General features: G+C 40.8%; 1 protein-coding gene across 1 annotated transcript; it reads right to left on the bottom strand.

Moving 5' to 3' along the window:
• Positions 1-25,460: 25,460 nt before the first annotated feature.
• On the bottom strand, positions 25,461-114,098 carry LOC142656098 (uncharacterized). The gene is made up of 15 exons (XM_075831009.1): positions 113,910-114,098; positions 64,010-64,092; positions 63,213-63,367; positions 62,568-62,735; positions 62,360-62,483; positions 55,675-55,772; positions 55,520-55,574; positions 55,304-55,401; positions 55,027-55,138; positions 46,132-46,286; positions 45,476-45,646; positions 45,277-45,400; positions 40,973-41,070; positions 40,691-40,805; positions 25,461-29,027 (listed from the first exon to the last, which is right to left on the bottom strand). Exons 2-15 carry the CDS (start codon positions 64,056-64,058, stop codon positions 27,628-27,630), a joined length of 2,922 nt encoding a protein of 973 aa, XP_075687124.1. The 5' UTR covers positions 64,059-64,092; positions 113,910-114,098; the 3' UTR covers positions 25,461-27,627.
• Positions 114,099-144,179: the final 30,081 nt, after the last annotated feature.

Below are 144,179 nucleotides of genomic sequence, written 5' to 3' on the forward strand. Positions count from 1 at the left end.
ACTGTAACTACTGAGGGTGCCAAGTGTTGTAGTCTGTTATAGATACCGTCCACAGGGGGAGCATCAAATCTCCTGATGGATTCTAATCATGTAAATGACAGATAACTGAGACAACAATGACAGGTGAAGGAAAGCATGGACAACATGCAGAGATGAAATGTCTTGAACCTTGTGTTTGGTACTAACTGCAGCTATTGAGGAGACCTCCTCCGAGGAGCATACTGTTCTCTTAATATCATTTCAGGTACAGAAATGCACGAAGAAACAATGAATGCCTTGAACGGTAAAAGTGACCTAACATCCGCCCAAACAACCCATTTCTGATAGACTTCAAGATGGAGTGACAACCAGAACTGATGATGCCCAAGAAGATGAACCAACAGATTGACCAGAAATGCAAAATGAATAAACTTATTCTATGTCTTATGTGCTTGCAAGAACATATGGACTGCCTCTAAGATACATGTTCTTGTGGACAATCTTCTTTCTCACATCCAAGGGAGAAGAAGTGATTTTTATTTTTCCACTGTGGACTTCCTAGGTGTTTTTCCTGCTGTGTGCCAATTACACAGATGTTTTTTTTCTACCTCCTCCAAAGTGTTTGACAGAAGCTCTCACCTTTACTTGTTTTTGCAATGAAATGTAAGCACCCCACACACAAACGACCAGACTTCCAACATATTGTGTCGGTATACCGACAACAGGGGGAATGTTACAGGAGCAAATTGTTCCCATCCAGACACTCTGTCTTATGACCACATAAAATATACCTGGTAAATAGATATAGTATATACTGATATTATTCAGTGGTGTTCCCCCTTTGAGGTGGCAGTATGCTCAGAAGCCATTTGGTCATAGATTCTTATCTACTGCCTTATTAGCATTACAATGGAACTTAGTACAGGAAGGAGCCATTGTAAACTGGATGTAGAGACAGCTGAGCATACTGGGAATAGATTTACCTATACTGTACAGATGCACATTGGAAGGTGTATGGGTGGTCATAAGGCGGAGTCAATGGAATGGGTGGGTTCAACCCAGGGATAGGAACATATAGGCCATGGGAAGCTGTTGGTGGGCTCTTTCCTGCCAGCCCTGGACGCTCAGCACTTAACATCAGGAGCAAGCTAAGTTATATTATATGTGTGCTTTCTGTGTATGTATATAAGTATAATTATATTACAGCAGACTTTATATGTGTACATAGAGATATTCTAGGAATCTTATGTGGATTATAGATGAGTAGATATATATATGCTGTTTAAGCATGAGTCTCTATATGTACATGTACTAATGGTCAGGCGCTGTATGTGGCTTTGGTTATAGTTGTAGTACCAGGAGACCGTATAAGGTTGGTACCTGGATTTATATTATATATACATACACATTACTAGTCACATGTGCAAAGTGTCCAGGGACGGTAGGAACAGAGGCAGTTGTGTGTGGTTGTGTTGTCTATGTAATGTATTGTATCTTGATGTAGTGTATATTGGTTTGTCACGTCTATGTTATGAGTAAAGTATTTTTATATATTTAAGTATCTGCGAGGGTTGTATGTTACTCCTGTGGTGTGTGAAGGACTGGAGTGTGTGCACATTGTGAACAATACAAAGTAAGCGGACTATATGAGAAACAAAGGTAACGGACTAGGAACGGAGAAAAGGGAGATAATACAGATAGTCATTAGCCCCCTTTAACAGTATACAAGCCGTGTGTGTGTGTGTGTATAGTTATACATGCCTCGTGTGTGTATATATGCCTCCTGTGTGTTTGTGTATATGTATACATGCCGTGTGTGTGTGTGTGTGTGTGTGTGTGTGTGTTTGTGTATAGGTATAGATGCCTCCTGTGTGTGTATAGGTATAGATGCCTTCTCTGTGTGTGTATAGGTATAGATGCTTCCTGTGTGTGTATAGGTATAGATGCCTCGTGTGTGTGTGTGTGTGTGTGTGTGTGTGTGTGTGGAGGGGGGGTGTGTATAGGTATACATTCCTCTTGTGTGTGTATATATGTATACATGCTCCGTGTGTGTGTGTGTGTGTGTGTGTGTGTGTGTGTGTGTGTATATATGTATACATGTGTGTGTGTGCGTGTGCGTGTGTGCTCTTGGAGCTTCAATGATATGACGGTGACCAGCTGTACTTCTACTAGTTGGCTGTATCTCGGTTCCAGACTGCTCCTTTTGTGTATATTTGTTACCACCCAGTCTCCAGGTTCTAATGAGAAGGTACCTGAAAGATAGTTCGGATCTGGAATAGAAGGATTTACACGCTTCAGCGAGAGCTTTTAGTACCGCCTCCTGAGCTGAGCTGCTAGAGGGTAGGGACTGTTGTATGATGGCCTTACCGTTGTGGACCATTGCATATCCGGTGAGGAAATGTCCTTTGTCTTCGCTCCAATATCGAGATCCATCTCCAAAATACTCAGCATCAGGGTTAAAGGGTTATTCCGAAGTTGAGTCATATTTTTTTTTAAATGTATCCCAAACCTAAATAAAATTCAAAATTTAGTGTTGTGAAATGTTTTCAAAAATTCCTTCCCTAACTACCTTTTTTTCCAACTAGATAACGCATCTAGTGCTAGTTATCTTTTCTAAAAGGGGGCGTGAGCGGCTCGATGTCAATCAAACCGCTCTGCTCTGCTAGTGCGCGCTCCCGACGTTACTAGATTATCTATTTCTAGCAGCATCGGGAGAACAATCGTCTGAAGCATGCATGGTAAGCGTGGTTGAGACGACCCCCCCCCCCCTATTCCTTTTTGTATAGTTTTATAATGCCACTTTGTATTTCACGGCAGCCCTGCCCCTCCTCCCTGCAAACCACCGCCACTCTCCGCTGTAACCCCATTCCCCTCCCCCTTGCGAAAAGCCACTTCTGCCTCTCGGCACCAATGCCAATTCTCACGATAAGCTACACCCCCCTCCTCGGGGCCACTCTTTCCCCCCCTGTGTAAACACCTACCTAGTAGGCAGGACCTGGAGCCGACCGCTGATGCATCCACCTGAGAGGTGGCCAGGCCGGCATCTAATGCGCATGAGAACACTGACATCCTCTCCTAAGGACGGAGAGTATATCATTGCACAAGCACAGCCACCGCTAGAGGAAATACAATAAGAAATAACGAGGGTGTATGGACCCATTGGGCCGCACCGCCATAGCGGGATGGCAGCTGGCCAAACTACAGTGTACCAAGTCAATATATATAGTCCAAGCACAAGGGTACCTGTGATAGTCCAGACAGTAGCAACGGCTAGGTACAGATGGGATCTTGACGGCAGGTGATGCAGACAAGACAGATGACACCAGTCGTGGTGTAACACAGCAGACGTGGCAGAACTCGATTTCAACACTATAGCGGGCACAGGAACAACTACAACACGGAATACAGGATACAGGTAGCAGGGCACGGGAACAGGATAACACTAAGGGACCATTTGCAATACTAACAGAGGAGTACTAGCAACGATCAGGCAAAGCGGCAGGGCCCTTCTTATAGTCCAAGGTGGTCATGGGCTAATTAATGTTTTACATGTGCGCGCACAGGCCCTTTAAGGCCAAGCGTGCGCGCACACCCTACGGGACACAGCAGAGTGGTCCGGAAGTGAGTGCTGCCATCTCCTGGAGAGGAGATGCGGGCCAGCGCTCACCAGATCATGGCTGTGGCCGTCGAGGGGTGAGTAATCCTGACTGTTCGCGGACATGGACATTACAATGAACTTGGTTCTGGTATTGTATATATGTATTGAGCTTTGTTCTTGTGCTGTATATATGTACTGAGCTTTGTTCTAGTGCTGTATATATGTGCTGAGCTTGGTTCTGTCACTGTAGTTATGTATTGAGCATGGTTCTGCTGCTGTATATATGAATTCAGCTTGGTTCTGCTGCTGTATATATGTATTGAGCTTGGTTCTGCTGCTGTATATATGTATTGAGCATGATTCTTAGGCTGTACTTATGTACTGAGCTTGGTTTTGGAGTTATATATATGTACTGAGCTTGGTTCTGGCACTGTATTTATGTACTGAGCTTTGTTCTGGGGCTGTATTAATATACTGAGCTTGGTTCTAGTGCTGTATTTATATACTGAGCTTGGTTCTGGGGCTGTATTTATGTACTGAGCTTGGTTCTGGGGCTGTATTTATATACTGAGCTTTGTTTTGGAGCTGTATATATGTACTGAGTTTGGTTCTGGAGCTGTATATCTTTAGGTAAAAGTAGATGTTAACCCCTTCTCTCTTTGGCCACTTTTGACCTTGCTGACAGCCTCATTTTTCAAATCTGACATGTTTCATTTTATGTGGTAATAACTTCGGAATGCTTTTACCTATCCAAGCGATTCTGAGATTATTTTCTCGTGACACATTGGACTTTATGCTACTGGCAAAATTTGCTCAATACATTCAGTATTTAATTGTGAGAAACGCCAACATTTTGCGAAAAATTTCAAAAATGTGTATTTTTCTAAATTTAAATGTATCTGCTTGTAAGACAGGCTATTTTTTCACGGACCAGTTCAATTGTGAAGTGGCTTTGAGGGTCTTATATATTAGAAATAACCATTAAGTCACCCCATTTTAAAAACTTCACACCTCAAAGTATTCAAGACAGCAATTAGAAAGTTTCTTAACCCTTTAGACGTTTCACAGGAATTAAAGCAAAGTAGAGATGAAATGTCCAAATAAATTTTTTTTTTTTTTGCAGAAATTCATTTTTAATCCATTTTTCTTGTAACATAGAAAGTTTTACCAGATAAATGCAACTCCATATTTATTGCCCAGGTACTGCAGATTTAGGAAATATCCCACATGTGGCCTGAGGCTTTTTTCAGACGAACAGGAAAAACGTCCGTGCAACGCGCGTGATTTGCACGGACCTATATGTGTCTATGGGGCCGTGCTGACATGTCCGTGATTTTTCCTCAGCGTGAGTCCGCTGAAAAAGTCACGACATGTCTGTTCTTTCGGCGTTTTTCACACATCACGCACCCATTGAAGTCAATGGGTGCGTGAAAACCACGCATGGCGCACGGAAGCACCTCCGTGCGAACTGCGTGATTCGCGCAAGAGCTGTCAAAAGGATGAATGTAAACAGAAAAGCACCACGTGCTTTTCTGTTTACAAACATCCAAACGGAGTGTCTTTGAGATGAGCGAACCCGGACAACCGAACCGAACTTCACCGGGTTCAGCCGAACTAGTTTTGGCTGAACCCGGCAAAAAAAAATTCCGGTACGCGACGTCAAGAGATAGTCACTGTCCAGGGTGCTGAAACAGTTTAACTCTTTCAGCACCCTGGACAGTGACTGTTTCAGCACCCTGGACAGTGACTTCCGATCCCAATATACTTGAACGTGTAAAAAAAAAAGAAGTTCTGACTTACCGATAACTCCCGGCTTCTTCCTCCAGTCTGACCTCCCGGGATGACAATTCAGTCCAAGTGACAGCTCCAGCCAATCACAGGCCAAGCACAGGCTGCAGCGGTCACATGGACTGCCGCGTCATACAGGGAGGTGGGGCCGGATATAAAGAGAGGCGCGTCTCCAAGGCAACGGCCGGGAGGGAAGTTCTTGGTAAGTACGAACGTTTTGTTTTTTTAAACAGGTTGCTCGATATTATGATCGGAATTCAATGTCGAGGGTGCTGAAAGAGTTAACTGCCGATCAGTTAACTCTTTCAGCACCCTGGACAGTGACTGACGTCGACTAGCCTCATCTCTATGATGGCGGCTGCGCGAAAATCACGCAGCCGCGCATCATACACGGATGACACATGGAGCTGTCAAGTGGTTTTTGCGCGTGCAAAACGCCGCGTTTTTGCGTCCGCAAAAACGCCACGCTCGTGTGAATCCAGCATTCTTGTGGTAATGTACTGAAGCACAGGCCTCAGAAGCAACAGAGCACCTAGTGGATTTTGGGGCCCTCTTTTATTAGAATATATTTTAGGCACCATGTCAGGTTCGAAGTGCTCTTCCGGTGCCAAAACAGTGGAAATCTCCCAAAAGTGAGCCCATTTGGAAAACTACACACCTCAAGGAAATTATCTAGGGGTATAGTGAGCATTTTGACCCCACAGGTTTATTGCAGAACTTATTGAGAGTAGGCTGTAAAAATTGAAATCTACATTTTTTCAAAGAAAATGTAGGTTTAGCAAATTTTTTTCATTTCCACAAGGACTAAAGGGGAAAAAGCACGCAACATTTGTAAAACAATATTCCACATGTGGTTATAAATGGCTGTTTGAACACACAGCAGGGCTTAGAAGGGAAAGAGCGCTACTTAACTTTTGGTGCTCAAATTTAACAGGAATGGTTTGCGGAGGCCACATCGCATTTGCAAAGCCCCTGAGGGGACAAAACAGTGGAAACCCCCCACAAGTGACCCCATTTTATCTAGGAAATTATCTAGAGGTATAGTGAGCATTTTGACCGCACACAGGTTTTTTGCAGAAATTATTGGAATTAGGCCGTGAAAATTAAAATTACATTTTTTCAAAGAAAATGTAGGTTTAGCTAATTTTTTTTCACTTCCACAAGGACTAAAGGGGAAAAAGCACCACAAAATTTTTAAAGCAATTTCTCCCAAGTAAAACAATACCCCACATGTGGTCATAAACAGCTGTTTGGACACACGGCAGGGCTCAGAATGCAAAGAGTACTTCAAAGCCCCTGAGGGGACAAAACAATGAAAACGCCCAAAAAGTGACTCAGTTTGGGAAACTACACCCCTAGAGGAATTCATCTAGGGTGTAGTGAGCATTTTGACCCCACAGGTGCTTCATAGAATTTATTAGAATTGGACAGTGTAAAATAAAAACAATCCCTTTTCTTCAATAAGACGTAGCTGTTTTTAATTTTTTCAACAAATAAAGGAAAACAAGAAACCCAACATATGTAAAGCAATTTCTCCCGAGTACGGCAATACCCTATATGTTCTCATAAACTGCTGTTTGGGCACACAGTAAGGGTAAGTTCACACGGCCTATTTAACGGCGTTTTAACCCCCGAATTACATCCGAAATTACGGCTTGAAAGCGTTGACAAACATCTGTCTATTGAAAGCAATGGGCTGACGTTTGTCTGTTCACACGAGGCGTGTATTTCCGCGTCGCTGTCAAAAGACGGCGCGTAAATAGACGCCCGCGCCAAAAAAGTGTCATGTCACTTCTTCAGACGTAAATGGAGCTGTTTTCCATGGACTCCATGGAAAACCAGCTCCAGTTACGTCCGTAATGGACGCGGCGTTCAAGCACCTGCATATGCCGTTTCGGCTGAAATGACAGGGCTGTTTTCTCCTGAAAACAGCCCCGTAATTTCAGCCGTTATGGACGCTGCCGTGTGAACATACCCTAAGGCTCAGAAGGGAAGGAGCGGCATTTGGCTTTTGGACTGCAGATTTTGCTGGATAGGTTTCTGGGCGCTATGTCGCATTTGCAAAGCCCCTGTGGGACGAAAACCGTGGAAACTCCCCAGAAGTGACCCCATTTTGGAAACTACACCCCCAAGGTATTCACCTAGGAGTGTAGTGGGCATGTTAACCCCGCAGGTGTTTTGCAGAAATTAGTGTGCACTCGATGTTGCAGAGTGAAAATGGGATTTTTTTTCCATATATATGCCAATACGTGGTGGCCAGCCTGTGCCACCATAAAAAGACAGCTCTCTAATTATTATGCTGTGTTTCCCGGTTTTAGAAACTACCTACATGTGGCCCTAATCTTTTGCCTGGATATTTGACAGGGCTCAGGAGTGAAAGAGTACCGTGCGAAATTGAGGCCTAATTTGGCGATTTACGAAGTATTGGTTCACAATTGCAGAGGCTCTGATGTGAAATAATAAGAAAAATCCCATACAAGTGACCCCATTTTGGAAACTGCACGCCTCAAGGCATTTATTAGAGGGTGTAGTGAGCATTTTCACCCTACAGAACTTTTCCATAAATGGATTGCGCTGCGGATAGTGTAAAGTAAAAATTAACATTTTTCCCTAGATATGCTATTTCAGTGGCAAATATGTCGTACCCAGCTTGTGCCACTGGAGACACACATCCCAAAAATTGTTAAAAGGGTTCTCTCGGGTATGGCGATTCCATATATGTGGAAATAAACAGCTGTTTGGGCACGCTATAGGGTTCAGAGGGGAGTGAGCACCATTTGGCTTTTGGAGTGTGGATTTGCTTGGTAGTAGTTTTGTTTGAGTATTGCTGGTGTTTCCGTTTATAATGTGGGGGTACATGTAACCTGTGCAGAGTACATCAGGGGCATAGTCAGGCGGTATAATAATGGTGTCAGGATTCTGTTGTTGTACTGCAAAATTACCACTAGTGGCCGCTGTTTTACACTTTGAAGAATTGTGCTGCACTTTTACTCCTTACCACTGGAGGCTGCTGTTTTGCCCTTAAACTTGCCCTTAACCAAGATGGCAAATGTTGCATCGTGTGGAACCATCTTGTTTCCTGTTTGGGCCTACTTCAGACCACATGGAATACCAAACAGTGCTTGAGTATTGTGACTTGTTCCAGTCTCCTGCGCCTGAGAACTGTCTTTGCCAGACTGTTCCTACTTCCTTGCTATTTACTACTACTCGTGTTCCACCCTCCAAGCCCTTTTCCTGTGGACGTCTCACCGGGTTGTGCACTGTGCTCCGCTCGCTACTTCTGACCATAGGATTCCAGCAGTGTTCGCCAGTATCGTAACAAATGGGGTAAAATAATCCATAGCTGTGTGTTACACTGTGAAGCAATCCTTTATGCACAGGCCAGTGTCGCACTGATAAATGGTGTCCTTACTTATGCCCCTTTTGGTCCACACTCCGCACCTTTGCATTTTGGAGAATTTTGCTGGGAAATGTTGTCCTGGTATAATATGGACACCCTCGCTTCCAGCAGATATGTTTGGGCCCTCCCCTTCCTGGTTTCTTAATTTTAGGGCCTTGATAATTCGCCTTTTCAAAGAAATGTTCCCCTCGGGCCTGCACAACTGCATATTTTTATTTCCTAACTTATGGAAGCCTTAACTAATTTTATTTTTTCATAGATGTAGTGATATAAGGGCTGTTTTTTCGGGACAAGCTGTCATTTTTATTGGTACCAGTTTGGGGTACATGCGATTTTTTGATCACTTTTTATCCTATTTTTTTGGGAGGCAAGGTGACCAAAAAACTACAATTCTGAGATCGTTTTTTTAATTTTTTTTATACAGCGTTCACCATACGTTATAAACTACATGTAAACTTTATTCTGCGGGTCAGTACGATTCCGGCGATACCTAATTGATAGCACTTTTTCATATTTTACAACTTTTTGCACAATAAAATTACTTTTGTAAAGTCGCTAAGTTTTGAGAACCATAACGTTTGAGCTGTATGAGGGCTTGTTTTTTGCGAGACAATCTATAGTTTATATAGGTACAATTTTTGGATACATGCGACTATTTGATCACTTTTTATTCCAATATTGTAGGGCAAAGTGACCAAAAAACAGAAATTCTGGTATCGTTTTTTACGTCGTTCAGAATAAATAACATAATATTTTTATAGTTCAGCCTGTTACAGACACGGGGATAACAAATATGTATGGTTTATTTGATTTTTTTCAAAAATAAAGGACTTGATAAGGGAACATGGCGATTGTGTTTTATTTGATTAGTTGAAACTTTTATTATATGTTTTAAAACATATTTTGTTTTACACTTTTTCAAGTCCCACTATGGGACTTGAAGGTCCAACTGGCAGATTTTTTTTTTCTAATACACTGCACTACCTAATACATTGCACTACCTATATTTGTAGATTTGTCAGTCATTCACTGACAGCAAGCCGATTAGGCTTCGCCTCCTGGCGGGGCCTATTCGGCTTCCATAATGGCGGAGCAGGAGGCCATTGTTAGGTCTCCTGTTGACATAACAGCAGTCGCCGGCCCTGATTGAATGGCAGGGCTGGCGATCTGCAAGCAACCTCTAAGATGCAGCGATCGCTTCCGATCACTGCATCTAAGGGGTTAATGGCAGGGATCGGAGCTAGCTCCATTACCTGCCAATACAGGTGGATGTCAGCTGTAACATACAGCTGACATCCACTGCTGATGAAGCCGGCTCAGCTCCTGAGGCGGCGCCATCTTGCCGTCGGCTACGGAAGCCTTTCAGGCCCCGCCGTCGGGTGGGTCCTGGTAGGCTTCCGTGCTTGGCAGACCAGTAGGCCAGTATTAGGCCTCCGGTTGCCATTGCAGCCACCAGAACCCCTGCAATTTCATTGCAGGGGTTCCGATGAGCTGCAAACAAGTTAAATGCAGTGATCGCTTTTGACCGCTGCACTTTAGGGGTTAATGGTGGGGATCGGAGCAAACTTCCGTCCTCGCCATTACCCCAGGGTGTCAGCTATAACATGCAGCTGACACCTGGGGATGGTTGCCCCGACTCAGCTTCTGAGCTGGTGTCCACCATTTGTCCTACGGATACGGCAAAATGCGGGAAGCACTAGCTTTCCATGACGTATCCATACGACAAATGTCGGGAAGGAGTTACATCTACTTTTACCTTGAGAAGGTAAATATATACAGTAAAAACTAAACCCAAAAAACCATGGATGAATCTGTTTTTTCCAATTCACACATTATATGGTACTTTAAATGGTGCCAATATAAACTTCAACTCCTCCTGCAAAAAATAATCCTTCACACATAACTCCATTGATGTAAAAATAAATACGTTATGGCTCTAGGAAGGCAGCGAGTGAAAAATTAAAAAAAATAAATGGCTGGGACGTTAAACCCATAATAACGCGGCCTAGTTTGGGCCTTAAAGAGGCTCTGTCACCATTTTATAAGTGCCCTATCTCCTACCTAATCTGAAAGGCGCTGTAATGTAGATAACAGATTTTTTTTTTTTAAAAGGTTTATTTTTGACCAAATTATGATGATTTTTCGTTTTATGCTAATTATTCTAAATGCCCAACTGGGATTTTTTTTAACTTTTGACCAAGTGGGCGTTGTAAAGAGAAGGGTATGATGCTGACCAATCAGCATCATACACTTCTCTTCATTCATGTTCAGCTGTACTCAAAGCACAGCGTGATCTCACGAGATCATGCTGTGCTGTCACTTACTCCCACAGTAACTTTACCGGAGTGTTGGGAGAATGATAAGACATCGCCTCCTGGCTGGACCGATCGACCAGAGGAAGTGTGTTGTTACACGAAACAGGCTGTTGCCCGCTGGATTCATCCTCCCTCACCCCTTGTCTATGGACATTTCATGAGCAGAAATAAATAGAATTTTATACAGGATAGTGAGTTGTCGTTTTTTCAAAACTAATAACTGTTGTTTATGTGATGAGGCGTGTAAAATGATATTGTGAGCCAGTCTAATGTTATCTGTTGGTTGTCATGTTGTTATAAAGCCTGTTTGGTCCGGAGAAAATGATGTTGTCATGTATGGTGCGAGTCTGGTTGCAAGTATTCTTGTAAACAGCTTGTAGTCGACATTAAGTACCGAGATAGGATGAAGATTATTACAATGAGATTCATCTTTGCTTGGCTTTAGATTCAAGGATATATTAGCATTATGGAATTCCGAAGGGGGTATGTCTCCATTCATAAGTGTGTTGAAGTAGGTAGTCAAGTGAGGAGTTAGAATCTGGTATTTTTTTTTTAATAATAAATGGCGGTAAAGCCATCAGGGCCCGGGCTTTTGGAAGAAGAAAGGGACTTGATGCCTTCAAAAAAAATTGCTTGAGAAAGGTCTTGTTGGACTGAAACGTCGCATTTGTGGGTGAAATAAATTCCCAGTTATTTTGGATGTGCTGCTTTGTCTTTCAATTTTTGTGGATTCCATTCATGGGATTTGGATTAGGTTCCTTTAAGGCTTGCACCCATTATATTGCATTTCACTTTGAAACTCTGTTGCTGTGATTACCCTTTTTTTCTGGCTATTTGATGCCTTCAGTCACCTCATCGACTGTGATCTGGGCATTAAGTTTCGTCCGGGCTTCTTCTGTTACAGAAGGAAGTGATTGGGCAATCAACCAATCGGGCAGGTTGGAAGGATTCATTGAGGGGGTCGTGCCATATAGAAAGTTACAGAATTGGCTCATGGTATCCAATATGTGAAGGGGATTTGTGGGTTCACTGAGTGTTATGAAGTTTGTATATCTGTTTACATCTAACGTGGTAGTTCAATTTACATGCAAACATGGATGTAACTTTATTGGAGTAAGCATATAGCTTTGCTTTACCCCACCGGAGTGCTCTTTCGGCCTTATTCTCCTCTAACAGCCTAAGAGAAGAACGGGTCTCTTGAATTTGAGATCATAATAATGTGGTATGATTAATAATATATTTACGTTCAAGTCTGGGAAGGGTTAGTAAAAGTGTATTGAGAAGTTGCAATTCTATTTTTTAAGTTTAGAACCTTGAGACATTAGAATTCCACATATTACAGCTTTATGTGCCGACCATATTTGAGTGGGAGATGAGTCCAGTTGTCTATTCATGGTGAAATAGTCCTGAAGGGAGTTAGTAAGTATAGTGACAACTTCAGGGTGCATTACAAGAGTTTCATTCAAACTCCAGGACGGTATACGTGTGGAGCGGCCGATACATACATGTAAGGTATGAATATTATGATCAGACCAAGCACATTGCATAGAAGCCATACTATAATGTCTCGTCGCTAGATGCGAAGATGTTAAAATGTAGTCTATCCTAGAGTAACTATCGTGAACCGTAGAGTAAAACGAATACTCTGTCGAGGGGATGATCTTGTCTCCATAGATATACCAAAGATAATTTTTTTAACGTACACGTCCGCGGACCGTCGTTCTGACTCACCCCTCAACGGCTGCGGCCATGGACCTGTGAGTGCTGGCCCACATCACTTCCCCCGGAGACGCCAGCACTTCTGCTCCGCTCTGCAGTGTCCCGTAGGGTGCGTGCACACGCTTGTGCCCAGCCTTAAAGGGCCAAAAATATTATTCTAATTAGCCCTAATCACCCTGGACTATAAAAGGGCCCATGTCCCTTCACTCCTTGTCTAAACGTAGTTGTATTCCTCTGTTAGTCTTGCAAATGGTCCCTTAGTCATATCCTGTTCCCCCGTGCCCTGCTACCTGTATTCCGTGCTGTATTTGTTCCTGTGCCATATCTAGTGTTGGAGTCGTGTTGTGCCATTTACTATGCCTGCTGACTTACACCACGTCTGGTGTCCTCTGCCACGTTTTGCATCACCTGCCGCCAAGGTCCCATCTGTGCCTAAGCCGTTGCTACTGTCTGGACTATTAAAGGTGCCCTTGTCCTTTATATTGACTTGGTACTCTGTTGTTTTGGCCAGCTGCTACGGTGGTGCGGCCAAGTGGGTCCACATACGCACAGATCGTGACAATTGTTTCATATTGTAAGGAAAGCATTTCCGGGTTGAAGTTGAAGGGGTGTTAGAATTGCTTCTATCCCATTGTGCATTCATTACTATGTTAAAGTCACCCCCAAGGATTATATAAGAGTCTGAGTATTTTTCTAGTTGGCGATAGAAACTATTAAAGGTAGCTGCAGATGTATTGCTTGCATAGACCAGTGATATGCTGTCCTGCTAACTGGCCCATGAGGATAATGTATCTGACATCTGGGTCTATGATAGAGTCTGTTACCGTATATGGTAAAGTATTTCTGAAAAGAATCGCCACACCTTTTTGTTTTCGTGTCCAAGGTAGATAAACTTTCTGAAACGATTTATCAAAAAATCTGGGATAACTGGAATGGGAAAAAGGTGTTTGCTGCAACATAACAACATCGCCACGAAGCCTCTTGTAGTTAAAGCCACCCGTCTTGTTGCCGGGGCTGTTGAAGCCTTTTACATTATGTGTAATCACAGTATAACTTATAAGAGATTAGCAAAATGAAGCTATAAATAAAATATGAAATTAGTGTGAGAAGCTGCATTTAGTGAACAAAAATTGCATAAGTAAATGTTGCAACAAAGTAACAATTGCGGAGTGTCATCAGCATAACCCCAGAAAGGTTTCTAAATCTCTAACTTTCCCTGCCAAGCGAACCCAGTGCCTGTTAAATAAGGCTTCTAATAATTTTTTTTATTGTCGATTTTTATTTTTTTCTGTAAATAATTATTGGGGCAGACGTCTTGCCTGAGCTTCTGTCAACAGCATTTAAAAATATACTTTACTTTCCTGGTGTCATTAGAACATCCTGGGGCGCAACTACGAGACTGCTCCGTGTTTGAACTCCTATGTACAGGTACAGGCCCGATTCGTCACTCGTTTTCCAGACTCTATACTCTCTTGATCTCACCCTCCAATTTGCCTCTACCCCCTTACCTGCTTAGCTAGGAGAGGGACTTGGGCGAGACATTCACCCCTGAACAAAAGGACCGTCTGTTCACCATGACGCATAAGTCCTCTATGGCCAGTAGATTTCAGGAGGCAGGGTTCAAGATTCTGTCTCGTTGGTATAGGGTGCCTTCCAGATTGCATGCAATGATCCCGGCGGCCTCGCCATTATGCTGCAGATGTGGTGACCATGTGGGTACAATCATGCATATTTTATGGGACTGCCCACTCCTGACTGGGTTCTGGTCTGAGGTGTGGTGCATTTCCTCAAAATTTACGGATTTCCCCCTCCCGCGATCCCCGGGCCTCTTCCTGCTCCATTTGTGTGAGGTCCCCCTGTCTTCGTATAGACGCTCGGTAGTTCGCCACCTGGTGAACGCGGCTAGGGCGTGTGTTCCTGCACTGTGGAGACAGTCCTGTCACCCGACAGTGGGCATGTGGTTTGGCAAGATTTAGGAGATCATGAGAATGGAGGACCTCACGGCATCAATGAAGGGGACTCATGCCTCCTTCCTAAAAACATGGCGTGAATGGATCAGATTTCAAACAACTGTGTAATACAAGACCATCATCAATTCGGTGTCAGGTCAGCCCCCCCCCCCTCCTCCCCGGTTTTCCCCTCCCTCTTACTGTCTCTGCTTTTCTTTCCTCCTCTTACTGTTCTCATGCTTGCTTCTGGAATATCATGCATGGCTGCGGGTTCAGGGTGCATATCGGAGATTCCTTGAATATTTGTATCCAGCGACATGGTACTTTCAGGTGACACCTTACACTTATGTGATGCTGATAGCTGGCCTGTTGAATGTTTTGCACTGCCATTTTCGAACTGTGTTATGTATATTTTGAATGCTTTGTGGTACAAAATAACAAAATGAAAATAAAAGAATTTATAAAAAAAAATAATATATATATACTTTACAGCAGCCACATGGACCGTAGGAAACTGTGAACCGAAGTGGACCCATTGGACACCCTTCTATGGGAGCATTGTCTAGGCATGCTCTGTGACTTGTGCAGAAAAGGATAGGAGGGGAGCTATGCCCATCACCTATTGTCAATGGTGGATCCTGTGTTATCTATATATAGGTGCTACCTTTCACACACTATATGGACAGAAGTATTGGGACACCTACACATTCCATTCTAAATCTATAGGCATTATGGAACTGGTCCCCATTTCATAGCTAAAACAGCTTCCAATCCTCTAGGAAGACTTTCTACAAGATTTTTGGGGTGTCTGTGGGAATTTTCACCCATTCACTTAGAAGAGCATTTGTTAGGTCAGAAACGGATGTTGGAGGAGTGGGCCTGGCTCACAATCTCCGTTCTAATTAATCCCAAAGGTGTTTAATGGGGTTAAGGTCTGGGCTCTGTGTGGGTTAGTCATAAGATAAGATAAGAAGGGGATAGTTCAATAAATTGGTTCCCCCGCTCCAAGCATTAATGTCAGCCAGGACACTCCAAAAATACGTATTCCATATTGTCCCACTTTCCCTGGGCACGTGGTGTCCAAGGAGCCAAGCAGTTTACCCCCATAAGCTCCATCTGCGACGACATATGTGGCAGCATATACTGACAGCTAGTACGGTTGGAGTCTAGTCCTTCTCCTCTATGGTCCACACAGCGACGGTGTCAGGTGATAAACCACCGGTTATTCCAGCCTTGCATCCAAGACCACCGGCTCCAAGAGTTCCTGTGTCTCCTCCTTCTCCTCGACAGCCCTTACCGGTCAATCGACGCAGTCACTCCAGAGTTACACTGCCCGCCTCCATCTGCATCGATTCTCTTCCTTCTGGCCTGCCCACACCTGATCCACATCCACCATGCCAGCCAAGAACGTTCCCACGAACGCCGCCTTCTCTTGGTAGTAGGAACGGGGACACGAGCAGGGGAAGAGTCCCAGACAGCACGCTGGGGCACAGAAAGGAAACCGGGCCGGGACAGTGGTGTATCCTCACCCCAGACATAAAATAAAAAACATGGCCAGTAACAACATAGAAACAAAGAGCTACTTGACAAGCCTTTCACTCTAACGGCGCTCCCAAATACAGGAGTGGAGTCAAATCCTTCCACACCAACAATGCCTTCATGGACCTTGTATCAACAAAGTTAGAAGAATAAAAGTTATCCAAACTGTCTTGGTATGCTGAAGTGTTAATATTTCCCTTCACTGGAACTGAGGGGTTTAGGCCAACCCCTGAAAAACAACCCCATAACATTATCCCTCCTCTACCAAACCTTACAGTTGGCACAATGCATTTAGGTAGGAAATGTTCTCCTGGCATTTGCCAAACCCAGACAGATAGAGAAGTGTGATTCGTCACTACACAAAACACGTTTCCACTACTCCAGAGACAGCGTGCTCACACCAGTCCATCCGATGCTTGGTGATGTAAGGCTTTCATGCAGCTATGGAAACCAATAACATTAAACTCACGGGGCACACTTCTTGTGCGTATGTTAATGCCAGAGCTTTATAACTGCAGTTATTAGGTCAGTAGAGCGTTGGCAAACTTTATGCACGATGCTTCTCAGCACTCGTTGACCCCAGTATGTAACTTTACATTGGTCTGTGGTTCGTAAACGCTTCCACTTTGCAATAACAACACTAACTGGTAATCATGGAATATCTAGGAGAGAAGAAATTTCATGAACTTACTTCTTGCAACAGTTAACATAATATTATAGCACCACGCTGTAATTCAATAAGTTTGTTTTTTTTCCCTTGAAACAACCCATTCTTTCACAAATGCTTGTAAAGGCGACTACATGGCTAGGTGCTTGATTTTATACACCTGTAGCAAAGGGACTGAATACAACACCTGAATTAATTTCTTTAGGCTGGGTTAACACGGTGTGCATTTTTGACGGCACCGTGTGAACCTAGCTTAAGGTGTACCCCAATCATTTTGCCCATATAATGTAGGTGTTACCTGCCATTTTAATTCTGCCTGTGATGATGAGATGACTGCAGAGATGTGATATCTACAGAACAAGAAGGGTCAGTCTATTATAAATAGTGGATCTGGTGTTATCTATATATAGGTCTTACCTGTCAGAGTAATCCTGCCTGTGATGATGAGATGAGTGCAGAAAAGTGATCCCTAAAGAACAGACATTTCAGTCTATTGTGAGGCTTAGGTGCCAGTGGATTTGTCGCAAATTTCACCTACAGTGGGAAAATTTCTGTCCTGTGTGATCCGGTTTAAATGTTTGATGGCTGCCATGTTAAGTATATGTCTCTGACCTAAAGAAGGGGTTCAAAGCACCTGGAAAAGTGTAGTATTGTTAAGACATCCAATAAAGATTTAAAACGTAGAAACATTTCAGTGCTTCTTTATCCAGTTGAGGATTGCGCCAGACAAGTGATGGTTTTTTACATTTGGTATCTTGTCCAGTTGTCTGCTGATTGCCAAAAGTCCCAGCGAGGTGGGTATTGCACACAAGGGGTACCGACAACAGCCTCGTTACATACATGCTCTAATATAGCATTGTGCCTACATTGTTGCACACCTAAGGGTAAGCCCCAACACCCACTGATTTTATTGTGCATGTGTTGAATGTACTCCTCCTATGTAGCGCCGTTCTGCTTATTTTCTAGACCTTATTACTTTTTTTTTTTTTTTTTTCCATGGAACCGGACGAGAAGATTTCAGCCCTTCCTCCAATCCTTTGTGGCTTCAAGATATCTTCACAATTCTCCTTACATTTACAATGGAATTTCTATTCCTTTTTTGTTCATGGCTTTAGACAAAAGAAATGTAACAATCTCTAGCTTCCTGGGCAAATATGAAACAATCTTTGGGTCTTATTTCCCACACTAATTTCTACAGGGAAATTGGCCCCAGGACGTCTGGTTAAGAATTGAGAGCAATCTGGAAAACTCTAAAATTGGCCTTTCTACAATTAAGACATCACCATATCAAGATTTTGTCTGACAATACTATTTATGTAATCTGGACCGAAGAAAATCTGTCCCGCTCATCCATCCATCTAAAAGGATCAGAAAACATGGTTGTGGACTTCCTAAGCCGGAAACATCTAGATCTGCGGTCTTAAACCAAGAGGTTTTTCTTTAGGAACATGGATCATCGGGGGATCCCTATTTCCACATAGGTGCGAGTACCAGAGGCAGGACCTGGATCTACCAGACATTTATGGCATATCCAGTGTTGGTAATAGTCTTTTTTTCTGCTCTATTCTCACATTGCAGCTTCCCGCTTCTCTATAATTACAGGGTGTCCTGACACCATGTCTTGTCTCCAAGGCAGCCAATCTTCACAACGTGATGCGACATCATTGCCTTGTAAACAGAGACAGACAGATAACCCCTTTTAGGTAAATTGAAATAACCAAATTCAATGAGCGCCGAGAATAACAAAAGAAAAGCAAAAAGCGCAGCGCCACATAGTGCAGGTCAATTGGGTTTGGGTGAAATACTGATCGTAGTCTATTATGCTCACCCAGGTAGTGCTTGGATAAGGTGATGAGAAAATCCACAAATGCTGCTGCCGGGATCCAAACCGGTAAACCAAATGGTCACCGCTTGTTAGAATATGCAGAGGTAGTGGGAAAAGGGAGAATCCTGTAAGGTGCTGCTGCGTGGCTGTTAGTAGAATTCAACAGTGGTAGACGTAGTGATATGAAGAAATATATGTTTATTATAAAACGCGTAGCCATTATTGTTTTATAATAAACATATATTTCTTCATATCACTCCGTCTACCACTGCTGAATTCTACTAACAGCCACGCAGCAGTGCCTTACAGGATCCTCGCTTTTCCCACTACCTCTGCATAGAGAATAACAAAAAACATTGTGAGAAACAAGCACTTTATTACACATTCAGCGTAGGATGATGGGTTATCGTTGTTAGTATACAAACAAGAGTTCATGTAAAAACCTGCTCTGTGGATGGTAATACAACTATAAAGTTTTTTCATGTGTAAGGTAAAACACTAATGTCATTTTAGGCTTACTCACAATCATCATCATTATCTTACCCTTCTAAATTACAAGTTTATAGAGCCTGTGGTATCTAATTCTCCGCTGTAATGTTTTTCTTTTACATATGTTGACATATGTATCAATATTTAACCCCTTCCAACCTGCTTGCAGTCTGGGCCCTAATGACCTAGCCATTTTTTACGTTTTTCCATCGTCCCATTCGAAGAGCTATAACTTTTTAATTTTTACGTAGACATGGCTGTATAAGGTCTTGTTTTTTTGCGGGACAAGTTGTACATTTTAATAGCACCATTTTGGGGTACATATAATTTATTCATTAACTTTTATTAACTTTTTTTTTGGGGGGGGGGGGGAATAGAAGAAAACCTGAAATTTAGCCACTTTTTTTTGCGTCCTAAATCTACGCCGTTGACCGTGTCGTATAAATAACACAATAACTTTATTCAACGGGTTGTTACAATTGCAAAGATACCAAATTTGTATGTTTTACTACTTACACAGTAAAAATACTTTTTTTTTCAAAATTATTTTTTTTGTGTCTCCATATTTGAAGAGCCATAACTTTTTTATTGTTCCGCCGATGCAGTTGTATGAGGGCTTTTTTTTGCGGGACGACTTGTAGTTTTTATTGGTACCATTTTAGAGTAGATGCGACTTTTTGATCACTTTTTATCACATTTTGTTTAAGTCAGGATTAGAGATGAGCGAACCGGGACAACCGAACCCGGTTTCGGTCCGAACTTCCGGTAAAGTTCGGTTCGCAGCGAATCCGAACTTCACCGGGTTCGGCCGAACCCGTTTTGACCGAACCCGGTCAAAAACATTATACAAATCGGCAGCCACTTATCTCTATCAATCACTGATAGAGAAAAGAGGCTGCTGATTAAAAATAAAAAGCATTTCATACGTACCCGGTCGTTGTCTTGGTGACGAGTCCCTCTTCTTCCTCCAGTCCGACCTTTTCTGACGCGGCAGCCTGTGATTGGCTGCAGAGGCCGCGGCAGCCTGTGATTGGCTGCAGCGCTCACATGGGCTGCATCGTCATCAAGGAATGTCGTGCCGGATGTCGAGAGGGACGCGTCACCAAGGCAACGGCCAGGAGACCGGACTGGAGGAAGCAGAAAGTTCTCGGTAAGTATGAAAGTCTTTTTTTTTACAGGTGCTGTGATCGGTAGTCACTGTCCAGGGTACTGAAACAGTTACTGCCGATCAGTTAACTCTTTCAACACCCTGGACAGTGACTATTTAGGGTATGTGCACACACACTAATTACGTCCGTAAATGACGGACGTATTTCGGCCGCAAGTACCGGACCGAACACAGTGCAGGGAGCCGGGCTCCTAGCATCATAGTTATGTACGATGCTAGGAGTCCCTGCCTCTCTGCAGGACAACTGTCCCGTACTGTAATCATGTTTTCAGTACGGGACAGTAGTTCCACGGAGAGGCAGGGACTCCTAGCATCGTACATAAATATGATGCTAGGAGCCCGGCTCCCTGCAGGGTGTTCGGTCCGGTACTTGCGGCCGAAATACGTCCGTCAGTTACGGACGTAATTAGTGTGTGTGCACATACCCTTACTGACGTCGCCTAGCAACGCTGCCGTAATGACGGGTGCACACATGTAGCCACCCGTCATTACGGGGCCTCATGCACACGACCATAAAAACACCTGTTATCACGGGTCGTAATTACGACCCGAAATAGCGGGCCCATAGACTTCTGTTAGCCACGGGTACCTTCCCGTTTTCTCACGGGAAGGTGCCCGTGCCGTTAAAAAGATAGAACATGTTCTATTTTTTTATTTTACGGGCCGTGCTCGTAATTACGACTCGTAACTACGAGCACGGCCGGCCGGCCACGGGCAGCCGGCCGCTTTTGCGAACCGTGCTGTCATTATAATTATAGCAGCACGGCCCGTAAAATAGAAAAATAGAACATGTTCTATTTTTTTAACGGCACGGGCACCTTCCCGTGAGAATACGGAAAGGTACCCGTGGGTAACAGAAGTCTATGAGCCCGTTATTGCGGGTCGTAATTACGACCCGCAATAACGGGTGTTTTTACGGTTGTGTGCATAATGGGAGCACGGCTCGGAAAAACGAACGGCTGCCCGTGCTCATCTCCTGAAATAATCTGTGCTGCCTTAAACTCTGTGGACAGGTCAGGATCCTGTTTCTTTTAAATGCTGCTAGGGAACCCGTTCGATCCACTATATAAGGCTACGCTACAGTGCAGCATTTAAAAGAAACAGGATCCTGACCTGTCCACAGAGTTTAAGGCAGCACAGAGTATTTCAGGAGATGAGCGTGCAGATTCAGTGCTGCTGTGAACTCTGCTCTTACCATTACGTAGCTCTCAGTCTGTTACCTCTCCTCCACTCCTGTCCTCAAGAACACCTTCACATGATTGGCAAGTCACCACGTAATGGTAAGAGCAGAGTTCACAGCAGCACAGAGTATTTCAGGAGATGAGCGTGCGGATCTTGTGCGTGGTGGTGACTTGCCAATCATGTGAACGTGTTATAGAGGACAGGAGTGGAGGAGATGTAACAGACTGAGCTACGTAATGGTAAGAACAGAGTTCACAGCAGCACAGAGTATTTCAGGAGAGGAGCGTGCAGATTCAGTGCTGCTGTGAACTCTGCTCTTACCATTACGTAGCTCAGTCTGTTACCTCTCCTCGACTCCTGTCCTCAATAACACCTTCACATGATTGGCAAGTCACCACCACGCACAAGATCCGCACGCTCATCTCCTGAAATACTCTGTGCTGCTGTGAACTCTGCTCTTACCATTACGTGGTGACTTGCCAATCATGTGAAGGTGTTCTTGAGGACAGGAGTGGAGGAGAGGTAACAGACTGAGAGCTACGTAATGGTAAGAGCAGAGTTCGCAGCAGCACTGAATCTGCACGCTCATCTCCTGAAATACTCTGTGCTGCCTTAAACTCTATGGACAGGTCAGGATCCTGTTTCTTTTAAATGCTGCACTGTAGCGCAGCCTTATATAGTGGATCGAGCGGGTTCCCCAGCAGCATTTAAAAGAAACCGTGTTTGTGTATGTGTGTGTTTGTGTATATATGTGTGTTTGGGTATGTGACTTTGTCTGTTTTTGTTTTTATATGTGTGTTTGTGTATATGTGTGTGTGTATATATGGATGTGTTTTGTGTATATGTTTGTGTATATATGGGTGTATTTGTGTATATGTTTGTGTGTAGATGTTTGTGTGTGTTTTTGTATGTGTGTATATGGGTGTGTGTTTGTGTGTATATATGGGTGTGTTTGTGTATATGTGTGTTTGGGTATGTGTGTTTTTGTTTGTATATGTGTTCGTGTATGTGTGTATAACTGTGTTTGGATATGTGTGTTTTTGTTTGTATATGTGTGAGTTCATTAATATGTGTGTGTGTGTTTGTCTGTTTATGTGTGTGTGTGTGTATATCTTGTTGTGTTTGTGTATATATGTGTGTGTCTGTGTATGGTTGTTTGTTTGTGTGTGCGTGTATATATGTGTGTAGGTGAGTAGAAGTATTGGTATTGTTCACATTGATAACTGTTTTTTTATGTTGTTGCAGATTTTGATGTACCGATTGGACTACATCTTCGATTCGTTGGACTACTGCGTAGATCTGCGTTTTTTCAAATTTTAATAAAATGGTTAACGAGGGTTTTGTTGGGGATTTCTTATTTCAATAAAAAAGAATTGTCTTTGTGTTTTTTTTTCAAACTTTATTAGTGCCTAGATAATGGCAGTTGGCTGATTGACAGCGTCCATTATTAAGGCGGTACTTAGTGTTAGCCGGTGCAGAGGCTAGCACTAACCACCCATTATTACCCCGGTACCCACCACCACCAGGGGTGCCGGGAAGAGCTTGGTACGATCCAGTACCCGACCATCTGTTGTGATGGTCGGGTACTGGGGCGGCCGTAGGCTGGTATTATGAGGCTGGGAAGGGCCAAAATCAGTGGACCTTCCCACCCTTGTAATGCTAGGCTGCTGATGCTGTGTTGTATCGGGCTGGTTATAAAAATGGGGGGGACCCCCGTCGTTTTTTTTTTTGAATTTAACAAATTTAGCAATAGACGGGTCCCCCACATTTTTAATAACCAGCCATATACAAGGCCGCAGCAGTCTGGCATTACATGGGTGGGAAGGGCCACTGGTTTTGTCCATTCCCAGGCTAATAACACTGTGTTGTATGTGGCTGGTTATGATAAATTGGGTGGAACCCCATGTCTTTTTAAAAAAAAAAATGTAAATAAATAAATAATTAAAAAAAATGACGTGGGGTCCCCCCCACTTTTATAACCAGCCAGATACAACACAGCAGCAGCAGCAGCCTAGCATTACAAGGGTGGGAAGGTCCACTGTTTTTGGCCCTTCCCAGCCTCATAATACCAGCCTGCGGCCGCCCCAGAGCCCGACCATCACAACAGATGGTCGGGTACTGGATCGTACCTGGCTCTTCCCGGCACCCCTGGTGGTGGTGGGTACCGGGGTAATAATGGTGGTTAGTGTTAGCCTCTGCACCGGCTAACACTAAGCCTCGCATTAGTAATGGATGTTGTCACTCAGACAGCGGCCATTACTAAAGTGGTAGTAATAAAATTTGAAAAGAAAAAGACAAAGATATAGATAAAATATTTTATTGAAATAAAGCACCCCCAATACAACCCTCATTAACCATTTTATTGTAGAAAAAAAAAAACGTCATCTAAGTAGTCCTCGAAACCGACGTAGTCCAAACACCAAACCTGTAAAAAAAAAAATAAATGAAATAAAACATGTCGTAGGCTTAGATTCAGTTTAATGTGTGATACGGACTGTTATACCATGTATAGAAGCCTGCCGCGAAGTTGACTTAGATACAGGGTGCCAGCAGACAGTATCATACATGGCCATACATACATATATACAAATATACATACATACATACAAACATACATACATACATACAAGCATACACATATATACATGCAAATATACATACATGCAAACATACACACATATATACATGCAAACTATCATACATACATGCATACACACACACATGAAAACATACATACATACAAACAAACATGCAAAGATACATACATACATATATACAAGCATGCACAAATATACATGCAAACATAAATACATGCAAACATAATTACATACATGCACATATATATATAAACATACATGCAAACATACATGCAAAAATAAAAACATGCAAACATACATACATGCTCATATATACATACATACATGACAACATACATACAAACATACATACACAAATGCAAACATATATACATGCAAATATACATACAAACATGCACATGTATACATACATGCCAACATACATGCACATATATACATACATACATGACAACATACATACATGCAAATATACATACATACACACATGCACATATATACATACATGCCAACATACATGCACATATATACATACATGACAACATACATACATATATATATATATATACACACACATGCAAATATACATACAAACATGCATACATACATGCAAACATACATTCATGCAAGCACACATACATGCAAACATACATACAAATATACATACACACATGCACATATATACATACATGACAACATACATATATACATACATGACAACATACATGCAAACATACACACATGCAAACATACATACATACATGCAAATATATACATGCAAATATACATACAAACATGCACATATATACATACATGCCAACATACATGCACAGATATACATACATACATACATGACAACATACATACATGCCAACATACATACATACATACATACATACATGCCAAAAAATAATAATAATACGTTGATACTTACTTTCCTCCTGTCCGGCCTCCAGTGATGACGTTTCATCCATGTCGCCGCTGCAGCCTGTGATTGGCTGCAGAGGCGGTCACGTGGGATGAAGCGTCATCCTGACGTGCGTGACCGCCACTACAGCCTGTGATTGGCTGCAGCGGCGAAAGGGATGAAACGTCATCGCTGGAGGCCGGACAGGAGGAAAGTAAGTACGAACGTATAATTTTTATTTTTTTATTACATTTAAAATAGTATTTTCCGCGCGCCGAGCATGTACTGTGAAGGTTGCTGAAAGAGTTAGTGCAGCCCATTAACTCTATCAGCACCCCGGACAGTAGCATGCTCGGCGCACGTATGTGACAGGTTCGGTCAGAACTAGTTCGGTCCGAACCGAACTTTTTTGTGAAATTCGGCGAACTAGCCGAACCGAACTTTTGATAAGTTCGCTCATCTCTAGTCAGGATTAACAGAAAACAGCAATTTTTCCATTGTATTTTATTTTTTACGGCGTTCACCATGCGGGTTAAATAATGTAACAGCTTTATAGTCGGGGTCGTTATGGACGCGGCCATACCAAATATGTGTAACTTTTTTGCTTTATTGGTGTTTTTTTTTAATAGTAAAGCATTCTGTAAAGGTGAAAAAGTGGGTTTCTCATTTTTTTTTACACTTTTTTTATTAACTTTATTCAACTAGGGGACTTTAAAGAGGCTCTGTCACCAGATTATAAAATCCCCATCTCCTATTGAATGTGATCGGCGCTGCAATGTAGATAACAGCAAAGTGTTTTGTTTTTTTTAAAACGATAATTTTTGCCCAAGTTATGAGCAATTTTAGATTTATGCAAATGAGCTTTTCAATGGACAACTGGGCGTGTTTTCTCGTTTTACCAACTGGGCGTGTATTGTGTTTTTACCAACTGGGTGTTGTGAATGGAAGTTTATGACGCTGATTAATCAGCATCATACACTTCTCATCGTTCCCACCCAGCTTCTTTCACTGCAGACACACAGCGTAACGTCACCCACAGGTCCTTCAACCTTGGCGTCGGACAGAGAAGATACGTCGGCTCCAGGCGTCCGAGAGGGTAATATGCTCGTCTCTAGGGAGTTTACTATGCTTACCTGCACACGGTGATGCTGCTGCAGATTCAACCGTACCCTGGAGCCGATGTGTCTTCTCTCGTCCGACGCCAAGGTTGAACGAAATTTCCGCTGCGGAATACAGTGCTGGGAGGGAAAAAAAAATACATCTGTACTTAACCCCCTCCCTCTTTGCGCATAGTCCGTCCTCCTGGGATGACGTTGTAGGCCATGTGACGCTGTAGCGGTCACATGGGATAAAACGTCATCCCAGGAGGCCAGACTGCAGGAAAATGGAGTGAGTTCTGGGTAAGTGTGATGTATTTACTTTTTCCGGAGTTGCGATTTTTGAGGCATTATCGCAATTCCGCTGCAAAAGTTGCAACACATGGCTTTCTGTTGCGTGAATTCAATGGGGAAAACACGCAATAGAAAATCAATGAAAACGCAGCTTGTTGGATTTAAATTCCGCACCGCAGGTCAATGGACTTTTACGCTGTATTTTTTTTCCGCAACGTGGCCATGAGATTTTCTTAATCTCATCCACTTTGCTGCTACTGTAAATGCTGCAGAATTGTCACACAGAATTGTTTTGCGGCAATTCTGCAGCGTTTACGCTATCTGGGAACCCGGCTTAAGGCTGGAATCACACATACAGCTTTTTTAGCCAAGTCCAAGAGAGTATTAAAAAGAAATGGAAAATATAAATGAAAGACATACATCTATTTCTGACTGGATCCATTTCTGGCTTTGAGGTGCAGTTCTTCGTGTTTTTTTTTTTTTTAGTCAAACTCCAGTTCACAAATAGCAGTTTTGTTTCAGAAATATCTGCAGCTGTACCATTTATTTGAATGGGGCTTTCAGAATCCATGTGCGTGCTGCAGAAACAACCCCACACAGATGTATGGAACGGTTTTAAGTTTCAGAAATTTCTGCTGCAAATGTTCCGGAAGCAAATCAACCCTGAGGTTAAGAACACATGGAACAGCAGCCACAACCATACCCACATAGGGGACACACGATTTAGCAGGTAAATCCTGTGGAATTACCAGAAAAATCATGTGGCCATTTGCCACCGCATAGGAGCATAATTTTGGGCGCCACACCTGATTCCAATTCTAGGTCTTTAAGGTAGTGATAAATACATTTATGACATTTACTTTTTTGAAAGGAAAAAAAAAAAAGATCTGTGAATTATTTTATCTAATTGCAATTTTAATTTGTTAAGTGTTTTTTTTAAACAAAATTAACAATCACTCTTATTGGCTGTTAATGTCTATGGATAACCTGATGTGTTTAATTTTTTTTCCGCTCTAATAGCATTTCCGACATCCTAAACGAGAATATAGTTTCTGCTCTGTAAATTCTGAGTTCCAAAATGTGATTTCTTTCTAAAACATCTTCCACGTGTAGAACATCAAAATGGCTTTTCCACTGTGTGACTTCTCTGATGAGCCCTAAGTTTGCCTATACTATTAAAACATGTCCCACATTCTGCACATGAATATGGCATCTCCCCTGTGTGACTTCTCTCATGTTTAACAAGATGTGATTTTTGTGTAAAACATTTTCCACATTCTGAACATGAATATGGCTTCTCTCCTGTGTGAATTCTCTCATGTTTAACAAGATGTGATTTATCTGTAAAACTTTTCTCACATTCTGAACATGAATATGGCTTCTTTCCTGTGTGAATCTTCTCGTGTCTAAAAAGACTTGAATTATCTGTAAAACATTTCCCACATTCTGAACATGAATATGGCTGCTCTCCTGTGTGAATTCTCTTATGTGTAACAAGATGTGATTTATGCGTAAAACATTTTCCACATTCTGAACACGAATATGGCTTCTCTCCTGTGTGAATTCTCTCATGTACAACAAGATGTGATTTATCTGTAAAACATTTCCCACATTCTGAACATGAATATGGCTTCTCTCCTGTGTGAATTCTCATATGTTTTACAAGATGTGATTTATGTGTAAAACATTTCCCACATTCTGAACATGAATATGGCTTCTCTCCTGTGTGATTTCTCTCATGTTTAGCAAGGCTTGATTTTCGTGTAAAACATTTCCCACATTCTGAACATGAATACGGCTTCTCCCCGGTGTGAATTATCTTATGTGTAACAAGATGTGATTTATTTGTAAAACATTTCCCACATTGTGAACATGGATATGGCTTCTCTCCTGTGTGACTTCTCTCATGTGTAAAAAGATTTGATTTATCTATAAAACATTTCCCACACTCCGAACATGAATACGACTTCTCTCCCGTGTGAATTTTCTCATGTACAAGAAGATTTGATTTTTGTGTAAAACATTTCCCACATTCTAAACATGAATATGGCTTCTCTCCCGTGTGAATTTTCTCATGTACAACAAGATTTGATTTTTGTATAAAACATTTTCCACATTCTGAACATGAATATGGCCTCTCTCCTGTGTGAATTCTCTCATGTTTAACAAGATGTGATTTACGTGTAAAACATTTCCCACATTCTGAACAAGAATGTGGCTTCTCTCCTGTGTGTATTCTTTTGTTGGTAAAACGACCTGAGCAATTTGTGAACTGTTTACCACATTGAAACCTTTTAGCCCCTTTTTGACCTGTACTTGTGGTAACTATGTGTGATTGGTCAGGAGAAGATTCCTCATTATTAGTGGAATTATATAACAAATCTGTACTGTGAAGTCCAGGATTTACATGAATGGTAATCAGTTTTTCTCCTGAAGAGTGCTGGATGATATCTTCATCTTCTACTTTATAATTGATCGATAACGTGAAGTTTCCCTCAGGATTCATACTGGGATTTTCTGTTAGGATTAAAAATGTTTTGTATGATTTTGTTACAAAACACAAAAGTTGACAAATTTATAACATTTATATTAGGCTGGAAAAACACAGGCAGTGTTTTGAGCTAAAGCCAGCAGTGGATCAAGCAGGAGGTAGACATTTAAGCAATGCCTTTTAAAGTGTAGCTAAACGTTCGGCAAACTTCTGACACGTCATAGAGACATGTCAGAAGTTTGGATTGGTGGGGGTCCGAGAACTTAGACCCCCACCAATCGCTAGAACGAAGCAGCTGAAGCACTCGTGTGAGCGTTCAGCTGCTTCGTTTCTGTTAGGCTTTTTCCAGAAAGCCAATGTATCGGAGAACGGGCTCATAGACTTTCTATTGAGTCCGTACACGATACATTTATTTCCGGAAAAAGCCGAACAGACACGAAGCAGCTGAGCGCTCACACGAATGCTTCAGCTGTTTCGTTCTAGCGATTGGTGGAGGTCTCAGTGCTCAGACCCCCACCAATCCAAACTTCTGACATGTCACTGTGACACGTCAGAAGTTTGCAGAATGTTTAGCTACACTTTAAATCCACTACTTTCTTTAGCTCAAAAACAGTGTGTGTGATTCCAGCCTTAACATGCTTTGTATAAAAACACTTTAAAATATATTGATGACAAAATCCAGGATTCTGGCCTACACCCAGTCCTCCACTTTTATTACATAAAGCTTGACTTGATAATAAATAGATTTTTTAAAAGCAGAAAGCTTGTCTGTCAATGAAGTCTGCTATCACATTCAGCTCTTTAACCCCTTAGTGACCACCAATACGCCTTTTCATTGCTGTCACTAAGGGGCTTTAGGCTAGGGAGCAGTCTTTTCACATTAGCTTTAGCGTAAAGTAGCGTCGAATGATTTCATTCAAGCTTCGTTCTCTCATCTACCGAAGGTAGTTAAGTGTTTGGAGCAAAGACCAGAGACCACAACGAGTGGTCTCTCGTCAGGGGATCGCCGTGATTCATTAAATCATGGTGGTCACTGCAAGTTGCCGGCTCCTCACCCTTTCTCCTCTCATGGAATATCTTCTGAGAGACGTGAGAAAGGGTAATAAATGTTAAACAAAGGCCCCCCCCCCCCCGACAGTAAATTCCCCCTCCCAATACTGATCTTCCCCGCCACAGTTAAAATAAAATATGTAGCAGCAGCTGGCACAGCAACCATAAAGGACCGTTCTGACTGGTCCTTGATCATGTGATCTCTGTGACAAACGTATCACAGGGACCATAAACCGTTATTTTTTATAACACAGCCATGACATGCGCTGTGTTTCTTCCTCCTCTTGTTGCAGTTGATTTTTGAGAGGAGAGAGAAATCAGTTCTGTGAAAAAAAGTTAAAAACAACAACCCCGGTCACCTAATGTTATGATAGAGGTCTCATGATAGAAAGAGAGAGATCTCATGAGAGAGAGAGATCTCATGAGCGAGAGAGAGAGAGAGAGAGAGAGAGATCTCATGAGCGAGAGAGAGAGAGAGAGAGATCTCATGAGAGAGAGAGAGAGAGAGATCTCATGAGAGAGAGATCTCATGAGAGAGAGATCTCATGAGAGAGAGAGAGAGAGAGATCTCATGAGAGAGAGATCTCATGAGAGAGAGAGAGAGATCTCATGAGAGAGAGAGAGAGATGGAGATCTCATGAGAGAGAGAGATCTCATGAGCGAGAGAGAGAGAGATCTCATGAGAGAGAGAGAGAGAGAGAGAGAGAGATCTCATGAGAGAGAGAGAGATCTCATGAGAGAGAGAGAGAGAGATCTCATGAGAGAGAGAGAGATCTCATGAGAGAGAGAGAGAGAGATCTCATGAGAGAGAGAGAGAGAGAGAGAGAGCGATCTCATGAGAGAGAGCGATCTCATGAGAGAGAGAGATCTCATGCGAGAGAGAGATCTCATGAGAGAGAGAGAGATCTCATGAGAGAGAGAGAGATCTCATGAGAGAGAGAGAGATCTCATGAGAGAGAGAGAGATCTCATGAGAGAGAGAGAGATCTCATGAGAGAGAGAGATCTCATGAGAGAGAGAGATCTCATGAGAGAGAGAGATCTCATGAGAGAGAGAGAGATCATGAGAGAGAGAGAGAGATCATGAGAGAGAGATCATGAGAGAGAGAGAGATCTCATGAGAGAGAGATCTCATGAGAGAGAGCGATCTCATGATAGAGAGCGATCTCATGATAGAGAGCGATCTCATGATAGAGAGCGATCTCATGAGAGAGAGCGATCTCATGAGAGAGAGCGATCTCATGAGAGAGAGCGATCTCATGAGAGAGACTTCATGATAGAAAGAGATCTCATGATATAGAGAGTTCTCATGACAGAGAGGAGATCTCATGATATAGAGAGTTCTCATGACAGAGAGGAGATCTCATGATAGGCTCCTAAGATAAGAATGCAACATTTTTCTAAAACATTTGCCGATTTACAGATATTCATTTCTCCCATTTAATGTGAAAATGTATTACAAATGTGAAGAAAACAATATATACCCTAATAAAAAAGTAAAACACTAAAATAAAAAGGTTTTTTTTCATACAAAAAATATTTTAAAAAATCCAAATACCCCTTTTTTCAATTTGTTTTTCACAATTAGTTTTTTTTCCTTGTAGAAATATAAAACATAAAAAAAATATATATAAATTTAGTATTGCCGTAATCATATTGACCCGCAGAATAAAGATAAAATGTCGTTGTTACCGCACGGTGCAGGCCGTAAAAACAAAACCCACAAAAATGTTTTTTTCCACCATTTCAGGCCACAACGAAATTTATTCCAATTTCCCAGTACATTATTTGGTACAATAAATGGTGCCGTGAAAACTACAACTCGTCCTGCAAAAAACAAGCCCTCATACGGCTAGAACGGCTGAAAAATAAAAAGTTATGGCCGGGTGTGGAAGAAAAAACGAAAATGAAAACGATGTCTCGTTGGGTACGTGGACCAACTGGTCCATACCGCCTTGATGGTATGGCAGCTGGCAAACAGGACACAGGTCAGTCTATAGTTCGTATAGTGTACCTGTGGTAGCTCAGACAGTAGCAAGACAGGCTCGGCTGGGACTAGGCAGCAGGTAGGCTCCAGGCGTAGTGCAGGAAAACAGGCGTGGTATACAGCACATCATGACTTCATCTCAACACGGCACTTGACCAGGATAGTACGGGATACAGGTAGCAGGAACGGGAAACACTGGGAACTGGGAAACACTAGGAAACAATTTTCTTAGACTGACTAGGTATGACAACAACGCTCAGACATTGCAGAGAGGGGCACAGCCCTTCTTAAAGCCCAGGGTGCTCTGGGAGCAATCAGCTCAATCTCCCAAAGTGTGCGCTTTAGCTCCTTAAGTCTGGACTGAGCTCGCGAGCGCACCCTGTTGGTCACTGTGGAAAAGGACGGCCGCATGTGCAGACATCTCTGGAGAGAAGGGCATTGACTGGATTGAAGGAGTTCGTGGTCAGCGACCACGGACGTTACAGACAGGAAGGGGTTAAGACATACCAAAGGTATAACAGGCATTACTACATGGGGCCTTTAACCCCTTAATGACCAGCAAAAGTTTTTTATTTTTGCCTCTGTCTTTCAGCAGCCATAAGTTTAGTTTTTCATTGACGTGGCTGCATGAGGCCTTATTTTATGCGGAAGAATTTTTATAAATTTAATTCTTCAGGAGAGTCCTCTTTGATCATGCTGTGGTCACGAACCGCGGCGATCAAAGGGTTAAACAGCTGGGGTTTGCTTTTTTCCCGATCCCAGCTGTATTTAGGAGGCTGCTCTTAGTTCAGGAGCTGTTAGTTACAGCTCCTGCTTAGAGATGGAGCGCCAGGAACGCTCAACAGCCTCTTCTACATCGACGCCAAAAGACGCCGCTGTAGACTGCATACCTGCACCGCCCACCGTAAAAAGACAGTGGGCAGTCGTTTTGGGGCTAATAGGCCATGAGCTGCCAGTGTACAACCATCGGCCTTACTGCCATTTTTCACGCCCGACATGCACCCGTGCGGGACCCGGTATCACAGATCCTTCATAGACTTGAGTCTACCAGGCCACCTAACAAAGTCCCCCAGACTTGCCATAACTATATTCCTAATAGGCCGTGCCAGAAGTATTATAGTGGGACTAAAAAAAATTAAATATTAAAAATAGTAACAAAGTTTGTAAAAAAAAAAAAAAGCTGTCCACAGTAAAAATAAAAACTAGTGTAAAAAAAGAAATACACATGTATGGTACCAGCGCGATCGTAACGACCTGAACAATAAAGTTTAAATGTTATTTAAACCGCATTGTGAATGCAAGAGCCACAGCAAAATAACTTTTATTTACATATTCCCCCAAAAAGTTAAATAAAAATTAATCCCAGGTACCCCAAAATAGTACCAATGTAAACCACACCTTGTCCCGCAAATCACAAGCCCACATCGATCGAAAACTACAAAAAAGTTATGGATCGTGGAAAGCGGAGATGCAAAGAGAAATAATTTTGTTTAACCCCTTCCCGCATTTTCACGTACATGGACGTCGGGGAATGCAGACTGTTCGCGCATTCCCACGTGCATGTACGTGATGGAGATCGTGCGGGCACTGAAGCAATGTCTGCACGATCGCCGCGGGAGCCTGGCTGTGACTGACAGCTGGGCTCCCGCTGCAACTGCCAAAATTGAAGAAACCTTCAATTTCAGCAGTTTAACCCATTAAATGCTGCAGTCAATAGCGACCGCGGCATTTAAATCTATTGACAGAGGGAGAGAGCTCCCTCTGTCACCCATCGGCAGCCGGCGAATGCGATCTCCGGCCGCTAACGTGTTGCCATGGCAGCCAGGTATCTAACAAAGACCCCCAGGCCTGCCCTGGCTGTATGCTTATTAGGCCGTGCCAGAGGCATGGCCTAATAGATTGCTTGTCAGTTTTACACTGACAGTAATAATGCTTTGGAATACGAAGTATATCAAAGCATTATTGCCTAAGCATACCAAAGCATTATATCTGCGATCTGAAGATCGTATGGTGAAGTCCCCTAGTGGGACTAAAAAATAATTAAAAACAGTCAAATAAAGTTTTTGAAAATATTAAAAAAAAACGTGAACAGTAAAAAGTAAAACAATTTTTTTCCATAAAAAGTGGTTTTATTTAATAAAAGTGTAAAAACAAACATGAGAAGTACACATATATGGTATCGCTGCAATCATAACAACACAAAGAATAAAGTTAACACATTAATTCAACTGTTTAGTGAACTCCGTACAAAAAAACCTGATAAAAACAACGGCAACATTTTTTTCTGCATCCCCACCAAAAAAATAATAAAAGTTGATCAATAAGTCCCATGTACCCCAAAATAGTAACGATGAAAACTACACCTTGTCCCACAAAAAACAAGCCCTCATATGGCGATATCAACGGAAAAATAATACAATTATGGCTCTTGGAATGCGGTTATACAAGAATGTATTATTTTTGTTTAAAAGGTTTCTTATTGTGCAAACGTAGTAAAACATAAAAAACCTAAACATATGTGGTATCGTCGTAATCGTACCAACCCATAGAATAAAGGTAACATGGTATTTATTCAGCATCGTGAACGGCGTAAATTGAAACCGCGAAAATTGAAGCAGGAATAGAGTTTCTTTTCAATTCTCTTCCCCCAAAAAAGTGAATCAATATAATATATGCACCAAAAAATGGTGTCATTGAAAAACACAACTCGTCCTGAAAAAAACAAGCCCTCATACGCCTATGTTGACTGAAAAAGAAAGAGTAATAACTCTTGGAATGTGAAGATGAGAAAAATAAAAAAGAATGCTTGGTCATTTAGGCCAAAATAGGCTTGGTCCTTAAGGGGTTAAAAGGTTTTTTTATTGTATAAACGTAGTAAAACATAAAAACCTATACATATGTGGTATCGCTGAAATCGTACAGACCCACAGAGTAAAAAGTAACATGTTACTCATGTCGCACAGTGAACTGCATAAATTTAAACGCAAAAAAAAGTTTATAAAAGTTGATCAATATATTAATTGTACCAAAAAACAAAACTCGTCGCGCAAAAAATAAGCCCTCATACGGTTATGACAACGCAAATATAAAAGAGTTATGACTCTTGGAATGAGATCATGAGAAAACTAAAAAGAATGCCCAGTCGTTAAGGCCAATATAGGCCTGTTTGTTAAAGGGTTAACCCCTTAACGCTATGTGACGTAATAGTACATCACAGGTGTTGTCCTGTTAACGCAAACTGACGGACTATTACGTCATGGCGTTAACAGGCAGCAGACTATCACTGCTTTATGCTGAGCGACCCATCGCAGTGGTCCCTCAGCGGCGATCATCACGACAGGTCAGTCATTACCGACTGACCATCGCCATGTTGGAGGTTGCGATCGGGCCTCGGGGGAAGTGAAGACAACGGATTGGCTGCTGTCATGGACAGCAGCCAATCACTATACATCACCAAGGGACCAATCAGACTGGTCCCTTGTTGGCGATTGCTATGATTGGTCTGTCACGACAGACAGACCAATCATATTATACTGGTGGCCATTTTCATTATGATCCTGATCTGCACCCTCATTGCAGTTGTTGAGGGAGCAGAGCGGTTGTGTCGTGGAGGTCTGTGTGAATATATACTACTGTGTTAATATTTATACTACATACCACTACCCCCATCCTCCACCCTTTACCCCCTGATCACTCCCCCTAGTGATCACTTTCACTGTGCTGTTTGTTGCTGAAGTTGATCAGTTACTGAATAAGTTGCTGATCACTGTTCAAAACCCTTGCTATAGTTTTTTTTTCCCTCCCACTTTCTATTTAGCCATTTATAATATATAACATAACTTATTTTGAAAACCGCTGGGACGAGTATTGCTGTCCTGTGTTCAGATCAGTGACTTCATCGTCACTGTTCGCCTAATACAAGCCTTGCTCTAGCACTCTTTTTTTTTGTTATAAAAAAAAAAAAAATAAACATTTTTTAAAAATATAAAACTCTAAAAAAACAATATATATATATATATATATATATATATATATATATATATATATATATATATATATAGTTAGGTAGGTTTTTCTAGTGACACATATTCGCTTTCTGCATCCCCTGGCGGATCAGTGACATCTTCATAACTGATTGCCTTCTACAAGCCTTGCTCTAGGTTTCCGAGCACTTGTTTTTTTTCTTTTGTTATAAAGAAAACTCAAAAAAAACTAAAAAAAAATAAAAAATATATAAAAAACTAAAAAAAAAAAATTATATGGGAGTTTAGTTAGGTAGGTTTTGCACAACATACCTATTAGATAAAGATAATGGCCCGTAGACTATTTACAGCTGAGGAGGCATATGCCATTATTGCTTCGGACAGCGAGTCCAGCAGTGACATAGAAACACTTTTCTACCTCTCCTCTTCCTTATCAAGTGAGGATAAGGAACCGCCAAGACGTCGTCTACTACACCAGCCCCCGAGAGTAGTTACCCCAGGTGGACCCCAATCCCCGAGAACTATAAGCCCCAGGACCCTGTGGGCTTATAGGGATTCATTTTGAAACTGCAGGGTTACAGGAAATAGACTTTTTTAAATTTTATTTCACTGATGAATGTATTGACAATGGTGACCCAAACGAACCAATATGCCCAACAGTTTATAAGAATGCCTCATCTTGTTACGCCAAGCCCAACAGATGGACCCCTGCAGACACCATGGAAATTAGGAAGTTCTGGGGTATTGTGCTCAGTATGGGGCTTTTGAAAAAGCCATCCATAAGAACATACATGAGCACAAATATACTCTACCACACCCCATGTACCGCATGGTGATGGCCAGGACTCATTTAGAGATAATTCTCAGATTTTTGCATTACTGCGATAATGCACAGTGCCTACCCCAAGGTGACCCCAGCTTTGACCGCCTATTTAAAATTAGACCCCTATTAGACCATTTCAGTGCCAAATTTGCCCAAGTATACACCCCCGAGAAGTGCATTGCTGTAGACGAGTCCCTAGTTCATTTTAAAGGGAGGCTTCAATTCCATCAGTACCTGCAGAATAAGAGGGCAAGGTATGGCGTGAAGATGTACAAGCTGTGGCGAAAGTACATACATCAGGGTACACCTACAAGTTTAAAATATATGAAGGAAAGGACACGACTATTCATCCCCCAGAATGCCCCCCTTCATGTGAGTTAACGGCAAGATAGTGTGAGATTTGGTGCATCCACTGCTGGACAAGGGCTACCACCTCTACCTGGATAATTACTATACCAGCGTACTACTTTTGAAGAGCCTCACTTCCAGAAGTACAGTGGCATGCGGCACAGTACACAAGAACCAGAGAAGCCTCCCTAGGTCGCTGCTCGAGGCAAAAGCTCATAAGTTGTGAGAGTAGAGCACAATGCAGCGACAACCTATTGTTTGTGAAGTATAAGGACAAGAGGGATATCGTTGTATTGACAACAATACATGGCCATGGCAGCACCCACATCCCTGTACGAGGTAACAGTACAGAGACCCCCAAACTCAATTGCATTCTTGACTACAATAAATACATGGGAGAGGATGATCTCTCGGATCAGGTGCTGAAGGGATGCAATGCCATGCGGAAATCAAGGGTGTGGTACAAGAAGCTGGCCATGCACATCATGCAAATAGCATTGTATAATGCTTACATACTATTCAGATCTTCAAGCTAGCGGGGAACTTTCCTGGAATTTCAACACATTGTGCCAGGGCAACATTTCCCCAGTGAATTTCCCCAAACTGGCAAGAAGGCAAAGAGCCAAAAACGGTGAAAGGTATGCTTTAAAAAAAGCATAAGAAAAGATACAATCTATCAGTGCGACACGTGCCCTGAGAAGCCAGGACTGTGCATCAAAGAGTGTTTTAAAATATACCATACATCGCTAAAATTCTGATCTTGTTGTTGAACTGCCTTTTACATTTATCCTGATGTACTTCGCACAGCTACAGTAATATTTTGGGCCATGCCACTCTTTTCCTTCTTAGCACTGCCGTATGCTCAAGCCGTGCCCGGAGAGACCAGCTGAACACAGCTGCACATATATCAGTCCTGCAACCCTCTGGCTTATCAGTGATGTTGCCATGACTGATTTATAATCCGGGACTTCTCCCCAAAAGTTTATCCAAACTTTCTAATAAAATTTCTTCTTATCCCTGCCGTGTGTTTAGGCCGAACTCGGAAAGAGCAGCGGAACACAGCTGCACATATTTTAGTCCTGTATTCCTGTGGCTGATCAGTGACTTTCATCCAAAATTTATCCAAACTATCCAGATTTCCAACTTTATCCAAAATGTTATGGAAACTTACACATAGATATATAAACTTTTCAGTATAAATTGTATAAAATTTTTTACACTAAAAACCATTCCAGCAAAATCTGAGCTCCAAAAGCTAACTGGTGCTCCTTCCATTCTGAGCCCTGCCATGTGCCCAGGCAGCAGACAATGGGTACGTTTGGGGTATTGCCGTACGCGGGAGAACCTGCGTAACAATTTACGGTGGGATCATCTCCGATAACGCAAGCTGGGCACAAAATATTGGGCACTGAAATGGCATAATTGTGAAAAATGTGTACTTTTTCATTCTTGCATCAAATTCTGGAAAACTCCTGTAGAGTCAAAATGCTCACTACACCCCTAGATAAATTCCTTGAAGGGTGTAGTTTCCAAAATGGGGTCACTTCTTGGGGGTTTCCACTTCACTGGTACCTCAGGGGCTCTGCAAACACAACATGGCGCTTGACAAATAAACCAGCAGAATCTGTGCTCAAAAGCTAAATGGTGCTCCTTCCCTTCTGAGCCCCGTTGTGTGCCCAGGCAGCAGATAATGGCCACATGTGAGGGAATTGCAGTACTCGGGAGAACCTGCGTAACAATTTATGGTGGGAAAATCTCCGATAACACAAGCTGGGCACAACATATTGGGCACTGAAATGGCAAAATTGTGAAAAATATGTAATTTTTTATTCTTTGCAATAAATTCTGCAAAAACTCCTGTGGGGTCAAAATGCTCACTACACCCCTAGATAATTGAGGGGTGTAGTTTCCGAAATGGGGTCACTTTTTGGGGGTTTCCACTGTACTGGTACCTCAGGGGCTCTGGAAACACGACATGGCGCTTGAAAAATATTCCTGCAAAATCTGTGCTCAAAAGCCAAATGGTGCTCCTTCACTTCTGAGCCCTGCCATGTGCCCAAACAGCATTTTAGGAACACATATGGGGTATTTCCGTACTCTGGAGAAGTTGCTTTACAAATGCTGGGGGCTTTTTTTTCTTTATTCCTTGTGGAAATTGCTTTTTTTTAGCTAAAACATCTTTTTTGAAAAAAAATTTAATTTTTTAATTTTCACGTCCAAATTCTAATAAAATCTATGAGACACCTGTGGAGTCAAAATGCTCACTACACCCATAGATGAATTACCCATGGGAAGTAGTTTCCAAAATGGGGTCATTTTTGGGGTCTCTCCTTTGTTTTGGTACCATAATACTGCTTCAAACCGGACATGGTGACTAAAATATAATCTAATAAAAAAAGAGAGTCCCCAAAATCCTCTAGGTGGTCCTTTGCTTAAGAAGGCCTGTGTTTCAGTCCATTAGCACACTAGGGCCACATGTAGGATATTTCTAAAAACTGAAGAATCTGGGCAATAAATATTGAGTTTTGTTTCTCTGGTAAAACCTGTGTAAGGTTATGTTCACACACACACTATTTACGGACGTAATTCGGGCGTTTTTGCCCAGAATTATGTCCGAAATAGCGGCTCAATAGCGTCGGCAAACATCTGCCCATTCATTAGAATGGGTCTTACGATGTTCTGTGCAGACGGTCATTTTTTTTACGCCCCACTGTCAAAAGGCGGGGCGTAAAAAAGACGCCCGCATCAAAGAAGTGCCTGTCACTTCTTCAGACGTAAATGGAGCCGTTTTCCATGGACTCCATGGAAAACCAGCTCCATTTAATGTCCGTAATGAACGCAGCAAAAAGCGCCTCAACATGCCATTACGGCTGAAATTACGGTGCTGTTTTCTCCTGAAAACAGCCTCGTAATTTCAGCCGTTACGGACGCTGCCGTGTAAACATACCCTTACAGAAAAAAAAAAAAAAAGTATTTCTGCAAAAAAAATGACATTTGTAAATTTCACCCCCTGCTTTGCTTTAATTCTTGTGAAATGCCTAAAAGGTTAAGACACTTTCTAAATCCTGTTTTGAATACTTTGAGGGGTAGAGTTTTTAAAATGGGGTGACTTATGGGGATTTGTATTGTATGGGCCTCTCAAAGCCACTTCAGAACTGAACGGGTAAAAATAGCCTTTTGAAATGTTCTTGAAAATATGAGAAATCGCTGCTAAAGTTCTAAGCCTTGTAACGACCTAGAAAAATAAAAAGGATGTTCAAAAAACTATGCCAATCTAAAGTAGATATATGGGAAATGTTAATTAGCAAATATTTTGTGTGGTATAACTATCTGTCTTATTGGGTCAAATTTGGGTGTTTTTCACAATTAAATACTGAATGTATCGACCAAATTTTACCAGTAACATAGAGTGTAAAAGGGGAGGAATGTGGTAAAAAAGAAAACTACATGTCCTCCTTAAGAAACCTCAGAATTCACTTTCTAAATTAATTATTACTTACCTCTGGTAATACCTCCTGGAATTTCCTCCTCCACTTCACCTTTACACGGTTGATTGCCCCTCACCCGCTCTTTTTCTGATTCATCCTCCGCTTTAATATTAGTCAGATCTTCCACCTGATTTCACATATATAACAATTCAGTACAATACAGGAGAGAGTGCAAAGAATCTAACAGATCAACATAAGAAACCACCAAAATCTATGACCACATCTATGACCGCACGACCAAAAAGCTCCACACACCCCCTATATAGATCTGGTATAGGGCACAGATTCATCTACCTGATGATTCTCTGGGACATTGTGATTTTCCTCTGGACAGTCCTGGGAATACAGAGGACTGGTACATCCCTCTGGTGGATTTCTTCTACTGGATCCATCTGTAGGAAACACACAGTGACTAAATACATGACTACGGTATATCTGTCTATATATCAAACACTTCTCTCTACACTTCTATGTTTACTGATCAGAGCCAAACTTCCAATGCTGAGGTCCTCACTGAGCCTTGTAAGCCGCAGGCCTAAAGTAGACTGTGGCCTACTAGAGAAAATGGGGGCGGGGGGGGGGGGGGGCGCCGACTTCTCCCTGCTCCGCCATAGTATTTAACTGTATCTGCATTGTGTGGTTGCGGATACAAATGAAAGTAGCGGGACACAGTGTGCTTCTATTTTAAGAGTTCCCTGCAACCAACTGTCAAGAGTGTCACCTGCTTATTAGCATCTTAAAGGCTGTGTACACCTTTATAGACAATATTTTCCTAAAATTTTTTTTAAATAACCCTTTCCAGCTCAAGGACGTACTATTAGGTCATGTTGAGCGCGTCCTGGTAAAAACAGCCAAAGGCAGGACCCACTAGGCTTGCGGTCAGTAATTGACAGCTCTAATACACTGCACTTCATATGTAGCACAGTGTATAAGAATTACGATCGGGGCTTCATACCTTCAAGTGCCCTAGTGGAAAAAGAAAGGGAAAAAAGTTGTATAAAAATAAACATTTTAAGTAATACAAGTAAAAAAGCCTTTCTCCCTTAACAAGTCCTTTATTATAAAAAAAATATAAAAATATAAACTGCATAATTGATATCACAGCATCTGTAACAGCCTAAATTATATAAGTATTTCGTTATTTATCCCGCGCGGTAAAAAACGATATACATTTGTTGTCGCCATAATTGCATCGACCCGCACAATAAAGTGAATATGTCATTTATAGCGCATGGTGAACACTGTAAAAAATTTTTTTTTTAAAATAAATGCTTAAGAGACAATAGTAGAATTGCTGTTTTTTTAGTCACCCCGCCTCTTAAAAAATATATCAAAACTGATCAAAAATTTGCATGTACGTACCCCAAATTGGTACCAATGAAAACTACAGATTGTCCCGCAAAAAATAATCCCTAACACAGCTCAGTGGAAAGAACATGGCGACACAAAAGGTGCAGAATGTGTTCCAAAAGCGGATAAGATCTGGCACCATTTATCAATGCGACACCGGCCACATATCTGCGGATTATTATTTATTTACCCCATTATTATACCCTCTTATTATGCCCTGATGTACTCCTCACAGATTACATATACCCTGATGTACTCCTCACAGATTACATATACCCTGATGTACTCCGCACAGATTACATATTCCCTTATCTACTCCTCACATTTTACATATATCCTGATGTACTTCTCACAGTTTACATATACCCTGATGTACTCCGCACAGATTACACATGCCCACATTATAATCCGAAATACAGGAAAAAACTCATGCTCCAAAAGACAAGTTGCTCTCCCTCCTTTCTGAGCCCTACAGTGTGCTCAAACACCACTTTACATCCACGTATATGGCATCGCCATACCCGGGAGAACCTGTTTAACCTTTTATAAGGCATTTGTCCTCAGTTGCACAAGCTCGGTATAACATATTGTGCACTAAAATAGCATATCAGTGGAAAATCCATTGTGCATTATTTTCCTGTAAATAACCTTTTGGGTCAAATTACTCACTGCATCCCTTAATAAATGCCTTAAGGGGTTTAGTTTCCAAAATGGGGTCACTTCTTTTGAGTTTCCATTGCTCTGATACTTTTGGGGCTCTGCAAATGCGATATGGCACCCGAAAACCAATCCAGCAAAAACTGGACTCCAAAAAACACATAGCGCTCCTTCCCTTCAGAGCCCTCGCATGGGCCCAAACGCCAGTTCAAACCACAAATGGGGTATTGCCGCACTCAGGAGAAATTGTGCAACAAAATGGGGTATTTTATTCCTTGTGATAAGAAATTGAGCAAAAATGACATATTGGAAAGAATTTCTTTTTTTTTTATTTCACAGACAAATTCAAATACGTTCTATGAAAACCCTGTGGGGGTCAAAATGGTTTCAACACACATAAATGAAGTCCTTGAGGGGTGTAGTTTCCAAAATTGGTTATTTTTTGGGTTGTTTTCTATGTTTTGGTACCACAAGACCTCTTCAAACCTGACATGGCCTAAAATATATTCTAATAATTAAGAGGTCCCAAAATCCACAAGGTGCTCATTTGCTTCCGGGGCCTGTGTTTCAGTCCATTAGCACACTAGGACCACATGTGGGATATTTCCATAAAGTGCAAAATCTGGGCAATAAATATTTAGTTGTGCTTCACTGGTAAAACCTTTTGTGTTGCAGAAAAAAAATGGATTCAAATTGCAAATTTCATTTTTCTTGCAGAAATTCAAATTTTACCTCCACTTTGCTTTAATTGCTGTGAAACGCCTAAAGGGTTAAGAAACTTTTTAAATGCAGTTTTGAATACTTTGAGGGGGTCCAGTATTTAAAATGTGTCTTTTGTGGGGGTTTCTAATATATAGGACCCTCAAAGCCACTTCAGAACTGAACTGGTACTTAAAAAAAAAAAATAGAAAAACTTGAAATTTTCTTGAAAATATGAGAAATTGCTGCTTTGTAACGTCTTTGAAAAATAAAGATTGTTTAAAAAAAACAAACATGCCAACATACAATAGACATATGGGAAATGTTAACTAGTTACTATTTTGTGTGGTATTACTATCTGTCTTACAAGCAGATACATTTAATTTCAGAAATAATTTTTCCAAATTGACTCAAGATTTTGCTTTTTTTTTTTTACAAATAAACACTGAATGGATCGACCAAAATTTACCACTAACATAAGGTACAATAGGTCACGAGAAAACAATCTCAGAATCACTTGGATTAATAAAGGCACTCCAAAGTTATTATTACATAAAATGACGTGTTAGATTTGAAAAATGGGCTCTGACTAAACTATGCTGTGTTCTTAGTGGGGTTAATATATATATTGGGTTTGGTAATTAAAAAAGTTTTTTTCAATTGGCTTTTTATTGAAATAATTTTTTTCTTTAGTTTTTACGAACAGTTGTTATGTCTCCTCTATACACAGAAGCAGGATCATCCGCTATCAGCCACATCCGAAAGTGAACTGAACTGACAACTCGGCTGAGTGCGGGTCCTGTGTATCCATGTTCATCAACTTAGATGTGATCATAATTGTTGTAATCCTGTGTGTTAGAGACACAGGAGTCGTCAGTTCACTTCACTAACGGATTCGGCTGATAGCAAATGAACCAGCTTCTATGTAGAGGAGACATAACAGCTGTATCATAGAAAATAAAAAATTTGAAGCGCTGAGGAGTAAATAGGCAGAAAAGAAGTGCGGGGCAGATTCTCAATCTACAGAATGTCAATTTCTCTTGTGAAAATGCTGCAGAATTCCCAAACAGAAAATCTGGTCAGACGTTCCGCAGTGTTTACGCAGCGTGTGGACGTACCATAAGTGGGAATAAGATTTTAATTAAACCAAATCATTCTGAGATTGTTTTATCTGAACACATTGTACTTTATATTAGTGGTAAATTTTGCTCCATACATTCTGTGTTACATAGTTAATAAGGTTGAAAAAGACACAAGTCCATAAAGTTCAACCTATAAGCCGACCGTGTTGATCCAGAGGAAGACAAAACCCCCCATGAGGTGGATGATAATTGTCTCATTAGGGGAAAAACTTCACCCCGACTCCAAATATGTAAATCACAATAAATCCCTGGATCACCGTCCCATCTCCTGAATCTAGTACCCATGACTTGTAATATTAAAGAGTACCTCCGGTTATACGGACATTATATCGAAAACTATTATAGTGCAGGAGTGTGCCAATTATCGTCTTTCTAAATAACTTGTATTACCATGTTTACTTCTAACTACAGCACGGACTGCCCATAGTCCGTGCTGCCCATAGTCCGTGCTGCCCATAGTCCGTGCTGCCGACTGCTCATTACTCTGCATTAGAAGACAGAGCTGCCTGCTCCTCTCCATGGCTCCTGTATCCAGAAAGGCCGCCAGTGCTGTACAACGTAATGTGACAGCCGGCAGCAGGAAATGTAGGGATCTAATGTGATGTGTAAACAGACGAAATTGTGGAGCTCCTACATTACATGTCATTGTACACACGTGTATGTACTGCACATGACGGTATTGAGACTTCAACACGGCCGCCAGTCCAGCCTGTGCCCACAATAATGCCAAATATATCTGTCTCTTCTAACCTCGTGATGTGCGCGGCCGGTAGTTCTCCATCATGACCTCCTGGTACAGATCCTTGTGTCCTTCTAGATACTTCCACTCCTCCATGGAGAAATAGACAGCAACATCCTGACACCTTATAGGAACCTGACACACACAATGATACAGTCATTACAAAGACACCTCCAGTGTGGTTACTGTAGAATTTCCCAGCAGTGTCACCTCTCCAGTCAGCAGCTCAGTCATCTTGTAGATCAGTTCTAAGATCTTCTCCTGTATCTGGGAGTGAGGGGGAGGCTCTGTGATGGGGCTCGGACTACTACTCCATCCTCCTGACTCATGGATGATGGGAGTCATACAGTCACCTAATGTCTTCTTCACTATTGTGTACTCCTGTGTATGGAGAGAGACACTTAGAGAACTGAACACAGTATTCCCCCCTCAGTAGAAAGAGAGAGATTGTGACCCTGCTGTATAGAGCTCTAGTGATCCCACATCTGTAATACTGGAGACCTCACCTACAAAAAGACATTGAGAAAATACAACAAGGCCAAAACTAAAAAGGAAATAATATTTGGGGGGGGGGGGGGCTAGAGGGACCATGTGCTCTCTTCCTGCCGTCATCTTCTATGTTTCTATATAGAAGTCATCCTGATCCTCCTGGTTCTTTGTCATTCTCATTGCTCTACAACATTACTATTGCTGCATTGGTGACATGACACATAACTGACCATATTGGTGGCTGATCTTCAGCTTCTTGACGTCACTTGGAAGGTCTTGCACGCTGTTATACAGGACACTGGATTCCTCCTATTACTTCCTATTATGTATTGTCCCTTCCCTATGTGTGACTTGTTCTATAACGCAGAAAAGTTTACCTCCCCACTCAACAGGTAGATGATCTCCATGGTGAAGTCTAATATTCTTCTGCTCATCTCATTCCTGTCCTTGTCCACTCTTGGTGGGTCATTCAGAAGAAGGAACGTTGTGGAGGAGAAGATGAGAAAACTGGAGGATCTAGTACTGCAGACGTCTTTATGAAGAAAGGAGAAGTTGGAAATCATACAGGGGACAACATCATGTGTGAAATACAGAACCCCACTTGTTGAGCATTGAGAGAAACATCTTCTCAGAGCAGTCACCACATGGAATAAAGGGGTATTGTCAACACGGACATTTCTCCCCAGGATATGCCAGAAATGTCTGATTGATGCGGCTCCACCTCTGGCTGTGCTCGGCTGTTTCTGGAACTCCAATACCAGTCAATGGAGAGAGTCGTGCACATGTGTGGTCACCTCTCCATTCATTCTCCACCTGGATGCAGTCATCACCTCACCAAGCGGGTCGGGGAACCCCTGTTCTCCATATAGAGGTGGGACCCCCATATATCAAACATTTTTGGAATATCCTGGGAATATAAATGATGAGATATTAGATGTCAGGGATGTGGGAACTTCAGAAACGTGTAACCTTCTTGGTTATTACAGTAGTGGGAACATAAGAAGCCCCTTATTCATGTTGTGTTCCCCTATTCCTCGTAGATTGTGATCAGGACCCTCTCTCCTCATGTAGCTGATAGTAATTGTATGTCCCCCTGTAACTAAGGCTCTGTTCATACCTGCAGGTCATATAAGAAGTGAGTGATAGACCTCAGTGACTTCTCCTGTGGATAGCTGATAAATGTCCTTCCTGGTACAACCCCTGTAATAGGAGGCATGCAGGATAGCGGCCGGGCGTGGGGCGGGGTAACAGTACACCCGGCGTGCATCTCTCCCACATCATACAGAGGATGACTAATAACAGAGAACACCTGACCAGCACCTGCTCTCTACATCTTATGCTGCAATCGCTGAAGGACCTGTGATGATGTTACTACCATGTGATCAGCGCAGGAGGGGCACAGCTCAGCAATATAGAGTTGTAGTGGATGAAGAACCTGTGACGATATCAAGATCATGTGACCGGTGCATGAACGATGAATGAAGGACCTATGACGTGACATGAGGGAGTCAAGAGTATTATTTGACAGATGCAGGAGTGGTCGGAGCCAAGCAGTGCAAAATAAAATAGTTTGTGGCTAAAAGACCTGCGATGATGTCACCACCATGTGACCAAGGTAGGACGGGCGGAGCTTATCATTGGAGAGAAGTGTTGGATAAAGGAACTGTGACGATCACGTGAGGGGCGGGGCTTGGTGAGGGGCAGGGCTCTGTGAAGGAGCTCAGTGAGGGGGTGTGGCTCCTGTGCTGTGTGGAGAAGTGATGGATTCAATGTTTTCTTCTTCTATAAGTTGTCAGCAATTGTGTGAGAGCTGGAGCCAAGGGAATGCTGGGACTTAGTAGTTCTCTCCTCTTAAACTCCTCCCTGTAATGTCTTCTGATATTCCATAATAACAACCTCGGTATGCTGGGAGTTGTAGTTCTCTAATTTTATACCGCCTACCTGTAATGTCCTCTTATAGTCCATAATAAAAGTCTGGACATGCTGGGAGTTATAGTTCTTTCCTCTTAAACTCCTCCCTGTAATGTCCTCTGATATCCCATAATAGCAGCATGGACATGTTGTGAGTTGTAGTTCTCTCTTCCTATCTACTCTTCTATGCAGGCCTTTGTTCATTCTGGTGCTGCAGATTTTCTAGATTCTGATTTGGCCAAGAAATTGTGGATTATCCCTGCACCTCTGGAGAAACCCATTGACATTTGTTCATTGGATGGTACTCGTGTGTCTGGAGGATCGGTAAGATGCCATACTCCTGGTCTGAAGTTTTCAGAAGGAAGTATCCCCTGTGAGACTATTTCTTATCTGTTAGTTCTCTCTCAGTCGTTTCCAATTATTTTGGGGTATTCTTGGTTGTTCCTCCATAATCAAGTGTTTGATTGGACTTCAGGAGAATTTGTGAAGTGGGAAAGTTTTATTCAGGGAGATGTTTTACTTCCCCGATTCTAGTCACAGTCACCAGTCTCCAGGGCCTGCCTGTTGAGTATAGAGAATTTCTGAATGTTTTGTGTGAAAAAATCTGCTGATGTTCTTCCACCTCAGAGAGAGTATGACTGCTCCATTGATCTAGTTCCACGTTCCAAATACCTTAAAGAGGCTCGGTCACCAGATTATAAGCGCCCTATCTCTTACATAATCTGATCGGCGCTGTAATGTAGATAACAGCAGTGGTTTTTATTTTGAAAAACGATTATTTTTGAGCAAGTTATAAGCAATTTTAGATTTTTTTTAAATTAGTTTCTCAATAGACAACTGGGCGTTTTTTACTTTTGACCAAGTGGGCGCTGTGAAGAGAACACGCTGACCAATCAGTGACCAATCAGTGTCACACACTTCTCATTGTTCCAGCCCGTCCTCTTTTACTGCACAATTACACTGGGACGGCGGCTGTGTCAGTGTCCGCGGCTCCCCGGCAACCTGTTCTGACAGCCGAACCGATTGGTTCGGCTGCAGAGAATATGATCACTGTCATTAACCGCTTCCCGACCGGCCACTGTAAATTCACGTCGGCGCTTGCTGGGCTCAGTGCAGCGCCGATGTGAATTCACAGTGGGTGTTAAAAGCGCGATCCGGGTGTCTCAGAGTAGCGGTGACACCCGGATCGCGCTGTTAACCCCTGCCTCTGGTCCCGGAGACATGACCAGGACCTGATTGGTTCAGGTCCCGATCATGTGATCGCAGGGAATGTTTGTTGTAGCAACAAACTGGAAAGTTTGCTGCTACAACAAACTTTCCCGAGGATCGATTGCGGGTGCTGCCGTCAGTTGCATGGCAAAACCATGCGACAGCCTTCGGTCTGCCATTCACGGAAGCCTATGAGGACCAGCTGGTCCTCATAGGCTTCCTGTCAGTGTGATTGTTAGCGTCACACTGACAGTTTATAACACGTTACACTACCTAGGTAGTGTAATGTATTATAGCAGCCATCAGTGCTGCAGGTCTTCAAGTAAAAAAAAAAAAAGTAATAAAAATGTTTTATAAAAGTGTAAAAACAAGTTATAAGTTACAAAAACAAAAAATGCTTTTTTTCCTATAATAAGCCTTTTATTATAGGAAAAAAAATAAAACGTTAAAACCGTACACATATTTGGTATCACCGCGTTAGTAACGCCCCCAACTATAAAACTATAATATTATTTTTCCCGCACAGTGAACACCGCAAAAAATAATTAAAAAATAATACTAACATCACTAATTTTTTTTGGTCATCACCCCTCCCAAAATATAGAATAAAAAGTGATCAAAAATTTGTATGTACCCCAAAATAATACCAATAAAAACTACAAACCGTCCCGCAAAAAACAAGCCCTTACACAGCATTTTTGACTGAAAAATAAAAAAAATTACGGCTCTCAGAATATTGTGACACAAAAAATAAATAATTTTATAGAAAAGTGATTTTATTGCGCAAACGCCACAAAACATAAAATACCAATATACATATGGTATCGCCGTAATCGTACCGACCTGCAGAAGTAAAAAAAAAGGACAAAAACATTGTCAAAATGTATGTTTTATTTGTCACTTTGCTTGCCAAAAAAAAAAAAAACGAATAAAAAGTGATAAAAAAAAAAATCACATGTACCCTAAAATGGTACCAATGAAAACTACAGATTGTAATGTAACAAATAAGCCCTCACACGGCTTAGGTGGAGAAAATTTTTAAAAAAAGTTCTGCCGCTCAGAATATAGTGGCAGAAATTGTGCAGAGTGTCCAAAAGCGGATAAGATTGGACACCATTTATCAGTGCGACACCGGCCACACATCTATGAATAATTTATTTACCCCACTATTATACCCTCTTATGCCCTGATGTACTCTGCCCAGCTTACATATGCCCCCACATTATAAACTGAAATACCAGAAAAACCCCAAACAACTACTAGTAAGCAAAATCTGCGCTCCAAATGGCGCTCCTTCCCTTCTGAGCTCTGCTGTGGGTCCAAACAGCAGTGTATTACCACATATGGGGTATTGCCGTAATCGGGAGAAATAGCTTTACAAGTTTTGGGGTGCTTTTTATTCTTTATTCCTTGTAAAAATTACATATGTTTTCAGAAAAAAAGTAGATTTTCATTTTCACAGACATATTCCAATAAATATAGCAAAAGACCTGACGGGTCAAGATGCTAACTTTACCCCTAGATAAATTCCTTGAGGTGTGTAGTTTCCCAAACCACTTTTGGGGAGATTCCACTGTTTTGGCACCACCTCTTCAAATCTGACATTGTGCCTAAAATATACTAAAAAAAGGAGACCCCAAAATCCTCTAGGTGCTCCTTTGCTTCTGAGACCGGTGCTTCAGTCCATTATCATACTAGAGCCACATATCGGATATTTCTAAAGACTACAGAATCTGGACAATAAATATTGACTTGCATTTCTCGGGTAAAACCTTCTGTGTTACAGAAAAAAATGTATTACACATGAATTTCGCCCAAAAAAAAATTAAATTTGTAAATTTCACCTACTTTGCTTTAATTCCTGTGAAATGCCTAAAGGGTTAATAAACTTTTTGAATGCGGTTTTGAATACTTTGAGGGGTGCAGTTTTTAAAATAGGGTGCTTTATGGGGTCTATCTAGTACATAAGGCCCTCAAAGCCACTTCAGAACTGAACTGGTCCTTGACAAAATAACCTTTTGAAATTTTCTTGAAAATGTGAGAAATTGGTGCTAAAGTTCTAAGCCTTGTAACGTCCTAGAAAAATAAAAGGACGTTCAAAAAACAATGCAAACAAAGTAGACGTATGGGGGATATTAATTAGCAACAATTTTGTGTGGTATTAGTATCTTTTACAAGTAGATTACATTTAAAATGAGAAAAATTATAATTTTTGCAAATTTTCTTTCAATTTTGGCGTTTTTCACAAATAAGCTATGAATTTATTGACCAAATTTTTCCACTAACATTAAAGAGGCTCTGTCACCAGATTATCACATCCCTATCTCTTATTGTATGTGATCGGCACTGCAAGATAACAGTAACGTTTTTTTTTTGGTTTTTCTTTTAAAATGATCATTTTGGCCAAGTTATGAGCAGAATCCTGACACTTCTGAATCTTTTCTGTGAGATTCCAGCAAGCCACGCGTAATCTCGCGAGATTACGAGGTAAACGAGATTTCGTTTCCCTTGCTGGAAATCTCACAGAAAAGATTCAGAAGTGTCAGGATTCTGAATAAACATGACGTCCAGGCTGGAGGTCATGTATATTCATTATCAGGACACTTGATTAACGTTAATGTCTGTGTATGTGGCTGCACATCGTTCCAGCAAGAACGTGATGCTGCTGTGTAAATGAATGGAGAGGAGTGCATGATGCTGACTGGTCAGTGATTCGTCAGCATCATACACTTCTAATCACAACGCCCAGTTAGTAAAACAAGTAAACACGCCCAGTTAGTAAAACAAGTAAACACGCCCAGTTGCTAAAAACACAATACACGCCCAGTTGGAAATAAGAGAAAACACGTCCAGCTGTCCATTAGAAAGGCTCATTTGCATAAATATAAAATTGCTCATAACTTGGCCAAAAATGATCGTTTTTCAAAAAAAACAAAAAAACTTTACTGTTATCTACATTGCAGCGCCGATCACATGCAATAATAGATAGGGATTTGATAATCTGGTGACAGAGCCTCTCTAAGTACAATATGTCACGAGAAAACAAGCTCTGAATCGCTTGGATATGCAAAAGCATTCCAGAGTTATTACCACATAAAATGACACGTCAGATTTTAAAAAATGGGGCTGGTCATTGAGGCATCGAGGGCCCTTGGTCCTGAAAGGGTTAAGAAACGAATTAGCATAAATCTAAAATTGTTTATAACTTGGTAAAAGATGATCGTTTTTCAAAATAAAAACCACTGTTGTTATCTACATTACAGCGCCGATCAGATTATGTAGGAGATAGGGCACTTATAATCTGGTGACAGAGCCTCTTTAAAACCTTTGCCTACTCCCAGGAAACCATGGACACACATCAATGGACTTTATTGTCGAGTTGCCCAGATCCGGGAGGAGGGATACCAATTGGGTTGTTGTAGACAAGTTCAGTAAAATGGCCCATTTCACACCCTTGTCTGGCTGGCTCTCTGCTGATAAACTGGCTACTCACTTTGTTCAACAAGTGGTGAGTCTTCATGGTATTCCTGAAAATATTGTATCTGACAGGGGTTCACAGTTTGTGCACATTTAGTATTGATTTGGGTTTCTCCACCGCCTATTATCCACAGACCAATGGTCAGACAGATAGTGAACCAGACATTAGATTAATATCTCCGGTGTAATGTTTCAGAATTACATGATGATTGGGTCCACTTTTTGCCGTGGGCAGAGTTTGCTTATAAGAATTTGTGTCATGCATCCACTAACGTCTCTGCGTTTTTCTGTAATTATGGTTTTCACCCCAAGGCATCTTAATTTACCGGCAGTGTGGGTTTTGACATTCCATTGCTCAGACTGAAGATTAAGATGTTGAAGTCAGTGCGGGGTAAGGTCCATGGGGCTTTGGGCTGAGCTGCCCTTCGTGCTAAACACAAGTTTGATAGCCACCGCAGGCCACATAAGTTCAAAGTGGAAGATCGAGTGTGGTTGTCCACCAAAAACATCCTGTTAAGACAACCATGTGGCAAGTTGGGTCTAGATTTATTGGTCCTTTTAGGATTTTAAGACAAATTAATCCAGTTTCCTTTATGTTGGATTTACAACAAAGCATGAGAATGCCCAGGACTTTTCACTGTTCTCTTTTTAGGCCTGTGTCTACTTTCAGAAAGGAGATCCGTAGAACTCCTTCTGTTTTGGTCCATTGTCAGCCTGAGTATGTGGTCCAGAGGATCCTTGATTCTGAATAGCGTGGCAGACCACTCCATAACCTTGTTGATTGGCGGGGCTATGGCTCAGAGGAAAAGTCCTGAGAACGGCTAGAAACATCCATGCTGATAGATTGATAAGAGCCTTTCATGCAGCCAATCCAGATAAACCGAGAATTAAGAGATCATCAGCCCTCTTTGAAGGGGGCGGTAATGTTACGATTAGCAGCAGGACTGCTGCTAATCAATGATTTATATTACCTCTATATATGGTGTGTTTGGGCGTCGCTAGGCAATGCACTTGGTTGGTGTCTGGATTTGGTCATCATTTACTTTTGCCTGGTTAATTAGGGGGATGCACTTTTCTTGGGCCTATATATACTTCAGCCCTGGATTACTCAGGTGCTGGTTATACTGTTTCTGCCATGTGCTAAATTCTAGCTAGTGATGTTTTTCTTGTCTATGTGTTTGTTTGTATTGTGAGACATGTTGGTTCTCAGAGATCTAGTTTTTGTATAGTGGCTTTTATGTATATCCTGGGATCAGTAGTTCCCCTGGTTTGTTTGCCTTTCCTGTGCATTTGATCTGTTGCCAAGCTGTTTTTCCCTGCTGTGGGATAGTATTCAGATATGGTCAGTTAGTGCTTTTCCAATGTCTATTCATCTGACAAAGAGGGTCTTTCATTAGTTTAGTAATGCCCTATCTCCTAGCTAATCTAATGCAGATTAGGAAGAAAAAGCTGCTCCTCTGAACGGGCGCTCAGGTGTGGATTGTACTGGTATCTTCACAAAATCGTCAGGGTATATTTTATTATTAAATTGCAGCAATCGAATTTTATATTGTTCTTTTTTAATAATAAAATCGTTGAAAATAAACCCTGACGATTTTGTGAAGATACCAGTACAATCCACACCTGAGCGCCCGTTCAGAGGAGCAGCTTTTTCTTCCTAATCTGCATTACTTCAAAACCGCAAGGAGAGGAGTTCCTGATACGAATTCACCCCATGCGGTTATGGCTCCAGAGGCAAGCACAGTGTGAACAAGCGTGTACAAGCTACAAAGTTAAGTTGTGCTGGCGACATTGCACAACTCACCAAGGTGAGCTCCATTCATTAAGTTACTCATTATCTTACAAATACCAGAACGATATCACCTTAGAGGAGCGCCGTTTTTTTCTTTTTTTTCTCTTTTTTTATCCCCCTTTTTACCTTAAGAATCTAGCTAATCTAATAGGCGCTGTCACACAGATAATGCTAGTCAAAATTGTGTCCCAAAATGTTTATTATTTTAAAAGTTTTGAGCTTTTTTTCTAAATATGTAAATGAGCATTTATTAGATGAGTGGGTGTCAACAGCAGAGATTCTCCTGAGGTGGAGCTACCCCACAGCCTCTGACGCTGTCCTATCAGCATGGAGCTGCTTTACACAGTATGCGAGAGTGAGGCTGGAGGGAAGGGGGATCACTTTAAAAAGCCATAGCTTGGGCTGTGGACCACCTAGAACAGTGGTATATGAAAGATGAGATTCTAATCTTTCATATGACACCAGGATCGAAGTTCTAGCTATGACACAACCGGAGATGTAGCCAGTTGAAAACACAGTCGGGAATGGAAGCTGTATACTATATGATCGCACTGTGTTGCTGGGCAGGGAAGGGGAAGAACTGTAAGATGATTGTACAGAATCATACAGAAAACATTGCACTGCCCAGAGTGAAAAGAAAGAGTCACCTCCTATTTGGCTATTAGTGCCACATTAGCATATTTAGAAAAATGCTCATCAGCAGCAATAGCCTATTAGATTAGTTAGGAGATCAGGAATTAATAAACTAGTGACACAGCCTCTTTAAATGCTTTCATGCTATGCATCTACCATTCACACAATTTATGCGTCTCCATCTTCAACTACCATTAGTGTTCGGTTCCGCTTACCTCTGAAGTCATGTTTTAAATTCATTATTACTTACCTGTGTTAACCCCTCCTGGAATTTCCACCTTCACTTCACGCTTACACGGTTGAGCGCCCCTCACTCGCTCTTCTTCTTCATACTCCACTTTAATATTAGTCAGATCTTCCCCCTGATTTCACATATGTAACAATTTAGTACAATACAGCAGAGAGTGCGAAGAATCTAACAAATCAACATAAGAAACCACCAAAATCTATGACCACATCTATGACCGCAGGACCAAAAAGCTCCACACCCCCTATATAGATCTGGTATAGGTCTCAGCTTCATCTACCTGATGATTCTCTGGGACATTGTGATTTTCCACTGGACAGCCCTGGGAATACAGAAGACTGGGACATCTCTCTGGTAGATTTATCTTACTGGATCCATCTGTAGGAAACACACAGTGATGTAATAGATTGTTTACATGTGATGATGGGAGTAGTATCTAGGTGACCCTCAAAACAGGTTTTTCTTTCCAACTAATAAAAGTCTCCCCCCTCCTTACACTGCTGATCTGCCATTAAATCCATCTCCTCTTTTGCTTCATCTTTAACTTGAACCTTAATATCAATCAGAAAAAAAAAAAAAAAAAAGAAGTAAAATGATCATTGGTTCAATTACTTTATGGTAATATTTTGATGAGACCTTAGCGCCATCTACCTGATGATTCTCTGGGACACTGTGATTTTCCTCTGGACAGTCCTGGGAATACAGAGGACTGGTACATCTCTCTGGTGGATTTCTCCTACTGGATCCATCTGTAGGAAACACAGTGACTAAATACATGACTACTGTATATCTGTCTATATATATCAGACACTTCCCTCAAGACCTGCAATATTTTTAGAGCGTAAATTAACTATAGTATTTGGATCCACAATACTGTTCCCAATAAGGTGCGCGGCCGCGCACCTTCAACGGTCCCCCCCCCGCTCACTAAACTTTAAATCCTGCGCACTATCATGGGCGGCGGGCGGATGCAATGGCGGATCATGCCCGGTGGAGTCGCTAGAACCAGAGGGGGGCCCTGGCCCTAGCGACAGCCACATTTACTTGTATCCGCTTTATCAGGACGCAGATACAAATAAATACTTTGGGGTGCAGCCTATAAGGTGCTGAGGCGACTTTCTGCGGAGGCCAGCGTGATGACGTCAATGAATCACGCTGGTCTGTGCAAGTGTCCCGCCCGCAAGGCCGTGCTGCACTCTGTCCTTCGCGGTAATGTGGCATGGTAAGTACAATATTATTATTTTTTTTGGGGGGGGAGGGGCTATGTGTTAATATACACTGGGGGATTGCTGTGTAGCACTATATACAAGAGGGGGAGCTGTGTGGCACTATATACAAGAGAGGGTGGCTGTGTGGCACTATATACAAGGAGCTTTGTGGTACTATATACAAGGGTGGCTTTATGGCACTATATACAAGGGGCGGCTGTTTGGCAGTATATACAATGGCGGGCTGTGTGGCGCTAGCTATAGGGGTGCTGTGTGTGATGCTATCTACAGGGGGCTGTGTGTGGCGTTACCTACAGAGGGGATGTGTGTGGTGCTATCTATAGGAGGTGTGTGTGGCGCTATCCATAGGGAGTGTGTGTGGCGCTATCCATAGGGAGTGTGTGTGGCGCTATCCATAGGGAGTGTGTGTGGCGCTATCCATAGGGAGTGTGTGTGGCGCTATCCATAGGGAGTGTGTGTGGCGCTATCCATAGGGAGTGTGTGTGGCGCTATCCATAGGGAGTGTGTGTGGCGCTATCCATAGGGAGTGTGTGTGGCGCTATCCATAGGGAGTGTGTGTGGCGCTATCCATAGGGAGTGTGTGTGGCGCTATCCATAGGGAGTGTGTGTGGCGCTATCCATAGGGAGTGTGTGTGGCGCTATCCATAGGGAGTGTGTGTGGGTGGCGCTATCCATAGGGAGTGTGTGTGGCGCTCTCTACAGAGAGTGTGTGTGGCGCCCCCCCCCCCGTATGTTGCCACACAGCGCCCCCCCCCCCGGATGTTGCCACACAGCGCCCCCCCCCCGGATGTTGCCACACAGCGCCCCCCCCCCGTATGTTGCCACACAGCGCCCCCCCGTATGTTGCCACACAGCGCCCCCCCCCGTATGTTGCCACACAGCGCCCCCACCCCGATGTTGCCACACAGCGCCCCCCCCGTATGTTGCCACACAGCGCCCCCCCCGTATGTTGCCACACAGCGCCCCCCCCCCCCCCGTATGTTGCCACACAGCGCTCCCCCTGTATATTGCCACACAGGATCCCCCCCCCCGTATATTGCCACACAGCGCTCCCCCCCTGTATATTGCCACACAGCGCTCCCCCCTTGTATATTGCCACACAGCGCTCCCCCCTTGTATATTGCCACACAGCGCCCCCCCCCCCCCGTATATTGCCACACAGCGCTCCCCCCCCGTATATTGCCACACAGCGCTCCCCCCGTGTGTTGCCACACAGCGCTCCCCCCGTGTGTTGCCACACAGCGCCCCCCCCCCTGTATGTTGCCACACAGCGCTCCCCCCCTGTATGTTGAAAAGAAAAATTTATTGTACTTACCTAGTCCCCTACCCGCGACGCTCCGGTTGGACGCATGCGCATCCTCTGGGCCGGACACATGCGCAGACCGGCGTGATGCAGTATATCATCATGCCGGCCTGCGCAGGGAGTCCTCCTAGCGCCTTATAGGCTGCAGGCTGAGGACTCAGATGCAAGTGAATGTGGCTGTCGCTGGCACCAGGGGCCCCTCCAGTGCTAGCGACGCCACTGGGAATGAAGGGGGCCCGTGTGGTCATGTGCGGTTTGGAAGGTCATGGGCCCGCTGGGATGATGATGATCCACCACTGGTGACAGCACCCAATCTATTCCTGCTTTCTTCCGATCACTCCAGAGGTCTTACATAGTTATTTGAGGCCTTGTTATTTGCGGGACGAGTTTTTTTAGGAATAATTTTCGATAAAATACATCCTGGTGCTTTCTCTTCCCCAGGTAAGCGATGCACACGCACCCAGCCGTCAACGAGGGGTTGGGATGTCAGCCACAACTGCAGTAAGCATGCTCTGGGTGATCTGACACCTTTCTATCATAGCCAGCAGTAACTTTTTAAGCAATTTGTGCTACAGTGGCTCTTTTGTGGAATCGGTCCATATGAACTAGTCTTAGCTCCTCATGCACATCAATGAACCTTGGGTGCCCATGACCCTGTCGCCTGTTGTCCTTCCTTGGACCACTTTCTGTAGGTACTAACCAGTATATACCGGCAGGGGCATAGCTGGGGGGGGCAGGCAGGGCATGTGCCCCGGGCGCAACTAGGTGGTAGGGAAGGAGAGGGCACCACAGAGAAGCTGATCGCTGCTGATAGGCGCCCTGTATGTCGGACACCTGCAGCAGCTTTAGGAAGTCACGAAGCGGCGTTCTGACTGGGGTTTGTGATGGCCGGGAAGTGGACCAGTCCAGTGACATGAGGTCAGATGACTCAGGTCAGGGGACTGGTCCACTCCCGTGCTGCACCCTCCCAGCATGTAGGGGACGCCACTGAGCTCTGCCTCTACTGTGTGCTCTGCTGTTACACACACACACAGAGTAAATAACAGCCGAGAAGCAGAGGAGGAAGCTCCGCCCACATCCCGTCCTGAACTGTTATCCTGTCAGCAAGGAGACATGGTATACAGCGTGTGTCTCTGTGTTTGTATGTGTATATGTTAGAGTGTGTGTGTGTGTGTGTCTCTTACATCTACTACATTATCTATACTCCGAGAGTTATCACTGTGTTATCTGTGATGTTACATAGGACTGCAGGTAACAATACTATCTGTACTCAGAGAGTTATCACTGTGTGTTACCTGTGGTGTTACAAAGGACTGCAGGCAACATCTACCACATTATCTAATCAGAGAGTTATCACTGTGTCCATATATGTGGTTAATTTTTGGTTTATGTAGGGGGCGGCAATAGAGAGGCCCGCACAGGGCGCCATCCAACCCAAGGCCGGCCCTGGCTGTCACCAACCCTAGTCGGAAGGAACTCCGCTGCTGCCTGCGCCGCATTACCTCCTCGGCTTCTCCGGTAAGTCACACCAGGCAGAGCGGAGAGTGGTAGCGGTAGGCTACCGCTCTGATCACAGTGTGGCGCTAAGCACAAGGGGAGGAGTGTGGCGCTATTTAAAAGGGGGGGGGGATGTGGCACTATTTACCAGGGGGGGTGTGGCGCTATTTACAAAGGGGCAGCAGGCTGTGTGTGGCACTATATAAAAGGCGGGCTGTGTGGCGCTTTTTACAAGGGGGGCTGTGTGTGGCGCTATCTACAGGGGGCTGTGTGTGGCCTCTTTAATTTATTTTCTTTTAATTTATTTTTATGTTAATTACATTATATAACTATATCACTTGTAAAATGTAGAAATTCTTTTATGCTCGAGTTACATTAAAAAAATTGTGAAAAAAAATGACACCTCATTGATTGTTAGAAAAAGCAAACATGGCGAGGGGGAAGGAGATGACGAGAAATAAGTTGGGGGGGGGGGCGCCAATCTGAATCTTTGCCTCTGCATACCGGGAACACTCCACAAGATCGGACATTTTGGAGATGCTCTGACCTGGTCGTCTAGACATCACAATTTGTCCCTTGTCACAGTCACTCAGGTCCTTACACCTGAACATTTCTCTGCTTCCAACATCAACAACTGACTGATCACTTGCTGCCTAATATACCCCTCTTGTCAGGCACCTTTGTAACCAAATCATCAATGTTTTCACTTCACCGGTCACTGGTTTTAATGTTAAGACTGAACAGTGCAAGTATGTGTGTATATGTATATATCTCACAGTCGAAGTGGATTGTACAGTGGATGTATATGTATGTACATGTGTATTTGTGGGTATATATATATATATATATATATATATATATATATATATATATATATATACATACACATACACAGTGAAGGATATAAGTATTTGATCCCTTGCTGATTTTGTAAGTTTGCCCACTGTCAAAGACATGAACAGTCTAGAATTTTTAGGCTAGGTTAATTTAACAAGTGAGAGATAGATTATATTTAAAAAAAAAAAATAAATCACATAGTCAAAATTATATATATTTATTTGCATTATGCACAGAGAAATAAGTATTTGATCCCTTTGGCAAACAAGACTTAATACTTGGTGGCAAAACCCTTGTTGGCAAGCACAGCAGTCAGACGTTTTTTGTAGTGGATGATGAGGTTTGCACACGTTAGATGGAATTTTGGCCCACTCCTCTTTGCAAATTATCTGTAAATCATTAAGATTTCGAGGCTGTCACTTGGCAACTCGGATCTTCAGCTCCCTCCATAAGTTTTCGATGGGATTAAGGTCTGGAGACTGGCTAGGCCACTCCATGACCTTAATGTGCTTCTTTTTGAGCCACTCCTTTGTTGCCTTGGCTGTATGTTTTGGGTCATTGTCGTGCTGGAAGACCTAGCCACGAGCCATTTTTAATGTCCTGGTGGAGGGAAGGAAGTTGTCACTCAGGATTTGACAGTACAAGGCTCCATCCATTCTCCCATTGATGCGGTGAAGTAGTCCTGTGCCCTTAGCAGAGAAACAACCCCAAAACATAATGTTTCCACCACCATGCTTGACAGGGGAGACGGTGTTCTTTGGGTCATAGGCAGCATTTCTCTTCCTCCAAACACGGCGAGTTGAGTTAATGCCAAAGAGCTAAATTTTTAGTCTCATCTGACCACAGCACCTTCTCCCAATCACTCTCAGAATCATCCAGATGTTCATTTGCAAACTTCAGACGGGCCTGTACATGTGCCTTCTTGAGCAGGGGGACCTTGCGGGCATTGCAGGATTTTAATCCATTACGGCGTAATGTGTTACCAATGGTTTTCTTGGTGACTGTGGTCCCAGCTGCCTTGAGATCATTAACAAGTTCCCCCCGTGTAGTTTTTGGCTGAGCTCTCACCTTCCTGAGGATCAAGGATACCCCACGAGGTGAGATTTTGCATGGAGCCCCAGATCGATGTCGATTGACAGTCATTTTGTAGGTCTTCCATTTTCTTACTATTGCACCAACCGTTGTCTCCTTCTCACCCAGCGTCTTACTTATGGATTTGTAGCCCATTCCAGCCTTGTGCAGGTCTATGATCAGCAAGGGATCAAATACTTATTTCCTTCACTGTACATATATAAACATACATATAGACACATAGATACATACACACAGATATACACACATACAGTGGATATAAAAAGTCTACACACCCCTGTTATAATGCCAGTTTTTGTTATGGCAGCCTGGAGGCCTTATAAAGGCCCCCAGGACTACCATCTTTGTCAGAAAGACAATATACTGCAATACATTAGTATTGCAGTATATAGTGTAAGCGATCCAACGATCGCTGGTTCAACTCCCCTGAGCGGACTAGTACAAAAAAGTATCATTTAAATAACGTTGTTTTTTTTTTTTTACATCTACAAAAAAAAAAAAGTTCCAAAAAAAAAAAAACAACTTTTCCCCATTAAGGTTTGAGGAAAAAAAAAACTAAAAACAAAATTGGTATCGCCGCGTCAGTAAAAGTCGTAACTATTACAATATATCATTATTTAACCCGCACTGTGTACGCTGTAAAAAAAAAACATTTAAAACTAAAAAGTGATCAAAACCTTTGTGACAGGACCAGGGGAAAGTATTTGAAGAAGTGTACATTTCACCCACATTCCTGTCTTATACGTTCTAAAAAGCAGCCAGGGAGTTTTGTAGCAAGGAAACTGTGTTTCCCTGCTCAAGGACTTTATGTAAAACCCATGAAAAGGGCCTGACTGTTGGAGTAGGGAGAGTTGAGTGGGTCCCCACTCCATTTAGCCACTTCGGGTGTTTCAGATGATTATGGCTAATCACCTGCAAAGACTGAGGTGTGCTTATGAAGGCAGAGAGTTCACACGCTGATATCTCTCTCTGCTCCTGGGACAAAACTGTTGTGAGTAAAGCAACCGGTGTGTTTTGTTAGAGAATCTGAGCACTAGGATCAACTCTCTTGAGTTACCACCTCGTACGTGTAGTTAGTGGCCAGACGGCCTAGAATTTTCTTTTGTATCTGTTTATGTTGTTTCTTTAACTGCCTGAAGAACAAATAAAACTGGTGCCTGTTGTACCTCATTTGTCTGGACTGGACTGTGTTCTTGTTGTGCCTGAAGTGCCCGTCTAACCAAGGAAACGGCGATCCCTTGGTTAATCTCGTTGCACCTTGCATGATTTTCTTGTTCCACACATAAAGTACCCTCCCCACAAATGTGCATAGATGTGTAAAGTAATGGCCCCAACATCACAGATTTACAACAGGTGTTCTCTATCGGTCTCTTCTTACCTTGTGATGTGCGGGGCCGGTAGTTCTCCATCATGACCTCCTCGTACAGATCCTTGCGTCCTTCTAGATACTCCCACTCCTCCATGGAGAGATAGACAGTGACATCCTGACACCTTATAGGAACCTGACACACACAATGATACAGTCATTACCCAGACACCTCCAGTGCTGTTACTGTAGAATTTCCCAGCATTCCCAGCAGTGTCACCTCTCCAGTCAGCAGCTCCGTCATCTTGTAGATCAATTCTAAGATCTTCTTCTCATGTATCCGGAAGTGAGGGGGAGGCTCTGTGATGGGACAACTGCTCCATCCTCCTGACTCATGGATGATGGGAGTCGTACAGTCACCCGATGTCTTCTTCACTATTGTGTACTCCTGTGTATGGAGAGACACTCTTAGAGAACTGAACACAGTATTCCCCCCTTAGTAGAAAGAGGGAGATTGTGACCCCGCTGTATAGAGCTCTAGTGACCCCACATCTGTAATACTGGAGACCTCACCTACAAAAAGACATTGAGAAAATAGAACGAGGCCAAAACTAAAAAGGAAATAATATTGGGGGTGACTAGATGGACCATGTGCTCTCCTCCTGCCGTCATCTCCTATGTTTCTATATAGAGGTCATCCTGATCCTCCTGGTTCCTTGTCATTCTCATTGCTCTACAACATTACTATTGCTGCATTGGTGACATGACACATAACTGACCATATTGGTGGCTGATCTTCAGCTTCTTGACGTCACTTGTAAGGTCTGGACGCTGTTATACAGGACACTAGATTCTTCCTGTTACTTCCTATTATGTATTGTCCCTTCCCTATGTGTGACTGGTTCTATAATGTAGAAAAGTTTACCTCTCCGCTCAGCAGGTAGATGATCTCCAAGGTGAAGTCTAATATTCTTCTGCTCATTTCATTCCTGTCCTTGTCCATCCTTGGTGGGTCATTCAGGAGAAGGAACGTTGTGGAGTAGAAGATGAGGAAACTGGAGGATCTAGTACTGCAGACGTCTTTATGAAGAAAGGAGAAGATGGAGATCACACAGGGGACAACATAATGTGTGACATACAGAACCTCACTTATTGATCATTGAGAGAAACATCTTCTCAGAGCCGTCACCACATGGAATAAAGGGGTATTCCCAACACGGACATTTCTCCCCAGGATATGCCAGAAATGTCTGATAGATGCGGCTCCACCTTTGCCCGTGCGCGGCTGTTTCTGGAACTCCTATACAAGTGAATGGAGAGAGTCGTGCATATGTGTGGTCACCTATCCATTCATTCTCCACCTGGATGCAGTTATCACCTCACCAGGCGGGTCAGGGGGACCCTCATTCTCCACATAGAGGTGAGACCCCCATATATCAGACATTTATGGCATATCCGGGGAATATAAAAGTTACGATTCCCCTTGTCCAAGGGCTGTGTCCCTACATACTGACAGTCTCCAAGCATCGCTGACTGTATCACACTGTGTAGGGACGCATCCTCTTCACAATGGGAACGGTAACACGCATTTGTTTATTAGTCCTGGGTACACAAAGACTTTATGTGGAATACAAGGATTTCCTACAACAGACATGTCAGGAGAGGGGACAGATCCAGCGACTCAAAAGTGACGTCTTCTCTGATGGAAGTCGTTCTCTTTACCTTCTCCATCTGACACAGACCAGTATTGCGACTTCTCCTGATGAGACATCTTTGCTCTTTGCTTCTGCAGCCATTATCAGCCTCTATAAAAACACACAAATTCAGACAACAAGGCCCAGGCCCATACATTAAAGGGGTTTTCCAGGCACGGAACGGTTTTTCTTACGGATGACCTATCGATGTGCCCGGACAACCCCTTTTACTCAGACTAATAAATTCAGACCCTAGACTAGATCCTAGAATACATACAGACCCCAGACATTCTAAAGTATCGCAGTCCCCAGACCAGACCCCCCTAAAAAAATACAGACCCCAGAAGAAGCACCCTAAATAAATACAGACCGTAGGTCAGACCCCCTAAATACAGACCTCGGACCAGACCACTAAATACCTACCCCATACTTGACCCCATAAACTAATACAGACCCAAGACCCCTAAATATAGACCCCAGACCCCTAAAAAGTAATACAGACCCCCTAAATACAGACCCCTAAACTAATACAGACCCCAGACCATGCCCCCCCAAAGAGAGACCCCAGAACAAGCACCCTAAATAATTACAGACCCCAGAACAAGCACACAAATAAAGACCACGGACCAGACGCCAGACCTAACTCCCTACTCTAATAATGACCGCCAGACCTGACTCCCTAAATACAGACCCCTAAATAAAGACCACTAAACCAATATAGACCCCAGGCCAGGCTCCCTAAATAGATACCCATAAACTAATACAGACCCCAGACCAGACCCCTAAATACAGACCCCAGACCAGACCCCCTAAATACAGACCCCAGACCAGACCCCCTAAATACAGACCCCAGACCAGACCCCTAAATATACAAAACGTGTATACAGGTGCAAGAACCCCTTGCGACTGCAAATTTATACAGCACGAAAAATGGCGACAGCACACTGCGAACACTAATGTCACCCAAGCCACTAAATATAAATAAATATGCATTACTGCTAAATCGACATACTTACAATAGTGAGGTTCTTGCGCACATTTTGCTCAAATTGTCTGAGCCCACCTGCCATGACAAGACGACCTCTGAGGTGCAAACCTATGCTGCACATACACCCAGAACTGGGACTAAGCCTACATATATCTGGGGATGGTAGGAACCAGCATTAAAGAAATTAAATTAGATTTAGCAGTAATACATATTTATTCATATTTAGTGGCTTAGGTGGCATTGGTGTTCGCACTGTGCTGTCACCATTTTTTGTGTACCCCCTAAATATACAGACCCCAGACCAAACCCCCTAAATACAGACCCCAGACAAGACCCCAGACCTCCTAAATACAGATCCCAGAACAGACCCCCTAAATACAGACCCCCTAAATACAGACCCCAGACCCCCTAAATACAGACCTCAGAACAGACCCCATAAATACAGACCCCAGACCAAACCCCCTAAATACAGACCCCAGACCAAACCCCCTATATACAGACCCCTTAAACAAATCCATCCCCATATACTTACCTAGCAGCTCACCTCACAGTCTTCTCTGTGGAGTCTTGCTGCTGTACTAGGACCTGTGGTCATGTGGCCAGCAGGTCTCTAAACAATAACAAGAATTGCAGTGATAAGGTCATGTGACCTTATGTCTTAAGGTCTTTTTGCAGGACATACACAATTCAGTTTTGTCACATTTTTTGACGCGATTCGCTGCAAAATCGCGGCAAAAACACGTCTAAACTGCATTGTACTTTGGGCGGCAATGGGCTCCATGGGCCCTGGGTGGCCGCCCAAATCTCCCTAATGATGATCCGCCATTGATGACAGATAACAATCGTGAGCGATAGACCTCAGTGACTTATAATGTAGTCTGTCGCGTACCTCTAAATATCAGGATTTTTGTTTGCTTTTTACTCAAAACACAAAATAGCGGGGAATGCAGAACTATTATATCCCATCAAACACAACCATATCTGTGATGACGGCTCCTAAGGCTCTGTTTACACATGTCTCTGATTTTACATAGATTTTGCCATCTATGTTAGGCCTTATTCACACGAGCGTATTTCACGCCCGTTAAAACAACGGACGTCGCACGGACCTATGCAATTTAACGTGTGTCCGCTGCGTGAACCTCACTGCATGTCCTATACTTGTGTGTTTTTTGCACATCACGCACCCATTGAAGTCAATGGGTGCGTGAAAATCACGGACAGCACACGGACGCACAACCGTGTGCCATGCGTTTTTCACGCAACAGTTGCTAAAGAAATAATGAGGAAAATAAAAAACACCTCCTTACGTTTATTTTGCTGACGTAAAAAACGAGTGACATGCGCGTAAAATACGCATACACGCACTGTACACGGATGTCACACGGAACTGCAACGCAAGAAAAACGCTGCGTTTGTTACGCGCGCAAAACAGACGGAAATTTTCCAGGTGGATTTTTTTGTGCCACCACAGTAAAAAAAATCTGTCATGGAAATAAATAGCATGCTACTTCTTTCTAGTAGAAACACCAAGGATTAGCCCCATTGAATGATAATGGGACGGATTCTCATGCGGCTCTGCTGCACACCCACAACAAGTCAGCCTGGAATTTATGCCCAAAAATACACATCAGATTTTTAATACCGACACGGATGTGAACAGACTTGTCTGCAATTTTTTAGCAGCGACTGCAGCTGCGTTTTTCGCTCACAGCCAGTGTGAGTGCCACGGGCAAAAAAATGAAGTGAAAGGCGCTTTCTCTGCCTCCCATTGATTTCAATGGTAGATCAGAGGTGGAATCGCGGCAAGAAAGAGCATGCCGCTTTTTTTTACCACGAGCGACTAAAAGCCGCCGCATAAATGAAACGCCTCCCAGTGAAATAAATGGGAGGCGGTTTCAGATGTTTTTTGGGGGCGGATTCCAACACGGTTCCTGCGTCAAAATCAACGTCAAGAAACGCCATGTAAACTGGGACTTATAGTCTGAATGCAGGCGGCAGCAGCAGACTCTGAGCTCAGACTGTATGCAAGATCCCGTCAGTGTGTGCGTGTGTAAGGTTCCGGCAGTGCATCGAGTGTGTGTGTGTCTGTCGAAGTTTCCCGCAGTTTAGCGTGTGCGCGATTATGTAAGGTCCCGGCAGTGTAGTGTGTATGTATGTAAGGTCCTAGCACTGCAGCATGTGTATGTATGTAAAGTCCTGGCATTGCAGTGTGTGTATGTATGTAAGGGCCTGGCAGTGCAGAATGTGCATGTATGTAAGATCTCGGCAGTGTAGTGTGTTTGTATGTAAGGTTCTGGCATTGCAGTGTGTCCGTACGTAAGGTGCCGGCAGTGCAGTGGACATGCATGTAAGGTCCCGGCAGCGTAGTGTGTATGCATGTAAAGTCACAGCAGTGCAGTGTGTATGTAAGGTCCCAGCAGTGCAGTGTGTATGCATGTAAGGTCCCAGCGGTGCAGTGTATGTATGCAAGGTCCCGGCAGTGCAATTCAGTGTGCAAGTATGCAAGGTCCCGGCAGTGTAGTGTGTATGTATGTATGTAAGGCCATGGCATTGCAGCGTGTGTATGTATGTAAGGTCCTGGCAGTGCAGAATGTGCATGTATGTAATGTCCCGGCAGTGCAGTGTGTCCGTATGTAAGGTCCCGGCAGTGCAGTGGACATGCATGTAAGGTCCCGGCAGCGTAGTGTGTATGCATGTAAAATCACGGCAGTGCAGTGTGTATGCATGTAAGGTCCCGGCGCTGCAGGGTATAAGCATGCAAGGTCCCAGCAGTGCAATTCAGTGTGTAAGTATGTTAGGTCCCGGCAGTGTAGTATGTATGTATGTATGTATGTATGTAAGGTCCCGGCAGTGCAGTGTGTATGTATGTAAGGTCCCGGCAGTGCAGTGTGTATGTATGTATGTATGTATGTAAGGTCCCAGCAGTGCAGTGTGTATGTATGTATGTCAGGCCCCGGCAGTGCAGTGTGAATGTATGTATGCAAGATCCCGGAAGTGAAGTGTGTATGTATTTAATGTCCAGGCAGTGCAGTGTGTACATAAGGTCCTGGCAGTGCAGTGTGTACATAAGGTCCTGGTAGTGCAGTGTGTATGTATGTAAGATTCTGGCAGTGCAGTGTGTTAGGTCCAGGCAGTGCAGCGAGTGGGTGTGTATGTAAGGTCCCGGCAGTCCAGTGTGCATGTATGTAAGGTCAAGGCAGTCCAGTGCGCATGTATGTAAGGTCAAGGCAGTCCAGTGCGCATGTATGTAAGGTCAAGGTAGTGCAGTGTGTATGTATGTAAGGACTTGGCAATGCTGTGTGTGTGTGTGTGTGTGTGTGTGTGTGTGTGTGTGTGTGTGTGTGTGTGTGTGTGTGTGTGTGTGTATAAACACGTAAGGTCCTGGCAGTGCAGTGCGAATGTATGTAAGGTTCCGGCAGTGCAATGTTAGGTCCCAGCAGTGCAGCGAGTGCATGTATATGTAATGTCCTGGCAATGCAGTGTGTATGTAAGGTCCTGGCAGTGCAGTGTGTGTATGTAAGGTCCTGGCAGTGCAGTGTGTATGTAAGGTTCTAGCAAGGCAGTGTGTGTACATAAGGTCCTGGCACTGCAGTGCAAATGTATATAAGGTTTCGGCAGTGTAGTGTGTTAGGACCCGCCAGTGTGTGTGTGTGTAAGCTCCTGGCAGTGCGTGTATATGTTGTAAAGTTCTGGCAGTACAGTGTGTAAGGTCCCGGCAGTGAGGCGAGTTCAGTGTGTACGTAAGGTCCTGGCAGGGCAGTGCAGAGTGTGTGTGTGTGTGTGTGTGTGTGTGTGTGTGTGTGTGTGTGTGTGTGTGTGTGTATGATATGAAACATGTCATCACACCACCGCCATCACGTGACTACTATGCCTGTTTCAATTATATTCTATACATCATATATTACAGTAACTCCACATGTAACACGTCATCTCACCACCGCCATCATGTGACTACTGCGCCTGTAACTATTATATTATATACATCATATATTACAGTAACTCCACATGTAACACGTCATCTCACCACCGCCATCATGTGACTACTGCGCCTGTAACTATTATATTCTATACATCATATATTACAGTAACTCCACATGTAACACGTCATCTCACCACCGCCATCATGTGACTACTGCGCCTGTAACTATTATATTATATTCTATACATCATATATTACAGTAACTCCACATGTAACACGTCATCTCACCACCACCATCATGTGACTACTGCGCCTGTAACTATTATATTATATTCTATACATCATATATTACAGTAACTCCACATGTAACACGTCATCTCACCACCACCATCATGTGACTACTGCGCCTGTAACTATTATATACATCATATATTACAGTAACTCCACATGTAACACGTCATCTCACCACCACCATCATGTGACTACTGCGCCTGTAACTATTATATTATATTCTATACATCATATATTACAGTAACTCCACATGTAACACGTCATCTCACCACCGCCATCATGTGACTACTGCACCTGTAACTATTATATTATATTCTATACATCATATATTACAGTAACTCCACATGTAACACGTCATCTCACCACCACCATCATGTGACTACTGCGCCTGTAACTATTATATTATATTCTATACATCATATATTACAGTAACTCCACATGTAACACGTCATCTCACCACCGCCATCATGTGACTACTGCACCTGTAACTATTATATTCTATACATCATATATTACAGTAACTCCACATGTAACACGTCATCTCACCACCACCATCATGTGACTACTGCGCCTGTAACTATTATATTATATACATCATATATTACAGTAACTCCACATGTAACAAGTCATCTCACCACCGCCATCATGTGACTACTGCGCCTGTAACTATTATATTATATTCTATACATCATATATTACAGTAACTCCACATGTAACACGTCATCTCACCACCGCCATCATGTGACTACTGCGCCTGTAACTATTATATTATATACATCATATATTACAGTAACTCCACATGTAACACGTCATCTCACCACCGCCATCATGTGACTACTGCGCCTGTAACTATTATATTATATTCTATACATCATATATTACAGTAACTCCACATGTAACACGTCATCTCACCACCGCCATCATGTGACTACTGCGCCTGTAACTATTATATTATATTCTATACATCATATATTACAGTAACTCCACATGTAACACGTCATCTCACCACCGCCATCATGTGACTACTGCGCCTGTAACTATTATATTATATTATACACATCATATATTACAGTAACTCCACATGTAACACGTCATCTCACCACCACCATCATGTGACTACTGCGCCTGTAACTATTATATTCTATACATCATATATTACAGTAACTCCACATGTAACACGTCATCTCACCACCACCATCATGTGACTACTGCACCTGTAACTATTATATTATATTCTATACATCATATATTACAGTAACTCCACATGTAACACGTCATCTCACCACCGCCATCATGTGACTACTGCGCCTGTAACTATTATATTCTATACATCATATATTACAGTAACTCCACATGTAACACGTCATCTCACCACCGCCATCATGTGACTACTGCGCATGTAACTATTATATTCTATACATCATATATTACAGTAACTCCACATGTAACACGTCATCTCACCACCGCCATCATGTGACTACTGCGCCTGTAACTATTATATTATATTCTATACATCATATATTACAGTAACTCCACATGTAACACGTCATCTCACCACCATCATCATGTGACTACTGCACCTGTAACTATTATATTATATTCTATACATCATATATTACAGTAACTCCACATGTAACACGTCATCTCACCACCACCATCATGTGACTACTGCGCCTGTAACTATTATATTATATTCTATACATCATATATTACAGTAACTCCACATGTAACACGTCATCTCACCACCACCACCATGTGACTACTGCACCTGTAACTATTATATTATATACATCATATATTACAGTAACTCCACATGTAACACGTCATCTCACCACCGCCATCATGTGACTACTGCGCCTGTAACTATTATATTATATTCTATACATCATATATTACAGTAACTCCACATGTAACACGTCATCTCACCACCGCCATCATGTGACTACTGCACCTGTAACTATTATATTATATTCTATACATCATATATTACAGTAACTCCACATGTAACATGTCATCTCACCACCGCCATCATGTGACTACCGCGCCTGTAACTATTATATTATATACATCATATATTACAGTAACTCCACATGTAACACGTCATCTCACCACCGCCATCATGTGACTACTGCGCCTGTAACTATTATATTATATTCTATACATCATATATTACAGTAACTCCACATGTAACACGTCATCTCACCACCACCATCATGTGACTACTGCGCCTGTAACTATTATATTATATTCTATACATCATATATTACAGTAACTCCACATGTAACACGTCATCTCACCACCGCCATCATGTGACTACTGCGCCTGTAACTATTATATTATATTCTATACATCATATATTACAGTAACTCCACATGTAACACGTCATCTCACCACCGCCATCATGTGACTACTGCGCCTGTAACTATTATATTATATTCTATACATCATATATTACAGTAACTCCACATGTAACACGTCATCTCACCACCGCCATCATGTGACTACTGCACCTGTAACTATTATATTATATTCTATACATCATATATTACAGTAACTCCACATGTAACACGTCCTCTCACCACCTCCATCATGTGACTACTGCGCCTGTAACTATTATATTATATTCTATACATCATATATTACAGTAACTCCACATGTAACACGTCATCTCACCACCGCCATCATGTGACTACTGCACCTGTAACTATTATATTATATTCTATACATCATATATTACAGTAACTCCACATGTAACACGTCATCTCACCACCACCATCATCATGTGACTACTGCGCCTGTAACTATTATATTATATTCTATACATCATATATTACAGTAACTCCACATGTAACACGTCATCTCACCACCACCATCATGTGACTACTGCACCTGTAACTATTATATTATATTCTATACATCATATATTACAGTAACTCCACATGTAACACGTCATCTCACCACCGCCATCATGTGACTACTGCGCCTGTAACTATTATATTATATACATCATATATTACAGTAACTCCACATGTAACACGTCATCTCACCACCGCCATCATGTGACTACTGCGCCTGTAACTATTATATTATATTCTATACATCATATATTACAGTAACTCCACATGTAACACGTCATCTCACCACCGCCATCATGTGACTACTGCACCTGTAATTATATTATATTCTATACATCGTATATTACAGTAACTCCACATGTAACACGTCATCTCACCACCGCCATCATGTGACTACTGCGCCTGTAACTATTATATTATATTCTATACATCATATATTACAGTAACTCCACATGTAACACGTCATCTCACCACCACCATCATGTGACTACTGCACCTGTAACTATTATATTATATTCTATACATCATATATTACAGTAACTCCACATGTAACACGTCATCTCACCACCGCCATCATGTGACTACTGCACCTGTAACTATTATATTCTATACATCATATATTACAGTAACTCCACATGTAACACGTCATCTCACCACCGCCATCATGTGACTACTGCGCCTGTAACTATTATATTATATTCTATACATCATATATTACAGTAACTCCACATGTAACACATCATCTCACCACCGCCATCATGTGACTACTGCGCCTGTAACTATTATATTCTATACATCATATATTACAGTAACTCCACATGTAACACGTCATCTCACCACCGCCATCATGTGACTACTGCGCCTGTAACTATTATATTATATTCTATACATCATATATTACAGTAACTCCACATGTAACACATCATCTCACCACCGCCATCATGTGACTACTGCGCCTGTAACTATTATATTCTATACATCATATATTACAGTAACTCCACATGTAACACGTCATCTCACCACCGCCATCATGTGACTACTGCGCCTGTAACTATTATATTCTATACATCATATATTACAGTAACTCCACATGTAACACGTCATCTCACCACCGCCATCATGTGACTACTGCGCCTGTAACGATTATATTCTATACATCATATATTACAGTAACTCCACATGTAACATGTCATCTCACCACCGCCATCATGTGACTACTGCGCCTGTAACGATTATATTCTATACATCATATATTACAGTAACTCCACATGTAACACGTCATCTCACCACCGCCATCATGTGACTACTGTGCCTGTAACTATTATATTATATTCTATACATCATATATTACAGTAACTCCACATGTAACACGTCATCTCACCACCACCATCATGTGACTACTGCACCTGTAACTATTATATTCTATACATCATATATTACAGTAACTCCACATGTAACACATCATCTCACCACCTCCATCATGTGACTACTGCGCCTGTAACTATTATATTATATTCTATACATCATATATTACAGTAACTCCACATGTAACACGTCATCTCACCACCGCCATCATGTGACTACTGCGCATGTAACTATTATATTCTATACATCATATATTACAGTAACTCCACATGTAACACGTCATCTCACCACCGCCATCATGTGACTACTGCGCATGTAACTATTATATTCTATACATCATATATTACAGTAACTCCACATGTAACACGTCATCTCACCACCACCATCATGTGACTACTGCACCTGTAACTATTATATTATATACATCATATATTACAGTAACTCCACATGTAACACGTCATCTCACCACCGCCATCATGTGACTACTGAGCCTGTAACTATTATATTCTATACATCATATATTACAGTAACTCCACATGTAACATGTCATCTCACCACCACCATCATGTGACTACTGCGCCTGTAACTATTATATTATATTCTATACATCATATATTACAGTAACTCCACATGTAACACGTCATCTCACCACCACCATGTGACTACTGCACCTGTAACTATTATATTATATTCTATACATCATATATTACAGTAACTCCACATGTAACACATCATCTCACCACCGCCATCATGTGACTACTGCGCCTGTAACTATTATATTATATACATCATATATTACAGTAACTCCACATGTAACACGTCATCTCACCACCGCCATCATGTGACTACTGCGCCTGTAACTATTATATTATATACATCATATATTACAGTAACTCCACATGTAACACGTCATCTCACCACCGCCATCATGTGACTACTGCACCTGTAACTATTATATTCTATTCTATACATCATATATTACAGTAACTCCACATGTAACACGTCATCTCACCACCACCATCATGTGACTACTGCACCTGTAACTATTATATTATATTCTATACATCATATATTACAGTAACTCCACATGTAACACGTCATCTCACCACCACCATCATGTGACTACTGCGCCTGTAACTATATTATATTCTATACATCATATATTACAGTAACTCCACATGTAACACGTCATCTCACCACCGCCATCATGTGACTACTGCACCTGTAACGATTATATTATATTCTATACATCATATATTACAGTAACTCCACATGTAACACGTCATCTCATCACCACCATCATGTGACTACTGCACCTGTAACGATTATATTATATTCTATACATCATATATTACAGTAACTCCACATGTAACATGTCATCTAATCACCGCCATCATGTGACTACTGCACCTGTAACTATTATATTATACTCTATACATCATATATTACAGTAACTCCACATGTAACACGTCATCTCACCACCGCCATCATGTGACTACTGCGCCTGTAACTATTATATTATATTCTATACATCATATATTACAGTAACTCCACATGTAACACGTCATCTCACCACCTCCATCATGTGACTACTGCGCCTGTAACTATTATATTATATTCTATGCATCATATATTACAGTAACTCCACATGTAACACGTCATCTCACCACCGCCATCATGTGACTACTGCGCCTGTAACTATTATATTATATTCTATACATCATATATTACAGTAACTCCACATGTAACACGTCATCTCACCACCGCCATCATGTGACTACTGCACCTGTAACTATTATATTATATTCTATACATCATATATTACAGTAACTCCACATGTAATACGTCATCTCACCACCGCCATCATGTGACTACTGCACCTGTAACTATTATATTATATTCTATACATCATATATTACAGTAACTCCACATGTAACACGTCATCTCACCACCACCATCATGTGACTACTGCGCCTGTAACTATTATATTATATTCTATACATCATATATTACAGTAACTCCACATGTAACACATCATCTCACCACCGCCATCATGTGACTACTGCGCCTGTAACTATTATATTATATACATCATATATTACAGTAACTCCACATGTAACACGTCATCTCACCACCACCATCATGTGACTACTGCACCTGTAACGATTATATTATATTCTATACATCATATATTACAGTAACTCCACATGTAACACGTCATCTCACCACCGCCATCACGTGACTACTGCGCCTGTAACTATTATATTATATTCTATACATCATATATTACAGTAACTCCACATGTAACACGTCATCTCACCACCGCCATCATGTGACTACTGCACCTGTAACTATTATATTATATTCTATACATCATATATTACAGTAACTCCACATGTAACACGTCATCTCACCACCGCCATCATGTGACTACTGCGCCTGTAACTATTATATTATATTCTATACATCATATATTACAGTAACTCCACATGTAACACGTCATCTCACCACCGCCATCATGTGACTACTGCACCTATTATATTCTATACATCATATATTACAGTAACTCCACATGTAACATGTCATCTCACCACCACCATCATCATGTGACTACTGCACCTGTAACTATTATATTATATTCTATACATCATATATTACAGTAACTCCACATGTAACACGTCATCTCACCATCACCGCCATCATGTGACTACTGCGCCTGTAACTATTATATTCTATACATCATATATTACAGTAACTCCACATGTAACACATCATCTCACCACCGCCATCATGTGACTAGTGCGCCTGTAACTATTATATTATATTCTATACATCATATATTACAGTAACTCCACATGTAACGCGTCATCTCACCACCGCCATCATGTGACTACTGCGCCTGTAACTATTATATTATATTCTATACATCATATATTACAGTAACTCCACATGTAACACGTCATCTCACCACCGCCATCATGTGACTACTGCGCCTGTAACTATTATATTATATACATCATATATTACAGTAACTCCACATGTAACACGTCATCTCACCACCACCATCATGTGACTACTGCGCCTGTAACTATTATATTATATTCTATACATCATATATTACAGTAACTCCACATGTAACACGTCATCTCACCACCGCCATCATGTGACTACTGCGCCTGTAACTATTATATTCTATACATCATATATTACAGTAACTCCACATGTAACAGGTCATCTCACCACCGCCATCATGTGACTACTGCACCTGTAACTATTATATTATATTATATACATCATATATTACAGTAACTCCACATGTAACACGTCATCTCACCACCACCATCATGTGACTACTGCGCCTGTAACTATTATATTATATACATCATATATTACAGTAACTCCACATGTAACAGGTCATCTCACCACCACCATCATGTGACTACTGCACCTGTAACTATTATATTATATACATCATATATTACAGTAACTCCACATGTAACATGTGATCTCACCACCGCCATCATGTGACTACTGCACCTGTAACTATTATATTATATTCTATACATCATATATTACAGTAACTCCACATGTAACACGTCATCTCACCACCACCATCATGTGACTACTGCACCTGTAACTATTATATTCTATACATCATATATTACAGTAACTTCACATGTAACACGTCATCTCACCACCGCCATCATGTGACTACTGCGCCTGTAACTATTATATTATATACATCATATATTACAGTAACTCCACATGTAACATGTCATCTCACCACCCCCATCATGTGACTACTGCGCCTGTAACTATTATATTATATACATCATATATTACAGTAACTCCACATGTAACACGTCATCTCACCACCGCCATCATGTGACTACTGCGCCTGTAACTATTATATTATATTATATACATCATATATTACAGTAACTCCACATGTAACACGTCATCTCACCACCGCCATCATGTGACTACTGCTCCTGTAACTATTATATTATATTCTATACATCATATATTACAGTAACACCACATGTAACACGTCATCTCACCACCGCCATCATGTGACTACTGCGCCTGTAACTATTATATTATATACATCATATATTACAGTAACTCCACATGTAACACGTCATCTCACCACAACCATCATGTGACTACTGCACCTGTAACTATTATATTATATTATATACATCATATATTACAGTAACTCCACATGTAACATGTCATCTCACCACCGCCATCATGTGACTACTGCGCCTGTAACTATTATATTATATTCTATACATCATATATTACAGTAACTCCACATGTAACATGTCATCTCACCACCGCCATCATGTGACTACTGCGCCTGTAACTATTATATTATATTCTATACATCATATATTACAGTAACTCCACATGTAACACGTCATCTCACCACCGCCATCATGTGACTACTGCTCCTGTAACTATTATATTATATTCTATACATCATATATTACAGTAACTCCACATGTAACAGGTCATCTCACCACCGCCATCATGTGACTACTGCGCCTGTAACTATTATATTATATTATATACCTCATATATTACAGTAACTCTACATGTAACACGTCATCTCACCACCGCCATCATGTGACTACTGCTCCTGTAACTATTATATTATATTCTATACATCATATATTACAGTAACTCCACATGTAACACGTCATCTCACCACCGCCATCATGTGACTACTGCGCCTGTAACTATTATATTATATACATCATATATTACAGTAACTCCACATGTAACATGTCATCTCACCACCGCCATCATGTGACTACTGCGCCTGTAACTATTATATTATATACATCATATATTACAGTAACTCCACATGTAACATGTCATCTCACCACCGCCATCATGTGACTACTGCGCCTGTAACTATTATATTATATTATATACATCATATATTACAGTAACTCCACATGTAACACGTCATCTCACCACCGCCATCATGTGACTACTGCGCCTGTAACTATTATATTATATTCTATACATCATATATTACAGTAACTCCACATGTAACACGTCATCTCACCACCACCATCATGTGACTACTGCGCCTGTAACTATTATATTATATACATCATATATTACAGTAACTCCACATGTAACACGTCATCTCACCACCACCATCATGTGACTACTGCGCCTGTAACTATTATATTATATTCTATACATCATATATTACAGTAACTCCACATGTAACACGTCATCTCACCACCGCCATCATGTGACTACTGCGCCTGTAACTATTATATTATATACATCATATATTACAGTAACTCCACATGTAACATGTCATCTCACCACCGCCATCATGTGACTACTGCGCCTGTAACTATTATATTATATTAATCATATATTACAGTAACTCCACATGTAACATGTCATCTCACCACCGCCATCATGTGACTACTGCACCTGTAACTATTATATTATATTCTATACATCATATATTACAGTAACTCCACATGTAACACGTCATCTCACCACCACCATCATGTGACTACTGCACCTGTAACTATTATATTATATTATATACATCATATATTACAGTAACTCCACATGTAACACGTCATCTCACCACCACCATCATGTGACTACTACACCTGTAACTATTATATTATATTCTATACATCATATATTACAGTAACTCCACATGTAACACGTCATCTCACCACCGCCATCATGTGACTACTGCGCCTGTAACTATTATATTATATACATCATATATTACAGTAACTCCACATGTAACATGTCATCTCACCACCGCCATCATGTGACTACTGCGCCTGTAACTATTATATTATATTATATACATCATATATTACAGTAACTCCACATGTAACACGTCATCTCACCACCGCCATCATGTGACTACTGCGCCTGTAACTATTATATTATATTCTATACATCATATATTACAGTAACTCCACATGTAACACGTCATCTCACCACCACCATCATGTGACTACTGCGCCTGTAACTATTATATTATATTATATACATCATATATTACAGTAACTCCACATGTAACACGTCATCTCACCACCACCATCATGTGACTACTGCGCCTGTAACTATTATATTATATTCTATACATCATATATTACAGTAACTCCACATGTAACACGTCATCTCACCACCGCCATCATGTGACTACTGCGCCTGTAACTATTATATTATATACATCATATATTACAGTAACTCCACATGTAACATGTCATCTCACCACCGCCATCATGTGACTACTGCGCCTGTAACTATTATATTATATTCTATACATCATATATTACAGTAACTCCACATGTAACACGTCATCTCACCACCACCATCATGTGACTACTGCACCTGTAACTATTATATTATATTCTATACATCATATATTACAGTAACTCCACATGTAACACGTCATCTCACCACCGCCATCATGTGACTACTGCACCTATTATATTCTATACATCATATATTACAGTAACTCCACATGTAACATGTCATCTCACCACCACCATCATGTGACTACTGCACCTGTAACTATTATATTATATTCTATACATCATATATTACAGTAACTCCACATGTAACACGTCATCTCACCATCACCGCCATCATGTGACTACTGCGCCTGTAACTATTATATTCTATACATCATATATTACAGTAACTCCACATGTAACACATCATCTCACCACCGCCATCATGTGACTAGTGCGCCTGTAACTATTATATTATATTCTATACATCATATATTACAGTAACTCCACATGTAACGCGTCATCTCACCACCGCCATCATGTGACTACTGCGCCTGTAACTATTATATTATATTCTATACATCATATATTACAGTAACTCCACATGTAACAGGTCATCTCACCACCGCCATCATGTGACTACTGCACCTGTAACTATTATATTATATTCTATACATCATATATTACAGTAACTCCACATGTAACACGTCATCTCACCACCGCCATCATGTGACTACTGCTCCTGTAACTATTATATTATATTCTATACATCATATATTACAGTAACTCCACATGTAACACGTCATCTCACCACCGCCATCATGTGACTACTGCGCCTGTAACTATTATATTATATACATCATATATTACAGTAACTCCACATGTAACATGTCATCTCACCACCGCCATCATGTGACTACTGCGCCTGTAACTATTATATTATATTATATACATCATATATTACAGTAACTCCACATGTAACACGTCATCTCACCACCGCCATCATGTGACTACTGCGCCTGTAACTATTATATTATATTCTATACATCATATATTACAGTAACTCCACATGTAACACGTCATCTCACCACCACCATCATGTGACTACTGCGCCTGTAACTATTATATTATATACATCATATATTACAGTAACTCCACATGTAACACGTCATCTCACCACCACCATCATGTGACTACTGCGCCTGTAACTATTATATTATATTCTATACATCATATATTACAGTAACTCCACATGTAACACGTCATCTCACCACCGCCATCATGTGACTACTGCGCCTGTAACTATTATATTATATACATCATATATTACAGTAACTCCACATGTAACATGTCATCTCACCACCGCCATCATGTGACTACTGCGCCTGTAACTATTATATTATATTAATCATATATTACAGTAACTCCACATGTAACACGTCATCTCACCACCGCCATCATGTGACTACTGCGCCTGTAACTATTATATTATATACATCATATATTACAGTAACTCCACATGTAACATGTCATCTCACCACCGCCATCATGTGACTACTGCGCCTGTAACTATTATATTATATTATATACATCATATATTACAGTAACTCCACATGTAACACGTCATCTCACCACCGCCATCATGTGACTACTGCGCCTGTAACTATTATATTATATTCTATACATCATATATTACAGTAACTCCACATGTAACACGTCATCTCACCACCACCATCATGTGACTACTGCGCCTGTAACTATTATATTATATTATATACATCATATATTACAGTAACTCCACATGTAACACGTCATCTCACCACCACCATCATGTGACTACTGCACCTGTAACTATTATATTATATTCTATACATCATATATTACAGTAACTCCACATGTAACACGTCATCTCACCACCACCATCATGTGACTACTGCGCCTGTAACTATTATATTATATACATCATATATTACAGTAACTCCACATGTAACACGTCATCTCACCACCGCCATCATGTGACTACTGCGCCTGTAACTATTATATTATATTATATACATCATATATTACAGTAACTCCACATGTAACACGTCATCTCACCACCGCCATCATGTGACTACTGCGCCTGTAACTATTATATTATATTCTATACATCATATATTACAGTAACTCCACATGTAACACGTCATCTCACCACCGCCATCATGTGACTACTGCGCCTGTAACTATTATATTATATACATCATATATTACAGTAACTCCACATGTAACATGTCATCTCACCACCGCCATCATGTGACTACTGCGCCTGTAACTATTATATTATATTATATACATCATATATTACAGTAACTCCACATGTAACATGTCATCTCACCACCGCCATCATGTGACTACTGCACCTGTAACTATTATATTATATTCTATACATCATATATTACAGTAACTCCACATGTAACATGTCATCTCACCACCACCATCATGTGACTACTGCGCCTGTAACTATTATATTATATTCTATACATCATATATTACAGTAACTCCACATGTAACACATCATCTCACCACCACCATCATGTGACTACTGCGCCTGTAACTATTATATTATATTCTATACATCATATATTACAGTAACTCCACATGTAACATGTCATCTCACCACCTCCATCATGTGACTACTGCGCCTGTAACTATTATATTATATTCTATACATCATATATTACAGTAACTCCACATGTAACACGTCATCTCACCACCTCCATCATGTGACTACTGCGCCTGTAACTATTATATTATATTCTATACATCATATATTACAGTAACTCCACATGTAACACGTCATCTCACCATCACCGCCATCATGTGACTACTGCGCCTGTAACTATTATATTCTATACATCATATATTACAGTAACTCCACATGTAACACATCATCTCACCACCGCCATCATGTGACTAGTGCGCCTGTAACTATTATATTATATTCTATACATCATATATTACAGTAACTCCACATGTAACGCGTCATCTCACCACCGCCATCATGTGACTACTGCGCCTGTAACTATTATATTATATTCTATACATCATATATTACAGTAACTCCACATGTAACAGGTCATCTCACCACCGCCATCATGTGACTACTGCACCTGTAACTATTATATTATATTCTATACATCATATATTACAGTAACTCCACATGTAACACGTCATCTCACCACCGCCATCATGTGACTACTGCTCCTGTAACTATTATATTATATTCTATACATCATATATTACAGTAACTCCACATGTAACACGTCATCTCACCACCGCCATCATGTGACTACTGCGCCTGTAACTATTATATTATATACATCATATATTACAGTAACTCCACATGTAACATGTCATCTCACCACCGCCATCATGTGACTACTGCGCCTGTAACTATTATATTATATTATATACATCATATATTACAGTAACTCCACATGTAACACGTCATCTCACCACCGCCATCATGTGACTACTGCGCCTGTAACTATTATATTATATTCTATACATCATATATTACAGTAACTCCACATGTAACACGTCATCTCACCACCACCATCATGTGACTACTGCGCCTGTAACTATTATATTATATACATCATATATTACAGTAACTCCACATGTAACACGTCATCTCACCACCACCATCATGTGACTACTGCGCCTGTAACTATTATATTATATTCTATACATCATATATTACAGTAACTCCACATGTAACACGTCATCTCACCACCGCCATCATGTGACTACTGCGCCTGTAACTATTATATTATATACATCATATATTACAGTAACTCCACATGTAACATGTCATCTCACCACCGCCATCATGTGACTACTGCGCCTGTAACTATTATATTATATTAATCATATATTACAGTAACTCCACATGTAACATGTCATCTCACCACCGCCATCATGTGACTACTGCACCTGTAACTATTATATTATATTCTATACATCATATATTACAGTAACTCCACATGTAACACGTCATCTCACCACCACCATCATGTGACTACTGCACCTGTAACTATTATATTATATTATATACATCATATATTACAGTAACTCCACATGTAACACGTCATCTCACCACCACCATCATGTGACTACTACACCTGTAACTATTATATTATATTCTATACATCATATATTACAGTAACTCCACATGTAACACGTCATCTCACCACCGCCATCATGTGACTACTGCGCCTGTAACTATTATATTATATACATCATATATTACAGTAACTCCACATGTAACATGTCATCTCACCACCGCCATCATGTGACTACTGCGCCTGTAACTATTATATTATATTATATACATCATATATTACAGTAACTCCACATGTAACACGTCATCTCACCACCGCCATCATGTGACTACTGCGCCTGTAACTATTATATTATATTCTATACATCATATATTACAGTAACTCCACATGTAACACGTCATCTCACCACCACCATCATGTGACTACTGCGCCTGTAACTATTATATTATATTATATACATCATATATTACAGTAACTCCACATGTAACACGTCATCTCACCACCACCATCATGTGACTACTGCGCCTGTAACTATTATATTATATACATCATATATTACAGTAACTCCACATGTAACACGTCATCTCACCACCGCCATCATGTGACTACTGCGCCTGTAACTATTATATTATATACATCATATATTACAGTAACTCCACATGTAACATGTCATCTCACCACCGCCATCATGTGACTACTGCGCCTGTAACTATTATATTATATTATATACATCATATATTACAGTAACTCCACATGTAACATGTCATCTCACCACCGCCATCATGTGACTACTGCACCTGTAACTATTATATTATATTCTATACATCATATATTACAGTAACTCCACATGTAACATGTCATCTCACCACCACCATCATGTGACTACTGCGCCTGTAACTATTATATTATATTCTATACATCATATATTACAGTAACTCCACATGTAACATGTCATCTCACCACCTCCATCATGTGACTACTGCGCCTGTAACTATTATATTATATTCTATACATCATATATTACAGTAACTCCACATGTAACACGTCATCTCACCACCGCCATCATGTGACTACTGCACCTGTAACTATTATATTATATACATCATATATTACAGTAACTCCACATGTAACACGTCATCTCACCACCGCCATCATGTGACTACTGCACCTGTAACTATTATATTATATTCTATACATCATATATTACAGTAACTCCACATGTAACACGTCATCTCACCACCACCATCATGTGACTACTGCACCTGTAACTATTATATTATATTCTATACATCATATATTACAGTAACTCCACATGTAACACGTCATCTCACCACCGCCATCATGTGACTACTGCACCTATTATATTCTATACATCATATATTACAGTAACTCCACATGTAACATGTCATCTCACCACCACCATCATGTGACTACTGCACCTGTAACTATTATATTATATTCTATACATCATATATTACAGTAACTCCACATGTAACACGTCATCTCACCATCACCGCCATCATGTGACTACTGCGCCTGTAACTATTATATTCTATACATCATATATTACAGTAACTCCACATGTAACACATCATCTCACCACCGCCATCATGTGACTAGTGCGCCTGTAACTATTATATTATATTCTATACATCATATATTACAGTAACTCCACATGTAACGCGTCATCTCACCACCGCCATCATGTGACTACTGCGCCTGTAACTATTATATTATATTCTATACATCATATATTACAGTAACTCCACATGTAACAGGTCATCTCACCACCGCCATCATGTGACTACTGCACCTGTAACTATTATATTATATTATATACATCATATATTACAGTAACTCCACATGTAACACGTCATCTCACCACCACCATCATGTGACTACTGCGCCTGTAACTATTATATTATATACATCATATATTACAGTAACTCCACATGTAACAGGTCATCTCACCACCACCATCATGTGACTACTGCACCTGTAACTATTATATTATATACATCATATATTACAGTAACTCCACATGTAACATGTGATCTCACCACCGCCATCATGTGACTACTGCACCTGTAACTATTATATTATATTCTATACATCATATATTACAGTAACTCCACATGTAACACGTCATCTCACCACCACCATCATGTGACTACTGCACCTGTAACTATTATATTATATTCTATACATCATATATTACAGTAACTTCACATGTAACACGTCATCTCACCACCGCCATCATGTGACTACTGCGCCTGTAACTATTATATTATATTATATACATCATATATTACAGTAACTCCACATGTAACATGTCATCTCACCACCCCCATCATGTGACTACTGCGCCTGTAACTATTATATTATATACATCATATATTACAGTAACTCCACATGTAACACGTCATCTCACCACCGCCATCATGTGACTACTGCGCCTGTAACTATTATATTATATTATATACATCATATATTACAGTAACTCCACATGTAACACGTCATCTCACCACCGCCATCATGTGACTACTGCTCCTGTAACTATTATATTATATTCTATACATCATATATTACAGTAACACCACATGTAACACGTCATCTCACCACCGCCATCATGTGACTACTGCGCCTGTAACTATTATATTATATTCTATACATCATATATTACAGTAACTCCACATGTAACAAGTCATCTCACCACCACCATCATGTGACTACTGCACCTGTAACTATTATATTATATACATCATATATTACAGTAACTCCACATGTAACATGTCATCTCACCACCGCCATCATGTGACTACTGCGCCTGTAACTATTATATTCTATACATCATATATTACAGTAACTCCACATGTAACACATCATCTCACCACCGCCATCATGTGACTACTGCACCTGTAACTATTATATTATATACATCATATATTACAGTAACTCCACATGTAACACGTCATCTCACCACAACCATCATGTGACTACTGCACCTGTAACTATTATATTATATTCTATACATCATATATTACAGTAACTCCACATGTAACACGTCATCTCACCACAACCATCATGTGACTACTGCACCTGTAACTATTATATTATATTATATACATCATATATTACAGTAACTCCACATGTAACATGTCATCTCACCACCGCCATCATGTGACTACTGCGCCTGTAACTATTATATTATATTCTATACATCATATATTACAGTAACTCCACATGTAACATGTCATCTCACCGCCGCCATCATGTGACTACTGCGCCTGTAACTATTATATTATATTCTATACATCATATATTACAGTAACTCCACATGTAACACATCATCTCACCACCGCCATCATGTGACTACTGCTCCTGTAACTATTATATTATATTCTATACATCATATATTACAGTAACTCCACATGTAACAGGTCATCTCACCACCGCCATCATGTGACTACTGCGCCTGTAACTATTATATTATATTCTATACATCATATATTACAGTAACTCCACATGTAACACGTCATCTCACCACCGCCATCATGTGACTACTGCTCCTGTAACTATTATATTATATTCTATACATCATATATTACAGTAACTCCACATGTAACACGTCATCTCACCACCGCCATCATGTGACTACTGCGCCTGTAACTATTATATTATATACATCATATATTACAGTAACTCCACATGTAACATGTCATCTCACCACCGCCATCATGTGACTACTGCGCCTGTAACTATTATATTATATTATATACATCATATATTACAGTAACTCCACATGTAACACGTCATCTCACCACCGCCATCATGTGACTACTGCGCCTGTAACTATTATATTATATTCTATACATCATATATTACAGTAACTCCACATGTAACACGTCATCTCACCACCACCATCATGTGACTACTGCGCCTGTAACTATTATATTATATACATCATATATTACAGTAACTCCACATGTAACACGTCATCTCACCACCACCATCATGTGACTACTGCGCCTGTAACTATTATATTATATTCTATACATCATATATTACAGTAACTCCACATGTAACACGTCATCTCACCACCGCCATCATGTGACTACTGCACCTGTAACTATTATATTATATTAATCATATTACAGTAACTCCACATGTAACACGTCATCTCACCACCGCCATCATGTGACTACTGCGCCTGTAACTATTATATTATATACATCATATATTACAGTAACTCCACATGTAACATGTCATCTCACCACCGCCATCATGTGACTACTGCGCCTGTAACTATTATATTATATTAATCATATATTACAGTAACTCCACATGTAACATGTCATCTCACCACCGCCATCATGTGACTACTGCACCTGTAACTATTATATTATATTCTATACATCATATATTACAGTAACTCCACATGTAACACGTCATCTCACCACCACCATCATGTGACTACTGCACCTGTAACTATTATATTATATTATATACATCATATATTACAGTAACTCCACATGTAACACGTCATCTCACCACCACCATCATGTGACTACTGCACCTGTAACTATTATATTATATTCTATACATCATATATTACAGTAACTCCACATGTAACACGTCATCTCACCACCGCCATCATGTGACTACTGCGCCTGTAACTATTATATTATATACATCATATATTACAGTAACTCCACATGTAACACGTCATCTCACCACCGCCATCATGTGACTACTGCGCCTGTAACTATTATATTATATTCTATACATCATATATTACAGTAACTCCACATGTAACACGTCATCTCACCACCACCATCATGTGACTACTGCGCCTGTAACTATTATATTATATTCTATACATCATATATTACAGTAACTCCACATGTAACACGTCATCTCACCACCGCCATCATGTGACTACTGCGCCTGTAACTATTATATTATATACATCATATATTACAGTAACTCCACATGTAACATGTCATCTCACCACCGCCATCATGTGACTACTGCGCCTGTAACTATTATATTATATTATATACATCATATATTACAGTAACTCCACATGTAACATGTCATCTCACCACCGCCATCATGTGACTACTGCACCTGTAACTATTATATTATATTCTATACATCATATATTACAGTAACTCCACATGTAACATGTCATCTCACCACCACCATCATGTGACTACTGCGCCTGTAACTATTATATTATATTCTATACATCATATATTACAGTAACTCCACATGTAACATGTCATCTCACCACCTCCATCATGTGACTACTGCGCCTGTAACTATTATATTATATTCTATACATCATATATTACAGTAACTCCACATGTAACACGTCATCTCACCACCGCCATCATGTGACTACTGCACCTGTAACTATTATATTATATACATCATATATTACAGTAACTCCACATGTAACACGTCATCTCACCACCGCCATCATGTGACTACTGCACCTGTAACTATTATATTATATTCTATACATCATATATTACAGTAACTCCACATGTAACACGTCATCTCACCACCACCATCATGTGACTACTGCACCTGTAACTATTATATTATATTCTATACATCATATATTACAGTAACTCCACATGTAACATGTCATCTCACCACCTCCATCATGTGACTACTGCGCCTGTAACTATTATATTATATTCTATACATCATATATTACAGTAACTCCACATGTAACACGTCATCTCACCACCGCCATCATGTGACTACTGCGCCTGTAACTATTATATTATATACATCATATATTACAGTAACTCCACATGTAACACGTCATCTCACCACCACCATCATGTGACTACTGCGCCTGTAACTATTATATTATATACATCATATATTACAGTAACTCCACATGTAACATGTCATCTCACCACCACCATCATGTGACTACTGCGCCTGTAACTATTATATTATATACATCATATATTACAGTAACTCCACATGTAACACGTCATCTCACCACCGCCATCATGTGACTACTGCACCTGTAACTATTATATTATATTCTATACATCATATATTACAGTAACTCCACATGTAACATGTCATCTCACCACCTCCATCATGTGATTACTGCGCCTGTAACTATTATATTATATTCTATACATCATATATTACAGTAACTCCACATGTAACACGTCATCTCACCACCGCCATCATGTGACTACTGCGCCTGTAACTATTATATTATATTCTATACATCATATATTACAGTAACTCCACATGTAACATGTCATCTCACCACCACCATCATGTGACTACTGCGCCTGTAACTATTATATTATATACATCATATATTACAGTAACTCCACATGTAACACGTCATCTCACCACCGCCATCATGTGACTACTGCACCTGTAACTATTATATTATATTCTATACATCATATATTACAGTAACTCCACATGTAACATGTCATCTCACCACCTCCATCATGTGACTACTGCGCCTGTAACTATTATATTATATTCTATACATCATATATTACAGTAACTCCACATGTAACACGTCATCTCACCACCGCCATCATGTGACTACTGCACCTGTAACTATTATATTATATTCTATACATCATATATTACAGTAACTCCACATGTAACATGTCATCTCACCACCGCCATCATGTGACTACTGCACCTGTAACTATTATATTATATTCTATACATCATATATTACAGTAACTCCACATGTAACACGTCACCTCACCACCACCATCATGTGACTACTGCGCCTGTAACTATTATATTATATACATCATATATTACAGTAACTCCACATGTAACACGTCATCTCACCACCGCCATCATGTGACTACTGCACCTGTAACTATTATATTATATTCTACACATCATATATTACAGTAACTCCACATGTAACATGTCATCTCACCACCGCCATCATGTGACTACTGCGCCTGTAACTATTATATTATATTCTATACATCATATATTACAGTAACTCCACATGTAACACGTCATCTCACCACCACCATCATGTGACTACTGCGCCTGTAACTATTATATTATATTCTATACATCATATATTACAGTAACTCCACATGTAACACGTCATCTCACCACCGCCATCATGTGACTACTGCGCCTGTAACTATTATATTATATTCTATACATCATATATTACAGTAACTCCACATGTAACACGTCATCTCACCACCACCATCATGTGACTACTGCACCTGTAACTATTATATTATATACATCATATATTACAGTAACTCCACATGTAACACGTCATCTCACCACCGCCATCATGTGACTACTGCACCTGTAACTATTATATTATATACATCATATATTACAGTAACTCCACATGTAACACGTCATCTCACCACCACCATCATGTGACTACTGCACCTGTAACTATTATATTATATTCTATACATCATATATTACAGTAACTCCACATGTAACACGTCATCTCACCACCGCCATCATGTGACTACTGCGCCTGTAACTATTATATTATATACATCATATATTACAGTAACTCCACATGTAACACGTCATCTCACCACCGCCATCATGTGACTACTGCGCCTGTAACTATTATATTATATTATATACATCATATATTACAGTAACTCCACATGTAACATGTCATCTCACCACCGCCATCATGTGACTACTGCGCCTGTAACTATTATATTATATACATCATATATTACAGTAACTCCACATGTAACACGTCATCTCACCACCTCCATCATGTGACTACTGCGCCTGTTACCATTATATTATATACATCATATATTACAGTAACTCCACATGTAACATGTCATCTCACCACCACCATCACGTGACTACTGCGCCTGTAACTATTATATTCTATACATCATATATTACAGTAACTCCACATGTAACACGTCATCTCACCACCACCATCATGTGACTACTGCGCCTGTAACTATTATATTATATTCTATACATCATATATTACAGTAACTCCACATGTAACATGTCATCTCACCACCGCCATCATGTGACTACTGCACCTGTAACTATTATATTATATTCTATACATCATATATTACAGTAACTCCACATGTAACACGTCACCTCACCACCATCATCATGTGACTACTGCGCCTGTAACTATTATATTATATACATCATATATTACAGTAACTCCACATGTAACACGTCATCTCACCACCACCATCATGTGACTACTGCGCCTGTAACTATTATATTATATACATCATATATTACAGTAACTCCACATGTAACACGTCATCTCACCACAACCATCATGTGACTACTGCTCCTGTAACTATTATATTATATTCTATACATCATATATTACAGTAACTCCACATGTAACACGTCATCTCACCACCACCATCATGTGACTACTGCGCCTGTAACTATTATATTATATACATCATATATTACAGTAACTCCACATGTAACACGTCATCTCACCACCACCATCATGTGACTACTGCACCTGTAACTATTATATTATATTATATACATCATATATTACAGTAACTCCACATGTAACATGTCATCTCACCACCACCATCATGTGACTACTGCTCCTGTAACTATTATATTATATTCTATACATCATATATTACAGTAACTCCACATGTAACACGTCATCTCACCACCACCATCATGTGACTACTGCGCCTGTAACTATTATATTATATACATCATATATTACAGTAACTCCACATGTAACACGTCATCTCACCACCACCATCATGTGACTACTGCACCTGTAACTATTATATTATATTATATACATCATATATTACAGTAACTCCACATGTAACACGTCATCTCACCACCTCCATCATGTGACTACTGCACCTGTAACTATTATATTCTATACATCATATATTACAGTAACTCCACATGTAACATGTCACCTCACCACCGCCATCATGTGACTACTGCACCTGTAACGATTATATTATATTCTATACATCATATATTACAGTAACTCCACATGTAACACGTCATCTCACCACCGCCATCATGTGACTACTGCGCCTGTAACTATTATATTATATTCTATACATCATATATTACAGTAACTCCACATGTAACACGTCATCTCACCACCGCCATCATGTGACTACTGCACCTGTAACTATTATATTATATACATCATATATTACAGTAACTCCACATGTAACACGTCATCTCACCACCGCCATCATGTGACTACTTCACCTGTAACTATTATATTATATTCTATACATCATATATTACAGTAACTCCACATGTAACACGTCATCTCACCACCGCCATCATGTGACTACTGCGCCTGTAACTATTATATTCTATACATCATATATTACAGTAACTCCACATGTAACACGTCATCTCACCACCGCCATCATGTGACTACTGCGCCTGTAACTATTATATTATATTCTATACATCATATATTACAGTAACTCCACATGTAACATGTCATCTAATCACCGCCATCATGTGACTACTGCACCTGTAACTATTATATTATATTCTATACATCATATATTACAGTAACTCCACATGTAACATGTCATCTCACCACCACCATCATGTGACTACTGCGCCTGTAACTATTATATTATATTCTATACATCATATATTACAGTAACTCCACATGTAACACGTCATCTCACCATCGCCATCATGTGACTACTGCACCTGTAACTATTATATTATATTCTATACATCATATATTACAGTAACTCCACATGTAACACGTCATCTCACCACCGCCATCATGTGACTACTGCACCTGTAACTATTATATTATATTCTATACATCATATATTACAGTAACTCCACATGTAACACGTCATCTCACCACCGCCATCATGTGACTACTGCGCCTGTAACTATTATATTATATTCTATACATCATATATTACAGTAACTCCACATGTAACACGTCATCTCACCACCACCATCATGTGACTACTGCACCTGTAACTATTATATTATATACATCATATATTACAGTAACTCCACATGTAACACGTCATCTCACCACCACCATCATGTGACTACTGCGCCTGTAACTATTATATTCTATACATCATATATTACAGTAACTCCACATGTAACACGTCATCTCACCACCGCCATCATGTGACTACTGCGCCTGTAACTATTATATTATATTCTATACATCATATATTACAGTAACTCCACATGTAACACGTCATCTCACCACCTCCATCATGTGACTACTGCGCCTGTAACTATTATATTATATTCTATACATCATATATTACAGTAACTCCACATGTAACACGTCATCTCACCACCACCATCATGTGACTACTGCGCATGTAACTATTATATTCTATACATCATATATTACAGTAACTCCACATGTAACATGTCCTCTCACCACCGCCATCATGTGACTACTGCGCCTGTAACTATTATATTATATTCTATACATCATATATTACAGTAACTCCACATGTAACATGTCATCTCACCACCGCCATCATGTGACTACTGCGCCTGTAACTATTATATTCTATACATCATATATTACAGTAACTCCACATGTAACACGTCATCTCACCACCGCCATCATGTGACTGCTGCACCTGTAACTATTATATTATATTCTATACATCATATATTACAGTAACTCCACATGTAACATGTCATCTCACCACCGCCATCATGTGACTACTGCACCTGTAACTATTATATTATATACATCATATATTACAGTAACTCCACATGTAACATGTCATCTCACCACCGCCATCATGTGACTACTGCACCTGTAACTATTATATTATATTCTATACATCATATATTACAGTAACTCCACATGTAACATGTCATCTCACCACCACCATCATGTGACTACTGCGCCTGTAACTATTCTATACATCATATATTACAGTAACTCCACATGTAACATGTCATCTCACCACCACCATCATGTGACTACTGCGCCTGTAACTATTATATACATCATATATTACAGTAACTCCACATGTAACATGTCATCTCACCACCGCCATCATGTGACTACTGCACCTGTAACTATTATATTATATTCTATACATCATATATTACAGTAACTCCACATGTAACATGTCATCTCACCACCGCCATCATGTGACTACTGCGCCTGTAACTATTATATTATATTATATACATCATATATTACAGTAACTCCACATGTAACACGTCATCTCACCACCATCATCATGTGACTACTGCACCTGTAACTATTATATTATATTCTATACATCATATATTACAGTAACTCCACATGTAACACGTCATCTCACCACCACCATCATGTGACTACTGCGCCTGTAACTATTATATACATCATATATTACAGTAACTCCACATGTAACACGTCATCTCACCACCACCATCATGTGACTACTGCGCCTGTAACTATTATATTATATTCTATACATCATATATTACAGTAACTCCACATGTAACACGTCATCTCACCACCGCCATCATGTGACTACTGCGCCTGTAACTATTATATTATATTCTATACATCATATATTACAGTAACTCCACATGTAACACGTCATCTCACCACCACCATCATGTGACTACTGCGCCTGTAACTATTATATTATATACATCATATATTACAGTAACTCCACATGTAACACGTCATCTCACCACCGCCATCATGTGACTACTGCACCTGTAACTATTATATTATATACATCATATATTACAGTAACTCCACATGTAACATGTCATCTCACCACCGCCATCATGTGACTACTGCGCATGTAACTATTATATTCTATACATCATATATTACAGTAACTCCACATGTAACACGTCATCTCACCACCGTCATCATGTGACTACTGCGCCTGTAACTATTATATTCTATACATCATATATTACAGTAACTCCACATGTAACACGTCATCTCACCACCACCATCATGTGACTACTGCGCCTGTAACTATTATATTCTATACATCATATATTACAGTAACTCCACATGTAACACGTCATCTCACCACCTCCATCATGTGACTACTGCACCTGTAACTATTATATTATATTCTATACATCATATATTACAGTAACTCCACATGTAACACGTCATCTCACCACCACCATCATGTGACTACTGCACCTGTAACTATTATATTATATTCTATACATCATATATTACAGTAACTCCACATGTAACATGTCATCTCACCACCGCCATCATGTGACTACTGCGCCTGTAACTATTATATTCTATACATCATATATTACAGTAACTCCACATGTAACACGTCATCTCACCACCGCCATCATGTGACTACTGCACCTGTAACTATTATATTATATACATCATATATTACAGTAACTCCACATGTAACACGTCATCTCACCACCGCCATCATGTGACTACTGCGCCTGTAACTATTATATTATATTCTATACATCATATATTACAGTAACTCCACATGTAACACGTCATCTCACCACCGCCATCATGTGACTACTGCACCTGTAACTATTATATTATATTATATACATCATATATTACAGTAACTCCACATGTAACACGTCATCTCACCACCGCCATCATGTGACTACTGCACCTGTAACTATTATATTATATTATATACATCATATATTACAGTAACTCCACATGTAACACGTCATCTCACCACCGCCATCATGTGACTACTGCACCTGTAACTATTATATTATATTCTATACATCATATATTACAGTAACTCCACATGTAACACGTCATCTCACCACCTCCATCATGTGACTACTGCGCCTGTAACTATTATATTATATTCTATACATCATATATTACAGTAACTCCACATGTAACACGTCATCTCACCACCGCCATCATGTGACTACTGCGCCTGTAACTATTATATTATATACATCATATATTACAGTAACTCCACATGTAACATGTCATCTCACCACCGCCATCATGTGACTACTGTGCCTGTAACTATTATATTATATACATCATATATTACAGTAACTCCACATGTAACATGTCATCTCACCACCGCCATCATGTGACTACTGCACCTGTAACTATTATATTATATTCTATACATCATATATTACAGTAACTCCACATGTAACACGTCATCTCACCACCTCCATCATGTGACTACTGCGCCTGTAACTATTATATTATATACATCATATATTACAGTAACTCCACATGTAACACGTCATCTCACCACCACCATCATGTGACTACTGCACCTGTAACTATTATATTATATTCTATACATCATATATTACAGTAACTCCACATGTAACACGTCATCTCACCACCACCATCATGTGACTACTGCGCCTGTAACTATTATATTATATTCTATACATCATATATTACAGTAACTCCACATGTAACACATCATCTCACCACCGCCATCATGTGACTACTGCGCCTGTAACTATTATATTCTATACATCATATATTACAGTAACTCCACATGTAACACGTCATCTCACCACCGCCATCATGTGACTACTGCGCCTGTAACTATTATATTATATTCTATACATCATATATTACAGTAACTCCACATGTAACACGTCATCTCACCACCACCATCATGTGACTACTGCACCTGTAACTATTATATTATATTCTATACATCATATATTACAGTAACTCCACATGTAACATGTCATCTCACCACCGCCATCATGTGACTACTGCGTCTGTAACTATTATATTATATTATATTCTATACATCATATATTACAGTAACTCCACATGTAACACGTCATCTCACCACCGCCATCATGTGACTACTGCACCTGTAACTATTATATTATATTCTATACATCATATATTACAGTAACTCCACATGTAACACGTCATCTCACCACCGCCATCATGTGACTACTGCGCCTGTAACTATTATATTATATACATCATATATTACAGTAACTCCACATGTAACACGTCATCTCACCACCGCCATCATGTGACTACTGCGCCTGTAACTATTATATTATATACATCATATATTACAGTAACTCCACATGTAACACGTCATCTCACCACCACCATCATGTGACTACTGCGCCTGTAACTATTATATTCTATACATCATATATTACAGTAACTCCACATGTAACACATCATCTCACCACCACCATCATGTGACTACTGCACCTGTAACTATTATATTATATACATCATATATTACAGTAACTCCACATGTAACACGTCATCTCACCACCGCCATCATGTGACTACTGCACCTGTAACTATTATATTATATTCTATACATCATATATTACAGTAACTCCACATGTAACACGTCATCTCACCACCGCCATCATGTGACTACTGCGCCTGTAACTATTATATTATATTCTATACATCATATATTACAGTAACTCCACATGTAACACATCATCTCACCACCACCATCATGTGACTACTGCACCTGTAACTATTATATTATATACATCATATATTACAGTAACTCCACATGTAACACGTCATCTCACCACCACCATCATGTGACTACTGCGCCTGTAACTATTATATTATATTATATACATCATATATTACAGTAACTCCACATGTAACACGTCATCTCACCACCGCCATCATGTGACTACTGCACCTGTAACTATTATATTATATTCTATACATCATATATTACAGTAACTCCACATGTAACACGTCATCTCACCACCACCATCATGTGACTACTGCGCCTGTAACTATTATATTATATTCTATACATCATATATTACAGTAACTCCACATGTAACACGTCATCTCACCACCGCCATCATGTGACTACTGCACCTGTAACTATTATATTATATACATCATATATTACAGTAACTCCACATGTAACACGTCATCTCACCACCGCCATCATGTGACTACTGCGCCTGTAACTATTATATTATATACATCATATATTACAGTAACTCCACATGTAACACGTCATCTCACCACCGCCATCATGTGACTACTGCACCTGTAACTATTATATTATATACATCATATATTACAGTAACTCCACATGTAACACGTCATCTCACCACCACCATCATGTGACTACTGCACCTGTAACTATTATATTATATTCTATACATCATATATTACAGTAACTCCACATGTAACACGTCATCTCACCACCGCCATCATGTGACTACTGCACCTGTAACTATTATATTATATTCTATACATCATATATTACAGTAACTCCACATGTAACACGTCATCTCACCACCACCATCATGTGACTACTGCACCTGTAACTATTATATTATATTCTATACATCATATATTACAGTAACTACACATGTAACATGTCATCTCACCACCGCCATCATGTGACTACTGCACCTGTAACTATTATATTATATACATCATATATTACAGTAACTCCACGTGTAACACGTCATCTCACCACCGCCATCATGTGACTACTGCGCCTGTAACTATTATATTATATACATCATATATTACAGTAACTCCTCATGTAACACGTCATCTCACCACCGCCATCATGTGACTACTGCGCCTGTAACTATTATATTATATTCTATACATCATATATTACAGTAACTCCACATGTAACACGTCATCTCACCACCACCATCATGTGACTACTGCACCTGTAACTATTATATTATATTATATACATCATATATTACAGTAACTCCACATGTAACACGTCATCTCACCACCGCCATCATGTGACTACTGCACCTGTAACTATTATATTATATTCTATACATCATATATTACAGTAACTCCACATGTAACACGTCATCTCACCACCACCATCATGTGACTACTGCACCTGTAACTATTATATTATATACATCATATATTACAGTAACTCCACATGTAACACGTCATCTCACCACCACCATCATGTGACTACTGCGCCTGTAACTATTATATTATATTCTATACATCATATATTACAGTAACTCCACATGTAACACGTCATCTCACCACCGCCATCATGTGACTACTGCACCTGTAACTATTATATTATATTCTATACATCATATATTACAGTAACTCCACATGTAACACGTCATCTCACCACCACCATCATGTGACTACTGCACCTGTAACTATTATATTATATACATCATATATTACAGTAACTCCACATGTAACACGTCATCTCACCACCGCCATCATGTGACTACTGCACCTGTAACTATAAATTATATTCTATACATCATATATTACAGTAACTCCACATATAACACGTCATCTCACCACCGCCATCATGTGACTACTGCGCCTGTAACTATTATATTATATACATCATATATTACAGTAACTCCACATGTAACACATCATCTCACCACCACCATCATGTGACTACTGCGCCTGTAACTATTATATTATATACATCATATATTACAGTAACTCCACATGTAACACGTCATCTCACCACCGCCATCATGTGACTACTGCGCCTGTAACTATTATATTATATACATCATATATTACAGTAACTCCACATGTAACACGTCATCTCACCACCGCCATCATGTGACTACTGCGCCTGTAACTATTATATTATATACATCATATATTACAGTAACTCCACATGTAACACATCATCTCACCACCGCCATCATGTGACTACTGCGCCTGTAACTATTATATTATATACATCATATATTACAGTAACTCCACATGTAACACGTCATCTCACCACCGCCATCATGTGACTACTGCGCCTGTAACTATTATATTATATACATCATATATTACAGTAACTCCACATGTAACACGTCATCTCACCACCACCATCATGTGACTACTGCACCTGTAACGATTATATTATATTATATACATCATATATTACAGTAACTCCACATGTAACACGTCATCTCACCGCCACCATCATGTGACTACTGCACCTGTAACTATTATATTATATTCTATACATCATATATTACAGTAACTCCACATGTAACACGTCATCTCACCACCACCATCATGTGACTACTGCACCTGTAACTATTATATTATATTCTATACATCATATATTACAGTAACTCCACATGTAACACGTCATCTCACCACCACCATCATGTGACTACTGCACCTGTAACTATTATATTATATACATCATATATTACAGTAACTCCACGTGTAACACGTCATCTCACCACCGCCATCATGTGACTACTGCACCTGTAACTATTATATTATATACATCATATATTACAGTAACTCCACGTGTAACACGTCATCTCACCACCGCCATCATGTGACTACTGCGCCTGTAACTATTATATTATATTCTATACATCATATATTACAGTAACTCCACATGTAACATGTCATCTCACCACCACCATCATGTGACTACTGCGCCTGTAACTATTATATTATATACATCATATATTACAGTAACTCCTCATGTAACACGTCATCTCACCACCACCATCATGTGACTACTGCGCCTGTAACTATTATATTATATTCTATACATCATATATTACAGTAACTCCACATGTAACACGTCATCTCACCACCGCCATCATGTGACTACTGCGCCTGTAACTATTATATTATATTATATACATCATATATTACAGTAACTCCACATGTAACACGTCATCTCACCACCGCCATCATGTGACTACTGCGCCTGTAACTATTATATTATATACATCATATATTACAGTAACTCCACATGTAACATGTCATCTCACCACCACCATCATGTGACTACTGCGCCTGTAACTATTATATTATATACATCATATATTACAGTAACTCCACATGTAACACGTCATCTCACCACCACCATCATGTGACTACTGCGCCTGTAACTATTATATTCTATACATCATATATTACAGTAACTCCACATGTAACACGTCATCTCACCACCGCCATCATGTGACTACTGCACCTGTAACTATTATATTATATTCTATACATCATATATTACAGTAACTCCACATGTAACACGTCATCTCACCACCGCCATCATGTGACTACTGCACCTGTAACTATTATATTATATTCTATACATCATATATTACAGTAACTCCACATGTAACACGTCATCTCACCACCTCCATCATGTGACTACTGCGCCTGTAACTATTATATTATATACATCATATATTACAGTAACTCCACATGTAACACGTCATCTCACCACAACCATCATGTGACTACTGCTCCTGTAACTATTATATTATATTCTATACATCATATATTACAGTAACTCCACATGTAACACGTCATCTCACCACCACCATCATGTGACTACTGCGCCTGTAACTATTATATTATATACATCATATATTACAGTAACTCCACATGTAACACGTCATCTCACCACCACCATCATGTGACTACTGCACCTGTAACTATTATATTATATTATATACATCATATATTACAGTAACTCCACATGTAACATGTCATCTCACCACCACCATCATGTGACTACTGCTCCTGTAACTATTATATTATATTCTATACATCATATATTACAGTAACTCCACATGTAACACGTCATCTCACCACCACCATCATGTGACTACTGCGCCTGTAACTATTATATTATATACATCATATATTACAGTAACTCCACATGTAACACGTCATCTCACCACCACCATCATGTGACTACTGCACCTGTAACTATTATATTATATTATATACATCATATATTACAGTAACTCCACATGTAACACGTCATCTCACCACCTCCATCATGTGACTACTGCACCTGTAACTATTATATTCTATACATCATATATTACAGTAACTCCACATGTAACATGTCACCTCACCACCGCCATCATGTGACTACTGCACCTGTAACGATTATATTATATTCTATACATCATATATTACAGTAACTCCACATGTAACACGTCATCTCACCACCGCCATCATGTGACTACTGCGCCTGTAACTATTATATTATATTCTATACATCATATATTACAGTAACTCCACATGTAACACGTCATCTCACCACCGCCATCATGTGACTACTGCACCTGTAACTATTATATTATATACATCATATATTACAGTAACTCCACATGTAACACGTCATCTCACCACCGCCATCATGTGACTACTTCACCTGTAACTATTATATTATATTCTATACATCATATATTACAGTAACTCCACATGTAACACGTCATCTCACCACCGCCATCATGTGACTACTGCGCCTGTAACTATTATATTCTATACATCATATATTACAGTAACTCCACATGTAACACGTCATCTCACCACCGCCATCATGTGACTACTGCGCCTGTAACTATTATATTATATTCTATACATCATATATTACAGTAACTCCACATGTAACATGTCATCTAATCACCGCCATCATGTGACTACTGCACCTGTAACTATTATATTATATTCTATACATCATATATTACAGTAACTCCACATGTAACATGTCATCTCACCACCACCATCATGTGACTACTGCGCCTGTAACTATTATATTATATTCTATACATCATATATTACAGTAACTCCACATGTAACACGTCATCTCACCATCGCCATCATGTGACTACTGCACCTGTAACTATTATATTATATTCTATACATCATATATTACAGTAACTCCACATGTAACACGTCATCTCACCACCACCATCATGTGACTACTGCACCTGTAACTATTATATTATATTCTATACATCATATATTACAGTAACTCCACATGTAACACGTCATCTCACCACCGCCATCATGTGACTACTGCACCTGTAACTATTATATTATATTCTATACATCATATATTACAGTAACTCCACATGTAACACGTCATCTCACCACCGCCATCATGTGACTACTGCGCCTGTAACTATTATATTATATTCTATACATCATATATTACAGTAACTCCACATGTAACACGTCATCTCACCACCACCATCATGTGACTACTGCACCTGTAACTATTATATTATATACATCATATATTACAGTAACTCCACATGTAACACGTCATCTCACCACCACCATCATGTGACTACTGCGCCTGTAACTATTATATTCTATACATCATATATTACAGTAACTCCACATGTAACACGTCATCTCACCACCGCCATCATGTGACTACTGCGCCTGTAACTATTATATTATATTCTATACATCATATATTACAGTAACTCCACATGTAACACGTCATCTCACCACCTCCATCATGTGACTACTGCGCCTGTAACTATTATATTATATTCTATACATCATATATTACAGTAACTCCACATGTAACACGTCATCTCACCACCACCATCATGTGACTACTGCGCATGTAACTATTATATTCTATACATCATATATTACAGTAACTCCACATGTAACACGTCATCTCACCACCGCCATCATGTGACTGCTGCACCTGTAACTATTATATTATATTCTATACATCATATATTACAGTAACTCCACATGTAACATGTCATCTCACCACCGCCATCATGTGACTACTGCACCTGTAACTATTATATTATATACATCATATATTACAGTAACTCCACATGTAACATGTCATCTCACCACCGCCATCATGTGACTACTGCACCTGTAACTATTATATTATATTCTATACATCATATATTACAGTAACTCCACATGTAACATGTCATCTCACCACCACCATCATGTGACTACTGCGCCTGTAACTATTCTATACATCATATATTACAGTAACTCCACATGTAACATGTCATCTCACCACCACCATCATGTGACTACTGCGCCTGTAACTATTATATACATCATATATTACAGTAACTCCACATGTAACATGTCATCTCACCACCGCCATCATGTGACTACTGCACCTGTAACTATTATATTATATTCTATACATCATATATTACAGTAACTCCACATGTAACATGTCATCTCACCACCGCCATCATGTGACTACTGCGCCTGTAACTATTATATTATATTATATACATCATATATTACAGTAACTCCACATGTAACACGTCATCTCACCACCATCATCATGTGACTACTGCACCTGTAACTATTATATTATATTCTATACATCATATATTACAGTAACTCCACATGTAACACGTCATCTCACCACCACCATCATGTGACTACTGCGCCTGTAACTATTATATACATCATATATTACAGTAACTCCACATGTAACACGTCATCTCACCACCACCATCATGTGACTACTGCGCCTGTAACTATTATATTATATTCTATACATCATATATTACAGTAACTCCACATGTAACACGTCATCTCACCACCGCCATCATGTGACTACTGCGCCTGTAACTATTATATTATATTCTATACATCATATATTACAGTAACTCCACATGTAACACGTCATCTCACCACCACCATCATGTGACTACTGCGCCTGTAACTATTATATTATATACATCATATATTACAGTAACTCCACATGTAACACGTCATCTCACCACCGCCATCATGTGACTACTGCACCTGTAACTATTATATTATATACATCATATATTACAGTAACTCCACATGTAACATGTCATCTCACCACCGCCATCATGTGACTACTGCGCATGTAACTATTATATTCTATACATCATATATTACAGTAACTCCACATGTAACACGTCATCTCACCACCGTCATCATGTGACTACTGCGCCTGTAACTATTATATTCTATACATCATATATTACAGTAACTCCACATGTAACACGTCATCTCACCACCACCATCATGTGACTACTGCGCCTGTAACTATTATATTCTATACATCATATATTACAGTAACTCCACATGTAACACGTCATCTCACCACCTCCATCATGTGACTACTGCACCTGTAACTATTATATTATATTCTATACATCATATATTACAGTAACTCCACATGTAACACGTCATCTCACCACCACCATCATGTGACTACTGCACCTGTAACTATTATATTATATTCTATACATCATATATTACAGTAACTCCACATGTAACATGTCATCTCACCACCGCCATCATGTGACTACTGCGCCTGTAACTATTATATTCTATACATCATATATTACAGTAACTCCACATGTAACACGTCATCTCACCACCGCCATCATGTGACTACTGCACCTGTAACTATTATATTATATACATCATATATTACAGTAACTCCACATGTAACACGTCATCTCACCACCGCCATCATGTGACTACTGCGCCTGTAACTATTATATTATATTCTATACATCATATATTACAGTAACTCCACATGTAACACGTCATCTCACCACCGCCATCATGTGACTACTGCACCTGTAACTATTATATTATATTATATACATCATATATTACAGTAACTCCACATGTAACACGTCATCTCACCACCGCCATCATGTGACTACTGCACCTGTAACTATTATATTATATTATATACATCATATATTACAGTAACTCCACATGTAACACGTCATCTCACCACCGCCATCATGTGACTACTGCACCTGTAACTATTATATTATATTCTATACATCATATATTACAGTAACTCCACATGTAACACGTCATCTCACCACCTCCATCATGTGACTACTGCGCCTGTAACTATTATATTATATTCTATACATCATATATTACAGTAACTCCACATGTAACACGTCATCTCACCACCGCCATCATGTGACTACTGCGCCTGTAACTATTATATTATATACATCATATATTACAGTAACTCCACATGTAACATGTCATCTCACCACCGCCATCATGTGACTACTGTGCCTGTAACTATTATATTATATACATCATATATTACAGTAACTCCACATGTAACATGTCATCTCACCACCGCCATCATGTGACTACTGCACCTGTAACTATTATATTATATTCTATACATCATATATTACAGTAACTCCACATGTAACACGTCATCTCACCACCTCCATCATGTGACTACTGCGCCTGTAACTATTATATTATATACATCATATATTACAGTAACTCCACATGTAACACGTCATCTCACCACCACCATCATGTGACTACTGCACCTGTAACTATTATATTATATTCTATACATCATATATTACAGTAACTCCACATGTAACACGTCATCTCACCACCACCATCATGTGACTACTGCGCCTGTAACTATTATATTATATTCTATACATCATATATTACAGTAACTCCACATGTAACACATCATCTCACCACCGCCATCATGTGACTACTGCGCCTGTAACTATTATATTCTATACATCATATATTACAGTAACTCCACATGTAACACGTCATCTCACCACCGCCATCATGTGACTACTGCGCCTGTAACTATTATATTATATTCTATACATCATATATTACAGTAACTCCACATGTAACACGTCATCTCACCACCACCATCATGTGACTACTGCACCTGTAACTATTATATTATATTCTATACATCATATATTACAGTAACTCCACATGTAACATGTCATCTCACCACCGCCATCATGTGACTACTGCGTCTGTAACTATTATATTATATTATATTCTATACATCATATATTACAGTAACTCCACATGTAACACGTCATCTCACCACCGCCATCATGTGACTACTGCACCTGTAACTATTATATTATATTCTATACATCATATATTACAGTAACTCCACATGTAACACGTCATCTCACCACCGCCATCATGTGACTACTGCGCCTGTAACTATTATATTATATTCTATACATCATATATTCCAGTAACTCCACATGTAACACGTCATCTCACCACCACCATCATGTGACTACTGCGCCTGTAACTATTATATTATATTCTATACATCATATATTACAGTAACTCCACATGTAACATGTCATCTCACCACCACCATCATGTGACTACTGCGCCTGTAACTATTATATTATATACATCATATATTACAGTAACTCCACATGTAACACGTCATCTCACCACCACCATCATGTGACTACTGCGCCTGTAACTATTATATTCTATACATCATATATTACAGTAACTCCACATGTAACACATCATCTCACCACCACCATCATGTGACTACTGCACCTGTAACTATTATATTATATACATCATATATTACAGTAACTCCACATGTAACACGTCATCTCACCACCGCCATCATGTGACTACTGCACCTGTAACTATTATATTATATTCTATACATCATATATTACAGTAACTCCACATGTAACACGTCATCTCACCACCGCCATCATGTGACTACTGCGCCTGTAACTATTATATTATATTCTATACATCATATATTACAGTAACTCCACATGTAACACATCATCTCACCACCACCATCATGTGACTACTGCACCTGTAACTATTATATTATATACATCATATATTACAGTAACTCCACATGTAACACGTCATCTCACCACCACCATCATGTGACTACTGCGCCTGTAACTATTATATTATATTATATACATCATATATTACAGTAACTCCACATGTAACACGTCATCTCACCACCGCCATCATGTGACTACTGCACCTGTAACTATTATATTATATTCTATACATCATATATTACAGTAACTCCACATGTAACACGTCATCTCACCACCACCATCATGTGACTACTGCGCCTGTAACTATTATATTATATTCTATACATCATATATTACAGTAACTCCACATGTAACACGTCATCTCACCACCGCCATCATGTGACTACTGCACCTGTAACTATTATATTATATACATCATATATTACAGTAACTCCACATGTAACACGTCATCTCACCACCGCCATCATGTGACTACTGCGCCTGTAACTATTATATTATATACATCATATATTACAGTAACTCCACATGTAACACGTCATCTCACCACCGCCATCATGTGACTACTGCACCTGTAACTATTATATTATATACATCATATATTACAGTAACTCCACATGTAACACGTCATCTCACCACCACCATCATGTGACTACTGCACCTGTAACTATTATATTATATTCTATACATCATATATTACAGTAACTCCACATGTAACACGTCATCTCACCACCGCCATCATGTGACTACTGCACCTGTAACTATTATATTATATTCTATACATCATATATTACAGTAACTCCACATGTAACACGTCATCTCACCACCACCATCATGTGACTACTGCACCTGTAACTATTATATTATATTCTATACATCATATATTACAGTAACTACACATGTAACATGTCATCTCACCACCGCCATCATGTGACTACTGCACCTGTAACTATTATATTATATACATCATATATTACAGTAACTCCACGTGTAACACGTCATCTCACCACCGCCATCATGTGACTACTGCGCCTGTAACTATTATATTATATACATCATATATTACAGTAACTCCTCATGTAACACGTCATCTCACCACCGCCATCATGTGACTACTGCGCCTGTAACTATTATATTATATTCTATACATCATATATTACAGTAACTCCACATGTAACACGTCATCTCACCACCACCATCATGTGACTACTGCACCTGTAACTATTATATTATATTATATACATCATATATTACAGTAACTCCACATGTAACACGTCATCTCACCACCGCCATCATGTGACTACTGCACCTGTAACTATTATATTATATTCTATACATCATATATTACAGTAACTCCACATGTAACACGTCATCTCACCACCACCATCATGTGACTACTGCACCTGTAACTATTATATTATATACATCATATATTACAGTAACTCCACATGTAACACGTCATCTCACCACCACCATCATGTGACTACTGCGCCTGTAACTATTATATTATATTCTATACATCATATATTACAGTAACTCCACATGTAACACGTCATCTCACCACCGCCATCATGTGACTACTGCACCTGTAACTATTATATTATATTCTATACATCATATATTACAGTAACTCCACATGTAACACGTCATCTCACCACCACCATCATGTGACTACTGCACCTGTAACTATTATATTATATACATCATATATTACAGTAACTCCACATGTAACACGTCATCTCACCACCGCCATCATGTGACTACTGCACCTGTAACTATAAATTATATTCTATACATCATATATTACAGTAACTCCACATATAACACGTCATCTCACCACCGCCATCATGTGACTACTGCGCCTGTAACTATTATATTATATACATCATATATTACAGTAACTCCACATGTAACACATCATCTCACCACCACCATCATGTGACTACTGCGCCTGTAACTATTATATTATATACATCATATATTACAGTAACTCCACATGTAACACGTCATCTCACCACCGCCATCATGTGACTACTGCGCCTGTAACTATTATATTATATACATCATATATTACAGTAACTCCACATGTAACACGTCATCTCACCACCGCCATCATGTGACTACTGCGCCTGTAACTATTATATTATATACATCATATATTACAGTAACTCCACATGTAACACATCATCACCACCGCCATCATGTGACTACTGCGCCTGTAACTATTATATTATATACATCATATATTACAGTAACTCCACATGTAACATGTCATCTCACCACCACCATCATCATGTGACTACTGCACCTGTAACTATTATATTATATACATCATATATTACAGTAACTCCTCATGTAACACGTCATCTCACCACCACCATCATGTGACTACTGCGCCTGTAACTATTATATTATATTCTATACATCATATATTACAGTAACTCCACATGTAACACGTCATCTCACCACCGCCATCATGTGACTACTGTGCCTGTAACTATTATATTATATTATATACATCATATATTACAGTAACTCCACATGTAACACGTCATCTCACCACCGCCATCATGTGACTACTGCGCCTGTAACTATTATATTATATACATCATATATTACAGTAACTCCACATGTAACATGTCATCTCACCACCACCATCATGTGACTACTGCGCCTGTAACTATTATATTATATACATCATATATTACAGTAACTCCACATGTAACACGTCATCTCACCACCACCATCATGTGACTACTGCGCCTGTAACTATTATATTATATTCTATACATCATATATTACAGTAACTCCACATGTAACACGTCATCTCACCACCACCATCATGTGACTACTGCGCCAGTAACTATTATATTATATACATCATATATTACAGTAACTCCACATGTAACACGTCATCTCATCACCACCATCATGTGACTACTGCGCCTGTAACTATTATATTCTATACATCATATATTACAGTAACTCCACATGTAACACGTCATCTCACCACCGCCATCATGTGACTACTGCACCTGTAACTATTATATTATATTCTATACATCATATATTACAGTAACTCCACATGTAACACGTCATCTCACCACCGCCATCATGTGACTACTGCGCCTGTAACTATTATATTATATTCTATACATCATATATTACAGTAACTCCACATGTAACACGTCATCTCACCACCGCCATCATGTGACTACTGCACCTGTAACTATTATATTATATTCTATACATCATATATTACAGTAACTCCACATGTAACACGTCATCTCACCACCACCATCATGTGACTACTGCACCTGTAACTATTATATTATATTCTATACATCATATATTACAGTAACTCCACATGTAACAGGTCATCTCACCACCGCCATCATGTGACTACTGCACCTGTAACTATTATATTATATACATCATATATTACAGTAACTCCACATGTAACACGTCATCTCACCACCACCATCATCATGTGACTACTGCACCTGTAACTATTATATTATATTCTATACATCATATATTACAGTAACTCCACATGTAACACGTCATCTCACCACCACCATCATGTGACTACTGCACCTGTAACTATTATATTATATACATCATATATTACAGTAACTCCACATGTAACACGTCATCACACCACCACCATCATGTGACTACTGCGCCTGTAACTATTATATTCTATACATCATATATTACAGTAACTCCACATGTAACATGTCATCTCACCACCGCTATCATGTGACTACTGCGCATGTAACTATTATATTCTATACATCATATATTACAGTAACTCCACATGTAACAGGTCATCTCACCACCACCATCATGTGACTACTGCGCCTGTAACTATTATATTATATTCTATACATCATATATTACAGTAACTCCACATGTAACATGTCATCTCACCACCACCATCATGTGACTACTGCACCTGTAACTATTATATTATATACATCATATATTACAGTAACTCCACATGTAACACGTCATCTCACCACCACCATCATGTGACTACTGCGCCTGTAACTATTATATTATATACATCATATATTACAGTAACTCCACATTTAACACGTCATCTCACCACCACCATCATGTGACTACTGCACCTGTAACTATTATATTCTATACATCATATATTACAGTAACTCCACATGTAACACGTCATCTCACCACCACCATCATGTGACTACTGCGCCTGTAACTATTATATTATATTCTATACATCATATATTACAGTAACTCCACATGTAACACGTCATCTCACCACCGCCATCATGTGACTACTGCACCTATTATATTCTATACATCATATATTACAGTAACTCCACATGTAACACGTCATCTCACCACCACCATCATGTGACTACTGCGCCTGTAACTATTATATTATATTCTATACATCATATATTACAGTAACTCCACATGTAACATGTAATCTCACCACCGCCATCATGTGACTACTGCACCTGTAACTATTATATTATATACATCATATATTACAGTAACTCCACATGTAACACGTCATCTCACCACCGCCATCATGTGACTACTGCACCTGTAACTATTATATTATATTCTATACATCATATATTACAGTAACTCCACATGTAACACGTCATCTCACCACCGCCATCATGTGACTACTGCGCCTGTAACTATTATATTATATACATCATATATTACAGTAACTCCACATGTAACACGTCATCTCACCACCGCCATCATGTGACTACTGCGCCTGTGAAAGTCAAGTCCCGCAACAAACGCCATTGTTCCCAGAATCCTCTGCGGCTCCACCGCGTGTTCACAGCAACGCTGCAGGTTACACATATATAAAAAAGAAAGCGTCACGTGACCCCTGCAGCCAATCACAGGCCGGAGAGGTCACATGTCATTATAGGGGTCACCTGGACACAGAGCAGCCGGAAGAGCAGGGACGTGTTGCTATGGTAACGCTCGGAGAGGTGAGGATCGGCCATGTTGTATTTCTGTAGTAGATATTTGGGAGGATTATACGTCCACCATTTGGGGTGAATATTCGGGGTGATTTCCTTGCGTGTTGTGGGTCGTATTCGCTACGTGTGAACATTCCCTTAAACCGCACGGTGAGCGACATTAAAGCGGCTCTGTCACCAGATTATAAGTGCTCTATCTCCTACATAATGTGATCGGCGCTGTAATGTAGAGAACAGTGGTTTTTATTTTGGAAAACGATAATTTTCAGCAAGTTATGAACAATTTTAGATTTATGCTAATGAGTTTCTTAATAGACAACTGGGCGGGTTTACCTTTTTACCAAGTGGGCGTTGTACAGAGGCGTGTATGAGGCTGTCCAATCAGTGACCAATCAGCGTCATACACTTCTCTCCATTCATTTTTAGCAGTACTCGTTTTCAGCCAGGATGCGATGTCTATTCATACTCCCGACACTTTGGTAAAGTTTCTGTGAATGACAGCACGGCGTGATCTCGCGAGATCACGCCGTGCTGTGTGAGTAAATCCACAAGAAACTTTACCGCGCTGATCAGATTATGTAGGAGATAGGGCATTTATAATCTGGCGACAGAGCCTCTTTAACAAGAAATGTATAAAAGTCAGTGAATAAGTTGTATGTAGTGAATATAATGTCATTACAAAATACGACTCGTCCCACAAAACACCCGAGCACTACAAAGACCAGAAATAAGAACTTACCCCAAAGAGGCCGGCACTGAAGGGGTTAAATACCTGCTCAGTCTGGGGTTAGGCGTCCAGTGGGCGGGGTCACTCAATGATTGACAGCTCTCTGTATACACACTCATACAGGGGTGACTGATAACAGAGAAAACACCCGATCAGCGCTGCTCTCTGCCTCTTACACGGAAATAGCTAAAGGACCTGTGAAGACGTCATCACCACGTGACCGGGGCAGGAGGAGCGGAGCTTATCAGCATAAAGAAGTGGTGGATGGAGGACCTGTGACGACATTAAGATCAGGTGACTGATGCATCAGGGGGCGGAGCTTAGAAGTGGCAAGTATTAGCGATGGATGAAGGACAAGAGATGATGATCACGTGACATTAGAGGCGGAGCTCTGTCAAGGGACGGGTCTCCTGTGCTGTGCGGAGAAGTGATGATGATCACGTGACATTAGGGGTCATGAGGCTCATATGACCGGGGTAGGAGCGGCGGAGCTTATCAGAGGAGTGGAGAAGATATAGATAAATTACCTGTAACGATGATCACATGACATGAGGGGCGGAGCTCTGAGGGGGCGGGGCTCCTATGCTGTGTGGACGAGTGATTAATTCAGTGTTTTCTTCTATAGGGTGTCAGCAATTGTGTGAGAGCTGGAGCCAGGGGAATGCTGGGAGTTGTAATCCTCTCTTATACCCCTTCCTGTAATGATATCCCATAATAACATCCAGGACATGCTGGGAGTTGTAATCCTCTCTTATACCCCTTCCTGTAATGATATCCCATAACATCCTGGACATGCTGGGAGTTGTAATCCTCTCTTATACCCCTTCCTGTAATGATATCCCATAACATCCAGGACATGCTGGGAGTTGTAGTTCTCTCATATGTCCTCCCTGTAATGTCCTCAGATATCACATATACCTAACCTGGATATGCTGGGAGTTGTAGTTCTCTCCTCTTATACCCCCGTCACAGTAATGTCCTCAGATAACACATATCCCTAACCTGGATATGCTGGGAGTTGTAGTTCTCTCTTATACCTCCTTGTAATGATATCACGTAATAACAGTTTGGACATGATGCAAGTTGTAGTTCTCTCCTCTTATAATCCTCCCTCTAATGATGTCACATCATAACAGTCTGGACATGCTGGGAGTTGTAGTTCTCTCCTCTTACACCTCCTCCCTGTAATGTCTTCTGATATCCCATAATAACAGCCTGGACATGCTGGGAGTTGTAGTTCTCTCCTCTTATACCTCCTCCCTGTAATGATATCACATAATAAGTCTGTACACGCTGGGAGTTGTAGTTCGGCTTTTCTGCACCCATAGATACAGTGTGGCGCCCCCTGGTGTACACAACTTTGTTCTGTGGGGGTCTCTGAGACCATTGTGGGGGAGGATCTTCTACAGTTCTTGGTGAATGACCTTCCCATCTGCTCTACAATTAGACCTTCCACTCATTATTGAAAGGGGCAGAGGATCGGATCTCCGCGGGGGAGGGGAGACAACAAACCTCGTCCAGTTATAGCAAAATACCTCAACTGGATGACGAAAGAACGAATTGTACGGGGGGGGCGTATATATAGGCGACCGATACTCTGCAAGTCACAGGACAGAGGATCCTTATCTTTCAGGACTTCTCCTCGCCGGTCTCATTGTAACGAAGGGCATTGTGATGGTCAATCAAGCAGGATGCCGAATCATGCAGAGATAGTTCATATCCCGCCTGCAAAGACTTTCTCCCCCTGTTTCAGGAGATGTGTGCAAAAGTTTGGGGTCACCCAGACAATTTTGTGTTTTCCATGAAAACTCACACTTATATTTATCAAATGAGTTGCAAAATGACTAGAAAATATAGTCAAGACATTGACAAGGTTAGAAATAATGATTTTTATTTGAAATAATAATTTTCTCCTTCAGACTTTGCTTTGGTCTTGGAATGCTCCATTTGCAGCAATTACAGCATTGCAGACCTTTGGCATTCTGTTAATTTGCTGAGGTAATCGGGAGAAATTTCACCCCATGCTTCCAGAAGCCCCTCCCACAAGTTGGATTGGCTTGATGGGCACTTCTTGCGTACCATACGGTCAAGCTGCTCGAACAACAGCTCTATGGGGTTGAGATCTGGTGACTGCGCTGGCCACTCCATTACAGACAGAATACCAGCTGCCTGCTTCTTCCCTAAATAGTTCTTGCATAATTTGGAGGTGTGCTTTGGGTCATTGTCCTGTTGTAGGATGAAATTGGCTCCAATCAATCGCTGTCCACAGGGTATGGCATGGCGTTGCAAAATGGAGTGATAGCCTTCCTTATTCAAAATCCCTTTTACCTTGTACAAATCTCCCAATTTACCAGCACCAAAGCAACCCCAGACCATCACATTACCTCCACCATGCTTGACAGATGGCGTCAGGCCCTCTTCCAGCATCTTTTCAGTTGTTCTGCGTCTCACAAATGTTCTTCTGTGTGATCCAAACACCTCAAACTTCGATTCGTCTGTCCATAACACTTTTTTCCAATCTTCCTCTGTCCAATGTCTGTGTGCTTTTGCCCATATTAATCTTTTCTTTTTATTAGCCAGTCTCAGATATGGCTTTTTCTTTGCCACTCTGCCCTGAAGGCCAGCATCCCGGAGTCGCCTCTTCACTGTAGACGTTGACACTGGCGTTTTGCGGGTAGTATTTAATGAAGCTGCCAGTTGAGGACCTGTGAGGCGTCTATTTCTCAAACTAGAGACTCTAATGTACTTGTCTTGTTGCTCAGTTGTGCAGCGGGGCCTCCCACTTCTCTTTCTACTCTGGTTAGAGCCTGTTTGTGCTGTCCTCTGAAGGGAGTTATACACATCGTTGTAGGAAATCTTCAGTTTCTTGGCAATTTCTCGCATGGAATAGCCTTCATTTCTAAGATCAAGAATAGACTGTCGAGTTTCACATGAAAGCTCTCTTTTTCTAGCCATTTTGAGAGTTTAATCGAACCCACAAATGTAATGCTCCAGATTCTCAACTAGCTCAAAGGAAGGTCAGTTTTATAGCTCCTCTAAACAGCAAAACTGTTTACAGCGGTGCTAACATAATTGCACAAGGGTTTTCAAGTGTTTTCTAATCATCCATTAGCCTTCTAACAGAGTTAGCAAACACAATGTACCATTAGGACACTGGAGTGATGGTTGCTGGAAATGGGCCTCTATACACCTATGTAGATATTGCATTAAAAACCAGACGTTTGCAGCTAGAATAGTCATTTAGCACATTAACAATGTATAGAGTGTATTTCTGATTAATTTAATGTTATCTTCATTGAAAAAAACTGTGCTTTTCTTTCAAAAATAAGGAAATTTCTAAGTTACCCTAAACTTTTGAACGGTAGTGTATTTCTAAGGCCCCATGCACACGAACGTGTTTTTGCGTCCGCAATTCCCCCGAAAATCCACGGGAGTATTGCGGACCCATTCATTTCTATGGGCCCATACACACTATCCGTGTTTTCACCGGTCCCCGCATGTCCGCAAATCCGTGCCGCACAAACTCAGGACATGTCTTATTACGGCCCGCAAATTCTATGCGGACATGCCCATAGAAGTCAATGGGCCCGTGGAAAATGCGGGTACACCTCCGTGTGTCAACCGCAGTTTGCGGATTTGCGGAAGTGTTGCTAGGCGACGACCGGGAATGAGTTCTGTTGTCATCCTATTTTACCTAGGCTTTTTTTTTTTATCCGCATTTTGCGGATTACATACGGATGAACTGCGGATTACATACGGATGAACTGCGGAGGACATTTCACGGAACACGGTCCTGGAATTTGCGGACCAGAAAAACACTATGGTCGTGTGCATGAGGCCTAACACAGCAGCCGATTTACACAGATATATTTTTCTATCACTTCATTTGAAAATGTATTAAAAATTTGCATAAAACAATATATAGCCATATTTATCTGAGAATTCCCATTAATTCCTCCTTTTTACATTTTAGCGTTGTGTATCTCTACACCCCTAGATAAATACCTTAAGAGGGTCCAGTTTTCTAAATGGGGTAATTTATGGGGGATTTCTATCGTTCTGGCAGCTCAAAGCCTCTCCAAATGTGCAGTGGGGCCTAGAACGTTTTCAAGCAAAATATGTGTCCTGAAAGCCACCGGGTGCTCCCTTCGTTTTGGGCCATGCCGTGTATTCAGGCAGCATATTAGGGCCACAATGGGGGTATTTTTGAACACAGGAGAAACAGGGTGGTAGATTTTGGGGTGTGTTTCTTCATTCTCATGTTCGCTTTACAAAGAAATCGGTCTTTAAAAAATAGTACATTTGTTGAAAAAGTGAATTATTTTTTTTCCCCTGCTTTGCATTAAATTAATCGAAAAACTGTGGGATCAAAATACTCACTACACCCCTAGATAAATACCTTAAAGGGGTCTAGTTTTCTAAATGGGGTCATTTATGGGGGATTTCTATCGTTCTGACAGCTCAAAGTCTATCCAAATGTGCAGTGGGGCCTAGAACATTTTTAAGCAAAATATGTGTCCTGAAAGCCACCGAGTGCTCCCTTCCTTTTGGGCCCTGCCGTGTATTCAGGATGCGCATTAGGGCCACAATGGGGGTATTTTTAAACACAGAAGAAACAGGGTGATAGATTTTGGGGTGTGTTTCTTTATTCTCATGTTCGCTTTACAAAGAAATCGGTCTTTAAAATGATACATTTGTGGAAAAAATTAGAAAATAATATTCTGCACCTGCTTTGCATGAATTCTTACAAAAAAAAACTGTGGGGTCGAAATACTTACAACACCCCTTTAAAAAATACCTTAAGGGGTGTAATTTTAAACATTCTGACACCTATGAGCCACTGAAAACTTGGCTTGGTGCAGGAAAAAAAATGTACTTCAAAATGTATACATTTATTAGAACAGTTATAAGTCTCCTAAATTGCTAAAAAAAAAAAAAAAAGTTTTCAAAACTGCTGCTAAAATACAGTAGAGAGATGTAAATATATATTTAATTTAAAAAAAAGTGTGCAGTATGTATGTATAAAATGTGACATATTGCAGTTCAAAATAGGGAAAAGGTAAATTTATTACAAAATTTCATACATTTTTATTAATTTACGCAAATTGTATCCGTCTACTTTTACCACCTAAATAAAGTACAACATGTGAGGAAAAAACAATGTCAGAATTACTTGGATATACAAAACTATTGCAGAGTTATTATCTGATAAAGTTACACATGCCAGATTTCCAAAATCTCGCTTGGTCATTAAGGCACTTTCAGGCCTGGTCACTAAAGGGTTAAAATCCACTTTTAAAACGGAGAACACTATATGCTAATTACTCATTAGAGGGTCATGGGGCGGTGCCGCTATCCTGAAGAGTCACATAGTCCTGCCTCCAAACTCACCCTTCCATGCCTGATTGACATCCCCCTGGCTGATACAACTTTCTCAGATGCGCCATTGCCTTGTGGCACTATACACAAGGGGAGAGGCTGTGTGGCACTATACACAAGGAGCTGTGTGGCACTATACACATTGGGGAACTGTATGGCACTATCTACAAGGGGGAGGGTTGTGGCATTATCTACAGGGGGCTGAGTGTGGCACTATCTTCTAAGGGGGCTGTGTGTGGCACTATCTACTAAGGGGGGGCTGTGTGGCACTATATACAAGGGAGGGGTCTGTGTGGCACTATATACAGTGGCAGCAGTATAGCGCCATTGTAGAATCCATGGCAATGGGCCGTCGGGTTTACTCACCTCCCGACGCCCGCAGCCATGGATCCGTGAGCGCTGGTCCCCATCTCCTTCCTAGGAGACGCCAGCGATCACTTACGCTCCGGTCTGCTGTGTCCCGTAGGTTGTAAAACAATCATTATCAACCACAAGATTTCCTGGTCTATAAGAAGGCCCCAGCCCTTCTGATCCATGCCTGAGCGTTGCTAGTATTCCCAAGTCTGTCTTGCAAATGGTCGCTTAGTGTTTCCTGTTCCAGTTGTTACCCGTGCCCTGTTACCTGTTCTTGTATCCCGTGCTGTGTTCTTGTTCTTGTTCCTGTGCCTACTGGTTGGAGTCGTGTCTACTACACCTGCTGTTGCCTTGGCACGTTCTGTGTCATCTGCCTTATCCAGAAGGATTCGCCACGTCTGGCGCAACCTGTGGCACCTGCTGTCATCGCCACATGTGGCGTTACCTGCTGCACTCACCTCCATCCGTGCAGAGCTGTGGCCATTGTCTGGACTATCCAGGTACCCTTGTGCGGGACTTTGTAGATCTGGGGTACTTGTTGTTTGGCCAGCTGCCTCCCTGCTACGGCGGTGCGGCCTAGTGGATCCACATACTGTGACAGCTATATACAGTGGGGGCTTTATGGCGATATCTACATGGGGGCTGTATGGCACTATCAACAAGGGGGAGGTGGGGCGCTATCTACAAATGGGGTGTGATACTGTCTATAGGCAGGGCTATATAGCACTGTCTACAGGGGGGCCCCGGTCAAGAGTTTGCTATGGGGCCCAGTCCTTCCTAGTTACAACCCCTGCATACATACATACAGTGAAGGAAATAAGTATTTGATCCCTTGCTGATTTTGTAAGTTTGCCCACTGTCAAAGACATGAACAGTCTAGAATTTTTAGGCTAGGTTAATTTTACCAGTGAGAGATAGATAATATAAAAAGAAAATCACATTGTCAAAATTATATATATTTATTTGCATTGTGCACAGAGAAATAAGTATTTGATCCCTTTGGCAAACAAGACTTAATACTTGGTGGCAAAACCCTTGTTGGCAAGCACAGCAGTCAGACGTTTGTTTGTAGTTGATGATGAGGTTTGCACACATGTTAGATGGAATTTTGGCCCACTCCTCTTTGCAGATCATCTGTAAATCATTAAGATTTCAAGGCTGTCGCTTGGCAACTCGGATCTTCAGCTCCCTCCATAAGTTTTCGATGGGATTAAGGTCTGGAGACTGGCTAGGCCACTCCATGACCTTAATGTGCTTCTTTTCGAGCCACTCCTCTGTTGCCTTGGCTGTATGTTTCGGGTCATTGTCGTGCTGGAAGACCCAGCCACGAGCCATTTTTAATGTCCTGGTGGAGGGAAGGAGGTTGTCACTCAGGATTTGACTGTAGATGGCTCCATCCATTCTCCCATTGATGCGGTGAAGTAGTCCTGTGCCCTTAGCAGAGAAACACCCCCAAAACATAATGTTTCCACCTCCATGCTTGACAGTGGGGACGGTGTTCTTTGGGTCATAGGCAGCATTTCTCTTCTTCCAAACACGGCGAGTTGAGTTAATGCCAAAGAGCTCAATTTTAGTCTCATCTGACCACAGCACCTTCTCCCAATCACTCTCAGAATCATCCAGATGTTCATTTGCAAACTTCAGACGGGCCTGTACATGTGCCTTCTTGAGCAGGGGGACCTTGCGGGCACTGCAGGTTTTTAATCCATTACGGGGCAATGTGTTACCAATGGTTTTCTTGGTGACTGTCCCAGCTGCCTTGAGATCATTAACAATTTCCCCCCGTGTAGTTTTCGGCTGAGCTCACCTTCCTCAGGATCAAGGATACCCCACGACGTGAGATTTTGCATGGAGCCCCAGATCGATGTCGATTGACAGTCATTTTGTATGTCTTCCATTTTCTTACTATTACACCAACAGTTGTCTCCTTCTCACCCAGCGTCTACTTATGGTTTTGTAGCCCATTCCAGTCTTGTGCAGGTCTATGATCTTGTCCCTGACATCCTTAGAAAGCTCTTTGGTCTTGCTCATGTTGTAGAGGTTAGAGTCAGACTGATTGAGTCTGTGGACAGGAGTCTTTTATACAGGTGACCATTTAAGACAGCTGTCTTTAATGCAGGCACCAAGTTGATTTGGAGCGTGTAACTGGTCTGGAGGAGGCTGAACTCTTAATGGTTGGTAGGGGATCAAATACTTATTTCTCTGTGCACAATGCAAATAAAGATATATAATTTTGACTATGTGATTTTCAGGTTTTTTTTAAAATATAATCTATCTCTCACTGGTGAAATTAACCCCTTAGTGACCACTAATACGCCTTTTTACGTCGGTTACTAATGGGCTTTAGGCTAGGCTGACGCCTTTTCACGTCAGCCTAGTCTAAGTCCTGCACGGGTCTCCCGTGCAGGCAGGAGCCGGGGCTCTGCTGTCTGATGACAGCTGAGCTCCTGCTCCAACGCCCGCGATCGAAGTTTACTTCGATCGCGGCCGTTTAACCCGTTATATGCCGCCGTCAATAGCGACCGCGGCATTTAACTTTGCTTACAGAGGGAGTGAGCTCCCTCTGTCACCCATCGGCGGCCCACGAATGCAATCGCGGGTCTCCGATGGGGTGTCATGGCAGCCGGGGGCCTGATTAAAGCCCCCAGGTGTGCCCTGGACATATTCCTGTTAGGACGCGCCGGAGGCACGTCCTAACAGATTGCCTGTCAGATTTACACTGACAGGCAATAATGCTCTGGTATACGAAGTATACCAGAGCATTATAGCAGCGATCGGAATATCGCACAGTAAAGTCCCCTAGTGGGACTAATAAAATAAGTCATCAAAGTGAAATAAAGATTATTAATAAAAAGTACAGTAAAAAAATAAATAAAACCATTTTTTTCCATAAAAAGTGGTTTTATTTAGTAAAAGTGTAAAAAAAAGTACACATATGTGGTATCGCCGCGACCGCAATGACTCCATTAATAAAGTTAATATGTAATTTAAACCGCAAAGTGAACATCGTAAAAAAAAAACGCAAAAAACCATGGCGAAATTGCAATTTTTTTCCATTGCCCCCCAAAAAAGTCATAATAAAAATGAATCAAGTCCCATGCACCCCAAAACAGTACCATTCAAAACTACGTCTTGTCCCGCAGAAAACAAGCCCAAAAAATCACTACATTGATGGAAAAATAAAAAAGTTACGGCTCTTGGAAAGCAATGATGCAAAAACAAATAATTTTAGTTCAAAAGTGTTTTTATTGTGCAAAAGTCGTAAAACAAAAAAACCTCTACATATGTGGTATCGCCGTAATCGTACCGACCCATAGAATAAAGGTCACATGTTATTTACGTCGCATAGTGAACGGCGTCAATTTAAAAACGCATAGAACAATGGCGGAATTTCAGTTTTTTTTTATAATCCCCCCCAAAAAGGTTAATAAAAGTTAATATAACAATTATATGTACCCAAATATGGTGCTATTAAAAAGCACAACTAATCCCGCAAAAAACAAGTCCTCATACAGCTATGTAGACGAAAAAATAAAAACGTTATAGCTCTTTGAATGCGACTATAGAAAAACGAATAAAATAGCTTGGTCATTAGGGCCTAAAATGGGCTGGTCACTAAGGGGTTAACATAGCCTAAAAATTCTAGACTGTTCATGTCTTTGACAGTGGGCAAACTTACAAAATCAGCAAGGGATCAAATACTTATTTCCTTCACTGTACATATATAATCATACATATAGACACATAGATACATACACACATATATACACACATACAGTGGATATAAAAAGTCTACACACCCCTGTTATAATGCCAGTTTTTGTCATGTTACAAAATCAAAACAAATGATGAATCATTTCAGAACTATTTCCACCTTTAATGTGACCCATAATCTGTACAATTCCATTGAAAACAAACTGAAATCATTTAGAGGGGAAAAATAAAAATAACAAAAACTACAATAATGTGGTTGCATAAGTGTGAACATCCTCTTATAATTGGGGATGTGGTTGTGTTCAGAATTAGCCAATCACAAGCGGAAAAAATGGCTCGAGGGAAAAAGAAGCAACATGCCCTATCTTCGGGTGTTTACGTCTCTGACCTCCCATTGACATCAATGGAAGGTACTATAAAAAGACGCCCCCCCCCCAATCTGTCAGAGTTTTCTCATTACTAGCTTTACACAACAAACACGCAGTATATCCTTTTTTTAAAATATGAAAACATTTGTTGTTTATTTGTTAAAGTGCTGTTTGAAGTATAGAAAACATTTCAAGAATTCTTCTTACTGTGTTATTTTATTATCATAGATCAACAGTGCAGCATTAACACTGAAAATGGTTGAACACACCTTCTTGCCGGGTGAAACTTCAAGGTCTTTGGCCAAACTTTTAAATAACTATAGGGTGGGCCATTTATATGGATACACCTAAATAAAATGGGAATGGTTGGTGATATTAACTTCCTGTTTGTGGCACATTAGTATATGGGAGGGGGGAAACTTTTCAAGCTGGGTGTTGACCATGGCGGCCATTTTGAAGTCGGTCATTTTGTATCCAACTTTAGTTTTTTCAATGGGAAGAGGGTCATGTGACACATCAAACTTATCGAGAATTTCACAAGAAAAACAATGGTGTGCTTGGTTTTAACGTTACTTTATTCTTTCATGAGTTATTTATGTCATTATGGTTGTCGGGTCCGAGCATTCCTAGATGAACAGTTTCCTGGAAAGTGGATTGGTCGTCGTGGGCCAGTTGAATGGCCCCTTAGGTCTCCCGATCTGACCCCCTTAGACTTTTATCTTTGGGGTCATCTGAAGGCAATTGTCTATGCTGTGAAGATACGAGATGTGCGGCAACTGAAACTACGGATACTGGAAGCCTGTGCTAGTATTTCTTCTGCGGTGTTGCTATCAGTGTGTGAAGAGTGGGACAAGAGGGTTGCATTGACAATCCAACACAATGGGCAGCACTTTGAACACATTTTATAAGTGGTCAGAAACTTGTAAATAACTCATGAAAGAATAAAGTAACGTTAAAACCAAGAACACCATTGTTTTTCTTGTGAAATTCTCGATAAGTTTGATGTGTCACATGACCCTCTTCCTATTGAAAAAACTAAAGTTGGATACAAAATGGCCGACATCAAAATGGCCGCCATGGTCAACACCCAGCTTGAAAAGTTTCCCCCCTCCCACATACTAATGTGCCACAAACAGGAAGTTAATATCACCAACCATTCCCATTTTATTTAGGTGTATCCATATAAATGGCCCACCCTGTACAATCGGCAAAAAAAAAAATACACAAATAAAAATCATTGCAATGCATATTTCAAATGAATACATCATCCTAATTCCTAAAAGCTTTTAACTTCGACTCTTGAAGGGGTTCTCCGTTTTGGACAACCATGCTTGTTAAAGGGGCAACTAACTATAAGCAGATGACAAAGTGTCCCCCTGTTAAGTACTCCAGTATTTGTTCCTGTGCTCTCTCTAGTGTTGGAGTCGTGTTGTGCCGTGTACGACGCCTTTTGTGTTACACCATGTCTGGTGTCATCTGACAGACCTGGTACCTGCTGCCACGTTTTGCATCACCTGCCGGCAAAGTTCCATCTGTGCCTAAGCCTCTGCGACTGTCTGGACTATTATAGATACCCTTGTGCTTGGACTTTGTATAGACATGGTACACTGTTGTTTGGCCAGCTGCATCTCTTATTAATTTCTTTCAACTGGAAGTCAAACGTTCTTCTGTATAAAACTCATTTGAAAAAAAACCTTGGCACTTTCGAACTCTGGAAACTTAAGTGGAACTTAACCCCTTAAGGACGCAGCCTAGTTTTGCCCTTAAGGCTCAGAGCCCATTTTTCAAATCTGACATATTTCACTTTATGTGGTAATAACGTCGGAATGCTTAAACCTATCCAAGCGATTTTGAGATTGTTTTCTCGTGACACTTTGGGCTTCATGTTCGTGGTAAAATTTGGTCGATATATTCAGTCTTTATTTATGAAAAATTGCAAAATTTAGAGAAAATTTACAAAAAATAGCATTTTTCAGAATTTAAATGCATCTGCTTGAAAAACAGACGGTTATACCACCCAAAATAGTTACTAGTTCACATTTCCCATATGTCTACTTTAGATTGGCATCGTTTTTTGAACATTATTTTATTTTTCTTGGACGTTACAAGGCTTAGAACATAAACAGCAATTTCTCATATTCTTAAGAAAATTTCAAAAGCCTTTTTTTGAAGGTACCAGTTCAGTTCTGAAGTGGATTTGAGGGGCCTATGTATCAGAAACCCCCATAAAACACCCCATTTTAAAAACTAGACCCCTCAAAGTATTCAAAACAGCATATAGAAAGTTTTTAACCCTTCAGGCATTTCACAGGAATTAAAGCAAAATGGAAATGAAATTTGCAAATTTCATTTTTTCTGCTGAATTTCAATTTTATAAAAAAAAATTCTGTAACAGAGAAAGTTTTACCAGAGAAATACTACTAAATATGTATTTTCCAGATTCTGCAGTTTTTAGAAATGTCCCACATGTGGCCCTAGTGCGCTCGTGGACTAAAACACAAGCCCCAGAAGCAAAGAAGCACCTAGTGCATTTTGAGGCCTCTTTTTTTATTAGAATATATTTTAGGCAGCATGCCAGGTTTGAAGAGGTGTTGAGGTATCAAAACAATGGAAACCCACCAGAAGTGACCCCATTTTGGAAATTACACCCCTCAAGGAATTCATTTATGGTTTTTGTTATCATTTTGACCGCACAGTTTTTTCACAGCACCTATTTGAATTGGGCTGTGAAATGAAAAAAATGATATTTTTTCCAATAAGATGTCATTTTTGATCAAAATTTCTTATTTTTACAAGGAACAACATACCCCATTTTGTTGCCCAATTTGTCCTTAGTGCGGCAATACCCCATTTGTGGTGATAAACTGCCCTTTGGGCCCATGGGAGGGCTCAGAAGGAAAGGACCACCATTTGGCCTACTGGAGCTTTTCTGGTGCTAAGTCATGTATGCAGAAGCCCCTGAGGTACCAGTACAGTTGAAACCCCCGAGAAGTGACCCCATTTTAAAAACTACACCCCTTAAGACATTCATCTAGAGGTGTAGTGAGCATTTTGACCCCACAGGTACTGTGTAAAAGATAATGCGCAGCAGATGGTGCAGTGTGAGATTTGCAATTTTATATATATATATGCCATTTCAGTGTCCAATATATTGTGCCCAGCATGCGCCACCGGAGATATACACCCCTTAAATTGTAATGTGGGTTCTCCTGGGTACGGCAATACCCTACATGTGGCTGTTATCAGCTGCCTGGGCATACGGCAGGGCTCAGAAGGGAAAGATGAGGGGGGTAAGCTGTGCGGAGTGCATCAGGGTAAATTAAAAATCAAGGGATGTATGATACATTTTAAAACAATCTTTTATACAGAGCCCTGGTTTTTCGGGACACGTGTCACATTGGTATATTGTGACTTTCCTTATCCCCCTCTTATAGCAGACTCTGCACCTCTTTTGACTCTTTCCCTTTCCACCGGTTTGGGGAACTTCTCCTGGAAAGTGTTGCCCTGGTACGATGCGTGTGGCCTCGCTTCCAGAAGTACTGGGTGCCCCCCCTTCCTGGTCCCTAAAGATTAGATCTTGAAATTCCAGGAAAGTTCCCCTCTGTCCTGCACATCGACGTAGCACGTACGCATTGTACAAAGCCATCTGTATGATGTGCCCGGCCAGCTTCTTATACCACACCGCATGGCGCTGTAGGGCTTCAGGACTTGATTTGACAAGTCCATCCCTCCCATGTACCTATTGTAGTCCAGGATGCAGTCTGGTTTGGGGGTGGCCTTTCCTTCATATATCCTAAATCTGTAGGTATACCCTGATGCACTCTCGCACAGCTTATACATCTTCACGCCATACCTTGCCATCTTACCCGGCAGGTACTGGCGGAATTGAACCCTCCCTTTAAAATGTACCAGGGACTCCTCAATAGAAATACACTTCTCGGGGGTGTATGCTTGGGAAAACCGGGCACTGGAACGGTCTAATAGGGGTCTCCGTTTATACAAACGGTCAAAACTGGGGTCATCTCGGGGTGGGCACGGCTCATTATCAGTATAATGTAAGAAGCGAAGTATTGCCTCATTTATTTATTTTTTTAGGTTCCAGTTCAGTTCTGAAGCTGCTTTGAGGGGCCCATATATTAGAAACCACTATTAAACAACCCATTTTAGAAACTAGACCCCTCAAAGTATTCACAACAGCATTTAGAAAGTTTATGAACCCTTTAGGTGTTTCACAGAAATTTAGAGCAAAGTAGAGGTGAAATTTACTTTTTTTTTTGTCAGAAAATCCTCTTTATACCATTTTTTTATAACACAAAAGGATTTATCAGAGAAACGCAACTTAATACGTATTGCCCAGATTCTGCAGTTTTGACAAATATCCCACATGTGGCCCTAGTGCGGTAATGGACTGAAGCACCGGCCTCCGAAGCAAAGGAGCACCTAGTGGATTTTGAGCCCTCTTTTTTAGTAGGCACCATGTCCGGTTTGAAGAGGTCTTGTGGTGCCAAAACATTGGAAACCCCCCAAAAGTGACAGCATTTTGGAAACTAGACCCCTTAAGGAATCCATTGTAGTTTTCTTGGGGTGCATACAGCTTTTTGATCAGTTTTTATTCTATTTTTAGATGGCGTGGTGACTAATAAACAGCAATTCTACTATTGTTTTTTTATTCTATTTTTTTTACAGCGTTCACCGTGCGCTATAAATGACATATTCACTTTATTCTGTGGGGCGATACGATTACGGCGATATCAGATGTTTATAGTATTTTTATGTCTTATGGCGTTTGCACAATAAAATACCTTTTGTAAACAATCATTCACTTTTTGTGTTACCTTATTCTAAGAGCCATAACGTTTTTATTTTTCAATCAATAAAGCCGTGCGAGGACTTATTTTTTGCGTAACGAACTGTAGTTTCGATCAGTACCATTTTTCGGTACATGCGACTTTTTGATCTCTTTTTATTCCATTTTTTGGGAGGTGAAGTGACCAAACAATTGTGATTGTGGTACGGTTTATTATTATTTTTTTTTACGGCGTTCACCGTGCGGGTTAAATAACAAAATAATTTTGTAGTTCAGGCCGTTACGGACGCGGCGATACCAATTATGTATAGTTTATTTGTTTGTTTATATATTTTTATTAATAATAAATGACTGATAAGGTAAAAAGGGGGATTTTTACTTTTAAAACTTTTATTTTCTTATTTTTACACAACTTTTTTTTTACTTTATTACTTTGTCCCACTAGGGGACTTGAGGGCAGGAGGCCCTGATCGCTATTCTAATACACTGCACTACATGCGTAGTGCAGTGTATTAGAACTGTCAGCTACTCACTGACAGCAAGCATAGTGGGTCCTGACGTTGTCAGGACCCACTAGGCTTCCGTCTATGGCATAGCCGGACGCCATTGTTTGGTGTCCGGTTGCCATAGTCACCATCGCCGGCCGCTATCGTGTAGCAGGCCGGCGATGGCGGATTAACCCCTAAGAAGCCGCGATCGCTATTGAACGCGGCTTCTGAGGGGTTAATCGGCGGGGGAGCTCCGCGATCGGTCCCGGCACATTGAGCAGTGATAGTCTGCTGTCGGAAACAGCAGCTATCACAGCTCATGAACGCGCCCCGCGCGAACGGCGCCATGTTTACTCCATGACATACTATTATGTCATGGAGCGCGAACGATGCACTTACCATGACATAATAGTATGTCCTGGAGCGTTAAGGAACCTAACTTGAGTAACAAAGTCAAGTAATCGGTGCTTTGCGTGCCTTTTGGGATGCAAATGCGTGAATTGCATCATCTAAGTCCAATTTCTAGGCAAGTTCATGTTCGATTGAAATTGTAGCTAATCCAACAAGTCGTTCCTGTGACATGGTTGAGCGCAAGTATGTTTTAACAAGTTTCAACTTTTAGAAACTGCGCTCACCACTAGCAACAGTCACTGGTAGTGAAAGAAGAATTCTTAGAGCGATACAAGTGTTGGGAAACATGGTGCACATCTTGCTTCGTCAGATGTACTCCAGAACACTCTTTGGAGTATGGCAGTTTGCAGGAATGTATCTGGAGAGTGATTTAAGCTCATAACACAGGTCAGCTCCATCAATGTCACGCAGGTGGTCATGTGATAGCTGCTTTTCAAGATTATCACACTGCTCTCGAAGGTTTTCATGGGTCAGATCCTTTATTTGTTGTAAATTATACATTACTCCAAACACGTTGCTGTGTTCTCTCAATTGCAAGAAGCGATCTTCAACAGAATGCATAGCACAATCAAGAATCTGGTTAACCCGTTAGTGACCGGCCCATAGTGTTTTTACGTCGGTCACTAACGGGCCTTATTCCGATGCCATAGACTTTTTACGACGCGGCATCGGAATAAGTAAACAGAGCAGGGAGCTGTCAAATCTCCCTGCTCTCAGCTGCCAGAGGCAGCTGAGGGCTGGGGGCGTCCCTGCTCTGCCGGGTGAGATCGATATTAGTATCGATCTCCCCCGTTTAACCCCTAAGATGCGGTGCTCAATAGCGAGCACCGCATCTGAGTGGTTTTGGAGAGAGGGAGGGATCTCCCTCTCTCTCCCACCGACACCCGGCGATATGATCGCCGAGTGTCTGTGTCTGCGATGGCAGCCGAGGGCCTAATAAAGGCCCCCAGGTCTGCCTGGAGTGAATGCCTGCTAGATCATGCCGCAGGCATGACCTAGCAGATGCCTGTCCGTTTTAAACGGACAGGCATAATACACTGCAATACAAAAGTATTGCAGTGTATTATAATAGCGATCGGACCATCGCATATTAAAGTCCCCTAGTGGAACTAGTAAAAAAGTGAAAAAAAAAGTTTAATAAAGTTAATTAAAAAAAAATGTGAAAAAATAATGAAAAACCCACTTTTTCCCCTTACAAACTGCTTTACTATTAAAAAACCAAAATAAAGTTAAAAAGTTACAATTATTTGGTATCGCCGCATCCGTAACGACCCCGACTATAAATCTATTACATTACTTAACCCGCACGGTGAACACCGTAAAAAAGTTAAATAAAAAACGACTGAAGACTTGCTGTTTTCTGTGAATCCTGACTTTAAAAAAATGTTATAAAAAGTGATCAAAAAGTCGAATCTACTCCAAAATGGTACCAATAAAAACTACAAGTCTTCCCGCAAAAAAAAAGCCCTCATACAACCGCATCGGCAAAAAAATAAAAACGCTACGGCTCTTCAAATATGGAGACACAAAAACAAATAATTTTGAAAAAAAAGCGTTTTTCCTGTGTAAAAGTAGTAAAACATACAAAAACTATACAAATTTGGTATCGTTGCAATCATAATAACCTGCTGAATAAACTTATTGTGTTATTTATACCACACGGTAAACGGTGTAGCTTTAGGACGCAAAAAAGTGTGGCGAAATTTCAGATTTTTTTCTATCTCCCCCCCAAAAAAAGTTAATAAAAGTTAATCAATAAATAATATGTACCTCAAAATGGTGCTATTAAAAAATACAACTTGTCCCGCAAAAAACAAGACCTTATACAGCAATGTCAACGCAAAAATAAAAAGGTTATAGCTCTTGGAATCAGACAATGGAAAAACGTAAAAAATGGCTTGGTCATTAACGTCTAAAATAGGCTGGTCATTAAGGGGTTAAAGAACCCTACTTTGAATAATTGTTTAGGATCTCTTATCTGTTCATCTTGTTATTCATAATCAAAGTGTCTCTTTTTGCGACGCATTCTACCTTCTTCCACAGGTGGAAAGTTTCCTTCAATTTCCAATGCTGCTGCCAGGCTCTGTGCTTCTCTGATAATATTTTCAAATTGTTCATCTGAACGGTAGCTTTGCATGAATAATTTAGATGTCTATAATTGTTTAATTGCACCAGAAATATCCAAGTCAATTTCCTGAAGTTTTTTACTTGTGATGTTAATTTCAAATAAAATATCATACCACATAACAAGTCCACACAAAAATTTGAAGTTACAGAAGTTTTTCTGGATGCCCCTAATCTCCGCAACTGTTTTTGAAAGAGTAGCTCCTTCTAGAGTGCTGTCCTCCATTGTCAGGGATCATTACTATGTATATTGTTTGAAAAATATTATCCTCACACATATGTATATACATTTCAGTTCTTTGTGTAATATACTGACATATATAACAAGTTCTTTGTTCATGTCGGACACACCTATGGAAGACACCGCCCCCTGGAATGCAAGAAGAGTGAGTCTGAGAAACTGGTGGGGGCTTGGGCACTCCCACATCTCTGGGGAGGAGGCATGTGTCTCTTTCTGTGTTTCTTTGTTCTGAATAAAAAGTTTTCAGTCTTCCTCCTGGCTGAGAGAGGGAAGCTGTACCAAACATTACTCTGTGTGGTGTACTTCTCTCCAGGCATGCCTTCAGCTTTCAATTTACAGAGGTGGTTATTCGGTGTGAAATACGGACCTGACACCATAACATCTGTAAGGGCATCATCTATCTTTGAGATTTGGTTGCGGATAGCCCTCACCGCATCTACACGGCTCTCCCATCTGGTGATACTTAAAGATTTCAATGAAAGGGATTGGTGTGAAGCTCCAAGGTTATGTTTAAGAATAGCCCATCGATGAGTGGAAACAGAAAAAAAGACATAAACGCTTTGAATTACGTTGAAAAACTCCACAGCTTCAACACAGGCAGATGCTGCATCACTGACCACAAGGTTTAAAGTGTGAGAGTTGCAAGGAACATAGAAGGCCCGTGGGAATATTTGTCGTACATGAGCTTGTACCCCATTAATTCAACCCTTCATGTTGGAGCCATTGTCGTAACCTTGCCCTCGCATGTCCTTAATATCAATACCATTTTCTTGAAGGCTTTGTAAGAGTACTTTTGTAATACCTGCTCCTGTTGAGTCATCTATTTCGATGAATCCTAAAAAGTGTTCTTTTATTTTCACCTCAGATTGTTCATTTCCGTAGCTTTCCTTGACTGTAACGAAACGTACCATCAAAGTCATTTGCTCCTTATGACTTATATCAGGAGTGCAGTCCAGAATTACAGAATAGTATTTTGCTGCATCTAACTGTACAAGAATTTTCCGCTTGATTTGCATCGCTAATAATTGGATAATCTCATTTTGAGTGCCACTTCCAAGGTAGTGAGTGTGAATGCTATGGTTGGTTATTCGCTTGATGTGTTTTTCAAGAACTGCATCAAACTCTGCTATTGCCTCCACAAATTTCAGGAAGTTGCCATTGTTCGCTTCATAAAGCTTTTGAGATCTCCCACGAAATGCAACGTTTTGAACTGCCATTGTTCTGATCAGAACAATCAACCTTTTTAAGACATTTTTCCAATGCTGAGTTTCAGATGCAATAAGTTCTTTGTTTGTATCCTCAATTGTTAAATTTAGCCTTAGTCTAGTCTCCAAGTCCTTCCACTTGAGGAAAGCTCTCTCATGGTATAACGTCTTTTCAGAACTAGCCAAATTTCGAGAAAGATTTTTCCAATCACTTGTCCCAGTCGTGCAAAGCATAGATACAACAGATCTATGTGGAAACAATTTGCAGCAAAAGCAATATACAGAATTGTTGGTGGTGGAGTACATCAGCCATTGCCTTTCTGACATCTCACGGTTAGGCTATTCTCTGCAATAATGTCTCCGGTCAAATCTTCTATTGTATTTGTCCTTTGGAAATCTAAAGGACATAATTTGCTGCGGACCATTCAAAACAATGAATTCTCTTAACTTCTTGCTTATATTTGGCCACAAACCAGGATCATGAAGAAGTGAATTGCTGAATGCTGCTGAGGCTGCTTCAGACGGTGTTTGCCCCCCCTCTGTTACATCAGTATCGCTTGTATATTCTTCAACTTCCATATCCATTTCTAATGTTGGTGTTGAAACTGTCCTTTCTGTGACTTTCACATCACTTTCTGGTATAGCTGCAGTAACCAGCAATTCGCCACCTGCTGCTGCTGTGATGTGTACTTCAGGTGCACATAAAACCGGTGAAGATGGAGATATAGGTCTAGACAATTCTTCAGTTACTGCCTGACTGCTAGTACTTGTTGCAACATCAGAACCAATGGTTTCACTCTCTTTTTGGCCTTCAGAGAATTCTTGTGTTTCCGAAGTAAAGAACTTCCGAATCGCTCCTTTCTGTTTTGAAAGAGCAGCCTCCCTTGCTTCCCTCTTCTTTTTGTATGCTGCTCCAGAAAGTTGTTTCCGTCCATCAGACATTATTAAATTTTCTGGTATGCACAATTTTCTAGGGAAAGAAACAATCTATATCAAGTCTTTACTATTTTCTTAGAGAGCTGTTTATCCTCACTATGATGTAACACCCCATTACAATATATATATAAAAAAATAAATATATAATTTATTGTACGAGTGAATTGGCAGGGGACTGGGTGTCTGGGTCACAAACGAATGCTTGCCTGCTAAGACTAGAGCCTGGTTGGATCTCTGGCGACAATTACTGGCTGTGACTTGCGGTCTTGGTGGTCTCTCTGGGCTCACACTCAAGACAGGCTAAACTAATCCACAGCGGAGCCTAGGCCCTGCCTGGAGCTCAATGAGGAGTAAAAGAAAACAGTTTCACGGGCGAGAGGGCGAGGAAAAGAAGATTTTACCATACAGACGGTACGCTCCCTTGTGAGCTCAAGTGACCTGGCGAGGACAAAATGGCAGAGCGAGACTGACGCCCCCTTGGTAACTAAGTGTGCTGTGCCAATCAGTGCAAATAGTACAGTCTGCACTGCACTGCCTCATATCTCTCCTCGGCAACCAGTCTCCTCTGCGGCGTCACTCTCTGCAATCACATTCAGGCCAGTCCAGGACGGATCGCACTTAGCGCTGTTTTGAAGCGGCACGTCCTGGGCTGGTTTCTTTTCTCTACCTGCTGTATTGTAGTGGTCTGCCTGTGCTGGCTTGATGCAAGTGGTGGATTAATATGATCTTAGGCCCTGGGCTGTACACAAGTTATGGGCCCACATCCTACACGTAAGTATCATCTACATGTCAAAGTACATCACGTGCCACTCTGCAGACTGTCTCTTAGCCTGATCATCTGCTGCCACACTCACACTTCCCCACAGCCCCCACCACAGTAATTTACATAGATTGTAAGACCAAAATTACAGATAATACCCAATACTGTTACTGAATAATACATTTATACTGTTAGTGAATAATACCTCCATACTGTTACTGAATAATACCCCATACTGTTACTGAATAATACCCCCATACTGTTACTGAATAATACATTTATACTGTTACTGAATAATACCTCCATACTGTTACTGAATAATACCCCATACTGTTACTGAATAATACCCCCATACTGTTACTGAATAATACCCCATACTGTTACTGAATAATACATTTATACAGTTAGTGAATAATACCTCCATACTGTTACTGAATAATACCCTATACTGTTACTGAATAATACCCCATACTGTTACTGAATAATACATTTATACTGTTACTGAATAATACATTTATACTGTTACTGAATAATACCGCCATACTGTTACTGAATAATACCCCCATACTGTTACTGAATAATACCCCATACTGTTACTGAATAATATCCCCATACTGTTACTTAATAATATCCCCATACAGTTACTGAATAATACCCCCATACTGTTACTGAATAATACCCCCATACTGTTACTGAATAATAAATTTATACTGTTACTGAATAATACCTCCATACAGTTACTGAATAATAACCCCATACTGTTACTGAATAATACCCCCATACTGTTACTGAATAATACCTCCACACTGTTACTGAATAATACCTCCATACTGTTACTGAATAATACCCCCATACTGTTACTGAATAATACCTCCATACAGTTACTGAATAATACCCCATACTGTTACTGAATAATACCCCCATACTGTTACTGAATAATACCCCCATACTGTTACTGAATAATACCTCCATACAGTTACTGAATAATACCCCATACTGTTACTGAATAATACCCCCATACTGTTACTGAATAATACCTCCACACTGTTACTGAATAATACCTCCATACTGTTACTGAATATTACCCCCATACTGTTACTGAATAATACCCCCATACTGTTACTGAATAATGCCCGCATACTATTACTAAATAATACCCCCATACTGTTACTGAATAATACCTCCATACTGTTACTGAATAAAACTACCAAACCATGATCACATATTACTACAACATCGTTTCAGAAAAAAAAACCACCATACTGTTAGTGAATAAAACACTATATATAGACCAATATTACCACCATACAGTGACCTTATAGCGGTAGATGCCAGTTATACACAAGATATCTGCAGACCATATAAGTGATTACAGTATAGTTATATCGAGTGACTCACAGGTGACCTCTTCTCAGATTGAAGTCGCTCACTTTCACCTTTTCTTCCTTATCCAGCCAAGACCGCAATGACAACTTCTCCCAGACACGATTTCCTAAGCCCTGCAGAATATGACACAGATATCTTTGACTCCTTGCTTTTCTAGCGCACTCCCTAACTATTCCCTACCTCTACACAAACTCCCTATACATACTATACTAGGTGCCCCACACAGTAATAGTACACACACCCTTTTGTTCCCCCAAAGGCCCCACACAGTAAGTGCTACTTTTGTTCCCCTACACAGTGTTAGTGTCCCCTTTATAACTTACTCAGTGATAGAGCCACTTTTAGGGCCCTCACCCAGTAATAGAATTCCCACTCAGTACTAATACCCCTTTATGTCCCCACAAAAATAATGTCTCCACTCAGTAGTAATGCGGCCTTTTATGCCCCCATTCAGTACGAATGCCACTTTTTCTGCCACTCAAATGCCTGCTTTATGCCCCCACAATAAGGATGCCCCCTTTTGTATGCCACTTTTTTATGCGCCCTTTTTATTACCTAATAGACTTATGAATTTTAACTGAGTTCCGTGGCCCGGCGTGGATGGCATGATGCAGTGATGTCATCGTGCCGGGCAGTTGACGTCATCAGCATGCTCCCGATCTCTTGTAGGCCTCAGGTCTAAACCAGGCTGTGGCCTACAAGAGCACTCGGCGGAGCAGGGAGCCAATGGCCAGGGGTTGGCTGGCAAATTTTAGTCTGCGGGGCAAGCACACAGCACTGGCCCAAGAGTATCGGCCCATTCTGGGGGCACTGGGCAATTGGCGAGTTTGCCCTCCTAACAAGGCTGCGGAAGAACTCTGCTACCTGTCAACGGAAAAATCATCCGCCAGTAGGAAAAATGTTTCTTGATAGCGGAGTACAAGAAAGCCTCACCTGGGAATTAGACTTTTTTGTACTCCGCCATGGGGAAACATTTTTCCCTCTGGCGGATGACTTTTCAGTTGACAGGAAGCAGAGATACATGAAGGGGAATTATTTTCCCTTGACCTCTAGTTTTTATTGTGGCAAATTTAAGTTTTTAAAATTTTTATACTGCTTTTTTTTGGGTAGGTTCAGCTGGAGCGTTTGGACTACGTCGTAGATTCATTGGACTATTTCGATGATCTACTTTTTTTAAAAAAAATAAATGGTGAAAGAGGGTTGCATGGGGGAGTTTAGGTTTCAATAAAAAAGTTTTTCTTATGTCTGTTTTTTTTAATACTTTATTATGGCCTTAGTAATGGCTGCTGTCTGATTGAGAGCGGCTTAGTGTTAGCCAGTAAAAAGGCTATCACTGACCCCTATTATTACCCCAGTTCTCACTGCTGCGAGGGGAGTACGATCCAGTACCCGACCATCTGAAGCGACGGTAAGGCAGCAGGGCGGCCACAGGCTGGTTTTACCAGGCTGGGAAGGGATAAAAACGTGGCCCTTCCCACGCTGGTGATGCTAGGCTGCGGCTGCTTTATTGTATCTGGCTGGTTATGAAAAATAGCGGGAACGTGGGGTCTTTTTAAAAAAAAAAAAATAATAGAAAAAAAAATTACGTGAGATCCCCTCCATTTTTCATAACCAGCCAGATACAATAAAGCAGCAGCAGCCTAGCATTACCAGGGTGGGAAGGGCCATGGTTTTTGGCCATTCCCAGCCTGATATTACCAGCCTGCGGCCACCCCAGTACCCGCCCTTCTCTTCAGACGGTCGGGTGCTGGATCGTACCCAGCTCTTCCCGGTACTCCTGGCGGCGGTGGGTACCGGGGTAATAATAGGGGTTAGTAATAGCCTTATTACTGGCTAACACTAAGCCCCTTCTTAGTAATGGACGCTCTCAATCAGACAGCTGCCATTACTAAGGCGGTAATGAAGTATTTAAAAACAGAGACATAAAGAAATTTATTTTATTGAAATGACAACTCTTCCACACAATCCACTTTAACCATTTTATTAAAAAAAAGAAATAAAGCTTAAATCAGCGAAGTAGTCCAACAAATCTACGACGTAGTCCAAATGGTCCAGCAGAACATGCAAAACAAAAATTAGCAGTATGAAAAATAAAAATAAAGCTGGCTGCCCCCACAGACGTACAAACATATGAATAAATAGCTACCTTCGGAAACATATTAAAATAATTAGAAAAATTAGGCCAATAAAATAAAACATATCAAATAAAAAAAATTATAACACCTTTCTTTTAAAGAGAACCTTTCACCTCCCCATACATGTGCAGCCTAGTGCAGCATGTAATGGGGAGGGCTGCACAAACTCTGGGACACTTTACATTTTTTTCTTAGCCTCCTTCGTTATTTAGATATCGGTGCTGTAATATTTGGCGCCCAATATTTAAATAACCCCCTGAACTGTCAATGGGGAGGTAATTGGCAAGGGGGCGTGTAACATCGCTGTGACACTGTCCAATCAGCTACGGTCAGCGTTACAGCAATAGCTGGAGAGAGAGCGCGTGCGCGCAGCTCCGCCACCACTAAGGAACACAAGAGTAGAAGAAGAGTGTGAATTCTTCTTCTTCTGTTCCATGGCATCGGAGCTGTGCACGCACGCACGCACGCTCTCATTCTTTAGCTCTCGGCAGACAAGGACGACAAGACTGATCTCTCACCTGAGATCACAGTCTTGTACTTGCCTGCCGAGAGCTGAAGAGTGAGAGCGTGTGCACGCGCACATGATCTCCTCTCTCCAGCTCTTGCTGTTGACATTGTCCGTAGCGGATTGGGCAGTGTCACAGTGATGTTACACGTCCCCTTGCCAATTAACGCCCCATTGCCAGTTCATGAGGTTATTTAAATATCGGGCGCCAAATATTACAGCACCGATATCGAAGTAAGGCAAGAGGGTAGGAAAAAAAATGTAAAGTGCCCCAGAGTTTGTGCAGCCCTCCCCATTACATGCTGAACTCAAATGCAAATCTGTGGGCAGGTGAAAGATTCTCTCTAAACTGTAACAACTTTTTTTAAAAATTTGGACATGTCAGAAGTTTTGATCAGTGTGGTCCGAGCACTGAGACCCTCCACTAGTCACTAAAACGAAGCAGCAGAAGTGCTCGGGTGAGTGGTGTGCCGCTTCAATTCTGTTTGGCTTTCCTTGGAGCAGTGGACGGGCTCAATAGAAAGTCTAGGACCATAAATGAAGCGGCACATCGCTCACCCGAGCACTTCTGCTGCTTCGTTTTAGCGATCGGTCCCCCACCGATGAAAACTTCGGACATGTCACTATGATATATAAAGATATCTATTAATGCAATTGGTGCAAGTTTTAATTACTTTTTATTGAAAATGATTTGCACTTTTTGAGATACAGCTGCTTTGTATCCTGTATACAGAGCAGCTGTATATAGCGCTGAGACCTTAATCCATTAGGTCGCCTAATACCGATCACATCTAAGTTATGAACTTAGATGTGATCGGTAACAGCTCGATCCTGCAGGACTCGCTGACACTGAATCAGTCAGTCCCGCTGACCTGACGGATACAGGATACAGCGCTATATACATTATATAATATATTTATCTTAATTAGCGGGGGCAGGTTTATGGGGAAGGATTAGGGCCTGTTCACATCAGCATTGGCTTTCCGTTCCGGGGTTCCATGGGATGTTTCCGTCGGGTGAACCCCCTGCAACGGAAAGTCAAACTGAAACCACAGCTTCCGTTTCAGTCACCATTGAAATCAATGGTGACGGAAACATTACTAATGGTTTCCGTTCGTCACCATTCCGGCAGGTTTCAGTTTTTGTGACGGAATCAATAGCGCAGTCGACTGCGCTAATGGTGACAGAAATGGAAGCTGTGGTTTCAGTTTGACTTTCCGTTGCGGGGTTACCTCCGACGGAACCCCAGAACGGAAAGCCAACGCTGATGTGAACAGGCCCTAAGGATTCTTTCACACTAGCATTAATATACGTTTACCTCTCTTCCGTCAGAGGAAGAGAGGATCAATACGTTAAATGGAAAGCAACAGCTCCATCAGAATTACCATTGCTTTCAATGGTAATTCTTTTGTATCAGTTGCTTTCTGTTTGTCTCCGTTCGCTAAGTTTCTGTTTTTTTTAAAGGAAACAAAAGTGCACTCTGCAGAACTTTTATTTCCGTTCAAAAGAACGGAAACCTAGCGAACGGAGACAAACGCAAAGCAACTGATACAAAAGAATTACCATTGAAAGCAATAGTAATTCTAATGGAGCCGTTGCCTTCCGTTGAACGTATTGATCCTCTCTTCCTCTGACGGAAGAGAGGTAAATGTATATTAATGCTAGTGTGAACAAAGCCCAATACAAGTAAGATATTTAAAAAAAAATAAAAAAAAACCCAGCTGGGCTTTGAACCAGCAACCTCCATATGTAAGGCAGACAAGCTAACGACTACACTATAGAAAGCTTCATAGTCAATGCCTGTGAAACTGTAGTAGTTGAGGGTTTATTCAATGACAGGCACTATTAGTCTCTCCCGTCTGTCTGCTGCGTGTGGGTGGTGACTGGTCAGAGACTCACAGTCAGACTGGCTGCCGCAGCTGCCGCTTGCAGTGCGCACTGGGAGTGACTGTGAGGGTATGTTCACACGGCGGGGGTCCGTAACGGCTGAAATTACGGGGATGTTTCAGCCTGAAAACATCCCCGTAATTTCAGCCGTACCGGCATGTGCAGGCGCTTGAACGCCGCGTCAATTACGGCCGTAATTAGCGCTGCAATTCATTGGAGTCAATGAATAGCGGCTCCAATTACGGCCAAAGAAGTGACAGGTCACTTCTTTGACGCGGGCGTCTAGTTACGCGCCGTCATTTGACAGCGGCGCGTAAATATACGCCTCGTGTGAACAGACAAACGTCTGCCCATTGCTTTCAATGGGCAGATGTTTGTCAGCGCTATTGAGGCGCTATTTTCGGGCGTAATTCGGGGCAAAAACGCCCGATTTACGTCCGTAAATAGGCCGTGTGAACATACCCTGAGACTCACCAGTCACAGCCACGCTTGTAGCTTTCCCACGCTAATTAAGCACAGAAAAGCTACAAAGCCAGGAGTATACTGCAAGGGGGGGGGGGTCTGGGCGTTTTACTGACAGCAGAGGACTCTATAGGGGGGAATTATCCCCCCACCATAGAGCCCTGACTAGTTACTATACTGAAAGGTTAGGGGGGTCTGAGCATCTGACTGACTGCTCTAAGGGGGGGGCAGAATCCCCCCCTATAGAGCTCTCTGCAGTAAGTCAGACAGTCAGACGCTCAGACCCTCCCCCACCCACACTAATCCTTCCATTATAGTGATGTGAGGGCTCTATGGGGTGGATTATTCCAGCCCCATAGAGCCCTCTGCTGTCGGTAAAATGCCCAGACCCCCCCTTGCAGTATACTCACGTCACGGGTCCCGGTCCGAGCAAGGCAGGAACTTACCTCGTGCTGCTCGTCGCTCCTCCTGCAGACTTGCTCCTCTCTGGCTGCATACAGCGTCAGAGAGGAGGAGGAGTGTTTCAGACGTTCGGCACGTCTGCTATCTATGTGCGTCTGCATGGCCCCTCCCCCCGGTCCAGTCCGTCCCGGGCTGAAAATACTGCCCCCCCCCCCCCCGTTTGGGTAGGTGGTGCCGCCTGAGGCCGTCGGCTCACCTGGCCTCATGGCAGGTGCGGCACTGCGTCATGGGGAACGAAAATGGAAAAGAAGAATTTGAATTACCGGTTATTCGGTTTCCACAAGGCCTTATATTACCATCCCCCCCCCCCATTCTGCATTATTGATAAAAAAAATGGAATTGGTGTATGAATTAAAAAAACAAAAACAATAAATGTTATTGCAGATAATCCAATGTAGTTATTTAGAAAACCGGCAAGTCTAATTTTTATTTTCCCCTATTACCACTTGTGAAAATAAAAAATTTTAAGCTAAAACTAGATATTATTGGAAAAAAATTATTTTTCCAATTTCTCTCGGCCTAATTCTAATAAAACATATGAAACAATTATGGGGTCAAAATGCTCACTTAATAACTACAAAAGGTTTCGTTTACAAAATGTGGTCCTTTTAGAGGCGTTTTTTATGTTTTGGCTCCTTAATTCAATTGCAAACCTGAAAAGAAGGCCCCAAAATCCACACGTTGCTCCCTCATTTCAGAGGCTGGTGTTTCAGTCAGGTTGCACACTAGGGACACATATGGCATATCTCTAAAAACTGCAGAATCAGAGTAATAAATATTTCATTGAATTTTTCTGTTAACACCAGAAAAAATAGATCAAAATTGAATATGTGCAAAAAAAACTAAACAAATATTACATTTTACCAAAATTTTGCTAAAATTCCCGCAAAACACTTAGATCGTTAAGAAACTTCCTTAAAGGGGTTGTCCCAAGTTGACTAAAATTTTATTTTTTACACATTCTAAGCAGGAAATGAATTTTAAAACATTTGCTGTTAAAAAATTTTAAAAATTCATTTCCGAAGTGCCTTTTTTTTACACTTGATAACTCAGCAAGTGCTGGTTATCTTTTCTAAAAAGGGGCGTGAGCGGCGTGTGCGCGCTCCCGATGTTGCTAGATACTGTAGTTCTAGCAACATCGGGAGAATGTTCGTCTCAAGCGGGCATGGTAAGCCCGATTGAGACGAACTTACCGTGAATGTCATCAACCCTACACTACACTACACTACATTCACCCCGTTTCGGCAAGCAACTTCTCTCTCCCCCCCCCCCTGTCACTACATGTAATTTGTGTATCCGCCGCACCGGTGCTGCATCAGCACCCGGCGAACAACTAAAAATATATAAAAAAATAAACTCACCTAAGACGTTATAACGGCGCTCTGAACAGTCCCGTCACTTGGCATCTTCCTTCTTCTTGGCGCCGCTCGCATCCATAGTAACAGTGCGTTGTGGCGCAGATGACGTAATCATATCAGGCCCACGTGATTACGTCATCTGCGCCCACCGCTATGTTATTGTGAATGGGAGCAGTAAGACGAAAAGTGACGGGACCGTTCAGCTCTTCGTGGGAACGTCTTAGGTGAGTTTATTTTTGTATGTAGGTATGTTGTCATGTATGTATGTTGTCATGTATGTATGTATGTCGTCATGTATGTATGTATGTTGTCATGTTTGTATGTGCATGTATGTTTTCATGTATGTATGTTTGCATGTATGTATGCATGTATGTTCGCATGTATGTATGCATGTATGTTTGCATGTATGTACATTTTCTTGTATGTATGTTGGCATGTTTGTATGTGTATATGTGCATGTATGTTTGCATGTATGTATGTTTGCATGTATGTATGTATGTATGTTATGTTTGTATGTGTATATGTGCATGTATGTGTATATGTGCATGCATGTTTGAATGTATGTATGTATGTGTATATGTGCATGTATGTGTATATGTGCATGTATGTTTGAATGTATGTATGTTTTCATGTATGTATATATGTGCATGTTTGTATGTATGGTTGCATGCAAGTATGTATGGTTGCATGCAAGTATGTATGTATGTATGTTTGCTTGTATGCATGTTTTCATGTTTGTATGTGTATATGTGCATGTATGTATGTTTGCATGTATGTCGTCATGTATGTATGTTGTCATGTATGTATATATGTGCATGTTTGTATGTATGTTTGCATGCAAGTATGTATGTTTGCATTTATATATGTGCTTGCTTGTATTTATATATGTATGTATGTATGTATGTATGTATGTTTTATGGTATAAATGTCTGTATGGCCATGTATGATACTGTCTGCTGGCGCCCTGTATCGAAGTCAACTTTGCGGCAGGCTTCTATACATGGTATAACAGTCAGTATCAAACATGAAACTGAAACTAAGGCTACGACATGTTTTATTTCATTTTTTTTTTATATATATATATTTTTTTTACAGGTTTGGTGTTTGGACTACGTCGGTTTCGAGGACTACTTAGATGACGCTTTTTTTTTCATCAATAAAATGGTTAATGAGGGTTGTGTTGGGGTACTTTATTTCAATAAAATATTTTATCTATATCGTTGTCTTTTCTTTTCAAATTTTATTACTACCACTTTAGTAATGGCCGCTGTCTGAGTGACATGGTCCATTACTAAGGGGA

The sequence above is a fragment of the Rhinoderma darwinii genome, chromosome 1 (assembly GCF_050947455.1).
Source record: "Rhinoderma darwinii isolate aRhiDar2 chromosome 1, aRhiDar2.hap1, whole genome shotgun sequence".
NCBI lineage: Eukaryota > Metazoa > Chordata > Amphibia > Anura > Rhinodermatidae > Rhinoderma > Rhinoderma darwinii.

Coding starts and splice junctions, on each gene's coding strand:
- LOC142656098 (XM_075831009.1), bottom strand. CDS start 64,058: ATGTCTCATCAGGAGAAGTCGCAATACTGGTCTGTGTCAGATGGAGAA. Junction 55,773..62,359: donor CCGGCCCCGCACATCACAAG/GTAAGAAGAGAC, acceptor TGTTTCCTACAG/ATGGATCCAGTAGGAGAAAT. Junction 41,071..45,276: donor CCGGCCGCGCACATCACGAG/GTTAGAAGAGAC, acceptor TGTTTCCTACAG/ATGGATCCAGTAGAAGAAAT.